Genomic DNA, 137,426 nt, shown 5'->3' on the forward strand with positions numbered 1-137,426 from the left:
AGTACAGTTAGTTTTATTAAACTACTGTTTTACTTGGTAACTTATCCAAAATTTCAACAAGCCAAAGTTTTCTCAACCTTTCTAACCTTAGATTTCTTCTTTATTCTACTTTGATAAGTGTCCTGAAAAATGACTTCATATAGCCGCTAATATGCAATAAATGTTGATATAAAACCATGTTTATTTTTTATGTTATTTATAACCAATTTACAGATCATTTTTCAAGCAAAAAAGTTGTCTACTGAGAAACCATAACATTTCGGACCAATTAATCAGGAGAATAATCCACATATTAATTGATAATGAAAATTATAAATTGCCACCCTAGTAATAAAATATGCGATTGGTATGCCTGTTTTAGTCAAAGATTTTTAACTAACAGGTTTTGTGAAATTTCCCCTCAAAGTCATGTTTTTGTTCACAATATATTGGCGTAACCTAATAAAATCTGAGAAAAGTAGACTGAAATACTACGGAGTGACTTCCACAGAACAAGACACTTCTGAGGGTGGAACGTGTGTACAGCAGCAAAATTCCCAGTTATTGACTTGAGATAACGTGTGTGTGTTTCTTGATCTTTACTTCCTCGCTCGTAAACCGTAACTCCTATCACTTAATATTTAATACTGTGAGAGATACATATACACACACACACTTGATCCTTACTTCTTCAAAGCCCTGCCTAGGGGAAGGTTGTCTATTAACTAAGAAAGTACCTAATCAAACTTCTTGGGAAAACACGTGTGTTCAGCTGCAAAATTACTAGTCAGGTGTGTGTTGTGTAAGAAATGTGAGGACAGTAGCTGTCCATGCCTTCATCATTCGCACCAATTAAGTTTGCACTAAACACATGGACTGTAACAATAGTTTTATACCATATGGTTTAAACAGTCTATGACTAAACACAAAGTAACCTTGACAACCATGACACGATTGTGTGAACAGATACTAAATAAACCATAGATATAAAATGCAATAAACCTTGCTGTGAGGTGGTTTTGTAAACTGTTTCCGAGGTCATGAATGAACTTTTCCTAGACACTCATCATTTACCAGATTAAATGTAATTGATAAATCTAAACTGTTAGACACAGTAACTATTAAACTCAGAAACTGTGATAGTTTTAATGAATGACAAACACAAACACACGTACATAATCGCTACTGAGAGCCAATCAAAAGCTCCATTCAGTAACAAGATCCCTAGTTAAATACTCTGGAGGTGTCACCCATAGACTATAAAGTCACCTGGCAACCAATACTGTAACGCCTGGCAATGAACATAAAACAAAGCTCTTCCACACACCTGAAAGTGTGTGTTTTGTGATTACACCAGAAGTGACTCCAGGCTGTGGTTCATCCAAGTGAAAGGAGGATCTGGAGGCACTTAAAAGGGTAACATAACTATGATAAATGATACCTAAAATGTTGATTATTGTTTGTGAGTAAGCTTTCTTCCCTTCCACCTGGGGTCTGAAATCCCTGACTGAAATGTATAAAGGTGTGTGTATGAACCACTCTCAGATCTGTGAATCAAAAACTTATTTTTTAAAATATATATTACAATCCTTTGATTTGGTGGTCATGTAAGGCCTGAGTGGATGGCAGATTATCTTGATGGGAGGAGATTGTTTTGAGAGGGTGGAGCCATTTCACAGTGCAACATATCTAGGCAATTGCAGCCTCTCTGTCCAGTTGAGATCATGAAGGATTTAGTGGCATTGCAGGATCTGATGGCCGAATCAACAGGTAAGTGTGTGCACTTTAATGTGGTATTGGTCCTTAATTTAAAAATCCATTTATTGGAGTTGAGAGTTTCCTGCTATTCCCAGGGGCCTCAGTGGAGGAAGTCTAGATCATGCAGATCACATGTCAGCAATATAAAGGAATATGTTATACAAAAGTCCCAGACAGGATCTGCAGGTTTTATAGATTAGGAGTCCATAACTGACAGGATGCAAACTCTAGCACTTATCTCTTCAGACTTCCTCCACAAGAAGCACTTCTTCCAATCAGAGGGTTTCAACTCAACTCCTTACTTTTTACTTACTCAGAAATGCTGCCTAAACAAGAGAATAAGGTTCACCCGCAGGAAATAAGGAAGGAGCTGCGGCAATACCAACTGGAACTAAATCAAGTGATTACTCATATTAAAAAGGTGAGTGTTTGCATGTCACACTACTTTTTACTTGGTATCAAACAATGTGATAAAGTATGGACATATTATATTTATTATGGAGAACGGCCCCTGTCAGTGTTGTGTTATCATATTATGGATCATCATTGATGCATTAATATCTAAGCAGCACTTAAATGTTGTTGGAGTGATGTATCGTAATGCATAATATTTCATAAACTGATACTGTTTTGTTTGTAAAATCTTCATCTGAAAAGTAACTATCGCAGTTAAATAAATGTAGATTGTAAATTTACGATATACCCAGTTAAAATGTAGTAGAATAGAAGTATAAAATACCATAAAATGGAAAGACTTAGGCAAAGTACCTAATAAGTCCACTTAAGTATAGTCCTTGAGTAAATGTACTTGGTTACTTTACACAACTGGATACTTTTGTCAGTTTGTGACAAACCTGTACTATATCCCTTGCTAACAAGTACAACAAATACTTTTTTTTATTTTTTATGTGATTAATCATTTATAAACCACACTATGTATCCTTTTATTATTATTATTATTATTATTATTATTATTATTATTATTATTATTATATATTATTACAGTGCTGCGCCTTTGCCTCTTGGACCAAAGAGAACATCAAAAAGAAGGAATGCTGCTTCTTTGAAAAAGGTGTCAGGTAGGATAGGCTGCTCTGTGCTGTGTTGGTGATGACATTTTCTGAACTGACCTTGTAGTTTGCTGCTGCTGCTGCTGCTGTTGCACAGTAATACAGAGACCCTGTAGCATCTGCCCTCTGTTGTGTTTATGTGAGAGGGGCATCACCCTTAATTGCTCTGAGGGCAGTTGTGTTAATTGAATCTGTTTGTTGTTTCCAGCAGTTGTCACTTTCCTCAAACTGTCTGCATGGAAACATGGAAGCATTATATTTTGTTTCTACACTAGAGAGGATGTATGTAAGTGTGGCTACTCAAAGACCGACCATGTGGATGAAGCCATCAAGCCAGAAGACTTTACAGGCGAGTCGTGGGACAGACACAAACATGTCAGCGAAGTGGCCACAGATGCTTTTGGAGACATCAGCTTTGGTGGTTTGGGACAAAAGACTGGCAAGGTGAAGCCATCCTTCTCTTCACCATCTCTCCATTATAAGAACATTACATGTGAATGCGTGCCTGTGTGTCTTTATCCTCGCTTTTGTGTCTGTCTGTCTGTTATTCTCAGTATGTGCGAGTGTCCACAGACACCAGCCCAGAACTCCTGTACCAGTTATTGACTGAACAGTGGAAACTTTCCCCACCCAACCTGCTGATCTCAGTGACCGGAGGAGCCAAGAACTTTTATCTTAAGGCTCGTCTCAAGAACATGTTCCACAGAGGTCTTATTAAAGTGGCACAGACAACAGGTCAGCCTCAGATTTCAAGTTGTAACAATGATTAGAAGTTAGAGAGTCTGTGGAAGCGTGTTTTCTGAGTACATGTGTAGTTATGGTGTGTGGCCATCTGCATGTGCTAAAATACACCATATAGGACCCAAAGGTCTACTCAATCTGCCCAGGCTAGTGGTATTTAAAGTGCAATGTTTCCTTATTCACTGCTTACTAATCTTACTGATGGTGTCCCATTTCCTACTGCTTACATTCTAACTGGATTTTAAGTGTGTAGTGTGTTAATGTGTGTACTCAAAGATGCCAGCTATCAATCTACACACAGCAAAAAAAATCAAAACAAATTGCTGTTGGTAGTGAGGCAGTGCCAAAAAGATTTTGCAAACACACATTAATTATTTATTTGGAAAATGTTTTTCCTCATAGTAGTTGAGTTTAATCAGCAGCAGCTTTCATATGTAACTGCCAGTTTGATTGACATCTGATATTTGCCTGTATGCTAACTGGTGGTATTAGCCAGTTAGCTAAGCTTAGCATAAAGACTACAAGCAGGGGGGAAAAAACTAGCTCGCTCAGAAGATAACAAAACCTGCCTACCAGCACCTCTAAAGCTCACTGATTAACATATCACTTGTGTAATCTGTACAAAAATCCATGTGTAAGAAAGAGGTTTTATGAATGGTTATGTGTGGAATTATATCTTTGCTGCAAAGAGTGACCAACCAGCTGCTCCTTTAAAGCCCATTGTTTTTGATTGGCATGCTCAATAATAACATATGTGTGGATATCCAAATGTTTTTGCCCATATAGTATTTGAAAATACTGTACATACATTTATGGGTCAAAGTATGTGGACATATAGTCTGTTGTATTGAATTTGTGACCCATGTTGTAAACAGGTGCGTGGATCATCAGCGGTGGTATGCACACAGGTGTGATGAAGCATGTAGGGCAGGCTGTTAGGGACCACGCCCTGAGCAGCGCCATGCAGGGCCAGATCGTGGCCATCGGAGTCGCAACATGGGGAATAATTCAAAACAAGAAGGCTTTGGTGAATTCAGAGGTACAATAAACACAGTCATACATGTGGCTTGTCTCTGCATAGCATATGTCTTCTTCTTCTCCATTACTTTCCCTCGTCCTCCTCTTGTCTTTAGGGTTGTTTCCCAGCCCATTATTTGATGGACATCGAGAGCCAGGGCCGACTGTCCTGCCTTGATAACAACCACACCCACTTCCTGCTGGTGGACGATGGCATGCAGGGACAGTACGGTGTGGAGATTGAACTACGTAGCCGTCTGGAGAAATACATCGCTGGAAAGCATCTTGGGAATGAAGGTTAAAAATAGCTGATGGAATGTCTGCAAAAGCAGCAAGCTGTCACAGATAACATCTCAAATCTGATTGTTTTTTATCCGTTCTTTTAATAGTGATTCTTTATTGTCTAACCTCCAGAGAGTCACATGACCATCCCTGTGGTGTGTGTGGTTTTGGATGGAGGACCAGGCACTCTAAATGTGAGTAATCTGTTTTCTATCTCTCTCTCTTTCTTGTCTTGTCTCTGACTGTCTTGTGTGTCTCGTCTCAGACCATCTACAATTCCATGCTGAATGGTACACCATGTGTGATCTTGGAAGGTTCTGGGAGAATAGCAGATGTGATCGCCCAGGTGGCAGGATTGCCATTGACCCGGGTCACTATCGCCCTCATCCACCAGTTAATGAAAAAGTTCTTTGGCCAAGAATATGAAAACTTTCCCGACCTCAAGATCATAGAATGGACAAAGAAGGTATGTGAACATACTGATGACCTCAACAACTACAGACCAATTTACAAGCTACCGTTTCTTTCTTACTACTATCTTCATTTAGCATGTTAGTAGTATGCTAACATTTAGTGCTAATACACAGCTGAGGCTGATGGGAACGTCATTAGTTTTGCAGGTATTTAATCATAATCCAAGTATTTGACAAATTGGAATTCTGACCCAATGACAGCGCTAGATAAAAATTCAGGGGATCAAAGTTATTACAATTTATTCTCTTGGGACCATGTCTGCAATCCATACCATAATTGTGAATAAAGACATTTCACTCTGAGCACTCCCTAGAGCATTGGCAAAATGTAAATTTAACAGTATTTTTTTAAAATAGTATTATAGTTATGCCAATTATATTTTGCATCTGATGATGGTGGCTGCTCCATACTGGTATTACTGGACTGTAGTGCTGCATTTGATACTGTCGACCATAGCTTAATCACTTTGACACAGCTCTAGCTTCGTTCCAATAATATCTAAAAAATAAAATGTTTGCCATTGCTGCTGGTGATGCTTCATCCTCTACCTTGAGGTACACATCTTACTTGTGGTGTGCCACAAGGCTCAATTTTAGGTCCTCTATAGTTGTTTCTTCTCTCTCTCTCTCTCTCTCTCTCTCTCTCTCTCTCTCTCTCTCTCTCTTTTTCTTTCTTTCTTTCTTTCTTTCTTTCTTTCAATTAAGGATCATAACAAATTCAAGAAGACATTATCACATCACTACTATCTTAGCCCTCCCTTCTTAGGCTGCCAATTGATTTCAGAATTGATTTAATACATGTATTGGTTACTTTCATATCTAAAAGTCTAACCCCAAAAGAAACCTGTGAACTCTTGCCTTATGAGCCTGATCAGAAGCACTGGCAAGGGTCTCATAGCTGTTCCTAGGTCCAGAGTTGATTCCAAATCCCACACATTGTGTCTCCTTTCTGTGCCAGATTCAGGACATCATCAGGATGTCTCACTTGCTGACAATTTTCAGAATAGGTGAGGAGAATCACGGAGATGTGGATGTGGCTATTCTTCAAGCACTACTCAAAGGTAGGTAGTTGGTTTTCATGCAGATGCTCAGTACCAGACCGGACTGACTGTAGGCATACAACACATCGTTAAGTATGAAGAAGAAAAGGCTCAGTGCCAAACTGGCTTTTAGCAAGTATAATGTTGCTTCATAGAAGACTAATCGACTGGACTGTGGTATCAAATGTCCCGAGATCGAAAACCAACACAGATATTCTTGCAGATTTTTCCCCTTAATGATTGCTGTCTATACAAAAAGACATTGATAGCCATACCTAATCTATTCATGAAAAATGTGTAGTGCTTCTAGAGCTGCAAAGATTAATCGATTAATCGATTAGTTGTCAACTCTTAAATTAATCAGCAACTATTTTGATAATCGATTAGTCGGTTTCAGTAATTTTTTAAGACAAAAGTAAAAATTCTTTGATTAAATGTGAATATTTTCTAGTTTCTTCTCTCCTCTGTGACAGTAAACTGAATATATTTGAGTTGTGGACAAAATAAGATATTTGAGGACATCATCTTGGGCTTTTGGGAAACACTAATCCACATTTTTCACCATTTTCTGACATTTTACAGACCAAACAACTAATCGAATAATCGAGAAAATAATCAACAGATTAATTGACTATTAATATAATCATTAGTTGCAGCCAAGTGCTTCTTGCAAATGTGTTTCTACTATTGCTGGTCTTGAGAAAGGCTGACAAAATCCATTTATAGCAAGCATAATGCATATTGTTTCAAATCATAATAAGCCAAAGTGCACTAAAAGTGAGTCCACCACACTGGACATTCAGTTAGCGTTTTGATAGTGATGATTCATCATTCTAGCTAAACTACTTTGCCAACTTTGTTTCCGTCTCTGAGCTCTATTAGCAATGGAATATTAAAATGCATTTCCAGGCAGTCCTTATCTTATTCAGCGAGCACATCTGCTATCTTTATTGGGTCTGTAGCAACAAAGTTGTTTTTGAGTAAAGCCTTTCTTGCTGCTTGATCATGCAGTGTGACCCTGACTTGTGTCATGTTGCAGAATATAAAGTGCTAAAAAAATTAAATTGAATAGTTTTTAACTCTTGGTCGAGTGTCACATAAGTTGTGTCACTATAAATTCTTCACTCAGCTTCGAGGAGCAGCGAGTCCCTGGGAAGCGAGTGCTGGAAGAGGCAGTTGGAGCTGGCTATAGCTTGGAACCGAGTAGACATAGCTGAGACTGAAATCTTCACTGAGGAGAGCCAGTGGAAGGTGGGTTCACCTAATATACAACATACTGTCACACCAACACCACCAGCAATCTTTGTCAGACTGTCAGCAGTGAAAAATAAAGACCATCCTCTGAACTCGACACTGTCGTAACCCGTCTTGTCTTTATTAAAATACTGTAAGATAGTGTAATGGACTGACTGGGAAAAACTTGGGAAATAATCCTACGATAATTGCTTTGTCACAGTCATCCGATGAAATAGCAAAAGGTTTGAGTGGGGGAAATTTCTACATGGAGATTTCAACCAATAGCAGCATGACACCAAAACTTTGTATCAGAAACCTTTAATGATATGAGGGGCAGTGGTATGATAAAATCGAATAAATAGTATCATAAAAGTCTTTCTCCATACTGCTATCTCAGTCACTTTACATTTTTTTAATTTGGAACAATCCTCCCTGCATGATAACCTCCACATCAAATTAGAATTGTGTGTTGCTCTGAAAAACTGTTGTGTTCTCCTGGCTTGTTGTTCCCCATCCAGTCCAGTGACCTCCACTGGGCCATGTTCTCAGCCCTGGTTGGCAACAAGCCTCTGTTTGTGAGTCTACTGCTGGAAAATGGCGTGAGTCTGAGGGATTTCCTGCAAGACGAGGCAACTTTGTGTAAGCTTTACAAATGGATGCCCAGCTGCAGCTTTCTCTGCAAGCTCAACATGCGGGTCCAAAGCTGCTGCAGCAGGGGGAAAGCATCCTGCATCAAGTCTCGAGCTCACTCGGTGCAAGGCGAAATGATCTCCATGACTCATGTGTCTGATGAGGTGCGCCACCTGCTGGGCAGTTACACCCAGGCCCTCTACCCCCCCTCCAAAATGACATACCACCATAACACATCTATGGAAACATCTGTATCAGTGAGTTTGTTTATCGATCATCTACAATTTAATAAATGTAGTTTGACAACCAAAACTAAGTTTCGGGATTCATACTATACATACCTACTAATCCAATTTGGTGGTATTTAAGACACTGAGGTCATGTCCTCTGGATTCATTCTGGTAACTGGGTTGTTTTTCTTGTAGGATTTACAAACTAATACATGGTGGATATTTTCTGATTCCAGTATTATTTTAAATGATTACTTTAAGGCCAACAAATAAAAAAAGGGATAAAGGATTCAGTATTTTACCACCAGAATTGTGGACTGGGCGTTTAGAAATGTATTTAGAAATACAATTTACAGAAGGCATGATTGAGCAGTTAGCTAAAGAAAAATATATAAAAAAAATTAAATTGGTGTCTGGACATGCCTTGGAAGGATAAACCATGCAATTAATGCACGTTCCTTCACTTTTCATCTAGCTGTTTCAAAGTCCGACGAGTTCCCAAGCTCCACTCAGGGAGGATGTTGCTGCACAGAGGGACCCAGGCAGAGACCTTTTCCTTTGGGCTGTCGTCCAGAACAATAAGGAGCTGGCTGAAATTGCCTGGGAGCAGGTGATCAAAACACTAACCCTTATACAGACAAAGTTTAAAATTAGTATTTTGTGTGTTTTGTGTGTGTGTATGGCGTTGCATCTTTTTGTATCTGTATATGCATGTGCACAGTGTAGAGACTGCATGTCCACCGCTCTGGCCGCCAGTAAGATCCTGAAGACAATGGCAGCGGAAGGAAGTGATGCAGACAAGGCAGAGGAGATGCAAGAGCTCGCCAATCACTATGAGAAACATGCCATTGGTATAATACTACAGATAATGAGTAGCTTTATTAATGTGAAATATAGGGATGTTACAAGGTTATCATTTCTCCTCATTGTGTGTGTGTGTGTGTGTGTGTGTGTGTGTGTGTGTGTGTGTGTGTGTGTGTGTGTGTGTTTCCCAGGTGTGTTCAGTGAGTGCCACAACAGCGACGAAAAGCGGGCTCAGAAGTTGTTGGTTCGAGCGTCTCCGTTTTGGGGAAGGACGACGTGCCTGAGGCTGGCTCTAGAGGCTGATGATAAAAGCTTTGTAGCTCACTCAGGTGTTCAGGTAGATAAACTTTCAGATTAATCTTTAGGGGCTTTGCTTTGAACAATTTTAGAACTCAGGAGCATGTCTTGAAATTCTGAGACTTTCTGAAAAGATGTTCCATCTGTTTGCACTGTAACGTAGAACATTCAGTGCATGCCCCACAAACTGTGTTGAATAAAAAACGTTTTGGAGTAGAAAAAACTTAGATCAGTGAATTAAAACTGATGAATAAGACTTTCAATTTGATCCCAGACCCAGATGTGAGTCATGAGTATTTAATCTCAACAACATTGATTGCTGCAGATTCAGTCTGATAACATGTCTGTCTTCAAGGCTCTTCTGACACAGATCTGGTGTGGTGAGCTTTCAGTGGTCAACCCTGTGTGGAGAGTGCTGATCTGCATGGTCCTCATCCCACTTACCTACACTGGCTTTCTGGTTTTCAGGTGAGTCCTATCAGTTAACCTGTGTGAAACTGTAAGGGAAGCCATCTTATCAAAGTCATTCTGGCCTATGATTGTTTTGCATGGTCATTCAACAGCCAAAACATCCAAAGCCTCAAGGTGTTTACATATTAACCTATATTGCTGCTATGGTTACTGATTACAATTTACACATGTTTTATGAAATTCAAAAGACAAAGTCACGTGGTTTTATTGCCCCACTTTAGTCATAAGAATGCAAATCATGTTGGTGTCATAAATTAGTTTTCAGGAGTGCAGAGTCCAAGTCCTTCATCTTCCATCTGTTTAAGGACTTAGTTATATGACAACACGTCGAGGAGCTCTGAAGCTGTTGTTCAGAAGAGAATATAATTCTTATATCCTCTGTTGAATAGAATATAAGGTGTTTCTGTTACTGTGTACATACAATAATAAAAGAGTAATAACATTCAGAATAGATGCATGCATTTGGTGTAACATAGTAGTGATTTATTTCATTTGTATTTATTTGACACCACCTGGTGGCAGCAAGACCTCTTTAACTGTTTTCTTTGCTAACAATAACTGATTTAGGTTGTTTGTCATCTGAATGTATTAACATATCTGTGCTAATGCTTGTACTACATCTATAGCGATGCTCAAAAATTGTTATGGTTTCTTAATATGTTATAATTCTCCCTTAGACGTGATGAAGTCATTCAGAGAGACGCTGCGAAGAACGAGGAGATCAAGACAGTGGAGACAGTAACAGGAAGTACACTTCGAACAAATTCTCATGGCCCGTAAGTAGACAGTTGCAGACTATATATTTTACATTTTTGTTATTGTCATTGTCAAAGTTGTGATTTTGCAGGTCACTTAGGCGAAAGAAAGTGTCTGAAACGTCTCTGACCCCCAGTGTTCTGTCCACAGTGATCCCTCCAGAGTGCGGCGCCCAAAGCGTCTAGACAGCTGGTCCAGGCTGGTCTACCTGTACAGCTCTCCACAGGTCAAGTTTTACTGGAATATCTGTGTCTTACTTCGCCTTCCTCTTCCTGTTTGCTGTGGTGCTGATGATTGACTTCCAGGCCACGCCCTTCTGCTGGGGAGGTGCTGCTTTACATCTGGCTGTTCTCTCTGGTGTGTGAGGAGGTCAGACAGGTGAGAGAGTGCAGCTGGGATACGTGTTATTGCTGCCTCCAGAGTATGCCTTATTCTACGAAATATTTATATAACTACTTCACTAGTCTCGCATTGCCAGACCTTTCTCTACATCGCTGCGGAGGAGGGTCTAGGGCTAGTCCACACAACATATGGGTTGGGGATGGGATGGGAGAAAAACGTGCTCTGGTTTATTGGCATTTTTTAAAACCAATCACAATCATCTTCGGCGCCATTAAGCACCGAACAGAGCAACGTTACCTCTGCAAAATAGCCTCAAGAAGGAAGTTGTTTTGGTGGAACAAGTGTACATTCATAAGTTGTTTATGTCGTGCAACAGAAAACTGAGATTGGACAGATAGTCCAGCTCTCTGTCTAGATTTACCCTGCAGAGATCTAAGGAGCAGTTAACCATAGTCCTCATAAATCGACCGGAGTTTAGAATGCCATCACAAAGAAAGTAGAAGGTGACGGACATCCGGCCGAAAATTAGGGACATTAGTGGAATTTCTGGCGGCACCTGAACAATCCCGGAAATGAAACATCGTTGATATAGACTACTACATCACTAAACTGCCAAACTTAATTTATCTTTTCTATCTCAGTTGTTTTATGATCCTGATGGTTTTGGGTTTCGTAAGAAAGCCAGGATGTACATCAACGACCTGTGGAATATTTTTCGATGTTTTGTCCATCCTTCTCTTTGTTATCGGCCTGGCATTTAGGTAAGTTTTCTCCCTCCCAAACTATTACTTTAGGCCATGGAAGTTCTCTTCACCCTCTTGATTATCTATGAATCACCATGTTTTTCTTTTTCAGGCTGACAACTGAGCTGTTCTATGCGGGAAAAATCCTCCTCTGCATCGATTTTGTGGTCTTCTGCCTCCGTCTCATGGCTATTTTCACCATCAGTAGAACCCTGGGACCCAAAATCATCATAGTCAGGAAGATGGTGAGAGGCAAATGTTATGAATGCCGACCTGATGTAATCTGGGAGCAACTGCACAGCACAATTCTACGCTCCAAAACACCTTTTATCTAATATATCTAATATGATTCTGCCTCACTGGGCCTCCATCTGGTGTTTGCAGATGAGATATGGACTTTGTAATAAATAAAAGTGTTGCAGCTGGTCTGTTTGTTCCCTCACAGCGAGTCAAACCTAATTATTGTCTGTGCAGAGATGATACCTGGATCAACAGGGCAACCTTTTAAATACTGAAACTTGTCACTGCTAAATATACAGAAGAGATGCTTTAGGCAGCGTGCAGACTGACAAATCCAAGTTTCTTACATTTTAAATTTTTTGTTTCTAGCCTGTGACTGATGTCTGTTTGTCCCCCAGATGATGGATATGTTCTTCTTCATGTTCCTGCTGAGTATCTGGGTGGTTGCATACGGTGTGGCCAAACAAGGCATCCTCATCCACAATGACAATCGGTTGGACTGGATTGTCCGCGGGGCAATTTATGAGCCGTACCTCATCATATTTGGGAATTTCCCCAAAAATATTGATTGTGAGTGGAGATGGAATATAGTATTACTTGCTTTGTAGTCTTTGCCAGACCTACCTCCACAGCGCTGCGGAGGAAGGTCTGGCTAGTCCCCACAACATTCCGGGATGGGAGATAAACATGCTCTGGTTTAGTGGCATTTTTTTAAACCAATCACAATCATGTTGGGCAGGGCTAAGTGCCAGACACAGTGACAGTGCCTCTGCAAAATGGCCTCAGCAAGGAACTTATTTTGGTGGAACGTGTACATTCAAATTAAAACTCAGTTAGTCTAGCTTTCTGTCTGGATTTACCCTGCAGATATCTGAGGAGCAGTTAAACATAGTCTGTTAAGGAAAATATGTTCCTTTAAGTTTTGTTAATCATTTTAACATTTCTCTGAATGCATCTGTTCAAAACAGTCTCACTGATTTATGATCTGTAGAGTGGCTTGAGACTATTTATAAAATCTGTATGTTAAACTGAGTGACAGTTTGTCATTGAAGGAGAAGACACTATGTCTGAATGGCTATTGAAGGACAAGCTAAATATACGGAGACATTTAAAAGCTTGCCATTGGCTAATGGAAATTGTTGAACAACCTTGTGATTGGTTTGTAAAAATATTCATTTGGGTGTTTTCCAATAAGCTTGGACTTATTCTTCTTGTGACATGTATATATTCTCACAATTTATCCCTGTGGCCTTTGGGAGCTGCGGAGTAAAACTTGTATTGTGCTTGTATATTGAGTCCTGAAATACATCTCTAGAGAGGCCTAGAACTTAAAATGCTAACACAAAGAAATGGACATCCAGCCGAAAATTAGGGACATATGCCGGAATTTCCGGCGGCATCTGAACAATCCCGGAAATGAAACGTCGTCGATATAGACTACTTGCTTTGTAGTTGAAACGCTGTAGTTTTGTCAAGTGTAAAATGTCTTAAGGGTGCCCTGCACACGTATTTTATTACTTTGTGGTAATGTCTGAAGTTCTACCATGGAGAAAAAATGCCTTGGTTACCTTGTTTCAAGTCATTCTAGCGTGGTATAGAAAGCCTAGCCTGGTCCTACCAGACTCTCATACGTCCTTTAAGGCGGGTACTCTGTTGAAGTTTAAAACTATTGGATCTGCCCAGAGCAACTCTGGATCTGCCATAACCAATTGTTAGCGTTTGGTTGTGACGTATGTCATGCGCATGTGCAACAAGAGGGGAGACTATCAAGGCTATTAGCCTTAGCACCTAGCATTAGCCTAAGCCAACTCCTTCACCACTAACAGAGCGAGCTGGAAAATCAAACTTTTCCCAAACCCAGTGGGAGGAGGGCCACCACATCATGGCCACCAACAAAACTCAGAAAAGATTGTCCTTCCTTTAACTTGCTTTAACTTCTGGATATTTAGCAGCGTTGCCACAACGGACCGAATGGCTTCGCTCGCATCTTTCTCCGCCGCAACTCTAGCGCACAGCCTCAACGTCATCGTTCTCAGCCACTCCCTCTGTTCGCTGATTGGACCGGTAAAGATTTGGCCGGAGAAAACCCAAGACTATACCGCAAACCCAGACGGAGTACTGAAGTGAAATGAAAATTGAGCGGAAGTAAGTAGGAGGGCGGAGCCAGGCTATAGAAAGCCTGCAGGAAGACTGGATTTGTGCCAGTTCTCTTTAATATTCAACAAGCTAAGCTGCTTGACTCTGATTGGTTAACAGCTAGCCAATGAGAGCCTGGCTATCAGCAACCTCTACCCAGCGCAACTGGGCGAGCTCATGAATAGTAATGAGCTCAGGCAACACCACGTCAGACTGACCAACTTTTGTAATTGGCCTGATTTCTCTGCTTATTTCTTTTCAGTGGCTAGAGCTAACAGAGGAGGTAGCAATTCATTTTCACATTCACAATATAACACAAACACATATGGACCTAACATTTAAAAAAATTCAAGTAAAAACGGTTTTGTGTGGCAGGGCACCTTTAATAATTACTAACATTTACAAGGCTATAACCTGGTTGAATTAAGATATTATTACCACATGAAAACAATCTTTTGTCTTCTGCAGATGCTGCGTTTGACATAAACTCCTGCAGCATGAATGGCACCGATCCTCTGAAGCCCAAGTGTCCGGTGCTGAATGAAAACCAAACACCAGCTTTCCCTGAGTGGCTCACCATCATCATGCTTTGTATATACTTGCTCTTTGCCAACATACTGCTGCTCAACCTGCTCATAGCCATCTTTAAGTGAGTTTTCCACCACATGTGTGTGTCTTAACTCAGTCATATTGTTGAGCTTTTCTCTGCAACAACTTAGATACTAATAATACCTTAATACCACTTTATAACCAGTGCTTGCTTTTCATCCTCCGTCTCTCTCTGTGGTACTGCACAGCTTTACATTCCAGGAAGTTCAGGAAAACACAGACAGAATATGGAAGTTTCAAAGATACGAGCTAATCAAGGAGTACCACAGCCGCCCTGCTGCCCCTCCTCCTTTCATCATCTTCAGCCATCTTTACCTCTTCATCAGGAACATGGTGATGTGCAGGCCCCCCATCATAAGTAAAGAGTTTAGTAAGTATGTACTTATTTATCTTGGTCTGCTGCAGTAGTGGACTTCATGGTTATATGCTGCAGACTTCCACTCTAGTTTTACCTTTATCACTCTGTTAAAAAGCTTTATTTATCATACACCTACCTTCTTACTGATTCCAGACTACAGTGGTGCCATATTTTTATCAATATAGTCAAATCCTTGAAGAAATAAGGTCATATTCCCAGATATGCATTGGCAAAACAAGCATTTTTTTCTCATTTGAGAACTTTTATGACCTTCTTTGTTTATGGGGGGTTATAATGGGAGCTACAATTTCCCTAAAAGTACAACCACATGTTATCATGAAATCCTATGCTTAGGTCAGTCACATGTCACATGACAACTAAACCAACTCCATGACAACTGTTTACAATTAATAGTTTACAATTATTAGGTTCATTATTGACCTTGGAAGTAGAAGTTTGACAAAAAAAACATCCACTTGCTGGAAATTTTCCAGATCTTTCAGGCACATCTCATGGCCTTCACCAGGAGGTGTGGTTTGCTCAGCCGTCACGGGAGAACAAGTATTTGATACACTGCCGATTTTGCAGGTTTTCCCACTTACAAAGCATGTAGAAGTCTGTCATTTTTATCATAGGTACTCTTCAACTGTGAGTGACGGAATCTAAAACAAAAATCCAGAAAATCACATTGTATGACAAAGTAATTAATTTGCATTTTATTGCATGACATAAAGTATTTGATACAACAGAAAAGCAGAACTTAATATTTGGTACAGAAACCTTTGTTTGCAATTACAGAGATCATACGTTTCCTGTAGTTCTTGACCAGGTTTGCACACACTGCAGCAGGGATTTTGGCCCACTCCTCCATACAGACCTTCTCCAGATCCTTCAGGTTTCGGGGCTGTCGCTGGGCAATACAGACTTTCAGCTCCCTCCAAAGATTTTCTATTGGGTTCAGGTCTGGAGACTGGCTAGGCCACTCCAGGACCTTAAGATGCTTCTTACGGAGCCACTCCTTAGTTGCCCTGGCTGTGTGTTTTGGGTCGTTGTCATGCTGGAAGACCCAGCCACGACCCATCTTCAATGCTCTTACTGAGGGAAGAAGGTTGTTGGCCAAGATCTCACGATACATGGCCCCCATCCATCCTCCCCCCTTTGCAGAAAAGCATCCCCAAAGAATGATGTTTCCACCTCCATGCTTCATGGTTGGGATGGTGTTCTTGGGGTTGTACTCATCCTTCTTCTTCCTCCAAACACGGCGAGTGGAGTTTAGACCAAAAAGCTCTATTTTTGTCTCATCAGACCACATGACCTTCTCCCATTCCTCCTCTGGATCATTCAGATGGTCATTGGCACACTTCAGACAGGCCTGGACATGCGCTGGCTTGAGCAGGGGGACCTTGCATGCGCTGCAGGATTTTAATCCATGACGGTGTAGTGTGTCACTAATGGTTTTCTTTGAGACTGTGGTCCCAACTCTCTTCAGGTCTTTTTTTTTAAATTATTTTTGTGGCATTTCTGCCTTTAATGATAGGAAAGCAATGAAAGGGGGAGAGAGAGGGGGAAGACATGCAGGAAATTGTCTTCCTTCTGCGTCGAGGCATGAACCTTTGTATATGTGTGCCCACTCTACCGACTCAGCTATCCTGGCCACTCTCTTCAGGTCATTGACCAGGTCCTGCCGTGTAGTTCTGGGCTGATCCCTCACCTTCCTCATGAGCATTGATGCCCCATGAGGTGAGATCTTGCATGGAGCCCCAGACCGAGGGAGATTGACCGTCATCTTGAACTTCTTCCATTTTCTAATAATTGTGTCAACAGTTGTTGCCTTCTTACCAAGCTGCTTGCCTATTTTCCTGTAGCCTATCCCAGCCTTGTGCAGGTCTACAATTCTATCCCTGATGTCCTTACACAGCTCTCTGGTCTTGGCAATTGTGGAGATGTTGGAGTCTGTTTGATTGAGTGTGTGGACAGGTGTCTTTTATACAGGTAATGAGTTCAAACAGGTGCAGTTAATACAGGTAATGAGTGGAGAACAGGAGGGCTTCTTAAAGAAAAACTAACAGGTCTGTGAGAGCCTGAATTCTTACTGGTTGGTAGGTGATCAAATACTTATGTCATGCAATAAAATGCAAATTAATTATTTAAAAATCATACAATGTGATTTTCTGGATTTTTGTTTTAGATTTCGTCTGTCACAGTGGAAGTGTACCTATGATAAAAAATTACAGACCTCTACATGCTTTGTAAGTAGGAAAATCTGCAACATCGGCAGTGTATCAAATACTTGTTCTCCCCACTGTATCAGTATGGAATTTTGTAGGGCTGGGACAGTATGCTTTGGTCCCCGATTCGATTCTTTCACGATACATGGATGCTGATTCGTTTTGTATTGCGATTTAATATTTATTGCGATTCTAGTATTGCAATTCAATAGAATTGGGTATTGCGATTTTGTTTTCTTTTTTTAACAAAAAAAACTGTTGATAATATGCTTCTAGAGACAATATATCATGAGACATTTCTAAAGACTAATTGTTTTCTAAAAAACGGCACATCACTTGAGTCTGACATTTGTTTAGTTTGTAAAGAAGTACATAACATTTATTTTCTGCATTTTTTGCTTTGGGTCAGAAAACGGATATGATGTAGTCGCCGTCAGCGGTAGGCTACCGTATAAACAGAAAATGCTTAGGTGATTTTTTTATCATTTTTAAATCACGATTCTAGGGAAAAGAATCGATTTTAAAGTGCTCATATTATGCTTTTCGGCTTTTTCCCTTTTCCTTTATATATCTTTTTTGTCCACATCATAGTTACAAAGTGAAAAAGCCCAAAGTCCACCACAAAGGGACTTACCATCTCCAACAGAAAACACTGTGCACAAACTGCTCCAAACCGCTCTAGTAGTTCAGCCTTTACTTCCGTGACAAACGTGCGTCACTTTGTAACACACGTTATAATGCTCGCCTAGCTGCTAGTCAGTAATGGGCCAGGGCAGCACTGGCCCGTCCACTTTACTCACTGGCCCGTCCAGCCAAGTTTGATCAAAATATGTTTTGTTATGAAAAATATTCAATTGTATGTAACAAAAGAAATAGTAACAGAACTAGTTGTGTGTGTTTAATGTGTCTTCTCTTCTGATTAGCTAGCTGGCTTTTTAGACAATGTACCATGGATGTGTTAAGCAATGTAGCCCACTGTTAAAAGTGATATGGACAGTTTTCTTGGATGGAATACAGTGTAAATGAGGATGAGCTTTTTTGCATCATGTGCAGACATTTCCCCAGCGGAGCTGAAAGCCCATCAGCTAGAGAGGAGTGTGTTTGAGTGCTGGCCCTCACAGTATGGAGGAAATATTTATTCATAATTCAACTTGAAAGTCCAAAGAGAAAACGCAGTGAGATCAAATTAAAAATATTATTATTTTACTACGCTACTAGGAAAAATCATGCCATAATTAAATTTAAAAAAGAAAAAGGAAACTGAAAAAGCAAATTTGAAATGTAAAATGATAATTTGAAAATGTAAAGTGCAATGTAAAAAGTCAAATTTAAAATGCAAAGCTTGAAATCTTTGAAATCTTTTATTGATTGAGAGAAACTCAAAATGTGAAATGGAAAAGCTTAAATGGAGATACCTAAATTAAAATCTCAAATAGAAAAAAAGTAGGGCTGTCAGCCTTAACGCGTTAATCACGATGCGATTAAGGGCCGAGCATAACGCGTACATTTTTTTTATCGCATTAATCGCATGCTGCCCTTTATTAAATTATTTTACACTTCACTCGGCTTCGCATCATGCCTAACAGGCTACTATTTTGACCCTTTGCGCACCTTTACTTATCATCAAGCTGCCATACTTCCTCGTAACACATCCTCCTGCTGCAGGCTGCAGGCATGATGGAGAAAGACAGAAGCAACACAATTCTGAATGGCGCTTTTTATTTTCCAAAACTCCCGAATGGCTCAGTAGACAAATCGAAAGCCATATGCACATTGTGTAAAGCCGAATTAAAATATCACCGAAGCACGTCAAGCTTGAGCTACCACCTACGAGCTAAGCATAGTACAGTTAACGTGACTGGAGAGTGCTGCTAGTCGCCGACCTGCTTCATCAGCCTGTACAACACGGAGAAAGCAGCCAAACTGGAACTGCTGCAAATTGCAAACGCTGTCTCATTAACCGGTGATCACTGGACGTCAGTGAGTAATCAAAATTATTTAGGAGTTACTGCACACTATATTGACTCTAGATTCAAATTTGTGACTAGATTCACACATTTTTCTTTTGTTTACAATAAATAAATAAATAATAAACAAATACAAATCTTAAAATCAAGTTCATAAAGTAACTTTCTTTGCATTCATTTGATTCCCAATCAAGATACACTGGTAAGAATTGCTTTCCATTGGTAATATGTACTTAAAAACAGTTCTATAATGCAAAATAATAGAATTTTAATCATGTGATAAAACATGCGATTAATCGTGATTAACTATAGAAATTCAGCGATTAATCACGATTAAGAAAAAATGAATCGTTTGACAGCCCTAAAAAAAAGAAATTTTGCACTTTATAATTTTCAATTTTCAATTTGAAATTTTATCTTTTAAATTTTACATTTGTCAATTGCCCTTTGACGTTTTAAGATTCACCATTTCCATTTCAATTCAACATTTGGCTTTTCAATTTGGACTTGACAGGTGTCAATGTAAATGAGGAGGCGTGGCCCAGAGGCTGGTGGGAGGGTCTGAAACGAAAGGGGTGCAGAGGCACGTTATGGACAGCAGGGGAAGCTGACTGCTGGGGAGCTCAATTGAGGAGCATCTGGCTGCAGCTTCTCAGCCAGGCTGGCTTGGGCTCTTATTTCACATTAGATGATAGAAACTGATGATGTAGGCTAACACAAACGAGATTTCATACAACAACAGTGAAGTTTTCATGTAGTTACTGTAATCGGGCCTGTGTACTTTTTCGTTCATTTGATTTCTGATTTTGAAACGATATCCAAATTTGAAAAATGGGTCATTTTAAACCTTGTTAATATTGATGACAATAGGTTCAAAGGAAAACAAGCCATATTTCAGGAAATAAACTTGTCCATGATTATATTGAGAGACTTCCAGCTGACAGCGGGGTCTGTGAGCATCATTGGCCGGCCGGCGAGCAAGCGATCCCGGCGGCCGCCACCAGCTGGCTGTCACGTCAGACTGGAGCTTCTTGAGTCCGACAACATTGGAGAAAATGTGCAATTGGCCATACATTTTTGTAAAACTGCCCATATTCAAACTCTACACAGAGCATAAAAAAGTCTCAGAAGTGAATTTAGTGGTGAAATAGCAGATGAAAATTGTAAAAAAGCAATCAATTCTAGAATCTAGATCGGGAGTTTTGCAGCAGCTGGAATACGTTTTACAATTTTTGTCTGCTATTTCACCACTAAATTCACTTCTGAGACTTTTTTATGCGAGAAATTAACTGTGTAGAGTTTGAATATGGGCAGTTTTACAAAAATTGACGGCCAATTGCACTTTTGCTCCGATGTTGTCGGCCTCGAGAAGCTCCAGTCTGACGTGACATCCTGCTGGTTGTGGCCAGGATCGCCTGCTCGCCACAGCTCGGACAGTGATGCTCAGTGATGTCAGCTGGAAGTCTCTCAACCCTCCCACCAGCCTTTGGGCCACGCCTCCTCATTGACATTGACACCTATCAAGTACAAATTGAAAAGCCAAATGTTAAAATGAAATGGAAATGGTGAATCTTAAAATGTCAAAGGGCAATTGACAAATGTAAAATTCAAAAGATAAAATTTCAAATAGAAAATTATAAAGTGCAAAGACTAAAATAATTTTTAATTTTTTCATTTGAGATTTAAATTGAAGTATTTCCATTTAAGCGTTTCCATTTCACATTTTGAGTTTCATATTTGATGTTTCTCTCAATTAATAAAAGATTTCAAAGATTTCAAGCTTTGCATTTTAAATTTGACTTTTTACATTGCACTCTACATTCTCAAAAGATCATTTTACATTTCAGCTTTGCTTTTTCAGTTTCCTTTTTCTTTTTTAAATTGAATTATGGCATGATTATTCCTAGTAGCGTAGTAAAATAATAATGTTTTTAATTTGATCTCGCTTCGTTTTCTCTTTGGACTTTCAATTTCAATTATGAATAAATATTTCCTCCATACTCACAGAAGTAACATTAAGTAAAACATGTTTCATGCTTCTTGCGTTATTATTTAAGTAACCTAGTAATCTTCCTATTTAGTAAGAAATCGTGAACACTGATGATGGCTTCTAGCTGAACACTTTTTGCCCACATTACATAAGAAGATAACTTATCTGTGAGTGACGTATTTTTTAGTTTTCTTTGATCCTGTCACTGCTGTGGACTCGATACACTGTCTAAGATTTGGCGCCTTGCTGGCCACTTTTCATTATATCTGTCATATTTCAAACAATGCTTGGCTGGAAGTTTTCATTCTTTGATTTTCTTTTACTGCTGGTAGCGCACTTGCTGCTCATGATCTGACCATAGACCTGAAGCAACAATACTGTTTTGTCTATATTGTTGTGTACAAACTTTTTAGACTGAGCTTTGTTGGTTGAGCATGTTGTAGACAGTACTCCTATTGCCGTTGTAATGCAATATATGTTGGAAGGTAAAATTGTTGCTGTTTTTTCAGGTTGTCCTTTTTGCTACTTCTACGTCTTTTTGAAAATGGCCCACTCACTTTTGTACCGGCCTGCCCAAAATACTATTTCTGTCAACGCCACTGCCTCATACTCTGCTTCTGACTAGCTTGTAGTCCTTACCTAGCTACTGCGCATGTGCGACTCCCAACAAAGATGAAATAGAAGTGTGATGCCTCACTCGGTAGCTAAAATAGAGAGCTCAACACACAGGGTGAAAAGAGGAGCTGCAGTAATGTGCAGTACAACAAAAATATGGTGTTTTTTGAAAATTAAACCATGTAAACCTATTCTGATATAACCTCTAAATACAATTACGAACCTGAAGATGAGCATAATATGAGCACTTTAAAAATTGTCGCCAAAAAAGCTCAATACATACGATTTTAGATTTTTCCCCCCACTCCTACAATTTTGGCTGTGCATGAGGAGAGATCGTAACCTCTGACCTTTCTCCAGCCGTCCAACGACTCCTAATCAATGACCTTTGACCCCTTCACAGTCACTTTGCATACACACATGCACAGTATTAGATAAGGTAGTGAACAAGCATCTGATGCTGTTTTTCAGGGAGCGAGCTTCCTCAGATGGAGGAAGAGGAGCTGTTGTCCTGGGAGGCCTTGATGAAGGACAGATACCTGCTGTCCACACAGCAGGAGCAGAGCCAGAGCATGGAGCGACGCATCCTGGACACAGCTCAAATGTAAAACTCCTACAGGAATGTAGCCCAGAGTAGCTGCGTAACAGTCCTCTAGAGTAATTATTTCTATGTGAGACCCCTTGTCACACCTTAGTTATGTTTTAGTCGTGAACTTCCACAAATTCTTTCATTTGAACTTTTAGAGTCCTGTAGGGATACAACTATTCAGTATTTTACAGCAAAAACGACAAAGGAAAAGTCAGAAAAAAATTACCAGATTTGACACCCAGTTGGAAATAAACTTTAATATACCCCAATCAATATTATTGTATCAATAATGGTTCAAATGAATATGTGTCAGTGAAAAGGTGTTGGTTATAGGGAAAAACCTACAGAGAGGGTGCTTTCGAGCGTCTTGTTTTGGTTTTACCACCCCTGCACTGCGGTCTTCAGCGTTGTTTCCAGTCACAGCAAAACAGGTTTAAAGGAATAGTTCAACGTTTTGGGCAATGTACTTATTTTTTCTCTCCTGCCAAGAGTTACATGAGAAGATTGATACCACTTTCATGTTTGTCTGTTAAATATTAGATTAGTTACTTTTGGACAGAGCCAGGATAGCTGTTTCCCCGTTTCCGGTCTTTGTGCTAAACTAAATCACTGGAGGCTGTAGATTAATATTTAACGGACAAACATGAGAGTGGTATCATTTTTGTCATCTAACTCTCGGCAAGATTTCACAAACTATGGCTTTAATAATGCAGCAACATAGTCAATGTTTTTAAGGTTTGATGAGGCTCAATTCTGCTTTGACTAAACATAAAGAGTATTTAACATTAAACTATAATCAAATAAATACCAGGCACCCACACTGTGTTTGTTTGTTTCCTGAGGGTTACCACCATAACCGATCGACTGGAGAGGGAAGATGAGACGAGCTCTGCTGCCATGGTACAAAGACTGGCTCGACTAGAGGAGCAGGTTGTGACCTGATTTTTGGTTATTACTGATGTTGCACCTGTGTCTGTAACATTTCACACTATGCTGTGGGAGCAAAACGCACAATGCAGAAAAGAGATGACACACTTCTTGATGTGTGTTTGTTGAATCTTCTCTCCAGATGTCCTCGGTGGAACATCAGTCATCTTCGAATGTTTTATAAGCAGTCATCAATGTGTTTGACCTACTTTTATTTCATCACATCAGGTCGTCCAGTCAGCCAAAGCCCTGCAATGGATTATGGACAGTCTGAAATCTCAGGGGTTTGCAGCAAAAGAAACACAACCACTAAGTCAGCAACCAACTTTCTCATTCATTATTATTGTTAACATATTACATATATGTTACGTGCTCACTTTTATTCTTCCCTGCAGCATTAACTACAACAGATGAGTCCCCTGACATTTATACGTCAGAGAAAGAAGACGGGTTCCACGTGAATGCCCGTCAGTTTCACTATCCCAACAGCAAAGTCACACGCTTCCCTGTGCCTGAGGAGAAGGTGCCATGGGAGGTATTTCACATACATTTGCACCAGTTACTGGTCCTCACAACATCACTGCATAAAAAGATGGTTTATTGGATCTACGTTGTTTCATATCCTCTTTTTTCAGGTCAGCTTCAGCTCATACATTCCGGCTTATTACGCCTCTAAAGACAGTGAGGACCATGTTGATGGGTATGTTTTTACCAAGAGAAGACCATACATGTTTTATTCCTATTAGGCTTGGTGTCTGTATATATGTGCAGCTAAGACAAGTCATTATAGGTGTTTTTGTCAAAATAACAAGATTGTTCCTATTAAAACATCTTAAAGAAAAAATGAAAATGTATTTAAAATATATTTTACATGAATGAATAACTAACCTTTCTGACCTAACCCAGTGTACACTATCTCATTACAAGGCCTCCAAGCTCCTTATCTTGTGTTTCATTTATTCTTTCGCCTTACAGATCAGAATCAGAAGCCTTAGATAATTACAGGTATGATACTCGATAAGATATACAAGGCATCACATAGCACTTACAGTAACCTTACAGGCATGTCTTGGTGTCTGATGTGTAGCCTATCTGATCTGTCATTAGAAACCCAGCAGGGAGGACGGGCATCAGGGGACGAGGTGCACTAAGCCACCTTGGTCCAAATCTGAATGCAGACTTTGTGCTTACACGGTAGGACCTCTCACATCCTGACATTGCTTTTTAAAAAGTTGTTTCACCACCACTGGATTGCATGGCCTGATCTATGACTTTAAATTATTATTATTATTATTATTTTTAGCTGGCGAGATTGTGAGAGATCTGTTTTGGAGTACCTGGTGGTTTGTGATGAGAGCCAGGGAACCTTGGCTTTACCTGGGGTGAGTCCCGCTGTTTGTTCACTTCAGCTGGTTTTTACTTTTTTGAGCTGTTCCAATAAATGTACCTTTCTGTTGTGGTTTTGAAACTGTCAGGTTCTTGTCCAATCTGCCGATCACACACCAGTGACTTGGATTAGAACCTTGGGAAAGAAGCTGTATGAAGAAATAAATGCAAAAGTATCAGAGGGAACAAAGGTAGGTCTGTTTAACACTTTGGTGAGCCTTCATAGAGCTTCAAGGGGCAATTTGGTTTACAGACGGCAGTTTATTTTTACCCTCATTGATATAAATAAGGTGGACAAAAGCAAGAAGACTTCCTCTGACAATCTCTATCTGATCACACCGATATCTGATCACACCAAAGTCTTCTACTACTAAAATGTTTTGCATTTACAGTAGAAGAGGCTCTTGTCAGCAGTGGCTTGTTCAATGACACATGGCTGTTGTGAGGGATCAAACCTGTTGATTTAATTAGTGTTTAGCAATTAAATTAATTAGATGAATGATACTTAATTTAAACATGCTTTTCTTGACTCTGACATTGAGGAACTTTGTTGATTCTAGCATGCAGTTGCTGTGTTTTAGGTGTTTGAGGGTTATGTGGATGACTGCAGGAACACAGATAACGCCTGGGTGGAAACCACCGTCTTCAACATTCACCTGGCCAGAACGAGCCAGATGATGGAAGATATCAACAGTATGGTGAGAACATTATTATTATTTGATTGTTTCACAGGAAGAACTTGACTGCTGGATATTTGTTTCCTCTGCATTTGGGAGATATTTGGGGACGGAATTCAGGTCATGATTCTCCCCTACATTGAACACAGCATTACTTATCATTGTTTTGTGATTATCTCCGTCTCAGGTAGCGAGCAGCCATGGCGCTCTTCAGTGGCGGGAGGTGAGCGGAAAAACCAGACTTAGCTCAAACCAAAGAGACTCTCTGCAGAAGGTTGCTGAGCTGCACAGCAGGAAGTTTTGATGTTCAACGATGCTATAGCTGTACATGTGCCTCTCCATCCACAGGGTTCTTTCTGCCTGTTTGTGTGGCCTTTTGTTAAGGCTGATTAATTCTGTTGCACTGAAAGCACTTGAATAAAGACACCGTAAAGCCATTATGCATGCTGCTGTGGATTATTTCTGCGCAATTTTCCTGTATGTTAAGGTATCTGTGTATCTTGCAGTTTACTTCACAGTGTGACCTTTACATAATCAAGCACTCCTGGCCTTATAATAATGATTAAAAACCTAAATTGAATTGCTTGGCTGCTTTTGTTGTCTAATAGAAACGCATGTGTTGTCTCACAATGTTCTGCAGAGAAATTAAACTCACACTGAACACAATGGGAAGTATCTCAGCACAGTGAACTCATTATGCATATTTAGTTCTAATATTCGACAGTGTTTTTGTCCACCTGCCAGGCGCGCAGCCTTGCAGTAGTTTCGGAGCAGCTTCTGGGGCTGCTCATTGGCTCAGGCAGAGGTGGCCAGACCATGCAGTATCGGTTTCACACCCTCTTCATTCCGCTGCTTGTTTTTTACCTTTAGATAAATCAATTATTCTTTTGCCAGTAAATCAGAAAGCGTGCTCTGTGGAAATCTACAAAGCGGTGACTTTAATTTGTAACGTATCGCCCTGTGAACTGATTGCAAAGTTCCTTCAGGCACCTGAATGAAGACGTTTACTTTTAAAGATGTAACTCTGTATACTCTGTAGGCAGTCCTGCTCAACAGTAAACTGTCTGATCTGTTCAGACATTCCTGCCTTTATTATTATTGTTTATCCTGTAAGTTCCCGACGGTGCAGCGCCATTGAAAAGGTACAGAAGCTAATTTTAACCACAGCGCCAGAGAGGAGAAAAAACAAAGAGCTCCCTCTCTACTCGGGTTTCATGAGCCCAAACAGCACCACAAAGTGCAGCTTACCAGAACTCTGCCCTCAGTGAATCACTGGACCACATTTTGTATAATAAAAGATATATATATTTTTTTATAGTTTTGTATGTACATCAATCATCAGGATTTGAACAGATGACAACATGTTAAAGAGCCCTTATAGTGAAGAAAACGTGATAAAGGGCCCTCTAGAGTGCCCTTACATTGGAGAAAACGTGACACAGTGCCATACAGGCTGCCATTCATGCTAGAAAACGGTATGGTTCCCCACAGCATGCAGCTGATGCCTTTTTTTAAATTTTTTTTTTTTTTTTCACTCCACTGCCAATTTTGAATCTGAAAACCTGTCAAATAGCAAACAATAGTGGTTTGCCACTAATTACTGATTTAGAGGAAGTAGCCTACTGAGAATCAAATAAAAGTAGTAATACCACAGTATAAAATACTCAATTAAATCAATCCATCTTACTGAAGTGAAATACAGAAGTATACGCATCAAATTTGAATAACGTATCAACAATTTTAAAAAAGGACTCCTAATGCGAAATGACCACCATACTCTTATAGACGATCTTTCACGTTGCGTTTACAGGTGTACGTAGGGGCCAGAGTGTCCGGAAGTGACGTAGCACGCGATGGACCGAGAGAGACAGAGCAGGGGGAGAGAGAGTAGCCGGACATCTCAGAGGGATTCAACGGAGCTAGACGGTAATATTCTCAGTTTTTTAAATGCCTTTTTAGTAAGACGCGGCGTTACAATGACATTAAAACCCTTATATTTGCATAGTTTGACGAGAAACGATTTGATTTGATTTGATTGTGGGATGAAGCTAGCTAAGTGTGCTGGCTGGGACAGCTGTCAGTGGAGCTGCGGACTATGCGTTAACACTGCGACAATGGACTGTTAAACCAATTGTTTATACTGTTCATGAGCGAATTTTCAGCCTCAAATCAAGACCTATAACACCTACCTACTGTTAACAGAGAAAGCTTGTTTGAACTAGACTAGTTTGAATCACAAGGAGTTTACAGCAGATATAAAGTATTGCGCATGCAAGTATTACAAGGTTAGTTCCTTTTCGCTTTCATTATGTAACCAAGTGGACAATCTTGTTGAATACTGAACTAGAAAAATACAATTTCCTTGTCTGTTTTAACCAGGAGAAGCAAGAAATTACAGGCTGCTGTGTGCTGTTGCAGGAGAGGAGGCTAAATTATAGTGGGTGGTGAAGAAGTGTTTGTTTTTGAGCTCAGAATGTACTTTTGTTTAGTATTTTTGACTACGTGGCTAAAAAGATCCTATCTTGGACAGGTTGGCTCTGATTTAATATACTGGGGTCTCCACTCAGTAGACTATTTCTTATTATATGGTACACTGCACTAAGTTGTTTGTTACACCTGACTTAAACTAATACAGTTTAATACAGTCTAATACAACAAGTAAACCTGCAGTAAACCCTACCCCCATGAAAGCTATAATGTTCAGCTTTTATTTAACCAGTTTTATGTGACCATTTTGGCCATTTTTGTTGCTGGGGTTTGTGGTGTTGTTGGATTGTATTGTATCATAATGTGAGATGTCGCTAATATTTTGTCCCTCACATTTATATCATTGAGGGGAGAATAAATATTGGACTTTCTCAGTACATTTCAATTGCTTTACACACTCAAGTCTTCCTGCTTTATGAAGTAATGAGTCAAATCCAAGTCCTAAACAAGTCATTATGCACCATTTAACAAATTGAATGCTGTTAGAATAGAATGATTTCCCTTTAAAAATTGTGGTTATTACTTTTATATAAACTTTATAAGATTTAAAACCAAAATGATCAGGTCTGTCTTGTTATGTTATATCTGTGACACAGTTATAAAGTCATAAGATTCACGACTCGAGTCTGACAGCTCTGTCAGAAACTTCAGACCAAAAAGTTGAATCAACACCTCCACAAACCAGTTGCAACAAAAACAGATCAATATGAAGGTGTGTTTTATTGCAGGATTGCATTGCATTGTTGTCTTAGACTGCATTAGTTTTAGCTAGGTGTACCTAATAAACTGGTGATGTGTCCTGTGTCAGATGTGGGACTGGTAACATCTCACCCTGCATGCTCACAGTGAGCAGCTCTCAGTGGCCATCTGACACAAATCAGAGACAATCATTCATCCATCTTTCATGGATACTTCATGTCACAACACATCATTTCTGTCCAACATGCTTTGACAGTCAGTCAGCGGTGGAAAGTGTTACATGTGTGAGCGGTGGATGCTGTGTGCTGTCAGGGCAGCAGCATTGTGTTCCACCCTCATTGTGCTGAGTGCGACATTTTCAGTAAGTGTCCACATGCTTCACATTATAATGGCTTTGCCTCTCTTGTAACTGCTGCCCGCCTGTGGTGCACTTACAGGTTACACACTTGGCACCAATCAGCCAAATGTGGTCCCCCACTAACAGAGTGTTGAAGGCTACACCTCTCAGTTGTTGTTAACTATGGCACAGAGACACCCAACACCAGCTTTACAGCAAATGCGAGCAACTACAAATGTGGGCCAGTTTTGCCTTTAAGCTCTTTTAATATATTTGTATGTACCAAGAACGATTTATACATGTATAAGGAGAGCATTGGAACAGCAAATCAAATGGAATTTCACATTGTTAAACTGGTTGACATGTTCCTTTTATTACCACAAATATGGGCACTGTAGTTTATTTTTGCTCTGCCCCACAAACACAGTGCCAAAAACCCACCAAATGTGTATTCATTCGCGATCCCAGCAAATACACTGCTACTCCCGTTTAGGTGCCGTTTTATAAAAGCTGCAGTGCTCAGCTATTTTAGAAAATCACTGAGCTTGGATTTTTTTTCATGGGATTTGTTGACAATAAGAAAAATATTGAATACCACTAGCCTAATCCTTTAGGTGATTCAACACTCAAATCCCCTAGGTTTGAAGAAGTGGGTCACCCTGGTGATGCTGTTGCATGGCAACGTGGTGTTTGTCCAGGTGTCAAGAGTACCTGCACATCTGAGCCTTTAAATGTCACGTCGAACGGAGCATCAGCGGAGGCATAGGAGGTCCTGATGCTGGCGTAGAGACAGGAAGCTGTATAACTGTAAATGTGTAGCGACAGCAGCAGTGTAGCTTTGCAGTGTTCTGATCTCTCTAATCCCAGACACGGAGACTCCACTTGTTTGTTTGGGTCGCATTAATATAGTGGTGACTCCCGTCAGTGTCATATGTCCCATCAGGCTTAGTGAATAAGCTCATTGCTATATTTCATAAGATGAAACAACATTTAACATGTATGGTTGTTATGTCATTAGTGGTTTGCTGCCATGATGAAGGTTGTAATGTGGAGAAAAAAAAGTGCTGTTGTCTGATTTGTAAGGTTATATGTTTAAGTGAGTGAATTCCCTTGTCTACATTAGTTACCTCCTTACACAGGTGTTTTCACTTTTGGTTGATTAGACTTCCTCTCAGGACGGTGTGGACATGTACAGGCTGATTGACATTTCCATCACCCTGATGTCTGATTTCTTTAGTTGTGAAAAATCCATTGATGCATTTGTACATTATGCATTGTGCATTTTTAAAACAAAATGCAATTACTCTCTTTTTTCTTTTTTTTAAGAAAATTGGCATTGTCCATAATGTTGATGGGGTGCCAAAATTGGGCTCAGTGTTGTTTAATGTTTTCCATCACAGCCAATTTTTAAGTAACCAGTAGATGATGTGGCACAAAATTAGAGAAGAGATACAAGACAAAATGTAACATGCACTTTAATTCATTGTTGTAAACCTTACCTAACTAGTACTGAAACAGTGTGTTTTATGTCACTGTAAATTGAATACCTTTGGGTTTTGGATTGTTGGTTGGACAAAACAAGGAATTTGAAGACATCAGCTTGGGCTGTGGGAGATTGAAATAAGCTTGTGTTTTGTTTTTTATACAATTTTGTGACATTTTGTAGACTAAACAATGAATTCATGATTTGAATAATTAAAAGAATTATTTGAAATTGCACTACAATAAATGGATCATAAAATAAAACTATAAAACAAAAAGATGCATCATTAAAGTGTCAAGTTTCATCTCTCAGGTTTAGTAAAATAATTAAATATATTGTGTTTCAGGTGTGTGTGGTTTACAGTAATGAATGCCTAATGGCTGTTAAAGATAGAAGTCACATCGGTTTATGTGCTGAATATTCACATCGCGTGCAGCAGGGTCATTGAGGGGCAGTTGAGTGTAGAAAGCCAAACAACAAACGTTGGGCTGAAGAATGTGAACATGAATGTCTTGCCCCCTTTCTTCTCTCTCCCTCTCCTCTGTCTGTATCCTCATAAGCACCCATCCTCTCTCTCCCTCTTCTCCCTCAGGCCCTTTCCTCCTTTCCCTCCTTCTGACTGACATTTCTGTAATGACACTGTCTGAGCTCCTGCCTCCATCCCATCCTTAACTTACTGTGCGACACACGCATAGTCAGCGCACTGAGAGCCCGCCTGGCATGCCTTACATCTATATCAGACCACTAAATGCCAATAATTGCAACTCTGCTTGATTAAGAAAGTAAGCATCCTCCATCTTCCTGGCCCCCTCTGTTCTGTTGGCTCTCCTGGAGATAGAGTTGTCGTTTGCCAAAGGGTTTAATGGACACACTCACAGACGCTCTGCTGGTCAGCCTGTTTGAGGATTGGGCTTTTGTTGAGAAGTGGGTTAAGGCCGATATTCTAAAATTTCCTTCAGGATGAATAAAGTATCTATCTTTCTATCTATCTATCTATCTATGTCTTTATATTTGGGCAGGGGTATTACAGTTTTCACTGGGAGGGGGTTAGATTAACTCAGCATTGTTGAACCCTAAGTGTGCCTGGACTTTGCTGCTAATATTGTGTAGGCTTTACTTCCTGGAGTAATGGTGGATGAATTTTGAACAGTGGTCTTTGTCTTCTGGTTATGGGTTAGTTAGTTATGAGTCCACAGTCATATTTTGTGAATACTTATTTTCGTAACAATCATGTATCAAAAACTGAGGAGGACACGTTGTTGGATGCTGTCCTCCTCTCCTACTTCAATGCCTAACGAATCTATCTCTTTCTCTCCCTGACCCTTTCTTTCACTGGTTGAAGGCTGAAAATATTGTAAACAAATTAATAACCTAACTAATTACACAGGTCGGACTGTTCAGCTCTGTTTCAGACTGATACCTCCAGTTCAGGCTGGTCCTCATCCTCAACACGTGCCTTTTTCAGTCGCCGAAAATACTTTTCAATACTCATCTGAATTGAAGCAGCAAACATTCAGTGTAAGAGTAAAAAATGACATAACATTATTTCTAATATGTTTATTTGATTCACAGCTGCTAGATATAGTGTTTTGACCTCGACAACCCAACTGCATTTTACCGCAAACTTGCGACTAGTTTCTAAAGCAGCAATCGCTTATTTGCTAAGAGTCGGGTCGGGACTCCAACATTAACACACTGACATTGTATTCAGAATATTAAATATTTTTATAGCACTTTTTAATGTGTGATTGTGTTCACGAGATAGATACTAACCTTTTGTGAACTTCGCCAGCCGTCTTCCCTCCTTTATGGAGACAGATGCTGTGTGTGTGTGTGTGTGTGTGTGTGTGTGTGTGTGTGTGTGCAAGTGTGCAACTGCACGTGGCTTTAATGTATTTCTCTCTTGTAATGCATCTGCTAGCCAAGCTTCTATAACTACCAGAGCCTGCAGCACCTCATGGGGAGCATATTAACACACACGAGTGGAGAAGCTAGAACCAGAGCACATGCACAAGTGCCTGTGTGTGTGTTCTCCAACCTCTCATGTGTGCATCTGTGAATAACAGGGATGCACTGTTAGATCATAATGCATTCCTATTTGTCCATGAGTAATGCTTATCTAATGCAATAGAGATAATATGTGCAGCATGCACCACATGGCCAAAACAAATGTTAACAGCAGTATGTATGTAGCTATATACAGATTAGTATGTAATACTTTTTTAACTCGATCGATAATTGAGAGTTTATTTATCATGTAAAAAAAGTCAACCTTTTCTGGTCCCATCTTCTTAAATCAGATTTATTTTTGTTTTATACACTTTTTTTTAATATGTTTTTATTGATTTTTACAGGAAATGTTACTACAAACATAAGGGCTTATTTTTTTCCCATTTTCCCCCATCCCAAGTCCCACATAGAGTTTGCAAGTGTAACAGCAGAAATTAATTGTACACTTATGAAATTAGATGAATATGTAGGCCACACGTATGCACATATGTATATATTTATGCAGGTAGAGAAGAAAGAAGAAATGAAATGTAAATAATAATAAAAAAATAAAATAAAGGTCAAAATAATAATTATAATAATAATAACTAAACATTAAAAATTAAAGGATAAAACCCTCTCTTGTCAAAGCACAGCAGCAATGGTACACCAACAAGGAATGTGAATCATCTGTGGCACTATAGATCAATTGAAATTATTAACCTTATACTTAGGAGGAATCAGTGCTGCGCATGTCCTTCTTCCTGTATTGACTTTAACTTAGAAATGTACTTAACCATGGGCCCCCAAACTGACTAAAATTTTCCCGCCGACCCCCTCAAGCTGAATTTAATTTTCTCCAGAGACAAGAACATCATGAGATCTTTAAGCCAAAAAGAAGCTTTGGGGGCAAATGGTGACTTCCACTCCAACAGTATCCTGTGTGCTAGTAAGGATGCAAAGGCAATAGCATCCCTTATTTTCCTCCCAAGCAATCGATGGCCTGGTAATACTACAAAAATAGAAGTGTCTGCACATGGAGTCAACACTATGTTCAGGGCCCTAGACAGGTGGTTAAAAATAGCTGTCCAATAACCCTGAAGACGAGGACAAGCCCAAAACATATGTGTCATGTTTAGAGATGCACCGATAGACCGGCCGGTGACCGGAATTGGCCGTTTTTCACGTGCTCGGCCATGACCGGCGACCGGCAGGTCAGTCTGACATATATATGCCGATTTCATGCCGGTCAATGCTACAATTAACTGACAACATAAGTTATACAAGTTACAGTTCTCAAAGACGCACACACACACACGGACGCGACAGCACATTCTCTTGTTCCTTTCTCTCAACTTTTCCGCTGTGTGTCGCGCGTACCCGCTTGCGGTGTGAAGCGTGTGTCTGCGCTATTCTCGCACATGTAGGGAACCTCGTGAATTAACCTGCAACATGTCAGCTGTTTGGAAATTCTTCAGCGTGTGCGCAGAAGATAACAAGTGTGCAATATGCAACACCTGCAAGGAAAGAGTAGGGCGTGGAGGGACGACACCAAAAACCAAAATCACATTTTTTTAGTTAGATATTGGATGTGAAAGGAAGGAAATGGTTTTAACATTGCACTTTAGATGTGTGTGAATTTCCCACACCAGGAGTAATTTATATAGTTCTATTTTATAGTGATCCATTATCTGTTCAAAAATGTTCTGTGCAAAATGTTCTATTAACGGCTGCATTTTCAAGCTTTTTGGTCTAAACGACATACCCAAATTAAAAGTGGTACAGCTCCCATATACTTTGACACTCAGGGATGTGCCTGGTATCATTGGAAAGGAAACACTCATGTTTTTGTGTCAGGGTGATTCTAGGCCTTACTGACACAGTGTTACAGAGGCTAGAATGGAAGGTTTTTATTTCCGTCCAAGTCATACATCTGTAAAATTATTAAAATACACTGCTGTAAACACATCTAGTAAGATACAGACAACACAAGGTCATAGCCACATGTCTCAGCTTACTAAAGAAAAAATCCAGAAGCCAAAAGACTCAAAAATGGATTTTATATGAATTTGTTTCTACATATATGTCATATGCGTTTTTCTGATTTCCATTTGAAAAGAAAAAAGCCAATAAAGTACAAAATAAAACACTTCTCAAATACACAAACACACCCACATCAATCATACACATTCTTGAAATAACTATATACATAAATATATAGAAATAAGTAATTATACATTGCACAGGGTGTCATATGCTTATAGGAGGCCCTGTTTTTGGTTTGACACAGCTCCAGCCATTACAGGGTTAAAATTTCAATGGCATATTTGGTATCTATCGACTTGTCTGCTCATTGGCTAAAAATGTAGATGGGTTTTATAGCATTTAAGTCTAACTGGTCCGAGCAAATGTCGATCGTTTGCACGTGGGCTCACATTGTGTCAGAGGAGTCCTCAGCTTTCCATTGGTGTATCACAGGCAAAACTGCACCGATTGGCTTATATCAGGTCAGGTGTATATTAGCCGCCCAATAGTACATTTTTAGATTAGTAAGACCCAATCCACCTATTGATCTATGTCTCTGTAAATATTCTCTTCTGATCCTGGGGGTCCTGTCTTTCCATATGAAAGAGGAAATAAGATTGTTTATCGCACGAAAAAAAGATTCAGGTAAAAAGAGTGGCAGGCTTTGGAAGAGGTACAAAAAGTGTGGAAGCACATTCATTTTAATACAATTTACCTTACCTGCAATGGATATATGCAAGACATTCCATCTCTCTAGGTCCGCTTTAAGCTTATCAATTAAGGGCGGGAAGTTTTCTTGGTAAAGGCCAGATAACTTTCGACAAATGTTGACACCTAAATACTTAAAGTTGACACACACTTTAATATTTCAGTTATTTGTGGTATGGTTGATACTGGGTCGGAAACAAATAGTAATAAATCGTCCGCATATAACAAAAGGTGATTTTGTGTATCAAATCTAAGAATTCCTTGATTAAAGTTGGCAAATTTAAGTACAATAGATAATGGCTCAATAGCTATTGCAAACAACAATGGACTTAGAGGACACCCCTGACGGGTTCCTCTGCCAAGGGTGAAATATTGGGACCTCATCCCGTTCGTGTTTATGGAGGCCCTTGGTGAGGAATACAAGAGAGTAATCCAGGAAATAAGTTTGGGGCCGATACAGAATTTCTTAAAAACCTCAAAGAGATTCCCCCACCCTATCGAAAGCTTTCTCAGCATCCAAAGAGACCACCACCTCTGGTGTCTCATCGGATGGTGAAGAGAAAATAGTATTAAGAAGCCTACGGATGTTAGAGAAGGAGTGTCTGTTTTTCATAAACCCGGTTTGGTTGGGTGAGATAATATTACGCAGTGCCTGTTCAAGCCGGATAGCTAATGCCTTAGCTAGAATTTTATAGTCTGCATTTAAAAGAGAAATCGGGCGGTAAGAGCTGCGATCTGAGTCGTCTTTGCCAGATTTTAGTATTAAAGTAATCGTGGCCTCGGTGAGAGTCTGGGGCAGGCTCCCCCGGTCCAGAGAGTCGTTAAACATTTTTAAAAGGAGAGGGGCCAATTTATCAATAAATCTTTTGTAGAACTCTATTGGATAACCGTCCAGACCAGGGGCCCTGTTGCTTTGCATTAGTTTAATTGAGTCTGCTATTTCACTAGGTTTTAGGGGACAGTCATCTTGCTGACCTGAGTAGCAGGTATAGATGGGAATTCCAGGTTACCAAAAAATTGCATCATATGTTTGTTATCAGGGGGAGATTGTGAGGTGTACAACTTAGAATAAAAGGTTTTAAAGGTGTCATTAATGACTGATGGGATCACTGTAAGTTCAGCGTGGGTCTTTATTTGTTTAATTTGCTGGGATGCTGACTGGGCCTTGATTTGATGTGATAAATGGCGTCCTGCCTTCTCACCATACTCATAAACCAATCCGCGTGATTGTAATAGTAACTTTTCTGTCTCTTGGGTTGAGAGTAAATTGTAATTCATCTGGAGATTTTGTCTAATTTTGTCCAGATTGAGACTCTGAAAGTTTGCTGTCCACGACTCTTATTTTTTCCATAAGCTTTTCTTGTTCTTGCTTTTTCAACTTTTTCTGCCTCGCAGAGTATGATATAATCTCTCCTCGGACAACTACCTTAAGAGTCTCCCAAAGTAGAGATGGAGATATGAGATCAGAGTTGTTCAATATCAGGAAATCATCAATAGCTTTGGAGATCGTTTCACAGAATATATCATCATTTAACAAAGCGCAGTTCAATCTCCATGGGGGGCTTGTTTTCTGTAGAAGCGTAAAAGAGAGGTCAAGCAACAACGGAGCATGATCCGGTATTACAATAGAGGAGTATTCTATGCTATTTACAGCAGACAGAAAGTAGCTATCAACAAACAAATAATCAATCCTAGAGAATGTTATGTGGACGTGACAGTAGAAGGAAATTTGTTTTTTTTCAGGGAAAAGAAAACGCCATGGGTCAATAATTCCTGTTTGGTTCATGAATGATGAGAGTGCTATGGCCATTTTGGAAGGAGGGCACCTCTTAGGGCAGGATTTGTCCAATAGTGGATCTATTGCACAGTTGAGGTCACCTCCCAAAATTAAATGGTGGGAGGTCAGGCAGGTTTGAGATAACGTTTGCAATGAATGATTCATCATCCCAGTTAGGTGCATAGAGATTGACGAGAACAACATCGATGTTATTGTTAGAACCAGAAACTATGATGAAGCGACCTTGAGGGTCAACAATGACTTTGGTTGGGAAAAATTTGACCTTCTTATGTATTAAGATGGCCGTGCCCCTTGCCCTGCTACTAAAGTTGGAGTGAAAGGTTTGGCCAACCCATGAGGCTTTTAATCTATAATGTTCTTTAGTAATTAAATGAGTCTCTTGTAAAAAAGCAATGTCAGTCTTAAGATGTTTTAGGTAGGTAAATACAGAATAATAAAAAGCAATATATGAAATAAAACCTAACTCCCAAATTGTCCGAACAGAGGGCTCTCAGAACGGAGAACCAGCATATACACCTAACTATTCCTAAGCTTGTTCTTAGAACTAGAACTAGCAGCAGGATCCCACAAACTATGTAGCTTCCGTATGGCATAGACCTGAACTAAGAGTCCTGAGCTGGCAGGGCCCCAGCGTCTGCATGTCTTAACTAAGCACAGCAACAGGAGAGGGGAGACAAAAATAAAAGAAAAAGAAACATAAGTGGAGGGCAGCTACCCATCCATAACAACTCCTGGATCAGAAAAGAAAAATATAACTAGAACTGCAAGCAGTTATGACGGGGCCCAAGCCACCCACGGCAGTCGCCCCTGACGCCCCGGGGAGCGCGCGAAAGCGGAACCCAAAGCCGGGCGGCAGGGAGGCAAACGTCGGTAAATATCGAGAGAGACGTCTGCGGTATGTTGTCGTTGCAAATGTAGCGGTTAACAGTTCACCTCCATGCATATACAGACTACCTTTAACAATGATATATGGATAGGATTGGAGATGAAAAGTTCAACTGACACGTTACCGCGATCAGCTTCGTGGGAAATTAAGAATCAATGCCACCGACATAACCAATAACACTATGACAGACTCTCCACAACCAAAACGTAACGTAGGAGGCAAACATCAGTAAATATTGAGAAGTGTGAGCTGCAAGGTCTGTGGTACATTCCCATTGCAAATATGTCATTAACATTGAGTAAAAGGGCCAAAACACGTCTATGTTGATTATAGAGCCCCCTAATGGCCGATCTTCGCCAAATTTAGTAGAGAGCCTCAGAGCGGCATGCCGAACGAGCATCGCAAGTTTCGTGTTGATTGCATTTACTGTGGCAGAGATATTGCAATTGCAATTTTCCAAACAAATTTTTCAACAAATAAACGTTGCTTATAGCGCCCCCTAAAGGCCGATCTTCGCTAAATTTGGTACAGAGCATTGTAGTGGGATGTTGAACAACGATCTCAAGTTCTTTGCTGATAACATTTAATTTGGCTGAGATATGATATGATACGTGTGTGGTAGCTAGCTAGGAAAATTTGTTTGGTCGTCAAATGCGCATACTTTAACGTAGCAAAATAGAGTAACTTTTGGTCACGTCCATCTGGAGATGCTACGTACCAGGTTTTGTGCTGATCCGTCGCACGGCCTAGGGCGAGTTCGAAAAAGTTGGTTTTGCGCATTGCGCGATATTGCGAAAAAACTTTTGAGCAGAAATGGGCGTGGCCTATATCATGTGATTCAGCTTGATTCAAGGAAGACGTGGATGTCGTGGATGTAAGGAATTCTAATGTGTAATGTGGGACTTAAAGGCAAAAAAAAAACATTATAGCGCCACCTAGTGGTCCACATGAGTAATTTTTGGTAGGTGTGGTCCGTGACCCATTGTCTAGCTACCCTGTAAATTTTAAGTTGTTGTCTTGGGTCCCATAGGCCACGCCCACTTTGACCCCTCAGTACCCCACTCTAGGGTTGGCCTCAGGAGTGGCCCTAAATAGTACCCAACAAATTTTGTAAAAATAGGATGAGCGGTTTTTGAGATATAAACTTTTTGTACTTGCGCCTCCTAGTGACCAATTTTCGTAAACCGTGTGGGGGACCTTGGGGTCATGTCAAACAAGAATCTAAAGTTTGGCATTTATTTTGGCCGAGATATGGCAAAGTTGGTGTTTTCATAGTTAGCTACACAAATTTGTTTGTGCATAATATGCAAAATTTTTATCCTATCAAAATTATTTTTATTAACTTTTTGTCCGGCCCATCTGGAGATGCTGCCTGCCAAATTTTGTGCAAATCGGTCACACGGTCTAGGAGGAGTTCGAAAAAGTAGGTTTTTGATAAATCGCGATTTTTCACGCATAAAAGTTTAGACGGAAATGGGCATGCCCTATATCACGTGACTCAGTTGGAGCCAGGGAACGCGTGGATATATGGCTTTTAAATCTCCGGTGTATAATGTGGGAGTTATAGGGAGTTATAGAGCCAAACACGTTTTTTTTTTGCTATAGCGCCATCTATTGGTGGAAGTGGGTCAATTGTTGCGCCTTAGGTCCTTGCGGAGTTTCAGACCATTCCTGAAAACAGCAACCCCCCACCATGTACGGTTTAGGCTGTAGTCTGAGTTTTAGGCGGAGAAGAATAATGATGATGATGATTAATCACAGCCCTGCTGTGCGAACGGCGTAGCTCTTGCTACCGCCGGTTCTTGCCGACTCGGGCTTGGACCCCTAATAATATTACAAATAGTAAGCATTCAATTGTAACCACCACATTAGGATTAGGTGAAGCAGGAAAGCACAAATTGTTGTAACATTTAACTTCAGAACAAGTAGGCATTGTATTGCACCTGTTGCCTGTTGAGATCCATATCCCATTCCGCAGCCACTAGCCAGTTGGAGCGACACGTTGGTCGTAAAAGTCCTGGGCTTTTTGGGGATAATCAAAGTAGAGATACAGAGAGCTTTTAAGAGAGCTTTTAAACACTGCTCTTTTCTTAGCCAAAGTGGCGCTGATATCCAGGTATACTCTCAGCTCAGAGCCGCGGAAAACCAGTTTATGCTGCCTGGCCCATCTCAGAACATTTTCCTTGTCCTGGAATCGGAGAAACTCTGGCGGGATGTCAAAAACCTTGCCCCCCCGTCACAGCCATCAGCATGTCGGACACAAATTTTGTTGGGTGTTGGTCATTGTCACTCCCCTCCGGGACATTGATTATCCTCAAGTTAGAGCGTCTGGACCGATTCTCGAGGTCATCCACCTGTTCCAGGAGTACCGTGGCTTGTGATTGTAGCGACTTAACAGCGCCTGCCATCTTAGTGAGTTTCTCAAAGTTTCCCCCCGCAAGAGTTTCTGTGCTAGTGAGGCGCTTGTTGAATGATATCATTTGTTGGCCCAGTGAGTCGACAGACAGCTTTAGTGATTCCATTGATTGTTGTATCAGGACAGCCATCTCGGTTTTGAGGCTATCATGCTGTCTGCTGAAGAGAGTCTCAATGTCGCTTTTGCTGATTCGGCTGCTGCAGCGGCGGCCATGCTAGCACACTCGATCCTCGTGCTGTTGTCTGTTTCTGCCTCAAATTGCCTAATGACGTTGCAACACATAAATATAATGCATATAATGCAACATAATATAAATGTATAAACGCCAAAAATGTGGCTGGCCTTATTGTAAAGTGCTACCAAAAGTGTTACCAGAAAAAGTTTTGCCGTAGCCCTGCTCTCGCACGCCCTACCGCCGCCACATCAAACCAGAAGCCCTGTTTTATACACTTTTAAATGGAATATATTTGGGTTGTGACTGTTAGTAGAACAAAAATTTATTTCAAGATGTCATATAGGAACTTATAGATTAATCAATTAATTGAAAAAATAATTGCTAGGTTGATCTGTACTAATAATAGTTCATTAGTATTATTATTGCAGCTCTAAGCACTAAATGAACAACATTGAGATAAACTGATTACGCCACTTTTAGAAAATAAGAGATTTTCTTTTTTGCGATAATCATGCAGCTGTGCATACTTTATGTACAGTGTGTGCTCTACCCTGCAGTCTCCTACCGTCTCTGTACATAGCCACACATATTGGGCTAACCTCTCACCCCAGCGAGCAGCAGGCAGCAGCACCATACACCCCCAGCTACACAGTTGTAATCTCAGGCAGACCACCACTGCCTGCCACCCAATGCAGCCACCCACTCTTTCTTCCATCCTCCATCCAGGGTTGTGGAAAAAGGAGGTGAAGTGTATGTGAACATGACATCCCAGCATGTGTTAATTTCCTACCACTTCTGTAATTCTTTTAAGTGAAATAATTAGACCCAAGAAGGCTGGAGAGCCTTCATAACATTTTATTTTATCTAAGACTGGCTGCTGTGTTCTGCATTATAGCTCTGCACACAATCCTATAAATCACGGTTGGGATTACCAGGTGCATACAGCTGGAGGGAGGTCAGCACAGCCAGGCTTTTTGTCTGCTGCTCCTCATCTATTTACTTGTCTACTCTGGATTCATGATAAAGAGGGAACCAGCATAGATGAATTGTTGTGCTGCAGGCGAAATCCTGCGGGAGTGTTGAACAGTCATTGTTATGTAATTTCCTGTCAGCGCGGATTGGTCAAGCGGTTGGGTTGTTGGTGGGCTCAGCACGGTAATCTCACAAGCATTATCTTTCTCTCAGAATCAGTGGTTGTTGTGTGCAGGACTCTCTTACCACTCATCCATGTGGGCCTTTGTAAAAGCAACCAATGAGCCAGGCCAGTCTGTTCTATCATCCATCTTAGCAACAGGTTTATCCTTGAAGTCAACATAATCAGGACTAATCTATTCTCATTAGTTTAGGTATTTCCCTGACTCCTCTGACTTCCTCCCTCCAGTTACAGTACTGCGTTTTATCCACCGGGCACCGGCCAACCAGCTGGCTCTGGGCTGCGTGATTTATAGGATTACAGTTGGTACCAAAAAGCATTTGGTGAAAGTGTTGAAACAGTGCTAAAAGCAAACTAGCAAGAATCTTTGTCCATTAAAAATTTTAATCTAAGTAATTTCAAGTTTTGCAAATAAAGGAGACGTCTCGTAGGAATCATCAGCCTCCTTAAACTGATAAATAATGTCCTACAGAGGCAGAGGACAGTAACTACAGATTTTGATTTTGATGTCTTTTTAGGCAGATTATTGTATTTTACCCCCTAATACATAATACCCAAATTAGCTCTATCTACAGACAGTCTTTAGCGAATGAGGGGTATTGACAAACAAAATGTGTCCCTTCTGCTTTCTAGCTACCATTTGTTAATAATTATATAATATAATAAATATATACCAAGATATTGGTTCCTAAAAATTGATGTTTGTCAACTACAGGAAATAGCAGGAAAAATGTTAGTGAAATTAGCTTTGACCAAGGCTAGCCATGGCTTTCTCACCAGCTCACTCAACGTTAACTTGATTTAGCTCTCCTAGCTATCTAGGTTAGTTGGCTTTTTGTTTTATTTTTTTAGCTTCTTTTTGTAGTTGCGTATGGTGGCCGACAGGGGCAAACGCCCTGCAACTTAAGAAAACACTTACAAATAGACTGTATATTAATACTATATTATATTAGGCTATGTTATTAATAATAATAATATGAATTTAATATACAGTCTATGGACGGGAGGGCATGAGACGGGAGTTCTCTTTTTACTATGCAGCCATACCCGACTGGAGAACTTCTGTTGTGTAATCTGGATGCAGCGTTTTTTTGTTGAATTTGTTTTCGGGGTTTGTGTGCTTTTCTTTTTGCATCGTTTTTTATTTGCATTGTTTCTGTATTTGGTTGTGTTGTGTGTATTTGCAGCGTGTTTGTGTATTTGGTTGTGTTGTGTGTATTTGCAGCGCGTTTGCTGAATGCTGCGCATGTGTTGTCAAATTAATGAAGTTGTTTTCTTAATTTGCTTGTGTTTTGTCTATTTGTATGTGTTTTCTTAAGTTGCAGGGCGTTTGCCCCTGTCGGCCACCGTAGATGCGCTATTGCCAAATATATATTGCCCTATATGAAATTATAGTATCTACTGTATTTCTATAGCAGAACATCACAACATCGCTGTAAGACTGAGCAGACCCCCATGGAAGTCTTATTTATGTGTCTGTAATCATAGATGTTTGTGTTCGTGTGGGCCTGCGTGTCTATACCTGGCCGCTGCATGTGATGGCAGATTGTAAAGGTAAACCACTGTAAGCTGCGATGGGGCTTTTTCTCTTATTAATGCAGAGGACACAGGAGCTGTCAGTGCTGTTGTTCCACTGCTGGTGAAAAAGTAATGAGTGTGTATAACAGAGCTGAGCCAGTGTGGTTTACAGCTCTGTTGCACTTGGAGGTGAGGCCAGGGCAGATGGAGCACTGACTGGCTGTGCATCATGTCTGTGTGCCGGGGATGGAGACAGAACAGGAGGCTTTGGCCACTGCTGGAGAAAAGCTAATTGACAGACTGAGGTCAGACTCTTTTTATCTCTTTAGTTCAGAAATGTTTAAAGATGTTTTTTGACCTCCTAAGACATCTAAATCCTATAAAACTAAGTCAATATCTTATTATAACTATAATTCAGATCAGACAGCCTATTGAGGGGCTTGGAATACCTCACTCGTCATCTTCATCTCATGTAATGTATGTAAAACAGGATTGTTGGAATTCAAAATGTCTAGGTTATGTTTTGTGGACAAGTAGTGGATGTAAGTAATTTTTAGATCAACTTAGATCTTATAATGTATAAATATTATGAAAATGATGATAGATTTTATACTTACCTTTAAGACACCGCGTGGATTACACATGAAATTAGTCAATTAATTATGACAGATTTTTGTAATCGATAACTATTTTCAGTCATTTTTCAAGCTAACAGAAGATGTGCTGCTTTTCTCTGTTTTATATTATTGTAGATTCAGTATTTTGGGGTTTTGTACTGTTAGTCGTACTATTGAAGTAATTTGGAGATGCTACACTGGGCTCTGAGAAAAGAGTGGATTTTGAGGTGATTGGTGTCTTTCCCTTAAGTGTTTTGTTTACTCATGATCACAAAACAAACTGTTTTGTAATCTTAGCATAATGAGCTTTGCTTTTATTTTTTGTTTTTTTATTGTGATAGTGATGACTTAATTTACATACAGACGTATTGTACTGAAAAGTAGTATCTACCTGAGGAAGCTGTAATCAAAGTGGAAAATGAATAAGCTCAGATTTCAGCTGCCCTGCTTGTCGCTCTCCAAACTTATTTTAAACCTTTTTTAATTAAAGTTGAATTAATTGGTTGATGTAGTGGGAATCAAACCCGGATCTCCCACACCAAAGGCATGTGTCATATCCACTGCACCATCACCACCCATTTGTTTCTCAAAAGTACAACACTCACTTAACATATTAAGAATAAAAACAGAAATGACGGTAAGAATATAAAAAATACTGTTAGTGTACTAACAATACAATAGAATTTACAATTTTACAAAAAAATATACAAACGAGAGGGAAGGAATAGTGCAATATCGGTCAATAGACTGAGATTTTAGGATTTAAATATGAGTACAGTGCAAGGCAGATCAGTGCAATGGTAATATATTAATAACAATTGTAGGATTGAAATAGACATGAGGTAGATGAGCAGAACAGTGGTGATTGACTTTGTTCAGTGTAAGGGCGGGGGCTATTTCTGAGTGTTCAACAGAGTGGCTGCTTGGGGAAAGAAACTTTGTTGTCTTTGTGTCGGCTGGTTTTGGCGAACAGTGCCCTTATCGCCTACCAGAGGGAAGGACCAGGATGTGAGGGGAAAAGGGAATAAACAGTAATGCAAAGTACTGCACCATCAAGAACATGAATACAGAATAGATATATTATAATAAAAAGTAGGTAAAAAGACCCTAAAACAAATATGTACAATATAACTGTTTAGTAAATTAAACATTGTCGATATAGACTACTTTTATGTGATCTCTTCATAATATGTCCTGTGCTTTTTATTTTTTCAAAACTTGTGTGTGTGTGGTGTGTTGTGGTTTTGACAGAAGTACAGAGCATCCTTTGGCCATGTCTCATAAAACCCTTCAACTCACAAATGAATTTGTAGTCTTGGCTCTAAAAGTGTTTAGTTTGTATTGAAGAATACTTAGTTGGGGAGGGTGGGGGTGTTTCTGGCTTGTTTTCTCAATACAATGTAGCTTTGCTTGTTTCCACTTGAGCACACAGGCTTGTGATTTGCTGACCTTTGGAATTTCGGCTATAGAGCAGAGCTAGATGTTCTCGCTAAGCAAACAGGTCAGGTATTTGAATTCCATGCTCCTATGGATATCTAATGTCTCTTTATCTCTCTTTATCTCTCTTTATCTCTCTCTCTCTCTCTCTCTCTCTCTCTCTCTCTCTCTCTCTCTCTCTTTGCTAATATTTAAGTAGAGCTGTATTTTTGTGAATTCCCCTGCTGTGGTTTTGTGTATGTAGTCTGTGTGTACAGGAGTGTGTCTTCGGGCACATGGCAAAAATAGCAGTGTCGGCTTAAACCCACTCTTGTTCTGCTCAGGGCCAAAAGAAGGCTTGACATTGTGTTCATTTTGGACTTTGCATCACAAAGGTGTAGTTTTCACAGATCCAACAATCAGCTAAACACACTCACCATTCCCTAATGCCAGAGCCAGCATCCTCGGCCATCTATATCGTGACTCATTTGACTGTCATTTCACGCCATTTATAGGCCGTGTTTGGTAGTCTCAGCCTCGCCCCGGGATACCAGACCTCCTCCTCTGGCAGTGTCCCCTGCTGGGGTGTGGCCTGAGGATGGAGATTTAACAATGCTTCTCCATTATCCCAACCCCCTACCCACCATGCATCATTACATTCCTACTACTCCCTTTCCATCTTCATCTTCCCCAGAGGTTTGGGCCTGTAACAAGAGAATGGGGTGGAGCATCTGTTCCCCGAGCCTTTCCTTTAAACCCCAGGCCCTCCCTCTCAATCAGTCTTTTTTGATATACCCCTTCTAGTCACAGTTAGTCTTTCTCTCTGCCATCACCACTCACAAACACACATATATACACGACAGACAGACAGACAGACCACCACTACCTTCCTCCGTCTGAGAACATTTACCTACACCCTGTGGTGAAAATGTAGGTTAATCACAATAACTTGATGACTATGGACAACTAAAGGAGGAGCAGGTCTGAACTGTTTGTGTGCCTGCATGTGTGCAGTGTTTTGTCACAAATAGATAGCACATGCTAGAATACAGGATGCAGTGTGCAGTCATATGTGGGATGTTTATACGATTGGCATGGAGAGAACTGATTAGTGATTTTGTACAAAGGGATTTTCTCTTGTGCAGAAATGGTCTGCCCTACTTACAGAGACGCCACTGCAGCCTAACCTGCTGTTCCCAGCTGGTGCTGCTTTGAAATACATCCCCCCTCCTCCTTCTCTTCTCTTCTCTGCTTCTCTCCTCTTCATCTCTCTGCACTCCTACTCTACTGCTCCCCCCCATCCTTTGCTCTTTGAGCTGCGTCCTCTCTGCGTCAGACAGCTCCATTCATGAAAAGTGTGACGTGAGCAGGTCTTCAGCGACTCGGTGACGCTGCCAGCCACCCACTCACATCCCAGGTGCTGCGGGAGTTAGAGGAATGTCCGTCACTCTCCAGCCTCTGTCTCCCTCTCTCCCTGCCTTTCTTGCCGTTTTTCTCCATCTTGACCGTCAGTTCAGCCTTTCTCCCTCAGGCTTTTTTATCCATCCCTGCCTCAGAGCTGAGGGAGGACCATGAATCTGAGCTCAGTCTGCTGTAAGTAATCTGCTGATGCTGTGCTGTACATCTGAGTGGAAGCAGTGTGATGTGGAGGTACTTTGCTCCTTTTTATTGTACTTTGGTGTGTGTGTGTGTGTGTGTGTGTGTGTGTGTGTGTGTGTGTGTGTGTGTGTGTGTGTGTGTGTGTGTGTGTGTGTGGAGACATTCAAATGCGTGTACGTGTGTACTGTTTGTAAGTGGATCAGCTGTGTCAGTGTTTGTTCAGTAGCAGTGCTGCAGGAGTGTGTTAAGTGGTCGTGCGTTGGTGCGTGCAGGAGCTATTTTAGGCTCAGCGATGATACTGCTGCTGCTTTTTGATGCAGTATTTCTCTGTGCCCTCTGAAGGACAGGTTTAAATGTAGGTAAAGGTATAGACCAACAGGACCTCCACCTCCTGATGGAGTAGCAAAATGATATTCTAAGGCATTATAACGCTGGGCAGATGAAAGAGTTTTCTGGGACACACTTGGATTGTGCACTGCCACAGACATTTCAGCATGTGCACATACAACAAATTACATTCACTTTTCTCTTCCAGATTTTATATTACTTAACTGTGCCTCTCTCTTTGTCCATGTTCCCCTTTCTGCTTCACAATCTTTGACTTTTGTCCCCCACTTTGCATCTTCATCCATCTCTTTATTTTACTTGGCTTGGCTGCAGAAAAGCTCTGTGTATGCCCACCTCTGTCTTCTGCTACTAAGCATATTTATGTAACTGCACAGGATGAGTAGCCGGCAGCCGGGCTTTAAAGGAGAAGAGGTAGAGGAGGAGGAGGGGAGAGTTCCATCCATTCTCCACAGAGCGCTTAAAATAATGGCTCCATATTCATATCCATGAGGAGTTTGCCATTTGGATTTTATTTCTAGTGAGAAATAGAAATAAGAAGAGTGTCTAACTTTGGGTACCAGATTTATTATTAAAACTTAGATGAGGTGCATGTTGCAGGGATAGTATGAACCCAGGAGCTAATAGAAGCACTAATGTGTATTGATTTCCTGGCTTTCTGCTGTGGTAGAGTCTGTTTAAGGCAGAAGAAAGGACGTGTACTTGTAGTACAACATCCACTTTCTCATGTGAAACCCATTTTTATTTTTTGCTCTGTAGCTTTGTGTATTTTCATATTGCGGGGCCATTAAAATGGTGTCAGTCACAGCCGGTCTCCTGCAGTATGGGTGTTTGTCTGTTGTGTCACTTTTTGTGTGTCTGTCTCTCTCCTCAACCCTTGTTGTTGGCGGGCCAGGCAGGCCGTCACTATTAAAAGAGCACAAGGGGGATTGTTGTGGCAGCAGCTGCTCTGGTGTGTAGTGTTGAGTGTGTGTGTGTGTTTGTCTGTGTCTTTCTACGTGTGTGAGTGCTGCTGTCTCCTGGCCGTGCAGGGCAGACAGGCCCAGTTCACATGGAGCCGGCTCCTCTTGTGTCCTTTGTTGTCGCTCTGGGAGTCTTTTCCATTGGAGCGTGGTCGGTACTGTATCATGCCGCAAGCAGCCACAGCAGCAACAGCAGAAAAGCAGTTTCTCTTTTTCCTTTTTGTTCGTCTCTCTGATTAATAGTTCTCTGCTCTCACTCTTTTTCTGTTTCCAGACACAAAATGTTCCTCACTATCTCCTTCATTCATAACCTTCCACGTCCCTTTCTGTCTCCCTAATCTGCTTTTCTTCCTCTACTTTTCTCTAAGCCATTTTCTCCCTCCACTGTCTCCTTGGCCCCACTGTCCCTTTCTGTCTGTTTGCATTCATCATCTATCCAAAAGGATATGGTTAGCATTCATAAATGCTTTGTAAAGCTTTATGGTTGAACATTGCTGGTAACAAAGAATCTGCTTGACTGAAAAGGCAGATATTGAAGCTGTGTGAGCTTTTCAGAACAGAGTATGCATGATGGTTTCAGATTTTAGGAGGCTGTGTGTCTTCGTTGCAGTGCTGGCTGCAGCCTCACTGAGAGGCTGGGAGAGAAAAAGCTGGAGGGAGAGTGTGTGACGTGTCGATGGCGCACACTATTTTCTTCAGTTAGTTATTTTTTCCAATTCTGGCTAGTACCGGCTGAGGCTATTTGAGGCACAAGTTATGTGTGTGTGTTTGGAGTGCTAATGATTCACAACCACGTTAAGCACAAATTGTAGTGTATTCCTCTAGAACGTGTTGGTCAGCTGGGTTCTTTTTGTTGAACTCACTAACAAACAAACAGTCAGACATTGATGTTTTGGACTTTTGGAGAAGAAGCCCAGGTGTAGCGGTTTTGTTTTTACACTTTCATCCTCCCATCAGTCAACTCTCTCTGGCAGTTTCATTCATCCACCTGAGTGCCCTCCTCTTCTCTCTGAGATTCCCTACTTCACAACAAACCAGCCATATTCCAGGTGATCCCACCTGGAATGTTTACTTTGACCTTAGCAGGAGCAGCTTTGACCTTGTTCCTATTTGTACCAGCAACACCAGTCAAACCCCGAGCAGGCATGGATTATTGCTCGTTGGCCTGTTTTCCCTTCAGCCACCACCAAGTATTTTAAGTCAGCTCAGGTGAGTCACCAGAGGGAATCAGAATATGAAGAAAAATGGATTATAGGGAAATGTCAGCCATGTGACGGCAGGCCTGAACGCTTTGCCAGAATTTGTTTATTTTCCCCTCCACCTCTGTGCCCGCACCAGCAGATTATTACTTTCACCCACCTACGGCAGGCTGTCCAATCCCCTCTGGCAGGACTCATGGCCATGGTAGCGAGGAAAAGCTGATTTAGACATCGGCCCACATCCCGACCATCAAATCAGGACTGGCCGCTCTGTTGGCAGAGTCATGTTTCTGAGGTCTCTGTATTTGATGTTCATATTGCTGAATATGTTTGTAATGTAATTCTGTCTGACTCCAATGACAAAGAAATCTATGAGCAGTATTTTTCAATTTCTGTTTTATAACATTGTTTACTCACATGATGAACACTGGCCATGAAAGTCCATAGTCTGCATTGACAAGGGAAACAAGTACAGATACCAGAGTTCAGCTGTTTAACTGTGACCCAGAATAACAGACAGTCATGTGTAGTTCAGACCATAGAGACTCCTGAGCGACTGCTGGTAAGAGACTCTTGTATTTGTCCAGTTTATTTTGTTTCAGAACTTTTCCTTTTATTGGTTACTCAAGGTGCTCAGTGGAGACATGTGCTGCTCTCACCATTCATTCTTTGCTCCATTTGTTTTAAGAGAGGAGGACAGGAGGGATAGAAACAGTCTGGAGCAGGTATTTATCTTTCTTTGGACCGTATCTGTGAAAAGATTTGACTGTGGCTCAGTGTGCTGCAGTCATACTTCTCTTTATGCCTATGAGGATCAGATTTTTATAAATCTGCTGGTCAGTTGTTGGAAGCTCGTGAGGCTGAGATTTGTACCCGACTTTTCTTGAGGTGAAGAGTTATAACATGTACTTTGTTGTTCAAAAAATTGTCAATATTTGGATAAATGCTTAATACTATCTTGGATGGTTTACCCCCTCCTCACTTTAAAAATAGTGAAGACCACTATATTGTTGTTCTTTAAAAGCACCACTATTCTGCTTTCCCTGTGTGATGGTCTTAGTGGATTCAAAAGCAACCTTCAGGCTTTTTGGCCTCTCCAAACCTGAGCGTTGGATGAGAGTGAGTGTGACTGGTAGCAGAAGGTCAGGATGGATGCTGTGTTGACATGGTAATGTGTGAATGATGAGGTGGGATAGCGGCTAAATTGGTTCTTTTGTTGGTGGCACAGCTGTCACCTAAAGGGAGGTTCCCGCTATGGGGCCCAGCAGGGCTTCCCTTAATGAGGAGCAGAGTGATGGAGACACAGATGACGCTGCTGCTACTGATGCTGCTGGATGCAATGTACACCTCTGTGTATGTTAGTAAAGGTCTGTCTGTTGCTGTCTTCATATATTGTGGAAGGTCCAGCTGCTTTTGTGAAGGCACAGTACGTCGAAACACAATCTTAACAGCCATGTTGCCATTTGCTGAGTGCCACAAAAATACTCCCTTCCCCAGTGGATTGCTGGGAGTAGTGGGATTATTGGATCCTGCCGGACACGCCCCGTGTGTGTGTGTGTGTGTGTGTGTGTGTGTGTGTGTGAACCTGATCCGCCTGTGCCACCAGCTGCCATGTGTATACACACACACTCATATAAAGTGTGGTGCAGTAACAATATCAGTGAAGTCTTTCTCTGCCAATACTGCTCCACATTTAGAAGTGTGTTCATATACAGTATACTAAAGATGTACTTACCATGATGCATTGTGCTATTGGCCATTGACATTAGGTCGCCTTTAGAGAGGCAAGAAATGAAAGGAAGTGTTTAGAGGATATATGGAGGGGGAGGGCTGAATAGGGTTTGTGTTTGTACAAGCTTGTCTTTAGAGCCCTGTAGAGGGATTAAAGGATCATCCCCTGATAATTTCTCTCTCTCTCTCACTCTCTCTCTCTTTCTTCTTTGTATCCACTCTGCTGAGCATATGCATTGTTTGCTAGCGATATTTACTTTATGCAAACATGTAACAAAAAAATGTTTTAACCTCAAAAGGACGGTCAGTGTGTCCTTTTGCTTAGTCATGGTCACTTTCGGAAAGTCCTGTAAATAAATGACGTGTGTAAATGAAACCCTGGGCCCTTCTTCATGAGGCACAGACATTATTCATGGGATTCTACACACATAGAGATCTTCCATTAGAGATCAATGTGAGAGAATGAGAGGTCCGTTTCCTATTCTTTCTGTCAGATATAGATGCATAGACTCAGTCCTTATTCAGCCGGCTCGGAAAGAGGAAAGAGATTGGGCAGAGAGAGTACAAATGGGTGAACATTATAAGAGGCTGTATAGCATCAGGTTTTCTGTCAGACTGTGCTCTGTAGTCATTATTTAGGCAAGATAATTGTGCAGTTTTTTATAGAGGGTACTGTGCATGCAAGCTTGTGTCGTAACATGCATGCTTCTGTCAAGCCGACCACATCCACTCACGGCGGCCCACATCAGAAGCCCAGCTCCTAGAATCGTCTGTGGGGTGGAATTACAGCACGGGCCTCTACTCGCAGAGCTCGATTGTCTCTGACTGTGGAAGGGACGGATTTATTGGATACCTGAGAGAGCATTCTCTCCTTCCCCTGCACTCTCAGCAACCTGCTTAGAGACAGGCCTGCATTATAGATGAGCTGCTGGCAGCCACTACACTCTCACAGCGCTCAGGTTACCCCCCAGTAGATACACACACCGATACAGTACATGCATTCGCACAAACATGTAAGCGGTATCTCTGTGGACCAATGGACAAGGACGCATATCATGTAACTGCGAGCATCTCCACTTTGAGTCCTGTCAGGAATTTTTAATCCCCTTTCCCTATCTTTTCTGTTCTTCATTTTATTGTCAAGTATCCAAAAAAAAAGAGACAAATAACAATAATAACATGTTGGGCTCTGGAATTCAGGCTTGGTGTCTTAGCTTTGCAGCATTTCGGCAGCAAAATGATCTGCATCAGAGGGATCAAAGATTTATTGTACTTTGACCTATGCCGAGAGGAAGAAATGTACATTCATGCATTTCTCGCTGAGAGCAACATAAACAAAGTGTGTTTCAATTGGACTTCAATTCCCCTTAAGGAAACCTCCACGTAACACAGAGCCAGTTCACTGCTCTGCCTCTCTGTCTCCTCCCTCTTGGACTTTGATCCCCTGTTCCCGACTGTACACACTTTACAGCCTCTCACTATCTCCCTCTCTGTGTCCCTCACTCTCTGTTTTTTTACTGCCCCCTCAGAATTGATTGTATTTTCTTTTTTTGGGGGGGGGGTCAAGTGTCATTTACAAAGCAATTGATTCACTGTTTTGTGCTGCTTTTTTGCCAAGATTTGGCAAAGAAGCACAGTTAGACTGTGGATAAATGACCATTTGTTTGTCTGAAAACACAGTATGCAACAAATTAAATCCCCCATGTGTAGGATTTTAACATTTCTGACTTTGGCAACTCCCAGTGGTAGTGTTGCAAAAGACACTGGGGCAGACAGCATTGCACACCAATACACACCACACTCTAACATCTGACCCACACACACTGAGATAAAGAAAAGGAGAGAAACAAATACTTTTAGACTGACAGTTTTCTTAAAGTGCTCATATTATGCTCATCTTCAGGTTCATAATTGTATTTAGAGGTTGTACCAGAATAGGTTTACATGGTTTAATTTAAAAAAAAAAACACCATATTTTTGTCGTACTGCACATTGCTGCAGCTCCTCTTTTCACCCTGTGTGTTGAGCTCTCCATTTTAGCTGCCGAGTGAGGCATCACACTTCTATTCCATCTTTGTTGGGAGTCGCACATGAGCAGTAGCTAGGTAAGAACAATCAGCCAGTCAGAAGCAGAGTATGAGGGCGTGCCACGCTAGCAGCTAGGCAAGCATTATAACGTGGCGAGCATTATAACGTGTGTTACAAAGTGACGTTTGTCACGGAAGTAAAGGCTGAACTACAATAGAGCTGCTTGGAGCAGTTTGTGAACAGTGTTTTCTGTTGGAGATGGTGAGTCCCTTTGGGTGGACTGTGGGCTTTTTCACTTTGTAAACCTATTACATGCACAAAAAAGATATATAACACAATAAAGGTAAGGGGAAAAGCCAAAAAGCATAATATGAGCACTTTAAGGTTTGTCACATTTTTCTACAAACAAACGTTTGCCATCAGAATAATTTGATGTAAGACGTTATGACCATGCAAAATGCTACATGGTTTTAACCACATATTAGCAGGTTTGGTAGATTGACAAATGTAGTTTTCTGAACTACATCTATGAAATAAAGCATAGCATTTTGGTTAAGCACAGGATACTCAAGCATGAGCATGAATAACAACCTAAATTTCACACTTAGGTTACATGATGACACCAAAGGCAGTTTCATTCGCTTATGAAGACTGAGATGCTATTAATAGCTCAGAAAAAAGTAGGAGGTGGACCTGAGTTGAGACTATGGTCACACTGTATTATCCTTGTTTATTCTTTAAGCTGCTATTCTTTACAGCTGTACATATTTGCGCTGACGTCAGTTGCCATGTTGGAGCAATATGTGTTCTCACGTTTGGGTGACAACTAGGTTGAACTTATATTTTTATGATGATTCAAGTTCAAGACTTTGCTATACATGGGAAGCTATCCCTTTAATATATTTGGGTGTATTTCGACGAAGTTGCAAATCAAAGAGCAGCTTTTAATTGGAAAGATTGGATTTTGATATCATTTTTCATCTGTGTGATAATTTCATGAGATGACGTCTTGATTGTTCAGGTTTTTAATTTGCTGGAGTAACCAAACACAGACACTCCTGTCTGGATATGATATCTACAAATCAACTTTTCAGAAAAATGTCTTGTGTATCACAATTATGGGTGTCACGATTTCGATTTTAAATCGCAACATTGATCGAAATGAGCTTTTGATTTTGACTATCAAAATTAAAAGCAGGATCAGCATTCCCCCAGTATTTTATTCTCTCTCCACCCCCGCCTACAAAGTAAAAAAACACACAGAGACAGCGTAGTTTACTGGCTGGTAGCATGCAGCTAAAGACACAAGGTAACGTTAGCTTACCAGTGGCCTGCAGCTACTCTTTTCCAAACACCATGGCCACTGCCGGAGTCGGACAAAAACAAGTACTGGAAAATCCTCCTGCTTCCCTGAAGTCACCGCTGTGGCAACTTTTTGCCTTCCCCGCGATTGAGTTATGTAAACAAACAATGACGGTAAAGCATGTGGGCTCTAACCACAATTAGGGCTGCAACAACGAACCGATAAAATTTGATTATTAAAAAAATTGGCAACGAATTATCTCCGTGACTGAGTGGCATATTGATACAACGAATCGATACGAATCGATAATGAAATTCTCCAGAGTTGAGCGCAGAGCGGAGCGGCGCAGCGCGGAGCGGCGCAGCGCAGAGCGGCGCAGCGCAGAGCGGCGCAGCGCAGAGCAACGCAGAGCAACGCAGCGCAAAAGAAAGGAAAAAAAAGCAGAGCGGGGGTAGAGGAAATACGGAGAGAGACCGGAGAGACCCGTAACGTTGTTCTGAAACACACGGCGGAGGCAGAGAAATCAGTACGACCTAAGTCATCCAAGGTGTGGGAGCATTTCACACTAAATAAATCGAAAACGTGTTAATTGCAAGATAAGCAAAAGCGACATGGCATGGCACAGGCGCACCACGGTGATGATTCAGCACCTAAAACGTAAACATGTTGGAGTCTTTGATGAGGACGAAGGGAGTTCAACAGCAAGGTAAAGTCACTACAGAATCCTACTTTTGTTCCGTTTTGAAGTGAGGAATGTAACGTCCCTCCAGTAGCTCTTCTGGTGCTGGTATTTACTCGTTATCCAGCTTGACAAGCATGACAAGCTAGCGTTAGCTCGTTAATAACAGTAGTAAAGCAGGGGTGGTATAATTTGCAAGACTAAGACTTTTTATTCACTTGCCTTTTTTGGCCCATTAATTTTTCAATATATTGTCATGTATATATTCTTTGCTTTGTCCCATATCAGTTATTGTTGACAAATATATTTGTGTGTGTTGTACTTTTTAATTTCATTTTAAAGTTCTTTTATAGCACTTGGTCATCTTAAGCTGTGTTTAAATGTGGTGTACTAATGAACTTAACTTGCACTTACTACAATGATGGTAATAATTTAATGAATAAGCTGTGAAGTGAACGTGTGTGTGTGTGTGTGTGTGTGTGTGTGTGTGTGTGTGTGTGTGTGTGTTTTGTCGGTATCTGCTCTTTGGGTTACTTAACTAACTAATCAAGTATGTATGTATATATTGAGCTGATGTAAATTAATGCTTTTTTGTTTTTTTATCCGATTCATTGATTAATCGACAGATTATTATTAAATAAATTATTATTATTATTTATTAAGATAATCGTTAGTTGCAGCCCTAATCACAATATACATCAATACATACACTAATAGGCTGGTTGATGATGGTATTGGTTTTACTTCCGGTGATTCAGTGACTGAAGTGAACTAGTATATTTGCTCTGCGGCTGGCTACGGGCCTATGGTGGCTATGGCCGGCCTTGCTAGTTTAAGCAGTGAGAATGGGCTGTGCGTGCCAGATGTTTTGCTGTCTCAGCTGTCCTAATACACAGCAAGACTTTTAATCCCTGCTATGCTGTTACTGCTTCACAGAGAACATAAAGTGTGTGTGTGTGTGTGTGTGTGTGTGTGTGTGTGTGTGTGTGTGATTGGTTTAATCCAACTGTTTCCCAGAATTGCATTATTTTATCTACTTTGCAATGTCTTTCATTTAGCAACTCTGTTTCTTATGCACTGATTTAAAGCTTATACGATATTTCCTAACCACCTCTACCCTACAGTGTTTGCACTACATAGTTAAAAATAATCATCAATAATGTAAGCTCTCTCTATATCAGATCTATGAGAGGATTGCATTTCTCTTTGTGGAAGTAATAGGGCCCCATGGCAACAGTTCTAATCACGTTTATGTTGTATCAGAGGTGTTTATAATCATCCAAATGGATTTAACTCAGGTTTTTATTTTAATCTGCATTTCATTTTAATTTAGATAACTTGTCTCTCTTTCTTGTTCTGTTCCCTCTGCAGGTGATTTTCAACATTCAGACAAACCAGTGTGTTAGGACGCACCCCACTCATTGACACTGGGTAGCCCATGCACATGCACGACACCATGGGTAGCTCCCCCGAGGTGCTCTCTTGGACTTCCTGCCCCAGTCTGCTGGTGGGCAAGCTGAAGGAGGAGCTCAAACTCACCGTGGTTGGGGACACCATGAAGAAATCCAACTTGCCCAACTCCCAACCTCAGCCTCCTCAGGCCCCTCCGTCCAATTTACCACCTCAGATTATCACAGACCTGGCTCCGCTGACACAACTGCCCGTTCCCCTGCAGACGCCCAGCCAGGACGAAGACTCAATGCTGGTGGGTATAACTCCCCCAAACACAGCCTTGAGTGTGGACTCAACACGGAGCGAGGGTGGGCACTTTGACAACAGCGTGCTCCAGCTGCAGGAGCAGGACCATGAGGAAGCCAGATCGCCAGCCTCTTGTGAGCACGGCGGGTGTGGCAGTGGTATGGAGGAGCAGATGGGAGAAGGGGAATGCCCCATGCACCACAATGTAGAGGGGAGGCAGAGCCACCACCATCACCCTGATGACATCAAGCTGCACTTCCACAGAGCGGGGCCTGGGTCGGGTGGGTTCTTAGAAGGGCTGTTTGGCTGTCTTCGGCCTGTCTGGAATATCATAGGGAAGACATATTCAACAGAATACAAGCTACAACAGCAAGGTTAGTTCTGGGTTTCATCTTTCTGCATGGAATCAATTTAGGAAACTAAATGCTCACTGTTCAAATGTCTCTTTAAGGCTTCTTAAAAAACAACCTTTAGATTCCCTTCCGTTTCTCCTGATGTAGTCTGAAACTGTAATTAAATAGCCAAGCCCAGCTTCACCATATTGCTGTTGTGGGTGAAGCTGTACAGCTGTCAGTTTGAATTGAGGTCATGGTTAAGGTAGACTGACCTTGCTGCCAGGCTGCCTGTAAAGGCTGGACACAGAGGCTGCAACAAGATACAGTCCAGGTCAGACAGAACTGGGCTGGGTTTTGTGGTTGGTCCTGTCCAATTGTATTTATATATATATATATAATATAGGAAATTTAAAGTACTTGACATTTATTTTAAAAGTGATTGTGTTTTTTTTTTCTTTAAGTTAGAATTCATTTTTAAAAGAATAGTTCCAACTTTTCAATTTCATTTACTTCTTGACATCACCACATTGGTTACCATGAGCAGATGCCATTTTGACAAAATGTAATTTACTTGTTTCCAGACATGTGGGAGGTTCCATTTGAGGAGATTTCGGAGTTGCAGTGGCTGGGCAGCGGTGCTCAGGGAGCTGTCTTCTTGGGCAAGTTCCGCTCTGAGGAGGTGGCCATCAAGAAGGTGCGTGAGCAGAAGGAGACAGACATTAAACATCTGCGAAAACTCAAGCATCCCAATATCATCAGCTTCAAGTAAGTCTACAACAACTAGACCTTGCATGAAACCTAATGTTGTCTTGTTGTTTTCAGCTGGTGGAGCTCTGATGGTTTCCAAATGTGCACAGTTGGCACATACTGGGGTTTATCATTATCAAGATCCGTTGATCTATAAAGGTGTTTCCTGTGTTTTGTCCAACTTAGAGGTGTGTGCACCCAGGCGCCTTGTTACTGCATCATCATGGAGTACTGTGCCCAGGGCCAGCTGTATGAGGTGCTGAGGGCGGGGAGGAAAGTGACCCCCAGGATGCTGGTGGATTGGGCCTCAGGCATTGCCAGCGGCATGAACTACCTACACCTGCACAAGATCATCCACAGAGATCTTAAGTCTCCCAAGTGAGTTTCCTCTTTTCCTGGTATTGTAAAATGTGTGTATGAGTATCATTTTTTATAATTCTTCATTCAATTTGACTTTTGTAACTTTTTAACTCTTAACTCAAATGCTATTCTCAGGATTAATAAAAGCGTGTTGCCTTGACATAAGAGTAAGACACAGTGTCCTGTCTCATCCTGCTCCTCCTTTCTCATCCTCTGCACACTGTAGCCCTGTTTCTCTAATCAATATCATCATGCTGCTCCAGTGCCACACACTGTATTAGTCAGCAGAATGATAGCAGGCTGAATGTGCTGGAAAGGTCAGAGTCATTTGGCTAATGGGGTGTTGCAGATGCAGAAATGTGCCTCTGTCTTTTAGGCTTGAAGATTGAAAAAAAGTCATACCCCTTTAAAACCAGCGGAAATGTCACAGGAGAAACTTGACGGTCTGAATGGTTTAACCCAGGTCATCTGACCTGGATTAATGTCGATCTGACACTGCATGGCTTCAATATGAAAGAGTGAACATGGGTTTTTATAATAACTCTAGAATTACTATGCTATTGATATAGATTGTTATTATAGGATTACCATAAACTTGTAGGAGATACTGTCTTCTTTGGTCCACTTAATCAAGAAGTCTGACCTTGCTAACAAATCTGTGTTTTCTGTTTGTTTATGTTTTAGTGTTTTGGTGACCCACAACGACACTGTGAAAATCTCCGACTTTGGAACGTCCAAAGAGCTCAGTGACAAAAGTACAAAGATGTCATTTGCAGGTACGGTGGCCTGGATGGCCCCAGAAGTGATAAGAAATGAGCCTGTGTCTGAGAAGGTAGACATCTGGTGAGTACTTACATTTTAGGGCAGTGTTCAACTGTTACAGAAAAAGTCTAATATTTTAAGAGTCATCTGTTGATGTTGCTGTAGTGAAACCTGACTCTCTTTGCTTGTGTGTTGTGTGTTGCAGGTCATTTGGAGTTGTGTTGTGGGAACTTCTGACCGGAGAGATTCCCTACAAAGACGTGGACTCCTCAGCCATCATTTGGGGTGTTGGCAGCAACAGTCTTCACCTTCCTGTCCCCTCCACCTGCCCGGACGGCTTCAAAATACTCATGAAACAAACATGGTCAGTGTGGATCATATATTATGTTGTATAGTATCTTTGTCCACAGCGTCGGTTACTATTACTGTTAAGAAGGTTTTGCACCACACAGGATTGCCTAAAAGTACATTCTTACCGTTCTCATTTAATCACATCTCTTCTCCCTGTTATTTTCTGATTCCAGGCAAAGCAAGCCCAGGAATAGGCCTTCGTTTCGTCAGATCCTCCTACACCTCGACATTGCCTCCGCTGATGTCCTGGGAGCTCCTCAGGAAACCTACTTCAAGTCTCAGGTTGGCACTATAACTGCAAAACATAATAACATTCACTATGTATAGGTCACAAGACTCTATACACTTCTTAAGATAAGTTGATGTGCACCAACAGTGAGCGCACAAGCCTCACACAGTATTTACTTGTTCTAGATATTATTGTTCTTCTAGGTACAACGCTGACTTTAAGTCATCTAATGGCTTTTGTGTCTGGGAGTGAATTGTCAGCTTTTTGACTGTGTCCGTCCAAATTACAGGCAGAATGGAGGGAGGAAGTGAAGAAACATTTTGAGAAGATCAAAAGTGAAGGCACCTGTATCCACAGGCTGGACGAGGAGCTGATCCGACGCAGGCGGGATGAACTCAGGTGTGTAAGAAAGGAGAGTCAGAAGGAGACATGACCAACTTTACAGGAAAAGAAAGCAATTATAAACATGCAATCCATAGCTACTCCTGACTCATGCATTTGAATTACTTTTGCATGGATGTATTTTTTCTTGTTCATGATGTAGTTTTTAAATTGAAGCAGAAGTTGGTGGAAGTGAATATTTGTCTGCATTTCCTAAACTCTCAGACACGCACTGGACATCCGGGAGCACTATGAGAGGAAGCTGGAGAGAGCCAACAACCTCTACATGGAACTCAGTGCCATCATGCTGCAGCTGGAGGTCCGAGAAAAGGAACTAATGAAGTATGTAAATAAATGCTTTATCACAGTAATCATCAGCTAGCCTTACTGCTGTCCTGCCCCTTTCCTCATTATCAGGCCTTACTTGTGTGTATACTACTATTGCCCCTTTATAGAAGGCATTTCCAGTAATGAAATATTTTAAAGTATTACAATGGCCTGGCAAGACAACTAACCATATTGAGAATAATTGAGTATAACAAAGCCATTGTTCTGGGTCAGTTTGTAGTCAAGAGAACAGTATGGGGGTTTTGAGTCACATCATAAACAATTCTCAAAAGAATGACTCAAATAAAAAACTGACTCACTGAGTTTTTCCTCCCTTGATTTGTTGCCAATTCCTTGACCTAATTTGTCATCCTTCAGAGAATATATTTATACACCTTACTTGATTTCTGTCTTCTAGAGTTTGGAGTAATGAAAGTACAACTCTCTGTAGAACTTAATGTGAATGCTGCTCACTGTTATATAACTCCAAAACTAATTCTGCCATCCCTGAAGGAGAGAGCAGGCAGTGGAGAAGAAATATCCCGGGACCTATAAGCGCCACCTGGTCAGACCCATCGTCAGGTCCAACGCTGTAGAGAAGCTCATCAAGAAGAAAGGAAGCATGTCCCACAAACCTGGGATGCCCCCCACTAAAAGGTCTGAAACGTAGTAAATTGAACAGCTAATTGTAAAAGAAAAAATGTTTCCTGTTTCCTATTCAGGTTCATCTAGATGATTAGTTAGAAATGTATTCATATATATATATGTATTCATAAGGGACAATTCTCAGTAAAGTAAGATGAATTACTATATGTTCTGCTAAAGCCAGAAGTGTCATTGGAAGACATTGGACATACACTGTTGGTGAGAAACATTATTTTAGATATATTATGTTAATGTTGCTGAATGGATTTCTTTTAGGCCAGACTTGCTTCGTTCTGATGGCATCCCCAGCCTCGACCCTCTTCCCTCCCCCTCACCTCTATCAGCCAGCCCAAAGGTCTCCACACCTCCTGGCAAAGCCCGCTACCGAAGCAAGCCTCGTCACCGCCGGGCCAACAGTAAAGGAAGCCATAGCGAGTTCCCCGGGGTGCTGAAGCCTCTTTCTGGGGCATTAGAGGACACCCAGTCTCTCCAGGAGCAGCCGTTCCTCCATCACCATCACCACCATCCGCCAACCGAGGGGCCCTTCCTCCCCTTGAAGGGCCGCGAGGAGGCCGTTGTCAACTGTGCCAACAACCTGCGCTACTTCGGCCCCGCTGCTCCCCTCCGTAGCCCTCAGACAGACCACATGCAGCGTCGCGTTTCTGGCTCCAGCCCTGACATCATATCCACTGCTGTGGATGCAGACACGCGACAGCGGACTTCATCCACCAGCTCCAATCCTGTTCCAGGTGCTGGTGCTGGTTCTTTGTGTCCCAGCTGCCAGGCTCAACCCTTCCCTGGCTGCCTACACTGTCAGGAGACCCCTCCTGCATCAAGCCACCCAGAGTTGCCCCACTACTCCCTGCTCAACACCCATGAGAGCACCGCTTCTTCTTTAGGGGCTCCCAGCAAAGATCCAGCCTCAGACAGAGAGGCCACAAAGAAGGCTCAGCCACAGGAACAAGAGGCATCCCAACGCACTCACACCCTGCTCACTGCACTGCCTCGTACTCTCAGACCTCTCAGGAAGGTGAGCAAAGCTGGTAGCTTTGAGTGAGTCTGTTTTATGGGTTTGTGTTAAGAAAACTGTGAAAGATGATGGATTAACAGCTGTAATTGCTTCTCTGACAGGGTGGCGATGAGTCCTCTGAAGAGGAAGAGGGGGAGGTTGATAGTGAAGTGGAGTTTCCAAGGAGACAGAGGTAAAATGCAGTTTGCAACCTTGACCTTCGCTGTGTTGTAACACTGTTACATCATGTGGAGCAACAAAAGAAAATTACAGACCATTCACCATATCATAACCTTAAATAATCATTACAGTAAAGTTTGTAATACTGTCCCAAATACAGTGAACCAGTCTGAAAGGTATCTACTGGATAACAGCATCAACATTTTTTTGTATTCTTCCTCTGCTCCCTCATAGACCTCATCGCTGTATGAGCAGCTTCCAGTCCTACTCCACCTTCAGCTCAGAGAACCTGTCGGTGTCTGACGGAGAGGAGGGAAACACCAGCGACCACTCCCACAGCGGGCCCCTGGAGAGGATGAGTACCAGTCAGGAGGAACACCTGGATGAGCTGCTGTCGCACACACCGGAAATCCCCATCGACATCTCCACCCAGTCAGACGGCCTCTCTGACAAGGAGTGCGCCGTCCGCAGGGTAAAGACCCAGATCTCGCTGGGAAAACTGTGCTCCGACGAACACAGCTACGAGGTCAGTACTGTGGATGTGTGTGGTCCCATCATGTCAGCTCTGTAATGTTAGCCAGGCTAGCGACGATCAAATAATAAACATTGCAAAGCAGTTGCCTGATGCTGAATCTGTCTTTTCTCTCTAATGTTTCTCCTAGAATCCTCTACAGTTTAGGGATTCAGACTGTGATACGTCAGAAGCAGAGTGCTCCGATGCCACCATTAGAAACAACAAAATCGGGGCTCCTTCCTCGTGGTGAAACCCAACCCGAGGCTTGGTTCTGTTTTTGCCTGGAGGCCATCGTGTCCCACTCTGCCCTGCAGAAAATACAGCAATAAGAGGACGACATTGTAAACAAAGCTCCCTATAGCCAAGCCCCATGCAATCTCTCCCAGAGCCTCCGCCAGAACTACCCTTCCCTTCATAAACCCCCATTCCCCCCATCTCTAGCACAGCATCCAAGCAACCCATGGCAGGGATTCCCTTTTGAATGATAATGTACAGTAGATAATGTAACATTTATAATTTATTTTTGTCTGAGTATTGAAGGAAAATTCAGGACATCTGTAAATTCTCTGATCTGAACAGAGAAAAACTATTACTGACTATTTGAAACTGAGCATGGGCTAAGTGTGTGCTGATGATGATGATGATGATGATGATGATGAGAAGGAGGATGTGTTGAAGTGCTGATGTATCAGAGGCTGACAACTAGCAGTGTGAAGCTACATCACTGCAATTGTTGGTCTCTCAGGTGAGTGTCACTACAAGCCTTTTGATCTGGCTATCGTTGCTCTCAGCATCTTACTGTTTTAGACCGAAATCCCCAATCAACAAGGACCCCCTCTTACTAAAGTAAGATCAACCTGCTTTATCATGAGGTGACAGCGCAGAGCCCCAGTACGCCGCCTCACCCACTTCCATCCCGTCCCCACCGTGGTGAGTTGGGGAACAGGGAGCTCTTGAAAGCAGTGTGAACACCAGCATGAACAGCCTGCCTCGCGACCAGACTCCCTCCCTCCCTTAGAAACCACCACGTGTCTAGTCTGTCATCAAGATCCCCGCTGAACTTTTCCAAGCATGCTTGTGTAGCTCGCAAAATGCAAACGCTGCCAGAAGACTGCATGAAGTAGACAAGCTAACAGAGCAACAGAGCTGAAGACTCAGCTGACAGCTAAGGAGAAGATAAAAAAGAGACTTCCTCTGTGATCCAGCTCATCCTTCTCCGAGACACGTCATCATCAATCAGATGTCATGACCAGAGTTGTTTAGGTGTGCGTGTGCGTGTGCACACAAAGCCCTTTCCTCTCCATTAGACATTACAGTTTCAAGTCTCATCTCAGGATTGTTCGAGGACTGTGAGAAACTGGACTGGACCAATTATTGTATATATACATAATAATATACATAATATGGACCATACAAGAATATTAAAAAAGGTCTTACAGATAGCCTTGATGTTCAACCCTTTATTGATGTAACAGACATTAATGTTATGTAGAGACATAGAGCGTTTTACTTGCAATCCAGGTGCAGTATCCCATTTCTTAAAATCACTAGGTGCATCGTCTCCCATTTACCGTTTTCTAGCAGGGTACTTTTTACTGTCTTATCCACAATGTCCAAAAATAATAATTGTTTTCTGTGCTGTAGTGAATAAAACAGCAATAATGTAGGTTGGCGCTCAGGTGAGAAAGAAGTTGCTTGCTCAGGATCCAGGGCGTCTAGCTGGCTAGACACAATACAGTGACTGGTGGCTGGCTAGAGGAGAGCAGCAAGTGTCAAACAGCTTATTATAGAAGCTATATTTTTAAATTGTCCCATTTTTAGGAACTCCTTTCTGGGGGTTTGATGCTCAGGTTTTATGTTGCCGATTGAGAGCAGGAGCAATATATCAACAGCCACTAGATGGTGACAGTTACAATGACTTACTTTGCCTGGTGTTATGTAAATGTCCTGGCTCCTTTCCTTTCTTTCTACCCAAGATACATTGGGCATTTCTGCCGTTTAATGGATAGGACAGCTCAGATATGAAAGGGGAGAGAGAGGGGGGAGGGAGAGGGAAACCGTCGGACCTTCTGCGTTGAGGAATAAACCTCAATATATGTGCGCCTGCTCAACCAATTGAGCTAACCGGCTGTGGGTCATGTTTCCCATGACCATCCAAATCCTTGAGTATCCCAGCAATTTTACTATTTTTGACTAGTTGTCTTTAAAAAGGGTTACTGCATCTGTGAGAGCTTTATTTTTTATCCCTATTAGAGTGTTTGTCATCCATCTTAATGATTCTGTGGTTGAAAAATAGCCAGCCAGGGTTGAACTTAACAATAATGATGTCAAGTGTGTGCAGATGGCTGAGATTCTAAGTTGGGAATAAAAGCCAGAGACAAGGCCACAGAGCAATAAAGCTGCTCTTGGTTTTCAAAAACCTCATCTCAGTGTTAGTTACTCCTGTATGTAAACATCTGTAAATGTAATGTAATCTGTTTTTGTCCTCTCTCTATAACGTATCGCACAGCTCTGACAGAGCCTTCTGTCACTGATGACTAGCGCGACTGGTTGAAAATGAGAAGGAAGTTCTTTCATCTGTATGACATTGGTATTGACCACCGCAGGAGTGTGAGTCATGAGAACCGAGTAGCACAAGGTGAATCTAAAACTGTACTGATGGATCAATTACCCTTTTGCTTGAAAGCTTTGACAAAGGCTTGGTACTGAAAGCAGCGGTTGCCTTTCCTCGAGCCTCCTTAAACCTTCTTCATTCTGTTCATGTATGTGTGAAATAACCTAGTATATTGTAATGACTGGGTAATACGATCAAGCTGTTCATAACATTGTCTTTCTGGCATATTATCCTATGAAATATGATTGTTTAAGTTTTAATTTAATTTTGATTCTTTTTTTTCTTTTCTTTGTTTTTGTAGCTGGCCTACATGATTATTTAATTAATTTATTATGAATGACTGGTAAGGTTTGTGTTCTTTTTAATTTCAGGCAGCTTTAGAAAAGTTATGACCTTATGGTTATTTCCTGAAAAGTATTATTTAAAGGAAGCACATTCAATTGGTATCAGAAGAGGACAGTATTTGTATGGGAGAACAAAAGCATTGTCATATCATGGGCATCATTTTTGTCTTTGTGACCCTGCGGGGGACTATTCATCATTTAGATCATGATGTATTGATTTAGCCGACTTTTCATCAGTAATTAGCAACATCAGGCATTCCTAAAGCTTTTTAGGCTATAGGGAATCGATTCTAATACAACCAAAAGCCAGTCCGTGGACTGTCACAGGAGGGTAAATGAGACGTTAACCCTGAAGGCATGTGTGATGCCGACTTCTGTTGTTCTGCAGAGATCCCTTTCTCTCGTTTTTAATCAGAATACCAGTAACTTACATCTGAATTTCTGTGAAATTGTCTCTAACTGTAGACATCATGTTGCCTCATCCCATGTATTTAACATTTGTTTCTTTGTTACTCTCATTTCCAACTCCCTTTCCTATTGAATGGCATTATGATCAACCAATCCTGTCCGTTTCCTGTATTATCCAGTATACAGTGCAATGGGTATCTGGGAGAATAAAATCAGAGCAAACAACTGCATGGAATAAATGCTGATGTACTGTACCCAACACACTGTGGTCTGTCTCTTCTGTGACACAATAGATGCTTGTTTATTTTCATCTCATTAACTATACCCATAATTTATAGATTTTTAGAGAATAATTCCATGCATGTTTCATGTGTAGTCATAGAAGCTACAGTACCCGTAGTCCAAGGGTTTTATATAACATCAATGTAATATGAAACACGACCATAGCCAGGATTTTAGAAGTACTGAGGCTGCACAATTTCACCCCCTTAAATACATATATTTCTTACATTATTTTTATTTATTTATTTGACTGTTTAGTTATATTTTCTGTAAATTGTATCTCCCTTCATAACGTTTTTTTTTTTTATCCAAACTGCCAGGAAATTGTTGGAGAACACTAAATCCATTAATTTGAACACCCGGACCATTCAAAGATACTGATTCTAAAGAATAGCAGAAGTAGACTTACAAATCACTCTGCATGACTTCTGTAAGTGTATGTGTAAACTCCTCCTCAGATTGTTAAATATCCAAATTCTGAGAAACAATACTGAGGACATGACTGGTAGCTATAACCCTGATATGGTGTTTTTAAAATTTTTATTGCTTTTCGAGCAAAACTTGGAGGCAGAGCTAATTATTTAATATTTTTTGTTATACCAGTTTAAGTGTGCATTAGCTGGTATAGAATGCAAGAAATTACTGAATTAGGCAATATAAAAATAAAAGCCTTAACTGCCCTTCGATTATTTTGCTCCTCAGTAGCCACTGTAGTAAAAACTGTGGCAAAATACAATACTTTACTGTCCACCTCACTTTATATTGTCTATTATGTATTCATACTATTCATTTATTTTACTATGTATGCTGGTACAAAAATATACTTTGGGAATTATCTTGCTTCACTGGCCTAATTATGTTGCAAAGGGAGAACATTTTTATCTACATCCCTAGCTCTAGTTCTACAATTCTACATAGTTCAAGTTCTAGATACGTGTCCTCTGATGTGATTTTTTGCGCAATAACCTGTTGAAATTAGTTCATGTTGTACGTGCTGTTCACCTCGGGCTCGACGAGAAGGCGGGGTTAATGACATAAAACTTGTTAAATCTGGAAAAGAGTTTTCCGCACGGTGCGGGATGCTAAAATAAACGCCTATTAGGATCCTCCCAGTGAGCTCTCCTTTGAACAGGGCGGAGTTACACTGGAAACTGCTGTAACTTCTTTCAAGTTTAACCTACCGCTAACGAGGAAGCAACACCTGTCCCGGGTTTAACGTTACCTAAAACCGAACCACATTATTTAGCTAGTAAACGGATCATTCTTCATTTTCGCCCTATTTCCTTGTCGTAAACTGAGGGGGTCAAAATGTCCTCGATGGACTTGGAGAAACTGAAGATGACGGGAGCTGGTCGAGCCATGGCAGTGCTGACCAGCGGTGGAGATGCACAAGGTGACTTTAAACTCAGCCAAATTAACATTAGTTAGCAGCCTTTAAGTATGGAACTATAAGTCACAATGGTTGGAAGGAAGTACGTTACACTTACTCTAGTAACGTTACTGTACTTAAGGTACTTTTTGAGGTATCCTATTTCCATTTCCTGCTACTTTATACTTCTTTGCTACAACTCAGAGACAAATATAGTATTTTCACTACACTACACATTTGATACATTTAGGTACTACTGGTTACTTTGCAGATTCAGATTAATAATACAAAATATAATCAACATATCAATAAATTAAGACTTTATTGATCCTCTGGGGTAAAGTCCAAAGGCTACCCAGCAGTAATTAAAATCTGCCCCACCTTTACAAGTTCAACATTAAAGTGCTGAATGCATCAATAATATAATCCTATAATATAACATTATTCTAAAATGGGCCATTCTGCATACTGCATGCTTTTACTTGTGGGATTTTAAGCACACACTTATTGTTTTGTACTTTTACTAAAGTAAAATTAAGAATGCACTTGTAACAGACTGTGGTACTGTTACTTTTACTTAAGTACTAAATCTGAGTACTTCCACCACTGGTAACTCATACAGTGTCAGGGTCTGTTCAAGTAATGCTTGTCAAGGACTTTGGTTACTGTTTACACAGAGCAGGTGGCACCTTTGTTGAATACGAGATAATGAAGTCATATCCACCGCAGTGTTTGATTTCTTCATGCAAGGTAATTGTGTAACAGCTTGTGTGTAATGAGAAGCAGAGGTGAGTCTAATATTTTTATGCAACTATCCTCGACCCAGGGATGAATGCTGCTGTCCGAGCTGTGACCAGAATGGGCATCTATGTGGGGGCCCAGGTCTATCTTATTTATGAGGTAAACAAGCTGTTTGTATTAATATGACCTCATTAAACATTACTTAGGTCTTTCTTTATGCTTGCTTGAACAGCCCACATTGTTCATTTTTACCATTAACATATCATTTGGAAAATTACTTTTCAGGGATACCAGGGCCTGGTGGATGGGGGAGACAACATCAAACTGGCACACTGGCAGAGTGTGACCAACATCATCCAACAGGTAGGTTAAAATATGACCTTGCATGTCAAAATCTCTCGTGAAAAAGGCATATTATGCTTTAATAGTTTTCCGATTTAGAATTTGTTTCTCCCTGGTCTTAACTATCTCTTTCTATTTCTCTTTCTTTTTTATGGATTTAATAGGAATGTTATTTTTTTCATCCATCTCCTCTCATCTCTTCTCTTCCTGCCTGTATAATACTGATTATAAACTGGTAAGGGGCCTTGCTGCATGTGCTTTAAGCCTGAAGAAGCTGAATGTTGCGCTATTCAAAAAAAAATTATAAGCATTTGAACTGTCCTTTTTGCATTAAGTTGTCTTGAATTTATGCAGCAAATGTATTGAAGTGCATGTGCTACTTTTTCTATTGTTTCTTCTTTATTGTTGCGTTTTACCTACATCATACAATCCAGATAAGTCCAGATTCTATATAGCACTGGTTTCTATTCCTTCTTTCTTTTTTGCTTATGACCCCTTAATACAAAGCAATGTCTACTCACCAGTAATCTCAGGGTAAATGTTTATGAATTTTGAGCAGTTCAAACAAAGAGTAATTTCACCTTTTGTAGCAGAATATTGTTTTCTTCTTATTTCCTACTGTAATAATTATCTCACAAACCCTTAGATTAATCTTGTGATGCTTTGTGGGGCTCACAACCCTTAAATTGGGAGCCTCTGCTATTTCTAAGCCTTGGATGGCAGTTCACAATTGGCCTCAAAGCACAAATATGTTTGGAGTGACGACTTGCAATCAGGCTCTGTTTCCAATCTCTGCTCACATTTCACCTAATCAGAATTCCATTCCATTTTATATGTCTGATGTGTCATATCACCATGTAACAATACCATCAGTAGCCAGAGTAAAACGAAATGGATCTGAGACTTAGCTTGACATTTTTCAAAGATTACAATGTCTTGTTTATCTTGATTTGGTTTGTCACTTGTTATATGATGTCTCTGCTGCAGGGTGGCACTGTGATAGGTAGCGCCCGATGCAAGGCCTTCACAACCCGTGAGGGCAGGCTTGCTGCCGCCTTCAACCTGGTGAAGAAAGGCATCACCAACCTGTGTGTGTGTGGTGGAGACGGCAGCCTCACCGGAGCCAACATCTTCCGCAGTGAGTGGAGCAGTCTGCTGGATGAGCTCGTACAGAAAGGTAAAGTGCTCTCGTTGTCAACTTGTCGCTGAGCCTTAAAAAATAGTTAACCTTCATTATGTACTCATACTATAGGAAACAATACAGTAAATACAATTTCATTATATGCTGGAATAATCCTTTAAGGCATCATTTCATTGTCCAGGGTATGTGATCGACTTTATATCCTTTAATGTCAACACTGGTATAGACAGTTAAAGAGCTCTATCATCCACAAAGTTAGCATTTATATTTATGAATCATTCTGTAGTAATATGAATATTTCCCTTTGCTTTGGTGTATATAATAGGAAGCAGCTAGTGTAACATCTACAGCAATATGTGTGTGTTACTTCAGGAAGGATCACAGACACTCTAGCCAGGCAGCATGGCCACCTGAACATCGTGGGGCTTGTGGGCTCCATCGATAACGACTTCTGCGGCACTGACATGACCATCGGAGCTGACTCTGCGCTGCATCGCATCATGGAGATAATTGATGCTATCATGACCACTGCACAAAGGTCAGACACTGTGATATTGAACAGTGGCAGCACTGAAGCAGCTGGTGTTTCATCAAATCAATTATTATGAGGTCGCTGACATGAGTGATATTCATTTGTTCAGTGATTAGTAAATAAGTTATAGAATATGAAGATATAACAAGAACACAGTAGTAAATAGATATGTTTATAACAGTACATAGATACTATCTATTTTGGACCATTATTCGGACAAAATGTGCAACTGACGTGCTCAGAGAAGTGAAAATGATTGTAAAAAAATAATAAACAGCAGAGTAATTGATAGTGAAAATAATTGTTTTGTTGCAGCCCTATATTAGACTTATCTTATGTGTATTTATACCTGCATAGTGTAATGATGGAATGCAATCATCTAAGCCAAATTTTGTTATAACCCAACTCACCCATTCAAGCCTGTTTGGAATGTGATCTTGCCTGGACTTGCTGCCTTGTTTGCTTATGTTTTTTTTTTTAAATGTCCTCCTATAGCCACCAGCGCACCTTTGTTCTGGAAGTCATGGGGCGACACTGTGGGTGAGTTACACTCTGACAAATTTGCTTTCTTTCATAAACTGCCAGTCAATTATACAAATTGTTCTATTACTCCAGATATCTGGCTTTGGTGTCAGCACTGGCATCTGGGGCGGACTGGCTCCTTATTCCAGAAGCTCCTCCTCAAGAGGGCTGGGAGGACTGTATGTGTTCCCGTCTAGAGGGGGTAAGACACAAAAACCAGTCAAGTCAAGACTGTATATTAGCCCCAGGTACATATGTATAAATGTATTTACAGGTGAGGTCACTTTGTTTTGAAATAGGATAAATATAGACATGTTTTGGTCTGAATTAGGGATCCTTCGGTATTTATGGAATGGACCACCGGAGGAAAATAGGGGAGGGTCATGTCTTTTTATTCTTTGTTGAGGGGAGGGTTATTTAGTCTAGGGAGGAGGGTCACCCAACTTTTGTATTCGTGAGAACAGCAACATTTCAAAGTGGCTTGTTTGGTGCATATTTATCCATGTAGCTCCATGTAGCTCTCTCAGTCTTGGCCCCTATCACTAGCAGATGGGTCCCTCCCTGTTTAGTCAGCCAGACAATTTGAACTGTAGCTTTAGAGACCGTGGGATTTCCCAAACTGAATAAATCCCGCTCGCACATAAACACAAAACTGCTTTGCTAGCTCCATTGTGTTGTAACTAAGACATCTGATGAAAAAATAATTTTATTCATTAGCATGATTTATTTTGAAAAGTCAAAGCTTGCGGACTGCACCAAGCAGGGATGGCATGAGACGGGAGGTCTCCAGGCTGCAGCCATACCCGACTCAAATATCCTTTCGGTCCCGGTGAGATATATATATATATATATATATATATATATATATATATATATATATATATATATATATATATATATATATATATAAACGACATTTGAGAAGGAAGGAGTGGTAGCATGCAAGCTCCCAAATTGACGCTTGTCTGAGAAATGGAGTTTTGGATAATGTTCAGCTTTGGCAGCTTTACCTATGTGCTAAAATATAAAATGACTGAGGAAGCGAGTCCATAGCAACTAGTGTTGAATTACCCAATGTGCTTTGCTGAATGGTCTCAATGTTTTATTGTTTAATTTCATGTGATGTACTATTTCATGTGAAGTACTAGTTTACTAGATGAGTAACTTAGTAAGTAATGCTGTAATGCAGGAAGTGTGCATTTAGTTTTCATGCTTATTGTGTTTCCACAACAATGTTAGTGAGTAAATCTACTGAAATGGCCACCACACCATAACAGAGGAGTGTGATGCATCATATCAGAATGCAGAGGTTTAGTCACATATGTCATAGCTGTAAAAAAAAAAAAAACAATGGCTATCTGTATGTCTTTGCCAAGTGCAAACCAGTACAGAAGGCATCAATAGGTTGTTGGGGAGGGTCATCCCTTTTTCCCATATCATTTTGGAGGGTCATCAAAGATTTATTGCAGGTGAAGGGAGGGTCAGGTCTATTTTGACTAAAGGTCCCAAAACTCCTCCGGTGGCCCTTGAAATAATCAACGAACAGTCCCTTACCTCTCTTAAAATATAGGACTCAAAAGCAGGATTGTACTTCCTGACTTACTGGCTAATATGTATATATCTGTTTACCTCCAGAGCCGCATAACAGGGTCAAGACTCAACATTGTAATCATCGCAGAGGGAGCCATCGATAGAAATGGCAAGCCCATCACCTCAACTTATGTAAAAGACGTAAGTTTAAAGATTTAAGGACTGGGGCTGATTGATGGCAATGTATGAAACAACTGCCTGCGATGTAGAAATATCATTAAAATGTAAACAGGCAAAGGTTGAACTAGCAGAGAGCATTATAGTTCAGTGTTCAGAGTTTCCTCTTAAATATTTGTTAAGGACTTTTCTCTCATAGTATGTCTGTTGTGTATGCATGCTAAATGACAAACCCATGATATACTGAAATGCTTCCATGTGTGTTTAAAGCTGGTGGTACAGAGGCTGGGTTATGATACCAGAGTGACAGTACTCGGTCATGTTCAGCGAGGAGGAACTCCCTCAGCGTTTGACAGAATACTGGTGAGTTGGACAACATACTGAATGTTTTTATACTGCAAAAATGCAGCTATGACACATTAAAGGACAATTCCGGCGCAAAACGAACCTAGGGGTTATTAACAGATGTGTACCCACTCTGTCGCTTTCTGGGACATGTTTTCATGCTAATCGAATGAGTTTGGAGCTTGAAAGACGCTAGCGCGGACCGCTGATTAGCTTACAATGCTAGTATTCGGGGCACAGGGAACGTAAAAACAAATCGCTATTTATACCACTAAAAAGGCTCAAAATATCACCACACTTCAACGGTAGCATAATGAGGGTCCCTAAATGTTAACCGAAGCATTGAGAACTTTGTAAGTGTACCGACAGTTTATTGAAAAGATAGATTATAAAGACATAAATGTTCATGTTTACATGCCGCCGCCGTCTTGGAAACTGGTCATGACTTCCAGTTGGCGATGCAAACTAAAATCAAAAGCAATTTGCTCAATATATCTGAAATAATCGCACTCTGCATAACTTGTCTAGTGTACTTACTCAGTGGATAACTGTCCATCTGGTCCCTCCGGTCTGGGTCGCCGAAAAAGTAAAGGCCCTGTTTATCAGAGAGGGGAAATCTTCAGACTGTACAAAACACTGCGTCTCTTGGGCATCGCGACGCAACAGGTCCCACTCCTTGCAACACAGACACTCCTGTTCGGTGGCCATAACTTCACAATGTCCGCAGGTACACCACCAGTTTCCCGACGTACGAGGCTGTGTTGCGGCATTGACTACCGGTAGCTCTCGCTCTCTCATAGCCCTTTCACGGAGCTCCCGCAGCTCTTCGTTCAATAAACTGTCGGTACACTTACAAAGTTCTCAATGCTTCGGTTAACATTTAGGGACCCTCATTATGCTACCGTTGAAGTGTGGTGATATTTTGAGCCTTTTTAGTGGTATAAATAGCGATTTGTTTTTACGTTCCCTGTGCCCCGAATACTAGCATTGTAAGCTAATCAGCGGTCCGCGCTAGCGTCTTTCAAGCTCCAAACTCATTCGATTAGCATGAAAACATGTCCCAGAGAGCGACAGAGTGGGTACACATCTGTTAACAACCCCTAGGTTCGTTTTGCGCCGGAATTGTCCTTTAACAAATTGTTGAGGCCATACAATTATTTATCTATTTCAGAAATAGTTTGAACATTAAAGGGTAGATCTAAACTGCCTAAATGTAGAACATGCCTCTCATTTAGACAAATTATTGTCGTCATCGATATGACCAATACAAGACATTACTGATGTGTAGGAGGTGATGCCCCTCAACATTCAATATCTAAGCATGTAAATGCACTTGTACAGTATGGACTCTATTGTGTTTGTAGAGCAGTAAGTTGGGAATGGAGGCGGTGATTGCCCTATTGGAGGCCACTCCCGACACCCCAGCCTGTGCCATCGGCCTGTCAGGTAACCGTGCTGTTCGTCTGCCTCTAATGGAGTGTGTGGAGATGGTGAGTCACTCTCCTCTCTTCTATAGTTGATTTTATTGGACATACTAACATACTAACTATTTTTCGATTGTACCGTCATTTGCAGACTAAATTGGTGCAGACGGCGATGAACGAGAAGAGGTTTGATGAGGCTGTCAAACTGCGTGGAGGGTGAGAGCTGAGATGTTTTTCATGTATATACAATAGTTATAATTATTATTATTATAGTGCAAAACTGCTTTGGCAGTCCCTTGTAAATATATCATCTATTCATATTAATTTTATTATGCACACAATTTTTTTTAAATTTTTCTATGCAAATAATAAACAAGTCCAAGCTAAAAAATAATGATTTGCTTGCAGGAGTTTTGAGAACAACTGGAACATCTACAAGCTTCTTGCCTTCGAGAAGCCCATCCAGTCTGAGGTAAGTCTCACTAACATGAACACACACACGCACACACACACACACACACACACACACACACACACACACACACACACACACACACACACACACAGTATTAGCATTCACATGCAAAAGAATCACAACATTTAAGCACAAATGTGCTTACAATGGGGCTCGAAAGTTTGGGCACCCCAGGTAAAAATTTGTATTAATGTGCATAAAGAAGCCAAGAAAAGATGGAAAAATCTCCAAAAGGCATCAAATGACAGATTAGACATTCTTATAATATGTCAAAAAAAGTTTGATTTTATTTCCATCATTTACACTTTCAAAATAACAGAAAACAAAAAATGGCGTCTGCAAAAGTTTGGGCACCCTGCCGAGTTTATAGCATGCACCGCCCCCTTTGGAAAGCTGAGACCTGACCATGTCATGGATTGTTCTCAATCATTGTCTGGAAAGACCAGGTGATGTCAATCTCAAAGGTTTTAAATGCCCAGACTCATCTGACCTTGCCCCAACAATCAGCACCATGGGTTCTTCTAAGCAGTTGTCTAGAAAACTGAAGACACTGGAGTTGTGGTACACCATTCCACTATAAAGAGATACTTGAACAAATATGGTCTTCATGGAAGAGTCATCAGAAGAAAACCTCTTCTACGTCCTCACCACAAAAATCAGCGTTTGAAGTTTGCAAATGAACATATAGACAAGCCTGATGCATTGTGGAAACAAGTTCTGTGGACCGATGAGGTTAAAATAGAACTTTTTGGCCAGACTGTTAAGCATGGGGGTGGATCAGTCATGTTTTGGGGTTGTATTGCAGCCAGTGGCACAGGGAACATTTCACTAGTAGAAGGAAAAATGGATTCAATAAAATTTTAGACGCTAACTTGATGCCATCTGTGAAAAAGCTGAAGTTAAAGAGAGGATGGCTTCTACAAATGGATAATGATCCTAGACACACCTCAAAATCCACGGTGGATTACATCAAGAGGTGTAAACTGAAGGTTTTGCCATGGCCTTCACAGTCTCCTGACCTCAACATAATTGAAAATCTGTGGATAGACCTTAAAAGAGCAGTGCGTGACAGACAGCCCAGAAATCTCAAATAACTGGAAGACTTTTGTAAGGAGGAATGGGCGAAGACACCTCCAACAAGAATTGAAAAACTCTTGGCTGGCTACAAAAAGCGTTTACAAGTTGTGATACTTGCCAAAGGGGGCAGTACAAGGTATTAACTCTGCAGGGTGCCCAAACTTTTGCAGATGCCATTTTTTGTTTTCTGTTATTTTGAAAGTGTAAATGATGGAAATAAAATCTAACTTTTTTTGACATATTATAAGAATGTCTAATCTGTCATTTGATGCCTTTTGGAGATTTTTCCATCTTTTCTTGGCTTCTTTATGCACATTAATACAAATTTTTACCTGGGGTGCCCAAACTTTTGAGCCCCACTGTATTAATATCTGAATCATGTTCCCTCAGAGCAATTTCTCCTTGGCTATTCTGAACGTGGGAGCTCCGGCTGCGGGGATGAACGCAGCGGTGAGGTCTGCCGCAAGGTTGGCGCTTGCTCAAGGACACAAGGTCTACGCTGTCCAGGATGGCTTCCAAGGACTTGCAAATGGAGAGGTGAGGGCTTCTACTACTCAGTCTTTACCACACTGCAGTAGATTTTAGCAACAAGTATCCTGTATGAGACTGAGTGGAAACTGTTCAGTACTGACACCTGTCTGTCTGCAGCTTTCTGAAATGGAATGGCACAGTGTGGCGGGATGGACAGGCCAAGGGGGCTCACTGCTGGGGACAAAACGGTGAGCATATGAACATATTTAGTTAATCTTAAGAGTACTCCAACAGTTTAATATTGTACTTTCATAACGTTTGGGGACTTTAGGGAAAATACAGGCTTAAATTGATGCAGGAGAGGCTACAATTAGGCAATATGAATCATTGTCAGAGATTTTGTCATATCATTTATACTGTTTTATGGATCCCTGTCATATCCCTGGGTGTACTGGCCGCAGAGGGACATGTGGAATATCAATTATAGTAGCAGGTCTGCATTATTGCTGAACTGGAGTTTCATCATTTTTGGATGAACATGATAAAGTTCCTTGATTTGTCAGGATTTTAATTTGCTAGATTAGCCAAATCAAAATTTTCTATTAAAAGAAAATCCTTATCACAATATATATTGATGTTTTAATATTCCTACCTTTTTAATATATATAACTATACTGTGATAGAGGATTTTATCAATATTGTGTTACAATGTCCAAAATCTTACAGTTCCCATAATGCAACATCTCCTAGTGACTAGCAAAATGTATAATTGTCAGAGTGCCTCTCAAAGTGATTTTTGATTTCTGTTTCATGCCCTGTTTCAGAACTCTTCCAAACAAACACATGGAGAAGATTGTGGAAACCATCACCAAGTTCAATATCTCAGCTCTTCTTGTAATTGGAGGGTTCGAGGTATAAGAACAACCCTTCAAAAAAACAGAAGTGCAGTACCTGTATATTATTGTCAGTGTTACATCAAAGAGGTTTTCAATCTATCTGCTGGTGATTTTCAAAGGGCTACGCAGGTGTGCTGCAGCTGTTTGAAGCCCGGAGTCACTATGATGAGCTCTGCATCCCCATGTGTGTAATCCCTGCTACTATCAGCAACAACGTCCCTGGAACTGACTTCAGCCTGGGAGCAGACACGGCTGTCAATGCTGCCATGGAGGTAATGCTGAGCAGATGGCAAATTAACTGTGTGACTTTGATGTTTCAGGATTAACAGCGAATAGAGACTGAACCAAGCCAGAAAACACTGCATGTTATATGAGCTGCTGTACTAATAAGGTACACTTTGAACTTTGTATACTTAGTCAAAACAGGGGCGGCAGTGAGTATATAGACTTTTAGTTTTTAACTTTGAGAGGAAGGAGACAGAGACCGGCAGAACTCTAGTTCACACCACCACACTGCATTATGGGCTCCAAAACTGTACACAGTTAGTGGTGGGTGTTGATGTTGACTCCACTTCCAGACCCACACTTTTGACCCTGCCTTCAATTGCCAATGTCTCCTTTCACACTGCCATTTGGATTTCTTCTTAAGGGTTGTGACAAGATCAAGCAATCTGCCTCTGGGACCAAGAGAAGAGTGTTTGTGGTGGAGACTATGGGTGGGTTCTGTGGATATCTGGCAACCTGCACTGGTATAGCTGTGGGTGCTGACGCAGCCTACATCTTTGAAGACCCCTTCAACATCTATGACTTGAAGGTAAGACCAAAAGAAAAGAAAAACCTCTGCTGTTTCTTTTTTTTTGTCTACAATGTTCACAGCTTTCTGTCACTTTAATGATCTGGCCTGTTGACAGACCAATGTGGAGCATTTGACTGAAAAGATGAAGAAGGACGTCCAGCGGGGTCTAGTACTGAGGTACACAACATCTCAGTCAATTAGCCATACAAGCTTATGCAATGCAAAATCTAATAAAAAAGGGTCTGATCTTTTCATCTACGTTCCATCAGTACATCACCTTAGCGTGTTAGCATGTTAACATTTGCTAAAAACAAAGTACTGCTGAGAATGATGGTAGTGTTTGTAGTTTGCAGGCATTTGGTCATAAACCAAAGTTATCATATGGGGAACATTATTGTTTGTACAAAGTTCCATGGCAATCAGTCTAGAGGTTGTTGATATTTTCAGTCTGGATCAAAGTGGTGGACTAACTGACTGAAGGACAGTGCTATCCTTGGAGCCATGTTTGACCCAGAGCCGTTCTAGCACCATTGGACTGTAAAATGAAGGAGGGAGACGAGAATGTTCTGCCTGGATCATTGATTGGAACGTTTACTTGTAAAAATCTTCTTCCTGCCAACCCTGGCTACCGAAATCTGGTGCCACTGATATGTCTGCGCTTCTCTCTGATGCTCTGAAACAGACGATACAGGCAACACAAACACCGCTGCACGTGACGCTAGTTAACACTATACTCAACAGCAGCTAACGTTAGCCTACCGCTAGCTAGTAGCTGGATTAAACACAGTTACAATGCTGACAGATAACGTAAGTTATTGTTATACATTATTATTATTAAATCATTTAATTTTGACCATATGGCCTTAGCAATAAACAAGCCGTTCTTTAATGTCACCAACTGTTGTTTAGTACCCTTCTTTTTTTACTTCTTCAGGCACTGTTAATTATGTATGCGATTAATTTCGATTAATTAATCACAGAGTATGTAATTAATTAGATTTTTTTTTTAATCGATTGACAACATATATATATATATATATATATATATATATATATATATATATACACACACACACACACACACACACACACACACAGCCGTAATATGTTCCATATATGCTGTGCAGTATGTCCATCTTTTTGATATATATATATATATATATATTAAAAACATTGTCTGATTTCTTTTTTACTTTGTTGATCATTTTCTGTCACAACAGGAATGAAAATTGCCATGAAAATTACACTACAGATTTCATCCATAGGCTATACTCATCAGAGGGAAAGGGCATCTTTGACTGCAGAGTCAATGTGCTGGGACACCTTCAGCAGGTACAAGAGCCACTAACTCTGGCAAAACACAGCTTACCAAAGATTTCCATTATAGTGACTCATATACTGTGAAGAGACCGAGTCTTGCAATGTATTTATACTCCGTTTGTGCTCCAGGGAGGGGCACCTTCTCCCTTTGATAGAAACTTTGGCACTAAGTTGGGTGTTAAGGCTATCCAGTGGATTTCTGAGAGATTGACTGAAAACTTCCGACAAGGTACAGTTACTGTATTAAGTCGTAGTTGACATAAATGAATTGCTCAGAAACCCCAGCAATGTAATGATTCCACTGTTTTTTTTTTCCCCACCAGGCCGTGTGTTCGCCAACTCACCAGATACAGCATGTGTGCTTGGCCTCAACAGAAAGGTCATCTCATTCATCCCTGTCACTGAACTGAAGGATATGACTGATTTTGAGTAAGCCATGTCACATTACGTGTCACGTTACATATAAATAGAATTTGTGATAAATCAGTCTTAATCATTTCATTTGTGTCTGTTTTTCAGACACCGAATACCCAAGGTCCAGTGGTGGTTTAATCTTCGGCCGATGCTAAAAATGTTGGCCAAGTACCAAACCAGCTTCTGTGAATATGTCCCAGGTGAGATTGAACATGTGACTCGACGCTCCATCAGCATTGACTCTGGGTTCTAGGCTCTCTAACAGTTTACTCGCTGCACTTTTTTTTAACCTCATCTGTCCAACCTTTGTTCTTATGCAGACCACATACTTTAAGAGTGGTTTTTAATCCGCTGCTATGCATGTAGACTTTTAAAGCCAGCATTGATCTCAGTCTATTGTCAGTGTCACAGGAGATACAGTAGTATTGTGTAAAAATGTACGTGAAGTATTCATTAATTGAATGAGGCATTCAATAGATCAGATTTTGCTATTCCTTTGTGCCAAGCCTCTGTGTAGTCAAATCACTGCAATAAAAAGTCAAGCAGGTGCCACAAAGATGAAATTGTATTAATGAACTACTAAATATATAATATAAAACGTGGTGTGAATTGAAATAATCTGATCAGAAACCTTAAGTAAAAGAAGTATTTATATCCATATTTGATTCAGCTATAAATGAGAGCTACTATATTTTTTGGAGCACCTTTTTAATTTCCACAAAAATTAAAGTGGTCCAGTGGTTGGCTTGAGATTGTGATTGGTGCTTTAACTCACTGTATGTCAGAATGTGACTATGTGACTCATCGGAACATGACTATTGTGTGTGTGTGATGACTATTTCATTTTATTTATACACTGTGTAGGACTGAAACACTGCTTCTGTCTGCAATACACAAAATATGCAGTTTATTACACAGTGTAATAAACTTCACAACTACTATACGTACAATAGAGAAATCTGTAAAGAAATATAAACGTACGTTGTGTATTTTGATAATAATGCTATATCTTCAATAAAATGTCATTCAACTGTGGTAATGTTAGAAATGTGTTCTTTGTAGTGTAAATAGCTTTTTAAAATAACATTAAGTTAAACAGACAGAAATAAATAACAAACAGAACAAAGAAACAAAATTCTACATGGCAAACTTCACTTTTTTGAACTGTTGAAGTTGTATTATAGTGTTAAACCATGAACCCTTAGCGAAGGTATTCGTCATTACCCACTATATGGGAACATTAACGAAGAAAACAAGTAACAAACTGGTCTTACAAACACAATTTTCAAACAAATAATTCAGCATTTCAGATATTTTTCTTCCAACTCTTAAAAGTTGAATGAAAATGGAAAATCCTCCCTGGTGGTATCTTTGTTAGTTGTCTGAGGGCTCTTGGGGGTAAAGGCAAACTGGAAGTCTTCAATTTGCTCTGGTTGGCCAAACAAGAACTCTGGACCTGCAAAATCATATACATACCTGTAGTTCAAAGCAGGTAATACACATCACAAAAATAGAGATTTGATACTTACAGGCTGATGACTTTGATTCTGTGGTTTTCTGAAAAGAGAGGAACATAGTTTGGTATTTTTGTTGTAGTAATATTGTATAAACGAAAGAGGGGATACAGTAAAAAAGCAGTACCTTCTCGTTGAAAAAAGAGCCGGTAAAAGTGAAAGATGACTCCTGTAAAGAAACTGGGAGGTAATTCCAAAACTAAGAAACAGTGATTTGTCAAATCACTTTTTCCTTTTGCTCGCACCTCACCTCATCCTGTGGCGAGCACACGTCAAATCCAAATCCAGAGAAGCCCGGGGTGCTAGGATCAGAGTTCAGAGAGAACAGGAAAGCTGGAGATTTGGTATCAGAGGTGCCTTGATGTGGGGAGCTGGCATGGCTAAAGCTGAAGTGAACAAATGAAACAGTTCTCAGTGGCTGTCTTGACAGTGATTAAAGTGTTGGACAAGTCAGAGAAAGCCTTACTTAAATGGGAATGATGGGGTTGAAGGCACAGCTGTCATTTCTGCCGGGGATGACTGAGGATTCGTTTCTTGAGATGATGAGTGAGGAAAAGCAGTGACTCCCTCATTGTCCTCTTCGCTTGGTGCCTGCTCTTCATCTATAACTACCTTTTCCTCCACCTTGTCCTCTTCTGCCTCCTCCATAACTGATACAGTGGACTGCTGTTCATATGCAGAAAACACCTTGAGTGTAAAAGTATTTCCAACAGGAAAAGTTGAATTGTCTGAAGTAGCATTTACAGCATAGACCATACAACCTGATAGAACTAATTTCTAGTTACATAAATCAATGCAAAAAAAATTACATTTGAAAATTTCCACTGCAACATCTCTTTACAGACACAATGTAATTAGTTAGTCAGGTATTTCAGGGACCTTGATGGGAAGAGTTTTCATTGGCTGTCATACTTTGGTAGGAAATAGTTCTCAATGAAAACTGTAAACGGTGACATCTGTGGATTATCCTTGGTAACTTGAGATTTATTCTGGAAAGAGACATTGCTATTGTGTTTTTCAGATATGATGTGACAGATGCTGTGAGCCATAAAAGTGTAAGAGTGTATATATATATATTTGAAAACCAAGTGGCCATTTGAAGGACAGTCTATGTATAAAAGATAACATTACCAATACTTGATCCTCTTGTCCAGTTTCCTGCTCCTCAGTGTGCATCTCATCTGGCTGTGTTTGCTCTAAAGAAATACTTATTCTGATGAGGTTTGATGTAACATAAACACCCAGATATGGCATCTGGTGTATAACGTGTTGGTATTAACTGAAACGCATAGCAGGCTTTCCTCTACTTACCATCCAATGGATGACATGACCACAGCTCATTGCTTTCTTCTACTGGGGAAGGGCTGCAGGCGGTAGTATGCTTAACCGTGTTTTCCTCATGAATTTCTTCAGCATTTGCCTCTCCAAAAGTCCTGTGACCATTCTGCAAGATCTGTTTAGATTTATCAAAGTGGCTACAGGACCTGCTGAAACTTTAACATCTCATAATGAAAAACTTAACAAGGCATTAGTATTGTTCAATGTATCGGAGTACCTTTGTCTGGTTGAGATGAAGAGAAGAGATGTCAATGGAAAAATTACATTCCTCCTCAGTCTGAGGATCTAATTGTTTCTCTGGTTCTGCTATAGGCTGTTGGCCAGAAACACTATAAAGAAAAGTGAAGTCAAACAGAGAAAAACTGAGCTTTGCTAAAGGCTATGTGTCATTATTCTTTGTTATCTATAAGATTCACTGAAAGATACCTGTCTGGTAGTTTCTCATCGGAAGAAGAATCGACTGCTGGACCTAGTCAGGCAGAAATTCAATTAACTGTATCAAGAGCTGTAAATATTTCAGCTCCACCAGAGCAAGTTGATACAAAACGTTTATTACCAGCAAGATGGTCCAGCTCCTTCTGTTTCAATGTTATTTGCTCATCACAATGTGTAATCCTACACTCAATCTCCTCTTTTTCAGTCTGCAGCACAAGGAGCTTTTGAGCAAGAGCATTTTGGTAATAATATTCTTTATGCAACTGGAATGTCTTCCTGTAGCTTGCAATTCTCTCTTCATAGACTTCCCTTGTTGGGTTACAAATGAAAAACAGTTCAGCTTTGTTAATTATTGCCCACAAAAATATATGAAGTGCAATTAAACACCACAGCTAACTGAACCCACATGTCATTATTGTAGCTGGCTTTTCTGCTCTCCAGTTCTGCTTTCAGTGTCTGCTCATACTGAAGAAGCAGGCTGTTAGTCGCCTTCATGCTAAAATGACATGGATGACAAGCAGTAATATATGAATATCAAAACTTCACTGCACTGCTTATGTTAAGTTATGTTAAATTAAATTGTGTATCATCATCAACTTGGTTCATCATAGTTTGGCCCATTTATTACCTAGTAATCATACCTTCTAGCATTTGCTTTATTATGTATCACAGTGCTCTGCTTCACCCTGATTTCTTCCTCAAGTTTCTTGATATCTCTGTGGATTGTTTCAATGTAAGACCTCCTCTCAGCAGTATCAGCTCTACAAACTGGTGACAAACGTGAACACTTGATGGACCCCATTTCACAACATAAAATATATGGTAAACTAACTAGTATTTGTTTGTTAGCCTGTCTTTCATATACATGTCTAGTACGTTACCTTTAATTTGTTGGTTGATGTCATTCTTCTTTTGGGAAAGTTCCCGAGTTTGAAGAGCTATCAAATACAAACAGCAGTTATCTTATTTAAAAAGAACTACTATCTAGCTATATCATGATTAGTAGTATAAGTGTCATTATCTCCTTTCCTGAATTAGCTTAAGTTAGGTTACTAGCTAGCTAGTTTAACCCCAAAACTAGCTTTTTACTGACGCATATTATCCAAGCCGCTAACGGTAAAACGTTCACGTTAACTTAGTTACATTGCAAGCCAAGCAAACATCAACTGACAACAAAACTACGTACAATTAACGTACAATGAACTCAATAACTAGCTAAACTCACCAAACTGAAAGAAGAGGCTGTCAATATTATTAACGTTAAGAGAATATTGGTCGTTCATTTTTAGACCAGTCTACGTTGCGGCATTAGCTAGCTAGCTGCTTATCAACTGTGGCGGGCTGCTGCTGCTGCGGCTGTCAACGGTTCAGACGTTTCAACCAAAAGAACGGTATTAATTTAAATCGATTATGGATGTAAAGACAAGGCATTCATGTCATAACCCATTATTTTAATTGGGAGAGCCACAGTTATAACGTTATAACTCTTAGCTTTTAAGTCACTTTCAGCAAACCTATGCACTAAAGTTAGACACAGGAAGGGTTTGAGTTCGCTAGAATTGATATTAACATAGTTATCAATTAACGTTAGCTATGCTACGTTAATCAGGTTAAGCAGGTGATATGGTCACGTATGACCATGACTGTTTAAAAACCTGACTGGTTTATTGTGCATTCTAGTTATAAGTGCATAATATCTCCTCACTGCAATTAGCTTAGGTTAACATGTAACGTTAGCTAGTTAATTAACACCAAAACTAACTAGTTAGGCTGCTAGTTTGACGCAGCGCTGTGGAGTAACGTTTGTAGTCTGGCAATGCGAGACTAGCTTGCTAGTTACTTTAGGCTAAACCTTTTAACATAACATACTGATAATGTTGTATTCAACACTTTATTTAAGTATTGTTTACTAATTAATTAATTTAATTAATTTAAAATTAATTACGGCGCCAGGAGCCCATGTGAATAGTGAAATGTTGTGTACGGACATGTTCGTAGGATAGCAACGTTAACGTTAGTTCTTTTAATGTGCATGTTCTTTCATATGAAGGCAGTCAGGCTCTCTTTATCCATGCAGTCAGGAGGATCATGGTTGAGGGGCGGGTTTAGTGCTATGCTGGGAATCCTTTTGCGTAGCGCATCTGTATCGGCAAAAACACAGCGATGTGAGGCTCTGACGCTTCGCTTGCAATGTCTCAGACAAATTCAGTGATTTATCTGCACACGGTATAGTTTATCTACCTCGACCAACCTAATCAAGGTAAGATTCAATTTCAATTGCAGTTCTATTTAGAGTACATGTTGTTCAATGTCCGCCGGCTGGCGTCTGCAGACAAAAGAGCGGACATGGGTGGGATTTAAATGGGAGTGGATCAGCTGTGTGAAGAATGGGTTGCATTGTCGATTTCACCTCCTCTTATCAAATTATGCATTCTTTTGGAAAATCCCTGCAATCCGTCTATCAATTGTGTAATTTTTTTAAATATCACTATACATGTCTGTAAAGGAGTGGAATGATAGACTGAGCTCGCATATCCACAGAGTAGCCTATCGTTGCGCTGTCATGCAAAAGAGAGACAACCCCCCTCTTTGAAGAAATCTACGCTTTGTTTGTCATCAATCTAGAGCGATTTAGCCTCTGTCTGTTCAGATGCATAATGCCATTAGATGGATGATATTGATGAAATGAATTTGGTAGATTTTTATTAGTCATCATCACTGGAAAAGTGACTGCGGAATCTAGGCCAGGAACACTGTACATATGAGGGCATTATTGTGACTGTAAAGTAGCAAACCACCTCTTTAATGTCTCTCTCTCTCTCTCTCTCTCTCTCTCTCTCTCTCTCTCTCTCTCTCTCTCTGTGTGTGTGTGTGTGTGTGTGTGTGTGTGTGTGTGTGTGTGTGTGTGTGTGAAATCTTCATTAGATTGAGCACTTCAACATAATGGGTGTGTGCTGCACAGGACTTCCCTGTTAGTCTTCATATATAACCCATCAAAAAGTAGCCTAAGAGTCAAAAAGTTTACTGAATCAGGTGAGAGCATGGCACAGGTAGAGGAGTCTCAAACTGAAGGAGAGGGTAGCCCTCAGATGATTTCCTTAAGATCAGACATATCAGGGAACCACATGGACGATGGAGAAGTGGGACCCTCAATAAGGAGGAAGAGGAGGAAGAAGAAAGACCCGCGTCCAGAGTCCATTATTGTTTACCGCTCTGAAATGGAGAGGACACCTGGAGAGGAACAAGGCGGTGAGGAGGGAGCAGAGAGGAGCACAGAAGAGGGTGCTAAATTCCTCTGCACACCTACAGGAGAAGGTGAGAGGGGTGTCCGATTCAATTGATGTAAATCATGCCACTTAATATTACTATAGGAAAGTGCAATCATGTGTTACATATACAGTGCAATTTACGCCATACAAATTAACTACATATTAAAACTATAGAAGGACTTAAGGTATTGGAATCATCAGTATGGGGCCTTGTAAATAATAAAATACGTTTACACTGTAAAGAGCAAGAATGAACTTCACTTAACCACATTTCTTGTTTGCTTGCCTTGCTATTTTCTGTTTTGTTGTTTGTCATATAGGTAACTGTCTTCATCTCTTAATTATCTCTTAACAGGAGGATGGAGCCTTCCTCCAGACAGCCGCTACGTGACCCTGACAGGCACCATCACCCGAGGAAAGAAGAAGGGTCAAGTGGTGGACATTCACCTCACTTTGACAAAGAAGGAACTCAGGGATCTGGCTAAGTCAAAGGAGCGTCTTGATGCGGAGTGTGAGGCAGGAGAGGGCTCTAAACGCAACTGCAGCTTAGGTGTGTGCCAGGGACCCCATGTTGTCCTGTGGAGCCTCTCCTGTGCCCCCGTGATTTTCCTCCTCTCCTTTATAACTTCCTTCTACTACGGCACTCTCACCTGGTACAATGTCTTCCTGGTGTACAATGAGGAGCGAACGTTCTGGCACAAGATTACAATATGTCCCTTCCTCATCATCTTCTACCCCATGCTCATCATGCCCATGGCGCTCTCTCTGGCTCTATATTCCGCCGTGGTGCAGGTGTCCTGGGCCTTCAGCGAGTGGTGGCAAACTGTGAGAGACCTGGAGAAAGGCTTCTGCGGCTGGGCCTGTGGGAAGCTGGGACTGGAAGACTGTTCCCCCTATAGCATAGTGGAGCTGCTTGACTCTGATACTGTTTCTGGCACTCTGCAGAGCAAAGCCCCCAGTGAACTTGCCCAGACATCATCAGTGTAAAGTATGGGGGGGGGGGTTCGGTCACAGGAAAGTATATTAAAGCTGTTTCACTATACCTTTCTGTAAATGACAACTAATCAAACACTGCCTGAATTGTCCTAAAATGCTGAACTATTGCTAAAAATTTTGTGAAGCATGATTGGATCCAGATCACTATAGTGGGAGTGGTAATGTTTTTTGTTTTTTTTACGTTTATCCTCCTATCACTGAATCCTACTCATAACATTTTGAAACATGTAGGCCTTGGTGCCTCCTGTAGTAAAGTATGGACTGGCTGTGGACACTGATACACACATTGTTTTAGGCCTTGAAGTTAAACCAAGTTTCACTTCATCTGTAAATATCTGTAATTAAATGTATTAAGTTTAAGAGGATGCATTTCAAAGGCAACACTGTCTTGTATTAACTCATCATAATCACTCTGTGAAGTTGTATTTGAAGTAAGGCTGGATTACCAACTGAGAAAAGTGGACAACTGCTCCAAGGGCTCCATGTGTCAATTACTTTGTGGAAATTAGATTACTGATTTGATTGGGAATATGCACCATTGAGCACAATATTGACTAAAACAATAAGCACCTTAAGATGAGCAATGTATTGTTAAGGGGTTCTGTGTCAGCAGTAAGTTGTTAAAGGGTAAGGATGGCATTACTTTAGTAATTAGTCAGTTAATTTAGTCATTGATTTGTGATAATTCTTGGAGAACAATGGAATTGTGTGGCTCAGATAAATAAGATACATCAGGCTTTGTATACATAGAGAATACTTGTTAGAAGGATTAATCCAGTGTACATTTAGGCCTTTCATAAGTTTTGTTGACAATTAGAAAAATATTGACTATTACCAGCCTTATCCTGTAATAACTGTATTATTCTGGATGATACTGTGCTTACATGGTGCATATTCCTAAAAAGATGTGTTTCATCAAGAAGTACCCCAGCATGCGAGTACTTGTTGGTGTCTGGGCATCGAGGCTGTCACCTAAATGTATACATCAAGTACATAGTACATAAACAATGTACAGAGGAAGAGAGATAACTCATTTTTGGCCCAGGGCACTCTAGCAGGTCAATTCAGCCATAATTTGAAGCCATAGTCAGAACAAGCTGACAAAATTTTTTTTTTTCATATTTTAGGCATCATCATCACAGATATTTGTGATCTTAAACTACTTGTATAGTCTTCAGAGTTTTGTTCCACACACGAGTAAAATGAAGTTCAGTGTAATTTTCCTCCTGAGAATTCCTGTTACATTTCCACACAGTCATATTTTGAATGTTGATTTAATTTATTTTAAATATTTATGTCTAGTACACTTCTTGAAATTGTTGCAGCTAGGTGTTTTATGCGTAGCTGATGGGGTTGGTTTAAGTTAATCAGATGGTTTAAATATTTGGTGATTCAAATGTTTATGATCAGACCTGACTGGGTGGAGTAATTTAATTTTGTTTTCATACAGGCAGCGACACGGATCGGTGTTCGTGGATTGAGTCTGTATTACACATTACATGTTCTGAAACCACAGGATGCAAAGTAAAGAATTACACAAAGAAAATCGTTTGTCATTACATCAGTTTTATGTGTGGTTTATAATGTCTTAGAAAAACAAGTCAGCATATAACCCTGAATGGTCCACACAGATGCAGATGGCTCTCTGGGGTTTGGGTGCTTTGAGATCTGATTATTGGCACCCTGGTGTTACACTGGGATGCTTACTGAAGAAAACCCATATGCCCCAAAACAGACAAAGGCAATGTCAGGGTTAACACATATGTATCGACTTGTACTGGACAGTTTTACTGTCTGATTGTGTTAAACTAATGTTAAAACAATTTAAGGTTAAAACACAGAACACGGTCTATGGGTCAAAACCTCACAAATGAGCCAGTAAAAACATATGGGGGAGAGTGGGTGTTTTGGGTTGAATAAGTATTTTGTATTTTTATTAATCAATGTTTGTATATATTTAATTCATTCGTTACTCTTATTTTATTATTATTATGCATTTATTTATTTATCATCATTTTTATTTGACCCCAATATTTCTAAAATCCTGGCTCCAGCCGTGAAATGAGCTATTTGCACAAGAGACCACGCACACCCATAATTTAACTCTGTGCACTGTGCCATATGAAACGCTGGAGGGCGTTTGTTCTATTACATTTCATTCCACTGACTCGTCTTAAACTCAAGAACACCGCAAATGACTTTATCGCAGCTTGGTACAGTTCCGGTATGTTTCGTTAAATAGGTACAGTATTACGGTGAGCAGCCAAGAGCAGCTCTCGTGTGAAGCTCTTTAAGATAACTGCGGAACATGTAACACTGTAAACAGGAACTACATTATCGTTTTTGCCGTTCACAGTTTTTCTCCGGAGCCATAACAGAGTGACACGCAATCTTTGAAAGAGGGAAAGAAGAAGATGGCAGGTGCCAAAGTAAGTTACTTTTTCTTACATTTTTTGAAATAATGTAATTACTCCTGTGTTCAGCTTTGTTAGCTAATGTTCGCTGTGTTAAATGGGCGGTTTCCTTTACGTCAGAAACAAATTGTTTTCTGTCATTGAGCTTCAGAGCGCTAAACGTTGGCGACATGTTAAGACATGTTGAGGTGGAAGCGGACTATATATATATATATATATATATATATATATATATATATATATATATATATATATATATATATATGGTAACGTTGCCTAAAATAATACCTTTTGAAAAATTAAAAATGCTTTCTTTTGTTTGTTTTCTGTAGTCAGCATTGGTGTTGTGCATGGATGTTGGGTTCTCCATGTCCAACTCTGCCCCGGGCGAAGAGCCTCCCTTTGAACTTGCCAAAAAAGTCATCCAGAAGTTTGTCCAGCGCCAGGTAAACTTCAACTACACATTTGCAAAAAAAAAAAAACAAGTAACAAATAAAATCTACTTTGATGATCTCTGTCATATTTGACAAACACATCTTTTACTAGGTTTTTGCAGAGACCAAGGATGAACTGGCGTTAGTTCTGTTTGGCACAGACTCCACCAAGAACTCACTGGACAAGGATGACCAGTACCAGAACATCACTGTGCATCGTCACCTTATGGTGCCTGATTTTGAGCTTCTGGAGGAAATAGAAAATCAGATCCATCCAGAGAGTCAGCAGGCTGATTGTATCCTGTTTGCTCCATACTTTTGATCCGTGTATCAGTTAACTTAGTAGGCAGGTAGATATTGAAGTAAGGCTACATCTAATAATATTTTAATTGTCAGGTAACAAATTGATTAGTGTTTTCAGATTACTTTTATTAGACCCACCTTAAGGTTACTGTTTTATTGGATTTGTATGTGTATTTCATTTTCTGGGAAAGTCAAAACAGACATTCCTGGTTGGTTATTTCATCCATTAACACTTTCTTAATAGTTTTCTTCAAATGTATTATATGACAATATATATATATATATATATATATATGTATATATATATATAGATATTTTGATGTAAATTCACATATACTGCGATATAGGATGTTATTAATAGCATTCACACCCCCAGGCTTTTGTTCATTTGTAGTAACATAGTGCTTACAGGAAGTCCTTCAATAAACCTTAAAAAATATTTAAAAATTAAATATCAGCACAATTGGAAATGATCAGTTTTACTTTGTCTAAATCATTGTTTAAGTGAATAATTATTTCAGAACTAAAATCTATAATTTAATAACTCATAAGATTAGATCCACTCAAATGATGTCTAGTGTTTTGGAGTCAATTGTCTAAAATGGGCTCTCCTGTGTGTTTGCGTTAGTTTTATTTTCACTATGTGCCTTTTAATGTACAACGCAGCAGACAATTCTGATAGAGTTGTAAGGTAAAGACCAAACACTTTGACTTTAATCATGTCAGATCCTGTTTGCGTTCCGCCTCATAATCCGAGATGATGTGTGAGAATCTGTTACCTCCTTAACTCCTGTTCAACAGGGCTGGATGCTCTCGTCGTGTGTATGGATCTTCTTCAGACTGAAACAAAGTGAGAAGCTGCCTGTGTCTTATACACAATTCTCCTGATTCACAAATAAAAAACTGATGTCCATGCATTTAAATGTTAATTTTGCTGATACGATTAATATTGTTTTTTTCTTTCTCAATGACATTGTGTTTTGGGTTTCTTTTCAGGGAAAAGAAGTGTGATCGTCTCAACATTGTCCTCTTGACTGACCTGAACACTGAGGCCAACTCAGAGCAGCTGGACGTTATTATTGAAAACCTGAAAAAAGCTGGCATCACCCTGCAGTTTTTGTAAGGTTCAGACAAATTCACCAATGTGGAATTTTGAAGCAAATATAATGTACATAGAAGCCCCACAAATGTCCCCAGTGAAGTTATAGAATAATGATAATAGTAATGCAGTTGTGTGTGTCAGTACTTTTTATTAGTAGTATTAGTATTTTTATTATTGATTAGTTATTAAAAGTCACTCTGGAAGACAGGCATTCTGCTCAAACCTTCCATGGTACTTTCATGGTATTGACTCATACCTATATATCCTTCCTTCCTCCAAACCATTTTCAGTTTGCCTTTCCCTGCGGGGGACGATGAAGAGGGTGGAGGAGATGCGGACGGAAGAGACCCTGGTCAGCCGGGCACGGGCAAAGGTCTATCCAAGGAACAGAAGAGTGGCCTGGACATGGTGAAACACATCATGCTAAGCCTGGATGAGGAGGACGGCCTGGGAGAAATTTACTCCTTCAGGTTGGCGTGCTCGGGATATTTGTCATGTCTCACTTCTTTCTTCTTCACATATGTTTTTCTCTCTGAATCACATGGTGCTTTCTACATTTAAAAGTAGTAAATGCTATTAGTTGATGACGTCATGGCTTCCCACTTTTCCCTCCCGCTTTAGTAAAGCTATTGAGCAGCTGTGCATGTTCAAGCGCATCGAGAGGAGACCTATGGCCTGGCCCTGTCAGCTGACCATCGGCAGCTGTCTGCCCATCCGTATTGTTGGATACAAAGCAGTAAGTTTGCTGTGAATGTCACTGGATGAATATACTACACTACATGCTTATTACACAGCTTTATTGAACGAAGAGATGTCCACATGTAATCATGTAGTAGTGTTGTACTTGTTGCCTAAGTATTGTACATTTGTAGCATTTTATGTATGCTTTGCTCATCAACTTGTTGTATGTAAAAGGAATCCTCCAAATTTCTTTCACTTTACTATTGTGTCATGTAAATAACCAGATGACAGCTCATCAGTTATAGTCACATAAAGGTTTTCTCGTCCACAAATACTACTCTCTACGTGTTCCAGGTGACAGAAGAGAAACTGAAGAAAACGTGGACTACAATTGACGCTCAAACCAACCAGAAAGATGACGTGAAGAGAGAGACTGTCTACTGTCTGGATGATGACAATGAGACAGAGGTGCAGAAGGATGATACTATCCAAGGTGAGAAATTTGTTTGAAACAAGATTACTTAAAGTGTAACTCTCGCCAAAATGCAACCTAGGGTCTTTTTGTGAATGTACCCGAGTCAAACTTTTGTTTAAAAGCATATTTAGGACGGAAGCACCACTTTTAAGATGTACCATATTTTCGTTTTTCGGTCAAATGGCCTTTTGAATGGGAGTAATAGGGGCACTTTTATGCTAGCCTCAAAATAGCTATTTTTAAAACACTAGAAGGCTCGACACAACATGAAACTTTGCTCGAAGTATGACCAGGGGCTCTACACCTTAACTCCAGCATTGACAACATTGTTTGTGTACCCAGAGTTTACTAAAAAGAGAGGTTTTGAACAACTCACCGCAGCTCTTGTTGTTTCTGGCCGCTACCACCTCGACAGTCAAAACGAGTCAATATCAAAACAAGTAGCCACAGATTTAGTATATCCCTTGTGCACCGGTGTAGTTAAGGTGTAGAGCCCCTGGTGATACTTTGAGCAAAGTTTCATGTTGTGTCGAGCCTTCTTAGTGTTTTAAAAATAGCTATTTTGAGGCTAGCATAAAAGTGCCCCTATTACTCCCATTCAAAAGGCCATTTGACCGAAAATACGGTACATCTTAAAAGTGGCGCTTCCGTCCTAAATATGCTTTTAAACGAAAGTTTGACTCGGTACATTCACAAAAAGACCCTAGGTTGCATTTTGGCGAGAGTTACGCTTTAATGTTGTACTCATAACTTAATAACACTGTAAACAAATGCTTCTTTTTCGTCCACAGGTTTTCGTTATGGAAGTGATATTGTTCCCTTCTCCAAAGTAGATCAAGACCAGATGAAATACAAACATGATGGGAAGTGCTTTGCTGTCCTCGGCTTTTCCAAACAGAACATGGTATTATACTGTTTGTGCTAATGGGATGTACATGGCATCTAAAACAAATCTCAGATGAAGTAAAACTAAACCTTTTAGACTGAGCTGGTTACTTTATTCATCTACTGTTTCTTTTCACCGTCTGCCTGCAGGTACAACGGCATCAGTTCATGGGGACTCAAGTCATCAAGATATTTTCTGCCAAGGATGATGAGGTGAGAACGGAGAGACCCTACACATTGCTGGGGACTACGTGTTGATACTGACCTGTTTCGGTTTCTACTGTTCTGTCTGAGAAGCATGCAGGAGTTGCGCTGTCCGCTCTCATCCGAGCGCTAGATGAACTCAACATGGTGGCCATTGTACGTTACGCCTATGACCGGCGCAGCAACCCTCAAGTAGGAGCAGCCTTCCCGTGCATCAAGCAGGACTATGAGGTGAGATCACACACTCCTAAACATGCTGTTTAAGTAAATTAACTGACTGTGTCAAATAGCACAGAGCTAATTGTCTGTCTCTCACCCTCAATAGTGTCTGATGTACGTCCAGCTGCCCTTCATGGAAGACCTCAGACAGTTCACATTTCCTTCTCTTGCAAACAACAAAAAGTTCACTCCATCAGGTACAAAACACCTCACAAAACTGACTTAATCTCACAAACTCACACATTCATGGTAAACTGACTGCAGATTCTCCACAAGAGGGAGCCCTCCAATCATCCTCATCATTGCAGCAGCAGCTACAGTGTTTAGACCTGCAGGTGTGAAAATGACATTGTTGCCCCCTTCAATTGCAAAAAGCTGTTGCAATTTTCGCACTGTTTCACTAGGTTCCTTGTATGTAGTTTGCACACACACGTTGTCACACGGTGTTGAGTACACCCCTATGTTAAATTCCCATAGAGGCAGGCAGATTTTTATTTTTAAAGGCCAGTTATTTCATGGATCCAGGATACTATGCATCCTGATAAAGTTCCCTTGGCCTTTGGAATTAAAATAGCCCCGCATCATCACATACCCTTCACCATACCTAGAGATTGGCATGGTTTTATGTCGGTTAGCCTAATAGCTGGTTTAATTTGCATTGAGAGATGATTTTATGGAAAGTACCCCATGCCAATCTCTAGGTATGGTGAAGTAAGTAATTTCTTCAGTGTTGTCCCATTAAAAGATACAATGAAATATTTACTAAAATGCGAGGGGTGTACTCACTTTTGTGAGATACTGTAACTAGTTTATATGTGACACTGGTTCAGGATTGCAGGTCTGATGCTGGCTGGCGCTGCAGCTCAGCTCACTAAGACTGTGTATCTTTTTAAAGAGATAAATAAGTTCACTAAGAGATGAATGGACTTGTGTGTTATGTGATTCGTCTAGACACCCAGCTCTCTGCTGTTGACTCTCTTATTGACTCCATGATGTTGGTAGAGGGGGATGATCAAAAGGACATGTTCAAGGTCCACCACATTCCGAACCCTGCCTTCCAGAGGCACTTCCAGGTACTGCAATACAGTTTGTATTTCAGAGATACACTACTTCTATTACTTGCTTATTCTGAGTTGAGGCAGATAAGGTTTTGAAGGAGGGGTATCATCATCATTTCATCTGTCTGACTAGAGCTTCACCAGCTAGAGGCTGTTGATATTTAACAAGGAGCGCCTCCTTCCTCAGTCACTGTCTGTCTCACCTCCTCTACCCAACCTTTCTTTCAGTGTCTGCATCATCGGGCAGTAAGCCCCGGCACCCCTCTTCCCCCCATGGAGCCATGGCTGAAGGCTGCTCTTGAGCGCCCTGATGTCATTAGTGAACGTTGCCATGCTCCACTAGAGGAGATAAAAATGAAGTTTCCTCTGACAGAAGTGGAGAAGAAAAAGAAGCTCAAGACTAGTGCTCAGATTTTTGGCAAAGAGTAAGTTTGATTAAGTATGTGGTGGTGGGTGTTTGAATGTTACAGATAGGGTTGTTAGTCATGTTGTAGTCTCACAGCCGGCGTGCCGGATATTTGGTCGGATGGGCCCCGCCTTCCGCTCTCATTGTGTAACTTTTCTCCAAACACAAATCCTGGGGAAACAACAACAAACTTCGAGCTAGCAAGCTACACGCTAAAAATGGCAGGTTTTGAAGACATTTGGATCGTGTAACAAGGCAGGCCTGCTTGGTTCTTTCGGGGAATGATTGTAAAGATTTACAAGAAATATATTTATGGCTTTTACTTAATATTCTATGGACAAAATCAACGGGACATCATGACTCTGCGTAAACATACACGCCACTTTCCTAAAGCCAAGAGGCGTGTTATCTGTATGCATTTTCAGCTGTCTGCGTGTATGTCTACGTTGTATACAGCTAACTGCAGTCTGCAACGTCTTTCTAAAGCCACGTGGCGTGTGGGGGTTGGGTTGAAAAGAAAAAAACGGTTTGGATCAGGAAAAGAAGAACAGGGTTGAGTTTAGGAAAAGAACAAACGTGGAAAGGAAACATCACACGAGTGACACGATCCCCGCTCTCCTGGGTGAAAGTCCTGTGTTTTACCCATCCGCCACCCCAACCAACTTCCTCACGCGGATTTTCGGCCTTTCATATGGCATCAATTCACACGATATCGCAAGGTAATGTAAGTCAATGGAGGCCAAACGGCGTTGATAAACACGCATAGTGAGTATGCGTCTTTATAACACGCAAATCATGGCATATGAATTGGCGTGTCACACATACTCCACTTCATGAGATCAGTCTGACAAAATACACACAGTGATTGTTTTCTCCTATCGGGGAATGTATGTATGGTAGAGCCAAACTTTACTCCAAAGTGCTGTGGAGATAGGTCTAGCAGTGCGAGACTAGTCATGTAGTGAAATGTAGTTGTCTTCAAAATATTCATGTAGATTGTGTAAAAGCACTGTTTTTTTTAATTATCTTTCAGTAGTGTTTTGTAAGTGTCTGTGCGGAGGCTTTACTGATTTATAAAACTATTTTCAGTATTCTAACTGACCCCTTTTGCCATTTACAGCTCCGAGGAGCCAGATGCCAAGAAGGCAAAAGGAGACGAAGAAGAGGAGGAGTATAGCCTGGCTGACATTGCCGAAGGCTCTGTGACTTCGGTGAGAATCAGGGGAGCTGGATTGCATAATAATCCTAGAGACAACAGCTTTCTATAAAAAAACATCTATTCCAAATAATGTACTTCACCACTTGTCTGAACAGGCATACTTTTAAGTTTCCATTTTACTTCAGTCCTCACTAATTTTAAACACTTAACCAGGTGGGAAGCGTGAATCCAGCCAGAGACTTCCGTACTCTGATAAGGAAGAAGAGTCTTCCATTTGGAGAGGGTGAGGTCCAGTTTTGTTTTTTTCTGGCGAGCTGGTCTGATAAACATCTTTTCTGTTTGTATTATAAACCATCATGATTCATGTTCCGCCTGTGTAATTGTGTTTATCTCTTTGTTTGGTTGTGGTGACCCCCGTGTCCTTCCCAGTCTGTCAGCAACTGACTCGCAGGATAGAGCAGTTGTTTAGCAACAAGAACACACACTACTACATGAAAAGCATCACTTGTATCCAGGCTTTTAGAGAGCAGTCCGTTAAGGTAAATAAACATTCACTATCTTCCATTTGGGGAAATACATGATGATGTGGATTTTTCTGTTCTAAGAGTCTATGTGAAATAATCTGGACATATCCAAACGCATAGTTTGGGTTTGGCTATGGAAATTGTCAGTCAATTTGAGAAGATTACAATGAGTCTGTTATATATCTCACGACCTGAACCGTGGCCACTTCTTGTGTGAGTATGTGCTGTTTTAGGAGACTCATAAATAGATTTTTAATGTTTCATATCGTTCGTAATTCAGCTGGGGGATGCCAATCTGTACAATGGCTACCTCCAGTCCCTGAAAAGAAGCATTCCAAACAGAGGGCTGGAGGTCTTCTGGGACCTGCTTGTTCAAGGTATGATAAGCCTCTTTACTCAAGGCTGCAGGATTTCTCTCAAATCACTCCTCCCTTGAGATGAGAACACATTTCTTGAGTGCAAAATAAGTAAATGATGCAAAATTGGAAGCTGGATGATGCCTAAAAATGAAATGCGGCCCTGAATCAAAAGTGTGCAAAAAAGAGTGTTTTTGGACTTGATTCTTGCTGTTTGATTGACAGATGCCATCACTCTGATCAGTAAGGACGAGGTCGAAAGAAGCACTGTATCCAAAAACGAAGCTAATCAGGTGACTCCCCTATTTAAACCAGTGTGAGCGGTTGAGGAAACAGCAACTGTTTTACATATTTGAAATAAAGGTGATCTTGAGAAGGTACTCCTACTTACTGAAGCCTATTTTGTCCTCAGTTTCTGGTTTCTGAGGAGAAGAAAGAGGAGGCAGCTGCACCACAAGCTGAAGATACTGGAGATGTTGATGACTTGGCAAGTGTGACTTTTTATTCTGTAACCGTTTCAGTTTTTAATATTTAACTGTTCCAAGTGCCCCAAACTCCCATTAAGACCATTTCCTGTATATTTGCAGGACGACCTATTGAGACCTTTCATACAAACTCTCCAGTCTTACGTCTTTTTTTCTCTTGTGCAGCTGGACATGATGTAAGAAGGGAGGCAATGGGAGTGTCTGCAGAGGACATGCAGAAGAAAGCCATCATTCAACTTGGCCAGACCAAACGATTAAAAAATTCAGCCGTCCATTGTTCTGCCTCCTACTTGGGGGATCCCTGATACTTGTAACTGGTGATACTGTGTAACTGCATACATACCGCACAGAATGGTGTTTGACTTAGCTAATGTTTACACTAATACTATAAACTTTTGCAAGGACTTTATGTTGAGGGCTTCAGATGCTTTTTGTCCTAAATGTCAAAATGATTGTAATTTTAATGAATATCTTGTGATAATTCCATGGTAATTTTCAATAATGCTGGTACAGTGAGTGCTTTAAATCTCAAGATTTATGTGCACTATATAGCCTTTGTGACTTTACAGAGGACATCACTCCAAAAATACTGCCAATAAACTGCAAGTTTATTATCTTAAAGCTCAATGGTTGATAATGAATTCTCGTTTTGGTATAACTAAATATTGAAGATGAACACAGTTTTCGTGACTGAGTCGTAGTAAACCAGTCACTCATGTTTAAAAAGCTAGATTAACAGAAGTAGCACCACTATGATGTTGACATCCATGTGTTCTCTCTTTAACACACCCATTGGATGAAACGGTCAAACAAACTGGATCGGGGCAGAGCGGAGAAGTCTTTTCCTTTAAAGATGGCGTTCTCGTCATTCATGGCCAGCTTCACTAGGACTTTTTGGTCAATGTCACTTCTTGTGGCTACTACTGTGGAGACAATCTGTGCTCTGCGCATGGCACTAACTGCTTCGTCCAGGTTTTTGCTGTCAGTGATGCCGTCTGTGATGAAAACAAATGAAATCTCTGCGTTGCGTCTCGTCTGGCGAGCATTTTCTCTACCCAAGATGTTGTCAATGGTGTTGACAATGGCAGACCCTACGCTTGAAGAAGATTCCAGATAAGGTAAATTCTTTAAGCCGTCGGCGATGACAGAACTGTCGCGTGTGAGAGTAAAGGCCACGTGGGTCTCGTTCTCTTTGCCAAACTCTATCAGTGCCAAGCGGGCTCGCATACGATCATTCTCGCTCTGGGCCAGTCCCAGTCTTCCTGCCACCTCCTTCACAAATTCAGGGACATGCCGGAAGTTCTCCATCCCCAGTCGCTCTGAGCCATCTAGTAGAAATACCAAATCCACTGGCCGCTGGACACATGGCGCTACATCAGGTTCTGTAATGAAAGAACACAAATCGCACACTGAGCAGCACTCCTTTATACCACTGATCAAATCATCAAGCCATGAATAACCCCTACCACTTTTACAGGGAAGATCAGGGCACACAATCTCAGGATCTGGAAGGGAAATCAAATGGATATAGATTAGACAAATGGTCAGAAGGACCAGTATTGTCATCCTGCTGTGTGTACTGGTACAGGCTTACTGGGACAGAGCACAGTCTCCATCTTCTCTATGAAGTCATCAGCCACCAAGTCAACGTATCGCCTCATCCCAGTGACGCGTTCCTTCTTGTTGCACGCGATCGACCCCAGGATATTATCATCCTGTTTCTTTTGAAACATATCACCAACCCCGATGGCATTCACCACCACACCGTTGTTGCAAAGGTAGAGCAGATCTTCATCGTCGCGGGGGTCATAGCGGCCATCTGTGATCACCACCACAGATACTTTGGCTTGGGCTCTCTTGCCGTCCCTGATGAGTGTATCATAAGCGAACTTGAGAGCTGAGGGTGTGAAGGTGCCCCCAGCAATCCACTTTAGTTCCTTCACTGCTGTTTTAAAGTCAGCCATGGAGTTGATGTTTGGGTCATTGAGGCGAATGGCCTCAAAGGTCCCGTTGTGACTGAATTGTACAACTCCAACTCTTGTGCCTAGAAAAGGTAGAGATGTCAAATTTTTCAGATGAGGCTGTTACGCTATAGGTTAACAAATCCCACAAAAAGACCACAACTAAAAGTGTCTTAGTTTGTCTGTCAAGACTTTACAAATGCTTTACCATTTTTTTTAAATCTATAAAAATGGGTCAAATATGTTTTTATAATTTTTCTTTTATTAAAATGCATTTGTTGGGGATTACTTTCACTCACAATGTTCAATGGTGGATGAAGTGATTCAAGCTTTTGAAATGGCTAATCTTTTATGGCAATATCTACTTATTGTTACTTGAAACTGTGTCTGCAAAAGGATTTGAAAGGACGTCTGTGCTGTGTTTTTGCTCAACCGTACCAGTTGATGACGCAGGGTCGCTGGCCATAGATCCCAGCCTGTTGATGGTGTTGATAACAAAGTTCTTTTCCAGGGTGAAGTTTGTCAGCCCAACACTCTCTGAGCTATCAATTACAAATACAATGTCCAGAGCTCCACAGTGCTTCTCACAGTCTGAGACAAAAGACAAGAACAGGATCAGTTTGTTGAAAGATACTGAACGATGAAGCTGTATTTGATCAGTGATGGTATTTACCACAACAACCACACGTCTCCCTGACATAAGCCATGACATCACAGTCCTGCAGTGATAGGTGAGCATGTTAGAAGTAATACAACCAAGGAAATTTAATTAATATAGTATTTTCTAAACTGTCATTCTTTTTTAAGTTGACTTACATTGAGCCCTGGATCGCCCTCTGGTCCTGGGCCCCCCTGCACAGATACCCAAAGAGAGAGCAATGTAATTGGCTCTCAAATTTGCACGCACAGCCAAGTCATTATTTGAGTGATTGTGCTGTTGCTTACATCGGTTCCAGGATCGCCTCTGGGTCCTCTCTCTCCCGGCTCGCCCGACTGACCTGGCTCTCCCTACGAAGAATTTTTTTTTAGTAATATTCTTTTTCTTTGTGACATATTGTTATTGTTCTGCAGAAGATTAGCGAAACGTTTCAAACAACTGCCAGAACTGTTTTATGACGCGTTTCTTAAAAATTAAGCACCACATGGGCGCTATAAAAGACTTAACAAAACATCACACCACAGGGGTCAAGCTGGTGTCACATGAGCTTGACTGTTGGTAAGTATACAAATGAGAAACTGCGCCTGGAACAGTATCTATTGACGTCACAGCCTTGTTGTTCAGCCAAACTCCTACAAGATGAGTGCATATTTTAATTACCATGCTGTCTTTTCTCAATGCAGAATAAGGCAGAGTCATGCACTTGCAATCGACTTGCACTTATATTCAATTTCATCGGTTGAGGTTTACAGTACACTGTACATCATAGATTTCGACCTCAATCCCAATACAACAGAGGTGAATGAAACTTCCTTTGTGGTGGATAAAATGTACATTAAAGAAATCTTTCCTGAAACAATGTCTCAGGTACTCGAGACAATCCACAGAGCTGCCTGTGAAGTTTTCTTTGGAACTGCTTCCTACTGAAGAAAGAGTCCCAGTGAAAAGTGGTCACCGTGATGTTTTGTCCATTATCCTGAGTACCTGGGACATTGTTTTTGAAAAGATGCGTTGCTGTTGAGCTTTCAAAAGTAATAAATAAATGCTGTTAACAACAACTTCCATCCACTTTTAGTGTATTGTAATCTCAGACAGAAACCTAAAGGCTTGGATTAATAAAATGAAAGCTATCAAGCATGGCTAGATGTTATAAGTGTTAAATGATCAAACCTTTCACAATTAGGCCACCTATGCATGATCCACGCATGATGCGCTGGCTGTGCCATTGTTTTCCTATGGGGAGAGCGGTGGAGACAACTCAGAGGAAGCGCTACCCTTGGCGTGGCACACCGTTCCAAATTGCTGCTGTGCTGAAAGTCCAAATTATTTCAAATTTGACCTTGTTGCCGCTGACCTTTCAATGCGCAACAAAATCCAGAAGCAAAGATGACGTTTATCTGCGTCTTCGTAGTTTTACCTCTCATTATGTGTAGGCAGCTTTAGGGGGAACAGGCCATGTACATTTTAAGGTATTCTCTGCACATCATGAACATCAATTTTTGTTTTGTCTACATGTCTCTGCTCAAAACACAGCTTGCTCTGACTGACACCAAAATTCCACTTCCAACATTTTGTTATTAGTCTTACAGGTTCTCCTTGTGGTCCTTTATCTCCAGGTTCTCCTTTGGCTCCACATTCACCTCTGCCCCCCCTGGGTCCTCTTCTACCTGGATCACCTCGGTCTCCCTGGAAAGATCAGAGTTACTTTCGACTCAAGTATGCAACACATGCCAACATTTTGTGAGGTAAACAGAAAACCATACAGTGGATCCTCTTGGTCCAGGATAGTTGAATCCCGGTCTTCCTTTGTCACCCTTTTAGAAGATTGAAAAGTGCATCAATCACAAAATGTTAGAGCATTTTACATGATAAAAGTGATGAACAAAAAAAGTTTTACCCACATCTGGTCCAGGGGGCCCAGAGTCTCCCCTTGCTCCCGGATCTCCCGGATTTCCCATGGTGCCCTGCAACCACAGAAGAAACTTTCAATAACGGTTTTATCATCTACCGTGCATTTCACTCACATTTTTTTATCAAGAATCCACTCAAAACACAAGCTCTGAAAATAGGCAGATAGTGTTGATGATTAAAATGTTATGAAGAACACACATTTCCTCCGGGGGCCCCTGGTTCTCCTGGCTGACCCCTCGGCCCTGGCAGTCCTATATCTCCCTGAGAGAGAAAGTAAGAGAGAAAACATTATTACGGGACATCACCATCTGCTACAGCCCACATACTCACACTAATGTGAATTTGGCAATGTAGAAGGATTTCCATGGAAGAAGTGTTTTTAGCACAACAGGCTTGGCTTGGGTTATTTTGGCTGCACACCCACTACATGAAGGCAAGACCCCACTAGTGGAGCTCTAAGGAAGACTGGCCAAGTTTTTAGGAAGCTGCTATGTTCTTTCTGCCAAAATCTACCCACAGTATCATCGCCTCACCTTTGCACCCTTGAGTCCGTCTTCTCCGGGACGACCTCTGCCTCCCAGTGGCCCTCGTTCTCCCTTGAAAATAAAAAATGTGCACCAGACCATTAATCATCAACAAACATATACAAATAATTATGTTTCAGCAGAATATGGGACACATTTTCTTTCTTGCTTCATAGCAACACAGAGCCAAATTATACTGGGTAAGGAAGTGAGTTGTGATCTTTCTCTGGAAAAGTAAATCCCAGCAGAGGGATTTGAAACTCTTAGGAGTCGTCTTTCTCACGACCCACCCACCACCCCCTCTCTTGCTGCTGAATTCCTCTTTAAGGGCAATAGAGTCCACTACAATGTGTTAGTCTTGCACAATAATTTGGTATATGGCTCTCAGATCACCAGCACCAGCTCTCTCGCTCCAATCAGGTTCTCTCTGCTGCATGTTTTTCTTCTATCACACATTACACTAAGTCATATTTCAGATGAAATTCTGTAGTATTGTATTTCCTGGAGCTTTGCCAGGTTGGTCTTTAAAAAGGCAACTGCTCTCAATGCAAAAAACTGTACCAAAAACAAAACTAATACTAAAAAATATAAAAATGTATACATAAATATAGTTTTCTCTGAGCGGCAAACTTACCTTCTCTCCTTTTGGCCCATCAGGACCTTGTCCTCCCTTTGTTCCAGGATCTCCTCTCCTTCCCTGTTAATATGTATTCAATAATAATTTATAACAAACTAAGTCAAATTCTCAAAATTATATAAAAAAAAGAAAAGAAAAAAGTGTTTGAGATACCCCTTCGCCGTTTTTTCCAGGCTCGCCAGGAACCCCCTACAAGAGATAATAGTTTTAAATCAGAATCAAGAAGCTTTGTAACATTAACTTACAGTAATACAGTATATAACAAAAGTAATTCTAATGAAAATAAATGTTGTTTTGTACCGGAGGTCCCTTTTCTCCCGGTGACCCTGGATTTCCAGCATTTCCTTCTTCACCCTAACGAACAGAAGTGTTTGATTTAGTTTTTCAGCAAAGGAGAATCTTCATTTCCTGACAATGTTTTCTGTTTCTGTGTTTTAATTTAAAGTTCACCTTTGGTCCTTGGGCACCCGCAAGTCCAGGGGGACCTGGCTTTCCAGGGAGGCCTGGGTCACCCTAAACAAACCATAAAACAAACAAACAAAAAACAACCATGACTGAAAACATTAACAAATATGCATTAAACGTCTAAAAGCCTACGGGAACCATGATAAAATGAAATATTTTACCGTTTCTGTTTTAGATCTATCATGTCGTAAAAATTCTGACCTGTTAGTGAAACAAGATCAAAGATCAGAGGACCCTCAAAGTCTTTGGGATTGATCCTCTGATTCAAAAGTTATAAAAAATATATTTCACTCTGGCGCAAATGACCAACATTAGTACCATCCCTTGAGCTCTAGCAGGGCTAATTACAGTTTACAATATGTTCTATTCTCAACAGTTTTTGGATTCTGTACTGTTTTAAAATACTGCACTATTTTCAGCCACTAAAAGACTGACTGAAATATCTCACAATTACTGAAGGATTTGCTATAAAGTCTTATACAGACATGTTCCCCAGAGGATAAATCCTACTGACTTTGGTGATCCTCTAACGTCTCCTCTAGTGCCACCAGCTGGTAGCCTGACAAGCCAGACCCACATCAAGATGTTGGGTCTGGGAACTCACCATTGACAGGGCTCAATCCGAGGGGCGGGACAAACGGTTGTGTTTCAAATTCTCTCTGCACGCAATAGGATAGCGCTACAATCAAGCAGAGCAACGAAGAAGGTAGCAGAGCTAGTTCTCTGAACACATCTTCCTTTTCTCAAAGAAAAGCTTAACTCCAAGTCTTCCAGAGTTGCGGCCAAAGCTGATTCGAAAGACCGTTGTTCGCAGCAGCAGCAGCAGCCATAAGCACGCCCACCGACTCTATACACAATGTGATTGGCCCGGCCAGAGTTTTTTTTTTTTTCAGCTCGCAAGCAAACGGAGAGTTGCTAGACCCCTTGGCTGCAAATTACATTTGCTGTCACTAGGGTGCGTCTACATTTCTAGGCTAACCAGCTGGTTGACATTTATGGTTTTCAGTGAACTGTTGCAACAATATTTGGATAGATTTTTGAGAATTTGTGTTTCTTGTTTTCTTGTCCCTCTCAGGATGAATTGTAATAACTTTGGTGAGGCCTTCACTTTTCTTCCGGGGCCATCATCAGGTCAAGATTTTAATCTATACTTTGCTAAATGCCTGTAAAACTAACAACATTCCCATCAGCCTCAGCTGTACTTTTTGTTTGGTGCTTGGGTAAATGTTAGCATACACGCTAAACTAAGATGGTGAACATAATAAACTTTATACCTGCGTGTCATTGTGAGCACGTTAGCATTAGCTAAAAAGCACTCTGCTGTGTACAGCCTCACAGAGCAGCTAGCATGTCATGTTTTTATCTGCCGATATCTTAAATAGGAGAGAAAGATACTAGTTTAGATTTAACACAGACCTTTACTCCGTTGTCACCAGGTAGCCCAGTGTCACCAACATCTCCATGGTAACCATCTGGTCCCTTTAAGAAACAAGAAACAAAAGTTGTTCAGTAAACCAGTAAACTAATCTTTATAGCTATATGCTTGACAGATTGTAAAATTAACCAGCAACATATACATTAAATAGGATGGTTGGAGTAGAATTGGACTTATTAATAATTTAACCAAATATAAGGTTTCTCACCTTGGTCAAAATATATCACATTTAACATTTAAAAACAGCACCTTGACAGCAAAATGTTAAAAAAAAAAAAACGAATTGAGTATAACTGCTAGACTTACCTTTTCACCTGGATCACCTTTGCAACCAGGAGCTCCAATTCGGCCAATTTTACCCTGGAGATTTCCCAGAGACAATGATGTCATATCAGTATACTGAACAGATTAGAGCCATTGTATAACGTATATTTGACTTTGTCGTATGAAGACTCACCTTTTGACCGTCAGTTCCATTCATGCCAGGTGCTCCTGCCACACCCTGAGTATTTGGACGTCAGGGAAGACAGAAAATTAATTACAGTACACACACATTGACAGTGTCAGATGTAGTAGGGTATAAAATATGTGCAAGCATAACATTTATACCGTTATTTACCTGTGCTCCACCTGTTCCGATTTCACCCTGACGAGATAAAGAAGCGCCGTTAATTTAATAGCCTTTTGTTCAATATGGCAGACGAACAGAAAAAGTGGATTATATAAAGATTGATATCTTACCTTGTCACCTTTCAAACCAGTCTCCCCCTATATCAGAGCACATAAGGACATGTTATTGAGATAAAGACAAGATAAGTATAACTTAGTTAATGTAGCTATGTAGCTAACAAGACCATCAATCATGGCCTCAGCAAACCTTTGAACCAGGTTGTCCGATTGGACCTTCAATGCCGGGATCACCCTGTAATGTAATAAATTATATTTAGCATTAAAATGATACAATATTGTGTTTTTACGGAATTTTTGTGTAATAACAATGCTAACCTCTACCTACCTGTTTACCCTTTTCACCATTTGACCCAGGGTGACCTGTGTCTCCTTTGCTTCCCTAGAAATAAGTAGAAATATTGACATTTCAACAAAACAATCTTTGGTACAAGCAGAAATATACATTATTTATATATTTTTGATTTTGTTTTTCCATACTCACTTTTGGACCTGGAAGCCCTGGAGGTCCAGGGGGCCCAGGATGCTCATAGCATGTATGTGTATTACACTACAAGATCAAAGAAGACAACAGAACAACATTAAATGAAGTAATACATAAAAACAAGAGATTTAGGAGCAGAAAATGATCCTTGATGATTCCTTTTTAATTACTAGTCTTGTTACTAACTAAAATAATACTTGTAAAGTATTTCTTACCTGTAAAAAGGCTTGATGTTTCTGCAAATAACAAACAACAGTAAATGAAAAATACCTGATAATGATGAAGTAATTTAAACCCTTTACGGTAAGAAATATTTCAGATCACCATGGCTTGTATGATACGATCAATGGATTCAGTCTTTATTATTGGTCTTCCTTCAACAATGTCCACAGCTATGTAGTCATCGCGGTACAGTTCAGAAGGAGAGCCGACTAAATCCTTCATCCCTAATTCATCGATTCTCCTGGATGCTGCCACTGAGAAAATCTGGATATCTTTCTCACGGGCCTTCTCTGCCATCGCCTTTATCCCTCCACATGGCTCTGCTGTCACATGGCCATCAGTGATGACCACAGAGAAGAGGGCGGCCTTTATCCCTGAGTAGTGCTGGGTCATATGCTGAGTCATTCTTTCGATGGCGCAGTCGGTGTGGGTGCCTTTGCCCTCGTATTCAACCAGATTGAGGTTCCTGATGAAGTTCTCCTTGGTTGTGAACTGACTGAAGATATGCTGCGTCTCAGAGAAGTTCAGGCCTCCTAGGGACCAGGAGATCTTGATCTGGCCCCTGTACTCCTCTTCATTCAGCCTCTGGGCAAATATCTTGGTGAACTCCTTAATTTTTTGCACTAGGCTCCCAGGAGGGGACTCCTGTAAGACGATGGTCTCTGAGGTGTCGAGGGTGAAAAACAGCCTGATGGGACAGTCAATTATCCCATCTGGAGGAGAGAACATCAACAGAAGAGTAAACATCTTTATTGCTTTGTTGAACTTTAAGTGTAATTTGTGGCACTAGACACAAATTACAATTGTAATGTATGCAGTGGTGGAAAGTTACTACATTTACTCAAATACTGTATTTTACTACAGGTTTGAGGTACATTTACTTCACTTGAGTATTTTCTTTATTCTTATACTCCAATACATTTCAGAGGGAAATATTGTACTTTTTATTCCACTACATTTATTTCACAGCGTTTGCTACTTTACAAATTAATATGTTTGCACACAAAACATATGAAGGGCTTATAAAACATGATGCTTTGTTATAAATTAAACTACCCAACAGTATATACAAGTAGAGCTGAAATGATTGGTCGATTAATCAATTAATTGGTTAGTCGATTGACAAAACATATTGACAATTGTTAAGTAATGGTTACTGTATGGTTAGTCTATATCCACGACGTTCCACTTCAGGGATTGCTCTCGTTCTGCTGGAAATTCCGCCGAATTTCATTCTTTTCAGATGTCCCGTTACCTTCCGCTTTCTTTGTGTTGTAATTTTGACCTCTGGTCGTTTTATGAGGACTATGGTTAACTGCTCCTCAGATCTCTGCAGGGTAAATCCAGACAGCTAGCTAGACTATCTGTCCAATCTGAGTTTTCTGTTACACGACTAAAACAACCTTTGAACGTTCCACCAAAACAAGTTTATTTTGCAGCCGCACTGTGGCTCCACTCGGTGCTTAGCACCGCCCAAGACGATTGTGATTGGTTTAAAGAAATGCCAATAAACCAGAGCACGTTTTTTTCCCATCACGGAATACTGTGTGGACTAACCAGACCCTCCTTCGCAGCGCTGTGGAGGAGGATCTGGCAATGCGAGACTACTGTATAGTTCAAGCTTCTGAAATATGAGGATTTGTTTCTTATGCTTATGATCATTTTAATCATGTTAATTTACTTTTAATAATTGTGATTTTGAGCTATTGGTTGGACAAAGCAAGCATTGTGAAGGTGTCATAATAATACAACAACACTTTCAGGGACCATTCATAATGGGTACTTTTACTTTTGATACTTTAAGTACATTTTGTTGCCAATACTTCTGCACTTCTTACCTAAGTAATATTTTAAATAATAAAGTATGTTTATAGTGTGGTATTTTCTACTCATACTTAAGTTAAGGGTTTGAATACTTCTTCCACCATTGAATACATGATAAGGCCTCAATTCTTAAAAATAAATAACAATCATATTCTACTGAGCTAGAAAGAAATTAATGGAACTCACTCTTGCAATCTTGAGGTCTGGGTGGAGGTGTAAGTGGAGGTGGAGTCGGTCCTGGACTGTCACCTCGCCCTGGGACTGGCCTGAGTCCATGAAGGACTAGATCTTGAGGGATTGCAGCTTGGAGCATGCACAGAAAGATTAACCCTGCAATCATTGCTATTGACTGCAAAAAAACAAGACAATGAAGGAGAAGACAGTCATTGAACACTAACTTTTAACTCCAACACTCCTTTTAAATCCAGGAAATAGCTGTCAAAACAAGTGAGTCTCCACAGTGCTTAGGAATGTTTGTCGTTGTTTTAAACAATGTCAGTGAATAAGCACACTGTGTGGAAAAAGAGGACAATATTTACAGTAAAATTGTAGTTGAAATGGAAATTTAAAATGTTGCATCCCACCTGTTTGGTGAAACTGACATCCAGAGCGGTGGTTCCCAAACTATTTCATGTCAAGAATGATAAAACACAAAAAAGACAACAGAAGCTCAGATTGTGTGTAAGGAGGGCCCACAATGAGCCCTCTAAAGAAGAAGTGTACTGTTTGGTGCGAGCTGTTAGTGGTGTGCCGTAGGAAAGGATTACTTTGACTAAAAGCAGAAAGTAAACATCAACAAACTACAAATTAATAAGATACAAACTCAACTGTTGATTTAGTGTAACCCCAAAGCTAGGGTTCCTAAAACACTAAGATGGATGAAAATTGTATCGAAGGAAAATGAATCCAAGACAGCTGTATTGTTGGACAGTTGTGAAAAGTAGGCCTAAGTACATTTACTTGAGTTACTCGCTATACTTCACAGATTTATATTTTACATTAAAAACATATAAACATGTTATTAAAAAAGATGCACTGCTATATATTAAACTACCGGACAGTATATAAATAGATCAAATTAGCTCCACTGGACCAGCTACAACATTGGAATGCTGCTTATCAGTGGTGGAAGAAATACTCAGATCTTGTTCTTAAGTAATGTAGCAATACCACAGCAGAGAAATATTCTGTTACAAGTAGAAGTCATGCATTCAAATGTTTCCTTAAATAAAGTTCCCCTCGGGGATCAATACATTTTTATGTTAATCTGCAATACATCATCATGTATTTGTTTATATTTTGTATTATTCATCTGAATCTGCAAAGTAACTAGTAGGACTGATTAAAGTGATCAAATACATATAGTGAAGTAAAAAGTAGCCTACAATATTTGCCTCTGAAATGTAGTGGAGTAGAAGTATTAAGTATAGCAGAAAGTTAAAAGAGTCAAGTAAAGCACCTCAAAATTGTACTTACTGTAAGTATGTACAGTATAGTTAATGCACTTAGTTACTTTCCATCACTGCTGCTTATACATTAATTGTAAAAAAAAAAAAAAAAGAAGACAGAAGACTAATGGCTTCATATTTTGAGCTGCGTATCTGGTCGTTTATTATACACAAGTAAACCTTTAGAAAAGTTAAAATAAAGTGTAGCCTACTCACCGCGGCGACTGTGCGACCTTAAGTCAAATCTACTGTTAGCTGCAACTCGAGACTGTCAGAAAATGCTTTCCAGAGACTGTAAACTAAAGATAATCATCTTAATCACAAAGTTCCCATATCAGCAACCTCAGTCAGGATCAGCTCTTGGTCGAGGAGCCGCCCGTTTTATCTCAATTGACGCACGAGCGCGTCTGGGGTGCGCGTACACGCACACGCACGCAGAATTAATTTCATTGGAGAGTTGACGTTTATCATCGTCTGGTGTTTGACATAGCAGCTGGAGTAAAAAGAGACAGCACTGTCTCCGAAACAATGCTGTGATTCTGGAATTAAAACTGTACAAATACATACATACAACGTGATGAACTAGTCTATGTATATGCATAATTTGGCAAGGTTAAAGTGGGAGTCACAGACAGATTCTTTACAAACACTTCAACTCCACTGCTTCATATCCTTACATGGAAAGAGCTGCACACACTCGCCGTCTGTTTATATTTCGAGATTATACAGCACTAGAGATGCCATGTTGGAATGTTACTGCTGCAACTATCCAAAAATGTTAGTTTATGAAATAATGATTTGATTAATCAGTTAGTTGCTCAACAGCCAATTAGGCAATCAGCCTATTTTGATGATTGATTTATCAGTTTAATCATATATTAAGCAAAAATGCCAATGCATTAATCCTGAATTATATTCATTTCAAAATTACTCAGTACCACTAAAACCACACTTTTTTCTGATGCCAGTAGGTTGGGCTTTTCCCCACTTTCCCCAGTTTTGAGTGTAGCCTATCCTTGAGGTCGAACAAACATTTCCTTCCTCATAAAACATTTGCAAAGCCTAGTTTTCTTTAAAGTGAACCCCTTGAAACCCTACTGTGCATTGTTAACATCAATGTTTACTTCCATGTTAACTTACTAGCAATTGTCTTCTTCACTGCCTTTCTAGGCCTATTGCTGCATTTCTTGGCACAATACTTCCACTTGTGAATCAGTGGAATGATGTGAAACCATCAGCCACTCTTAAAAGTATGGCTCCATAGCGCTATAGTGGTCAAAAACTCCACAAGGGTAGCTATAAGTAAAGGAGTAGCTATTTTCAACCTGTAACTCCATATCCAGTTACTTTTACATAACTTTTTTTTTTATTATTATCTCGTTAAGGTTACCCAAACGTAATTAAGTTTTGTTTCATATTGTTTCACTCTGAATTGGATGATACTTCAGGCGCTGCAGGATGAGCTTATTTCGCACTGCCACGAGACATAAAATCAATTTCTCATTGTCTCCTGAAGGACATTTGTCCATTCAGACGCTGTAGATAGATTATAAATGACCTGTGTCTTTTCATGCCTCCATGATTTTATTCTCTCTCTCTCTCTCTTTAAAAAAAACAAATAAATCAAGGGCAGAGACGTGTCCCCTTTGCAGTAACTGTGGCGAGGTCACTCCGTGGTCTTCATGACTAAAACTTCATGTTTCATTTAACTTTAGTATTTAAAAGCAAGTACAGATATACTTTGGTGTAAATGTTATGCAAGGCACTTAACAGACTCTGGAGTGTAAAACCTCACTGTAAGTTTTCCCATAGCTGACTAAAGACTTCAATAAGATGAATCAATTATGTTTTCATACTGGGATTCATTAAGTGCTGAGGTTAATCTAAGGAGAAAGAGCTGTTTACTGTAATTATGCATTATTTTAGTAACCCAATAATTTTCTGAAAATGTTATTGCAATACATAGCAATTAGCTAAGGTCTATCAATGTAAAACAAATATTTAAATATTTATTTTCAGTTATATTTGACTTTCAGGATTTAGTATTTAAGGTAATTATGTTTAGCTGCAGATTTGTAAATCCACGATGTTGGACTTTTCCACCAGCACATGAATGCACCAAAATAAGGCTTAAAATAAACTACTACAACAACATCTACAAATCCTCATACTTCCAGCAAGATACTGGTGCGAGGTAGCTGCAAGCTTAGAGAGGAAGGCATATAAGGATTGTAAATAACAGATGAGAAGATCTGACCCTCACATAAATCATTTGCTGTTTACCTAGTTCCTTGATCACGTACATTACTTTAAGGATGCAGCTAGCCATACTTGGAAATACCAGATCTCCAACACAACAAACTAAAATATGACCGTCAAGTGAATGGTGAAATCTTCACTGTCAATAACAAAACAAAGGAAAGAAACACATTTGAAAAATGTGCTAAAAAACATGTGGTCATTCTACTACTACTGCATGGTGCCAAAGTAAAGATTTTTTAAACTCTGCACATGTGGCATTAGGTAGACATACTTGAGTATTAACAAAACAAGGAAAGTAAGGATCTAAATAATTCAAATAGCCATTATGCAAATTGGCTCCTTATTATAATGTTTTACTGATGTATTTATAGGTAAATATATTACATTAAGCAGAGTGGTCTTTATGCTCTACTGCAGGGGTCTTCACCGTTTTTTAAACCAAGGACCCCTTAACTGAAAGAGAGATGGAGCAGGGACCCCTGCTACTAATATTGTATAAAATGAAGTTGCAGCAGCTGTTGTAGGGCAGCTTAAAGCCTTTATACATACCTTTTTAATGCATAGAATACTAAGCTATTAAAATAATAATTGTCGGCATGATTTTATAAATCATCTTTTAATGTTACACATACATGTGGCACAGCGACACCTTAGAATTAACTGTATCTGTGAATGGCTGTCTTAGTGACTATACCTTACCGCCAGTAAGCCTATCATCAGTGGGAATTTATATGTGCTAATAATATGTTAGATTCATGTTAAGACATTTTAATTTTTGGAGACCCCCCTGCAGTAACTCTGAGGACCCCCTAGGGGCCCCGGAACCCTTGTTGAAGATCTCTGCTCTTCTGTTTACAGAGACATGCAACATGCATGAGAAAGACAGAATACTCCTGCTTGTAGTTGTAATTACATTATTGCAACTGTAAATCAGACTATATAGCAATGTTGAAAGTTCATACTAAGAGTTACCTGGGTCCAGACCTATAAATCACTTCCCACTCTTAGGCCTACATGTCGCTTTAGTGCGAATTCAAAACTGGAAGTCCTCAAGAGCAGTACACCAATGAGCCACCAGGGGGAGAACACAAACTACAAAAAGATGTTACTAAGAATCATTTCTATTACTCATTATCTTTTTGACAAGTGAAGTACAGAATGCCTTTCATCTTTTCAATTGGTTCCTCGCTTGTAAAAGTCTATTTATGATCCCAGATAAAGTAATGACTAGAAGTAATGGGTGGTTTCAGATGTATAGGCCATGGTGTGGTGTTGTGGTGGCTCAGTGGTTATCATCTTACACCTGTCATTTCATCTCACCTCAATGAAAATGAGCAGCACTTCAAAAAGACTCATTTTTATCTTCAGAGGTAGGCTACAGGAGAAGTTGCAGGGAGTGAATGCGGTGCTTTCTGCCCGTCTGATTCTGATTTCAGATGACCTGCTTGAGGAGCACATTAGCTGTATGCACTTTAACCTGTTTCATTGCTTCAGTGTTGTATATAGTCTGCAAAAATCCTTTTTGGGTCTATTTGCTGCAGATGAAAGCAATGTGTACAATGGGTTCATTACACTGTGCAACCAACCAGGAGAAAGACAACCTGTCTGAAGTCACTGCATATGAATTTCATACATTCAGGCTTGCAAAGTGCCTCAATTATTTGCTGTGAAGTTTTCAGTGATTAAATACATCATGTAAACTATGAATGGAAATGGAAAGCACACCTTCAAAGGGTTGAAGTATTGTATAAAAAGATGACCTTAAGATCAGAGATAACTTTTCAAAATTTGAAAATGCAGCTGTATACTCCCTGCTCCAAAATATATTTCAACATGCATTAGTCTGTGCCATTTCCAAAGCATGAAATAGATATAATCGTAACATGTGCAACTGACCTGGGTTCAATACTGAAATTGCTGGAGCAGTGCTCCATATTAATCCTGAAAGACAATAATAAAAAGGAAATAAATTCCTATGCATTTGGTTATTTTGTGAATTTGATCAAAGCTACGTGTGTGCGTGAGTTTAAAGAGACGAGGTGTGAAGAAAACTGAGGCAAGCAGATTCATGATGAACTCTCTGCAACCTCCCAGCTCTTTGCGAGTTGGTTCTATATAGCAGCTCCACCTATTGATATCAGCACTTCATGGCTTAAATAATTCAGCAGAAAATCACGGTGATACCTGATTCTCTGCAGATACTTCACTCCTGGCATTTGATTATGATGAGGAACAGCAGAGTTGCAAAACAGAACATCCACCAGGTAATGTGGAGATTAATTAGGAGGAATACTAAAGGCTAAACAGAAAGCAGGTAATGCATTTCATGACGATGCTTTGTTTTCCTTCAATTGTCTACAGTAATTATATTCTTTGTTAAAGAAGTTAACAGTGTTACATTGATGAGGGCTGCATTGCAAAAACCTACAGCAATCAAATTAAATTGCATGACATTAAGCTCCTCATTCATATCAGATGTATTTTGAGCTAATGATGTGTTTTAATATAATGCATGTTGGAAAAGGCTCAAAGGCATCTGAAGCTCCTGTTTCACAGATTTTTTTTAGAAGACTGCATCAAAATGAGAGCCTGTAGAGTAATGAAAGTGTTCCCTGCACAGCATCACAGTATCAGTCTGTTTAAGTTGTAAAAAATGGGTAACATTAATAACCCCCCCATCTCTTAACCGCTTTGTTTTTAACGGTGTTTCGTCCCTCTTAAAACATGCTTCACAGATCTAGCTGTGGATAATTATCAAAGAGCATATCTGAATCTGAGAGCTAAGAGATAAGGAAATCACTGGCTTTGTGAGCTAAATGTGAACATGAATATGTGCCTAATGGACTGCAAGTGACACCACTGCTTTGCGTGGAGATACTGGTAGAAGCAGTTAAGCAAACTTTGCTGATGACCGTCTTTAGTCAGTAAGTAAAATGTGCTATATGTATAAAACAGTGCATCAAACCTGCATTGATTTAGCAGGGTAAAAATCTAAATAGGGTTTATAAATTAGTTTAGCTGCCTATACATCTTGCCTGTTGTTTAGAATGATAAAAAAAATAGTTGTTGCCCCTCTATACATTTTCCTAGCTTATATTCAGCAATCAATCAATTTTATTTGTCACATGAAATTGTACAAGGTGCAATTCCAATGAAAGGTTATCCAATCAGCTGCAATATATCTATCTGCTTCTATTTTTTGACATAGACCACAGTGTATGCAATGTATCTGGACAATAAAGAAACGTTGAAGTAGCCTACCTTAATTTAACATGCAGAGAAATTGTATTTTTTTACATAATTTTCTCATGAACTACTGCAATTACTTAAATGAAAAAAATTCTAAATGTTTCCCATTTGTCACTATTTAGCATTGCTTTGATGCAGATCCCGATTTAAAATTTTTAGAAGGTTCTTTTTCACATCTTTTTTGATCATTGTAATGCAATACAGACAGATGTTCAGGTAAAAAAATGTTAGGGGAAAGATAATCTAAAAGTCCAATGTTCTCTCATGAAAAGCTCTGAATCTGATATAGTAGTCTGAAAATAGTAAGACCTTTGAGCTTAGATTCTCTTCACATTATTTTGTTTCAAAAGAACAGGAATGAACATCTATGCACATGTAAGCAAATATTCTTTACCCCAAACATCCAAAATAACAATTTTACAACCAATTCTGCAAATCAAACAACTTTGACTTTTATTCAATCCATGTAAGGACATCAGAGATGCATTTTGAAACAAACAAGAACATGGTATTAATCCAGTGCAGTTAAGATAGATTTTCTTTTTCAATTATCAGCTGGTTCATAAATCTTTCACCTCGATGTGAGATCAGGTCTCTCAACTGACTCCTCAGACTGTAGTGACTCTCATGACCAGCTCTCGTGTGCTATTGCTGGGTTGGCTGCGGGCTTCCGGCTGCCTGAGGTGGCTGAGGAGGTGAAGGATGTTGTAGGGATAGTGTTGGTCTGGCACTGCACTTCCGCTGTTGGGGTCCACATGTGTTTCCAGTCCTCCTGCGGCAGTCACCGCAGTTGTAGAAGTTGAGCCATCAGCTGTGGAGGCTACTACCATCAGCGAGGAGGTGGAGGTGGACACTCCTACCCCAGTCTGATAGCCTGGGCCGGGCTGAGACAGAGTCCTGTCCACAGTGATGTTCTTCAGGTCATCGCTGTCCATAGACTTATCATAATTCAGGACCTTCCACTGCTGGTTCACGGCCTGCCAGCGGTGGAAGATACGAAACACAGAAGGTCCCTCGTGGACAATTAGTGCTGTGGAAATCAGAGCATCAATTAAACAATGTCACTGTCTGGCAGCAGTCTTAATAACACCACAAAGTGATATATGTCTCTGCAGTGCTAGATTCACTATGTTAAAGCCTGCAGGAAGTATTAGCTGAGGGAGTAGCAGAACAAAACAACTCATCTTTAAAGTATTGCACCATTAACCTGAGATATGATCTTTATTTCTTAGAAAAATTGTAGACATGGCACAACTTATGATACAGCAGTACTCTCCACTTTTGGATTTAGGTTAGCAAAAATGATGCATTTGTTCTCTGGGGTTGTTCGATAACATCTTATCACAGTTTAAAATTGCTTATTGATTGATGTTCATTGAACTCACTATCTGGAAAATTGAAATCAATCTGTAACAAAATATGCTTGGACCCAAACATTTTACTGCATTTCTTTTTCATTTTAAAGTCATGTAGAGGAAAAAAGCTATGTCAATATATATATATTTTTGTAGCCTGCTTAACTTAACTTTGCAGGCTGATAACCTTCTCTACCATTATCATCACTATAGCCTGTATTCAGAACTAGGGGTGCACCGATCCTATATTAAGATCGGATATCGGTCTGGATATTGACAAAATAGTTGGCTCGGGGATCGGAAAAATTAACAGATCCACCAATTTTATTAGTTTTTTTGCCTCTGTCGCACATGTGTCGCATGCTGGAAGAGTTGACTGCACAAATAAATAAGAATTCAATACATTACGTTATTTTGTATTAGTTAGGAAAGTAATGTTTAGTTAGGAAAGTCTGGTGCCTTTAGTCTCTTCCACATGGTGAAAGGAAGGTATAAGGTGGAAGGTATACGGTGTATTATTAATTCAACAACGGTATCGGATCGGTATCGGGTATCGACAGATACACAAAGCCCAGGCATCGGTATCGGGACTGAAAAAGTTGGATCGGTGCATCCCTATTCAGAACTGTATCACCATACAACTAACAGATTTAAATTGGTAACATTTTGTATTACAGGTATAGTAAAATATTGTCCGCTAACAAATGGACACTTATAATTCCCAACCTCTTCTATATTTACAGAGTTTACTGATACAATCCTGTCTCTCCTCTTCAGCTCTGTTTCTCTCCAACTCTGTGGATAAGTGAAAGTCAGGCCTTTGTGTCTGCCAAGTGACAAGTTAATCTCTGTAAAGTGCAGAGTTAATGACTCCGCAATCAATCCTCACCACCAAACCGGAGACAATCAATCTCCTCTTCCTCTTATCCTGCTGTCTGCTGCAGTGGCAGTCAGAGTTTGCTTAATGTGAGATGCCATCACACAGTCATCCAAAACATGCCGGCCACCAGGTTCCAGAGGAAGACAGCGGGCTTAAAGGGGATGCTACAAGTTTGAATTTGGACACCCACACAAATCCAGAAGATGGTTAAAAATGCTTTGTTTTCTGTGTTATATTAGCATGTGGTGGTTGTCAAAAGTTTGCCTGAATTTGACGTTGAAGCTTTTTATTATGTTTGATTAATCAAGTAAGCTTTGGTTAAGCATTTCATAGTACACACATATTATTAAAAGTCACCAAACAATCATGTGTGCAATACAAATATAAGCCAGTGTAACATGACAGCACTCCCCACATACATATTGATAAGAAGTGGTATAGATTTGTTGTATTGATTGTCAATAGTGTAACTAAACTGTTCATGCCCCAGCTGGCATGTATAATTATTGAATCTGCTGAAAACCTTTGACATTATGTTTGGGTTGCCTGTTGAATGCATGATGTAACATACTGGACACACTAATTATCATTCTCAATCTTAAAAGGCACACATTAATTCCAAGAGGAATTATGAGGATCTAATTATGTTAAACAAGTAATGAACTAACGTGAAATCTAGCACCTCACCGATGCAGACGATATCCATAAAGCCGTACATGCCATAGCAGATCTGGAAAAGCAGATCTTGTCGCTGCCAGCGGGCTGAGGGGCTGAAAGACGACCACACCAGCCAGGAGATACTGGCCATCAGGAACAGGGAGCCCAAGATGGCTGCTGCTATCTGCACTTTTTCTATCACTGTCAAGGAGATGGCTTGCCACTGGAGGAAGACACAGACCACAGTAACAGATGAGCTTTGTAATTCATCCTTTAACCTTACTGAATACTTAGAAAACACAAAACGAGAACAAATAGATTATGTAAGAAAAAGATACAATCAATGGGTGCATTCTCTGATTAAAAAGCATAAATTAAAACATTCACATTATAAGTTAATCAGGCTGATAATCAGAAAAGTATTCCTCCAAAAGAGAATGCTGCCATGGGGAAAGAGGACGCAGATGTATAATGTGTATGCAAAACATTTAAATTATTTGTATCTGTCATTTTGCAAATGAAGATTTGTTCACACGAAAAAACTTCAAGGAATGCTACACTGGAATATGAAGCACAAAATCAAATAGCTGTCTTTCACACATCAGTGCTCACAAATGCTCATATCATATCTACCAAAGTCTGAAACTGAGAGAAAAGTTTCCTCTGCAATCTTTCTGTTCTTGAGATCAGAGGAAAAAAAGCCTTGTTTAATTAAGAAACTTTATTTTAATTTTAATTCCTTGGTTTATGATCAGAGCATAACTAAATCTGAAGTCAAAACAGTGTGATTCTGGGTTAGGGTTAGGGTTAGGTGGCGGTGGAGTAGGTCTGTGAGGTAAGAAGGAGCCGGGTTATGGAGGACTTTGTGGGTGAGGAGGAGGACTTTAAACTGGATGCGTTGGGAAACAGGGAGCCAGTGGAGGTTCTGAAGGATGGGAGTGATGTGATTGCGAGAACGGGTGTGTGTGAGGAGACGGGCAGCAGAGTTTTGAATGTATTGAAGTTTATTTAAGGCTTTTGCAGATGAACCATAGAGGTTCAAAAATCTTGGCTTCTCATCCTGCTCTTTTCCTTTTAAATATCAGTGCTGCCCTGTACACCTACGGCTCACCTGTAGTGGGTTCTTGGTGCTGATGGCAATGACCTGATATTTGTAGTAGCAGAGCTCACAGGCCCAGGAACCTCTCTCGCTGATCCATTTGATGAGGCAGGGATGGTGGGTGCAACGTACTGACCCACTGCACCGACATGGGCTCAGGAGCTCCCCCTGTGGGAGAGAGATAATCAATACCAGCAACCCAGGACAAGGGTTTTTCATAATTCAGTTCATTTACATATTTCATATTTTTACTTTCAGTAAATAGCTTGTTTAGACAATCTGTGCAGCTGCTGGTGAAACATGAACCCAGCTACCTGTGCAGTGCTGTGATGTATATGAAGAATAATAGAGTCCTACACTGATGCATACTAGGTAAGTTTTACAGTGGAAGCACATAGAATGCAATGAAATGCAGCTGACTACAACAAGAAGCTAAACTTTTCTGCCTCATAATACTGGACTCGACCTTAAGAGTGGCTTAAGTAGTGATTTGTGATAATAAATATCTCCCTGACTCATTGACTGGCTGATAATCCTTTGTTTTCTCATCATATTTATTCCCTGCAGATGCCATATACTCCCCCAGACCCCCCCCCTCCCACACACACACACACACACACACACACACACACACACACACACACACACACACACACACACGGCACTATCTTTGTGGGGACCCATCATTGACATAATGCATTTCCCTAGCCCCTTACCCTAACATTAACCATCACAACTAAATGCCTAACCTTAACCCTTACCCTCACCCTAACCATAACCTAATTCTATCCCTAATCCTACAACCAAGTCTTAACCCCCAAACAGCCCATTAAACTTGTGGGGTCCAGCATGACCCCACAAATATAGTTAAACAATTTCTGAGCTCAGTCAGTCAGTCAGTCAGTCAGTCATAAGGACATTTCAAGTCCTCTACATCAGCATGGTGACAGCTACATATGAGCGATTTCACTGAAGGCAGATTAACTATTATATAGTGTGGTTAACCTCTATGCTGCAGTAGCCTGAATCTTAAAGAGGTAGTTGAAAGAAAATCAGACATTCATTTCAGCACCTCAAAAGTTGTTGGAGTAAATATCTGTTACGAAGAAGCATTTGAGCAATACCATGAATGTACTCCTGAACAGGGGCTTAGTAGTAGATTTGTGAACTCTTGAACCATGTGAATATTTAGCAAAGCATTACTGAAAAGGAGCATATTCTGCTGAGATTTAGCAGCCTGATGTTTAACTTGACCAACATGTGTTTTCAGCTTATCCTGTGGGGTTTGACAGGTTTTCAAGAAAATCACAGTATTAGACTCTGAAACCCATCAGCTAAAGTGATAATACGAAATTCAATAAATTTGGCATAATAAGGTAAGGGTAATAAGGTTTTTCACTTAACAGCAATTTGTGCTCAGCCTAACCAGCCCTTATTCATCTGAATAAATAGCCATATTCAGCCTGAGGAACAAATGAGAGATTTATAATCAGCCTGGGGCCCAAGCTCATTAAAATATATCTTGTCATATTGGGTATAGATAAGGACCCAAAAGATGTAGGCCTGCTATCTTTTTGAGGTCCTGACCTGCAGTAAAAGAAACAACGATCTATAAAATTCAAAGCAGGACCTTCTTGTATGGATGTTTTAATCTTAATGGGACTGAACAAAAAGCCTGTAGTGAATGAAAAAAAAAATGTAGCCAACTCCCACTGCTGCAAGAAAGCTCTCCACCTCTCTAAGCTGAGGCATTCAATTTCTAAGCCAAGGTATTGTTTATTAAATATTAAATATCCCCTGTCCCCTGCTATGAACATGGCATAGAGATTGTGGGAAGAAATGCAAAACGCCGTGAGTTTCCAAATTATTTCTCCACGGCATCGTTGTGCTGACATCTCTGACAGACGGAGTAGCACCCTGGTCGAGGAGAAGGGAGGGAAAAGCAGGGAGTTAGAGGAGAAAAGGCCCATCTACAGATGGCCAGGGTGGGAGTGTATTGGCAGGAGCAGCAGAACACTACTGCCTTGTCCAGTGGCACTCAGACCGCTCACTGAGACTGGCCTGATTGCAGCCAAGAGCTGAAACCTAGATCATTCCAGTACAACCCGAGGCTGGAGAGAGAGCAAAAGAAACTGATAATAAATGTGGCATAACCACCCACGCACACAGAACGTGATAACTAATTGTCCTTTTGTTAATCAAACAGCAATGATTATTCAAAAAACCACAATCGAACAATGTATTAAAAAGATGATAAGACTGATACCGTTGGCCATGTTATTCCATTTCTCTGTGCTGCATTATGCTAAAAACATCTCAGTGCACCTTATTTTCTCCTTATAAAATTGGATCCACTCCGAATGTATATAACAACACAAAAGTAAATTAGAGATGGCTATTCACATTTCTTAAGCTCCTAGAATCAATGCAAGTGAACTCTATTATTTCTAGGCGAAAGGAAATTGTGGTATAATAAAGTAGCGCCCACAGAAATTGAATGAAAACAATTTTTACAATAGCCAATGACATTCAGGCCACAAGCATTTCTTTACTAAGTGCCTGCAATACTACAGTCATTTGAAAAATAGCTTCCTATGCACATTCAACAAGTTAGAGGAAAAATAATCACTGACAAAATGAAATTATAAGTCAAATAATTTCACATTTATTTACCTGTAATGACTGCTCATGAAACATATGCTGGGAGACGTTCCACTCATTTCTTATTTTACGGGCACCATTAAGCCTAGTGACAGTTAATGGCCCTTTAAAAGTAATTGAATAAAAGTGCAACCATGGGTTATAATTTAAGTTTATGAATTCACAGCTCCTGTCTTCATAGATTTCAGCAAGTCCAAAAAAATGCCATGTGCTCATGTACTGGTTTATATCCCATTCCAAACAAATGGCAGAGGAGCCATCCTATGTACATTTGATGGAGTGCAGAGAGCATAATGCCTCGGCACTGTGGGGCCATATAGAAAGAATGATGCTTGACCCCTCGAGGCTTCTCATTGTGTCTCAGGCAAACACACTGTATGAGTGCATTATCTGTGTTATAATTTAGGAGGGAATTTTTTTTCTAAGCACCAGGGACTCAACATGCAGCTTAAGTGAGGACAAAACAGTAGAAGCACCAGACCCAAAGGACACTTCAATGTAATAGCACACGTATATGTTCCTTTACTTTTCTTCCTTTATCCTTTTTTTAAGTTTGTGCACTATGTGACTATTACCTGAAAAAAATTGCTATGATCTGAAGATATAGCAGATAAATTGCCTATTCTTTAAGGGACTACGGTCAAGATCAAGTCTGAAAGCACAAGCTTGAATAAAGAAAGCACTCCACGAAAGCAAGCCCGAGCCCCCTGTAAAGCTTCTCGCTGACCTTTAGAAGTGAACCAATCATGGATTGAAATATGTCTCAGGTTAGCTATACAAAAATACATGAATACCTGAGCTTTTGAGATATTTGTATTGTACTGTCTGTGAGTGTGGTACTGACCTGACCTTAATTAATGTTCCTTTGGGGACAATAAAGAATATCTATCAGTCTAATGATTATAGCTGTTGATTATACTGTACATTGTGTGTGTCTGGGAATGGAATTTAACTCCAACAGAAGTAGTCTGGCTTAAAGGATTGGCCAAGATGTTTACCTTATCTTAATACAAAACTCTCATGTCCATATACACACTGAAAGAGTTATTGATCTCTGTAATCATTCCTCGGCCATTTAGATATCACTTCATTGTGTGAATCGAATGTAGGTGACAGGGGGACAAAATCCAGTTTTTGTTTGGTGCTATCAAGTGGGTGTTAGTCAAAGTTACAGCCAGTATGGAGAAGAGGAATGATTACAGTGACCAATACCTTCAATGGGCATGCAAGTATTGTATTATGACAGATTTGGGAAAAAAGATGCAAACCTATCCTAAAAAACAGCAGGACTTTGGTTGTGAATAACAAAGGGCACCTCAAAGAAAATGGCACCAAAAAGGCCGACAGAAATTCGATTACATAGACTTATTACATCGTTTGGTGTCATATTTAATCAGACTACAACCATTTTTCAATGGTGCCTGTCAGACATTCAAGGGCCTTTTCTAGTTGGGTGCTTGAGGAAAGCAATGTCTCTCGCTCCCTTCTTTACTCTGTCTTGAGTATCTCAGCCTTGGGGATGGAAGTGTTTTTGGTGGATTGTCAGATCAGATACTAGCTGCCTCGGTCTATGTGACATCCTGGAGGGATTGGGGGAGGGGAGGGGAGGGGTGAGGGTGGGGGTGGGGGGGTTGTGTGTGTGTGTGGGAATAACTAATGTCCCCACTGACTGTATCACACAGTGACACACAAGCAGTCCACTCATCTCTCTTTTCAAATGGAGTCTCATCTTCCTTGTATCCATTTACACATTTACACAAAACTTGCATAATGATAAGACGGCATGCTATTGACTAGCTGCAATGTCTCAAGGAAGCATCGATGATGTGAGTTGGAGGAGGCCATGGGAAACACTGACAATCCTGAAGGCGGTACTTTGTATGCACTGCAGAGTGTGCTGACTATCTGGAGTTTAAAAAAAAAAAAAAAAAAAAGGATGAGGCCTTGTCTTCCAATCTCACAACTAGACCCCCTGTCAGTAATAATTACAAAGTCTTGCTCAGAGGTGAAATGATGCACAGAATTGCTGTTGGAGTAATTAGTTGATGAAACATAGAGAGATTATAGACCATACAATAACCATGAAATGATAAATTAAATCTGCTGCTTGGGTAAAGGAAAAGCAACCATGAGTACACACTGCCAGAGAGAAAGTTATATGTTCTACACCTCAGTTATCTTGCTTCACACTTTGTGTAACCTCCCTGCCTCCAATGCCAATTGGTGAGGTGTGACATATTTGTCACTGTGGTCTCAAAGGCTCTGTCAAACAGTGTAACTAATGTGTCTCCAAATTGCTACGTGCTTGCTTCTCTGATATCATTTCATATTATTTATTGCAGCACATCTTAGCCATCTTTTCAGATTTTTCGTCTCCTGATTGATGTAGTCTACTGTGACATTATCATCAATATTGCTCCAAAGACAGAGACATGCAGTGTGAAGGCTTTTCCCTCCTGTTTCTCTCCCCATCTTTTTTTCTATTTCAAGGTGGTGCGTGCATGAACAGCAGAGTGAGAGGTATTATTTGATGTTTTCATGCATATAATGCGTCAATATGAATACACAGTGTTTGGCTATAATAAGTTGTTACTGCATATTTGTGTATCCTCCACACTTGTCAACCATGGGGACAAGGTCTTTCATTATCCTCCCATTGCTATAGCTGTCTTTTCAAGCCACGCAAAGGGGTGAGGGCAGAATGCAGTGGGATCCCTGCGCAGAGGGCTTTCCAGTGGCATGGATTCCCTGATAAGACACTGGGAGTGGGTTTTCTCACTGGAAAAGAAACTTGACCAATAGAATAGAATTAACAATCATTTGTAATAGAAAGCCTGTATGTAACAGAGGCTTATGCCAGAAAGGGATGGTTTTTGGATCTAAACATTCCCATTACCTGGTCTGGTTTATTATGCTCCTACACCAACAGATTGAACTAAGCTTTCAGAGAGAAGCTTTATGAGAGTAATTAATTCATGGATCAGATGGACATGCCATAGCCTACATATCTTTTTTCAAAATTTATGGGGGGAAACAATCCTTGACTTACATGTTCTGGTCCCTGGAAGCAGATCCTACACAAGGGAGTCCTGAAGCCACTTGTGTAGCTGGTGAGGGAATACCTCTCCTCCAGTTTGCCCTTTGAGCAGTCATCAGAGGAGCTGCTGCAGCCGCGCAGGGCAGCCGACAGCTCTGCAGCATCAACCCAACCCGGTCGTTCTCCGCCTGGTGGCCCGGTGGCTCCTGCTGCAGGTGGGGCACTCCGGTCCCCTGCTTGCTGGTGGCTCCGCGTTAGCGTGTTGTTATTGTCGGGGACGGTGACGCCTGTTTCATGGCTTTCCGTAACTTGGACGCTCATGGGGGTCAGCGGAGGCAGCTGTGTCGGCGGTACCGGTGGCCCGAGAAGGAGCACCCTCAGGTCACCGAGCAGGACGCAACAGCGGCTCTTCAGCATGCCCTGGCTGCGCAGCATTAGGCTGTATCCGGCCACAAACTCACAGCACCATGCAAAGGTGCAGGAAGAAAACAGCATCTACTGTATGTGTACCCGTCATGAGCAAACACTTCTTAAAATGTGTGGGATGGGATAGTGGGGGTGCGTTTTCCAGTGTTTGTTAGGGTTTAAAGCAGCCTTTTGCAGTCGTTTTCTATGTTATAATGGGCTATTCTAATTGAAAGTATTTTATTGTCTTCCCACGAGAATGTAAATCCAAAAGGCAAACAAATCCCATCGATGCAAACAAGTGTCTGAAGCCATTAAGTTCAATAAATGAAACAGCTAAAAGAGGAAAGTCAAATGTTAGATTGATAGAAATATGCATTCAAATAATAAGGCTATGGCTCGTTCACTCAGTGTCCACTGCCATCGAATGGCCTTAATGGTCTGCCTACTAACAACATAGGCTAAACTATCTAGACAGGCTTCTCCCTCCAGATTCACGACGAGTGGCGAAACCAAGAATCAAATCTGCCTTTGGCACAATGGACTGATATGACTAACAAAATGTCAGCGCTCATTCTTTAAAATCAAATATTCCAACATCACCGAAAAAGACACATTTTAAATCAGCAGATATCAAATTACTGTCGACATCTTAGGCTTTCAAAGCAAATCAAGTCAATCGATGGCGTGGCAGGAAGCGAAATCTGTCTTACCTGGCGAGCTACCCCGGTTTTTATACGACTCGCAGTTTCAGAATTTTTTCATAGATCTCCTGCCAGACTGCAGGTCGCTGACATCCCAACCCAATTATCGATTTTCCATATTCAAAGAAAAAGCCGATGGGTTTAAATCCCTCCGTTAAAATCCAATACGATTGTCGGACTGTCCTGCTCTGGGTGAAAGCATCCGTAGCCCCGCATTCTCCTGTGATCATTGGCTGCTGAATTGGTGCTGCAGCTTCAGCACCATGATTCCTGGGACAGCTCCCAGACGCCACACGTCACCACCGCACAGTGATGCAAGCAGCCAACTCATTACTACAACTGAGACAAATGTAGGAACACGGTTAATTAACTTTTAGGCAAGGCATCCAATTTTTTTTAGGAGGCATAAAGTTAATGGTCACATTACTATTCTTTGAAAAAAAGGAGACGTTTACTACCTTTCATCATGCAAACAGAGAGCAGACAATTACAACACCAAATTTTCGTCAATATAAAAAAGACCATGAAATGAAAACACTGGTCAAACCCAGTGATGGAATAAGCCTACTGAGACTCTTTACTTAGGCTAATTATTTCTATTGACTATGTGCTATCTTAACAGCACAATGTAGGCTAGTATTTTATTTATCTTTATTATTATTACTTATTGTTTTGAGTTATTGTAGTTCTTGTTTTACTTTCATTATCATTCCAATACAATTCTGCAGCTATTTATTCTTTAACCAGGCTGAAGCTGCTATTTTTATCTGTTTTTAATTGTGTTAATTGTTGTGTAGTTTGTGTTGTATATTCTTCATGTGTTGTCTTCCTGCTGCATACAAATTGCCCCTTTGGGACAGAGAATAAACTGAATGAACTGAACTAAAAGTGAATTGTAATCCATACCTTACCCTTATATTATTATCCTACGTTATAGATTACTGATGCATCAATGTCTTTTTCATGGGTTAGCAAAATAGAAAAAGGCCTTGATGCAGCAGTAATCTAATAATACTAATAATATATGGGGCAAATTTGCATGCATAACAATTCACATATTGTGCTCATAATAGGCTACTTATGCAGGGCTCTCAAGTTTTGAGTTCAGAGTGAGAATTTGGCGGCGGGGGTTTGGGTGGGGACGTGGGTCTGATCTGATAAATGACACAAATTCGTACAAATAAAAAAGACTTGTAGATGTAGAAACAGGAACATTATTTGCAAACATTAAAAAAATAACATTAAAGCAGAATTACAGTAATAGGTGATAAAATAAAGACATACGCTGACTGTGGCTTCATACAATGTACACAGATCTGCAGTTTTCTACCATCCAGCTGTGTGTGTGTGTGTGTGTGTGTGTGTGTGTGTGTGTGTGTGTGTTCTTGTTTAACTATATTCGTGGGGTCCAAAAACCGGGAATACAGTATACTTGTGGGGTCTGGACAGCTTTGTGAGGCCAAAATGCTAGACCCCACAACTTTAAAGGGCTATGTGAGGGTTAAGACTTGGTTTTAGGATTAGGGTTAGAATTAGGTTATGGTTAGGGTGAGGGTAAGGGTTAAGGTTAGGCATTTAGTTGTGATGGTTAAGGTTAGGGTATGGGGCTAGGGAATGCATTATGTCAATGACGAGTCCCCACAAAGATAGTGCCACGCACTATGTGTGTGTGTGTGTGTGTGTGTGTGTGTGTGTGTGCGTGTGCGTGTGCATGTGCGTGTGCGTGTGTGTGTGTGTGTGTTTGTGTGTGTGAGAGAGAGAGAGAGAGAGAGAGATAATGGTTAGTGGTGTTTATTGTAGGTGTTGGTAGCAGGTTTTGAGGCCTTCAGCACAGGGGTTGGTGGCTCCCATTTCAAACGTGGTTCCAGCCATTTTCACTGTCATGATGGATGACAGAGTTCCATCTAGTGCCAAGCTGTTCCTGGTTTTGGTTTTGTTTAGTCCAACCATGAAGAAAACCCTCTCAGCGTCTGCATTTGAATGAGGGAGCACTAACACTAATTCAGCTATTTTAGAAAGCCTCCCAAACCCACTCAAACCGGTCACCTTTGAAAAAAGGAACCAAGAGCCTCTATTACTCAAATGCTTTGCTGTTATGATTTCAATTAATTATCGGTATGTCATGTGGTGCCAAATATTTCTTACATTGCTCTTGATTGAGGACATATTCCCCCAAAACTCCTCAATGTTAAAGGTGGTGGGATCTTGGGGCATGGGGATATCCATGAGCTGATACTCCAGGAACTCCTCACTCACCTTGTCCTGTTCCTCTGGCTGATGGAAAGGAAGCAGTTCCTGAAATCTACCATGTGTAAAGAACTGATTAAGGATTTGTTATCTAAACTTAACAAAGTATTCAATATGTTGAAATCCTGGAAAATGTGAAACCCTTGCCTGTCTACGAAGTATAGGGCATCTTCCACCCCACACTCAGTCCTCTGCTGCACGTCAACGAATTTAGCATGCTTCAGAAGGGCCTCCTTCAGGGGGAGTTTGTTGATTCCGTACTCCACAGCCCTGACCAGAAATGCCAGTGCTGCCTGCTGGAATAGCTGCACCTCCTGAGGTGTGATGTCTCCAGCCTCAAGGAGCCTGTTGAGGGTAGCTCTGGTGGTGAAGCCAGCATTTAGTTTTTCTCCTACCAGACAAAGAACAGAAAGAAAAAACAAATTAAGTTCAGGTAGTTTAAACAATATCTCAGAATCAAAATCACTTTTTTGCCAAATGCATCAGGTAGACACACAGGAATTTCACTTGGAAATCAGAACTTTAACTCAAAACTAGACAGACAAACAGTAAGTGCACATAGATTCAGCAAGATTTGCACAATAAGTGCAAGTGGTTGAAGGTATTCCTCTATGTAAGCATGCTATTTTACCCATAGACTACATATACATTGTATGCCTATACACATTTTATGCCTTTTCCATAACATCAGAGATATCGCCCAACTTGAAAAAAAAGTATATTTGAGGTCAATGAGAATACAGGTTTATCTCCTTATGTGAGACTTGAAAGTTTTACCTGGCAGTTGGTTTAGTGGGTCCTTGTAGAGGATGTCATGGACTTGTTGGCCCTGTAGTGCTAATGGCTTCATGAACCTTGCACACAGTTTCATGATGAACTTTGTCATCTGCAAATTTGTAGTTCATAAAAGATTTCCATGTATTAGCTACTTGAAAAAGGACATATCAGCCAATGAAAAATAAGCAGATATACTTGGCAGCAGGATGCATTTTACCTCTCCATGGAGCTGGAAGATGGAAGACCTTTCTCTCTGGAGGAGGAGGTTCAGTTTGGAGAACATTGGCAGAGTTGCTTAAAAGAAGAGGAGGTAGACTTCCGTCAGGGGCTTGGAAAAAGCATCCACCAGTCTCCTAAACCTTGGTTGTTTCTCATCTGTAAATAAAAACAGGTTGTGCTTAAAAATACATATTTAGTCTGGTGTAATGCACCTATTCTACTGTCAATGAAATAAGCAACATACTTAAAGACTTAAAATAGCTGGTAAGTGGCCCATACTGCCGCAGAAGTCGTGTAATACACCTCTCCAGGCTTAACCATCACACTAAAATGTGCAGCAGCATTTCCATGTACTTGCTGTCATGGAAGTCACAAAATTCTGGAAAATATATATAACATCAATAGCAAACAAATTAAAAATGTCTGCATTTTGTTGTATAACAGTAAAGCTGGTTGAATCACAAACCTGCCAGGTAACCTTTACTGTTGGTGCTTCCCTTAAACCATCCTCTGGATCAAATCCGGATATCTGCAATACATGAATTCAAATATTTATTACAACACTATCGGCAAACTGTTTTACTTGGCATTGGGCTTAACAGATTGGTAATATAAAGTGTACATAAGTACATGTTTGAACTTACTTCCAAAAACTTCTGCCCTGCATGTTTTGGCAGTGTTGTGGATAATATGACAGGGGCATCCATGTATGTAAATGCTGCCATTTTCCCTCAGCATTCTGGCTGCAATTGGATTTTTGACACCTGTATTTACAGGAGCATTGTCAATGGAGAGACCTACACAATTTCTCCAAATGATGTTACTTTCCTGCAGTGTAGCATTGATTTTTTTTATAAATCACTTCAGCAGTTCCACAGCTCCGCCCACCGAGAAAAAGTAAGGAAACGTAAGAAAGAAAGAACATAATTATTATGTTTTTTCTTTTTCTTTCAAGCTAACATATCAAATATATCTCCCCAGGTTACATAAATACGGATTTTCTAGAAATTAGTTATTATTGACAACCAACACCTCCACGTGCCTCATGTTTTTATACGTCACTTCCTGCGCGGCAGACAACCAGCTACCAAATTGTCATTAGCTTAAGATATTTCGCCCTGCTTCGTTCGTACAAACTTTACAACCTTTGCCGTCCTTAGATCACACTGTTGTTCATCTGCTCTTCCACGAATGAATACTCATTTATGTCTAAAACCGCGGTCGATTAATTGCTATACTTATGTTGGTCAGTTTTACTGACGCCGCCAACGCTAGCAACGTTAGCTGGCACAGTTGAGAGAGAGGCTGAAGTAACGTTACAAGTTTACGAACTTTTAGGATAACGATAATTGTACTGCTAACGTTAGTCCAGATGGGTTTACATGGATCACTTGCTTGTTGGTAACTAGATGTTAGGCCATCTCAGAGTGTGACTGATAATTATTTGAATTTGTGAATGAGGTAACGTTAGCGAGTAACGTTAGTTGCAGAAAAGTTCATCATCATGTCTAATCAGCTGACTGCAGAGCAGCAGCGAAAGATTGAGGAAAACAGACGGAGGGCATTGGAGAGAAGAGCCCAAAGACTTGGACAGACTATTCGCAGCGATACCCAGACCTCGTCAGGCCTCAGCAGTACTTCAGTGCAGGTAACGTTACAGCCCTCTAAACAGTGCGTTGCCTCGGATCCTGCTAGCCTGGCTCAACACACAGCTACTGCACCAAAACGGTTTGTCCCTCCCTTCAAAAAAGACTCCTCTAGCTTCAATAACTACAATCAAGGCCCAAAGCAGCAGCAGTTATCTGCTACTAGCAACCAAATCAACCAGAGTAGCTCTGCTTCTACGAGACAGGTACGATTTGTCCTGTAATGTTCGATCATGTATTGTTTGGAGGAAAAATAACAACTTATTTCCCAATTCCTTGTCTTTGCTTGTAGATACAAGTCATTGACCCACTTCCTCAGACAAGAAATCAACATGTGAGCAGCCCTGTCCTGTTTAGTGGAGGAAGCTTTGGTGTGCCACAGCCTGTTCACCCCAAACCTAACATCACCTCCAATAGCTCTGGTGGTGCAGTAGGCCCATTCTACAAGCAAACTAGTAAACCTGCCCAAAGTCCTGCGGCACAGCTACCCTCCAACTCATCAACTTTGAATGCTATACCTGCAAAAAAGCCTGTCATCTCTGTAAGAGGAAAATGTGCAGCTCACACAGAGGGCCGCTTCAGAGTAGAAGTGGGGTACCACACAGAGCTGATTGCTGTTTTCAAATCCATCCCCTCAAAGAACTATGGTTAGTATATGCCTGTGCAACTATGCTGTTTCACAGCTGAGTCTTGATGCTCAATGCTTTTTCCAGCCACACCACTTCTGCGCCCTTGGGGAAGACTACCACAAATGTGGCAAACACTGGATATTGAATCATAAATACATGAGCAACATTTTCTTTTGTTTAAAGAGTAATTAACCATAAACTCTATTAGTGTCTGTACATTTTTTGAAAATTGAGAAAGCTATTAAAAACAATATCAAGACAGAGAGGACAACAAAAACTGTCAACATTGTCGAGCTGATTGAGTTATTTCATGTATATGCCTCATACCAAAAAAACAAACAACAAACCCTCAATAGACGACGAAGGTTATGCACCATCCTGCACCAAATAAGGCTGTGAATCAAACCGTAATCATTTTTAAGTTCTGACTTACAGTTTTGTAGCAGCAGCTATTGTGATTTTCAAATAATACCCAGCCTTAGTTTCACAGTGTGTATGCACATAATCAGGACAACCTGCAAGGCCAAATAATGAATGACTGAACTCCACCATAATACAAACTGTTATCATCTGGCCAAAGCTTTAGAGCTGTCCTCTGTAGAAGAGGCTCAAATCTTTCATCCTACCCAATATACATTTTCTAAATAGGAACACCAAATTCTAAAATTTAGTGATTTTTGTCTGGTTTTGTATGTCCATCTCAATGTCTGCACTGTCTTTTAGAATAATAAAGTATTCTGTTCTGCCTTAGACCCTGCCATAAAGATGTGGAACTTCAGCCTGGAGGACTATCACCAGCTAAGTCTGAACATCAGGGCAATATTCATGGGAACATGCACTCCTTTCTTCCTCTCTGTAGTAGCCTAAAGTTTTCGTGTTCTTTGGGCTGCTGCTGCATCTCGTCTGTCTGTACCCTGTGTTGCAGTGGCGGAAGCAGCTGCTATTGCCTCTGTGTCTTTGAGGCCTCTGGAGGGAATGGAGGCAGTGGACGTCGCCGCAGCCACCAGCCGAGCTCGTGACGGTGCGGCGCTGGGGGCGCTGCTGAAGCTGTGTAACGGCTGGCAGAAACCTGGAGCCACTTTGCGGGGCCAGTGCATCCTGGTGTCGCCGACAAAGTTTGAGGTTGACGTCGGTTACCATGTCGACGTCATTGCAGCATTCAAGCAGATGCCAACAAAGAACTATGGTAAAATTATGCAACTAACGTTCTTTTTCTGTCTTCTTGAAAATCTTTTATTATGTTGTATCTGCATTTTATGACTTCTGATACAGAAGTTGTTTTCTTGTTGTGTGGCAGACATGAAAACAAGAAAGTGGAGCTTTTCAATTGAGGATTACAAGAGTCTCTGTGAGTAACAACATTTGCTTTATTTACCTGGTTTGTCTCTGTTATATTTGCCATCTTATCTGACCGTGCTGTGTTTCATTCCCAGTGGATATCCTCGGTGGGATAGTAGCAGTGGAGGTGGAGCCTCTGCCCAGGGCAGTAGTCCAGGCTTTCTCTTCCAGGTTTGACGGGACTGAAGCCAGGTCTTTAGACATCCCTGAAGCAGACCTCTCCAGCATCGACCCCTCGCTCACCTGCAGCCTCATGCCCTTCCAGAGGGAGGGAGTCAAGTAGGTGCCTTTGGGCAGCCATAAGTGCTCGTTCTGCATGGTGTAGCCAATAACTCAATATAAGGAAACAGCTATTTATCTATAATTTGACCAGTCTTGTAATAAATGAAGAGATAATTATCATAATAAGCCAATATTTCTGTGCCATTGCTCTTTGCTGTGGCTTCGAGTTTGCAGATATAAGGGTGGATTAGAGTGACTTCCACTCACTGTCCTGCTGTAGATTTTAATTTTTAGCATTTCTCTGTGTCCCTGTAGTTTTGCGGTGTCTAAACAAGGCCGTGTCCTCCTGGCAGATGACATGGGTCTGGGAAAGACAGTGCAGGCCATCTGTATAGCAGCCTACTACAGGTCTGAGTGGCCCTTGCTGGTGGTGGCTCCCTCCTCTGTGCGATTCACCTGGGCCGAGGTAAAAAAGCATTCTGCGTGTTAGAAGAAAAATGGTATATTACTTGGTAGGTGTTAGAGTTTATCACTTTGTTTCCATTTAATGGTGTCATTATCGGTCTGCATTAAGTCAGCAGGCACCCTCTTAAGGATATTCTTTGAGTCTCTTTTGACAAACGCTCTCCCTTACACATTATAATGCTGGTTTCTGCTAAAGCTCATTTGCATCTGAAGAATGTTAATACTGTTCCCCAAGGACTGCTTGTACTCTGTAGGTCCCTTATCTTCAGTAGGGGAGATGGCAGTATTGAATTTCATGCTTCCATTTCTTTATCTCATGGGTGCAGATGATAATTTGGATTTCGAAGCATTGGTATATAATGGAGATGTTAACAGTTTGTTTATTTGGCTACTTGAATTATGTTATTCATAAAGATCTGTTTCACCTGACATTGCTGATATAGCTTGAACTATATATATTTTTTTACACTTTGCATATCATTTTAGATGGTTTTTGCCTTTTTAATTTGATCCCACAGAAGAAAGGTAGACTGGTGTTAGACCACAAGGCCATTATGACGCGCCCACACTTGGCATCATTGAAATGTTAGAGCCTCTTTGTCCCTGTTTTCCTTTCACAATTTCAATACATTCAAATTTCATCTCAGGTTTCCCTTTTCTCTGAGTGTGTCTCATGTTTGGTAGCATCTATTCTCTGCTTAACTCGCAGCAGCATCTCCAGGCTGTAGTAGCGGCACATTTTGAGAAGAGCTTTACTTGGCCTTCTGTCTATTAACAAGACAAGACAGTCTGCTCTCTAAATAGATATTTTGGATCAAACACAGTCCCCCAATCAGGAGTTGGAATCGCAGAGGAGGGTTTAGTCGCAGGATGTCGGCCCATTAAAGGACACTTACTCGTCTGGTTTGGCTTTTATCTGCACTTTGTCTTGTGCATTTGGCCGAATCTACTGCACAACATGGGAGCTATAACTTAATGAGTTTAAGCCAGGTTGACAGGCGAATGAAAAGCAAGTATAAGTGAACTGTCAGAAACATTTGGGCCACAGGGGACATTTTTCTTAACTACGTGGTTGGTTGTTTCTAAATGGGAACACTGTGATAGTAGTTAGAATAAAGTAGAAGTGATAAGTAGCAGTCGGTCACAAAAGTATTGAATTTTTCTATGGTGTTCATTAAAAATTTCATAATCTGACACTGAACACCAGTACTGTTATTCTGAGGAATTCCGTAGGGCTGCAGCTAATGATTATTTGTATTGTCGAAAAATCTGTGGATTGTTTTCCCGATTAATCAATTAGTTGTTTGGTCTATAAAATGTCAGAAAATGGTGAAAAATGTTGATCAGTGTTTTCCAAAGCCCAAGATGACGTCCTCAAATGTTTCGTTTTGTCCACAACTCAAAGATATTCAGTTTATTGTCATAGAGGAGTGAAGAAACTAGAAACTAACAATTTATGTTTAAAAAGATGAGATTATTTACTTCTTTTTTTTTCATAAAAAAATGACTCAAACCGATTAATTGTTTATTTAAACAGTTGGCGAGTAATTGAATAGCTGACAACTAATCGATTCATCCTTACAGCTCTAGAATTTAGTTTCACTCTGAGTCTCTGACTTACATGAGTAAGTATCTATGCCTGTAGGCCTTCAGACGCTGGCTCCCCTCCCTGAGTCCTGACCGCATCAACGTTGTGGTGAAGGCCAAAGACAATCTGCGTTCTGGTTTGGTCAACATCATCAGCTACGACCTGCTGAGCAGGATGGACAAGCAGCAGCCAGGCAACCCCTTCAATGTTCTCATCATGGTTAGCTGTGTGATTGAACTGTGCAGTGTTTAGAAATGGCTGTTTTTTGTTTTGCCCTTAAAAGGAATTACTGTATCTTATAGACAAAATATTTGATTTTGTCATTCTGTGCAGGATGAGTCTCACTTTCTGAAGAACATGAAGACTGCTCGTTGTAAAGCAGCTTTGCCTCTGCTGAAGGTGCTTATTCTTCTCTCGTTTATTTCATCTTTTATTGGGATTACTCATTTTGTGACATGTATACCAAAGAGATTATATTTCCACTTGTTAGTGAAATGTACCTGTCCGTTTAAAGAAGCAGATTCATATGGTGTCGAGGTATAACCTTGCTTGGTAAAACTTGGGAAAGGTTCCATTACATTAGGTCACAAATCAGATTTGTGGGGGTTCCATGTTTTGCAAGTACAATTATCCAGATAATTAATTACAACTCTTAGAACAAGATCCAGATTTACATACAATTGGCTGTCATATAGCCTTAACAAACATAGGCTGGACCTTGCAGTCACAGTATGTGTGCAAATAAAACAAAATGTATCCACAATCCATCCCAAAGTAAACATAATTTTCAATTGGTAATGGTTGAGCAACAGAACAGTTATTTCAGCTATATTCCAAGCTCTGTAACATAGAGCATGTGAGTATACATGTCATTCATATGGTCAGCATTACTGATCTTCTTTCTTTGGGCCAAGTATTTCAACTTGGTATTCGACCACTCAACACAAAATCTTGTAAGACAGTTTTTTTTTTTTTTTTTTAAATGGTAAATAACCATTTCAACCATCTGCCCCAGGTTCCGATAGGATCCCTGTACTAATGGACAGCTTCCCCTGTGTCACTGTAGAGAAATCATTGTTTTGCATATGTAGTGTATATGTATGTTGCCTGGTAACATAGATCCACAAACCAGCTGAAGCCAAAACATTGCTGCATTTGGCTCGCTTTTGGGTTTAATTTCTTGCTTTGTCAGCTAGACTCCCTTGGCAGTGCTCTGATCAGAGTTGTTTTTCCATCCTTAGGCAGCAAAGAGAGTGATTCTTCTGTCTGGGACCCCTGCAATGTCCAGACCCTCTGAGCTCTACACCCAGATTCTGGCTGTCAGACCTACACTCTTTCCTCGCTTCCATGAGTTTGGGATGCGCTACTGCGGTGCCACACAGGTATCTTAAACCTCAACAATCGTCTGTCCAAGTGTGATGCTTAATACTGTTGAGCTGTAATTCTAGCACACCTCAGAGAACATAGAAGGCTTTAGGTGTTGGATTAGTGAATATTTATTTATCCGCCTCACTCATATTTATAGGCTGCAGTTCCTTGAATGGAATGTCCAGTATTTGCACTGGGGTGGG

At 40.5% G+C, this 137,426-nt stretch overlaps 8 protein-coding genes across 14 annotated transcripts in view; 6 read left to right on the plus strand and 2 right to left on the minus strand.

The window, feature by feature from the left end:
- The first annotated feature begins 1,703 nt into the window (after positions 1-1,703).
- trpm2 (transient receptor potential cation channel, subfamily M, member 2) lies at positions 1,704-26,022 on the plus strand. The gene is given in 36 exon segments (XM_078262883.1): positions 1,704-1,749; positions 3,019-3,251; positions 3,362-3,542; positions 4,424-4,587; positions 4,682-4,862; positions 4,980-5,041; positions 5,113-5,313; positions 6,279-6,381; positions 7,490-7,611; positions 8,115-8,483; positions 8,932-9,066; positions 9,178-9,307; positions 9,452-9,597; positions 9,913-10,025; positions 10,706-10,804; positions 10,935-11,031; positions 11,033-11,095; positions 11,097-11,162; positions 11,768-11,839; positions 11,841-11,887; positions 11,982-12,114; positions 12,508-12,679; positions 14,714-14,894; positions 15,043-15,224; positions 22,484-22,616; positions 23,413-23,425; positions 23,427-23,531; positions 23,757-23,841; positions 23,924-24,063; positions 24,164-24,228; positions 24,504-24,533; positions 24,636-24,722; positions 24,832-24,910; positions 25,004-25,105; positions 25,496-25,612; positions 25,779-26,022. Coding segments are annotated over 36 exon segments (4,371 nt in total). The 3' UTR covers positions 25,896-26,022.
- Positions 26,023-27,434: 1,412 nt separating this feature from the next.
- map3k13 (mitogen-activated protein kinase kinase kinase 13) lies at positions 27,435-66,302 on the plus strand. Its single transcript, XM_078261719.1, has 14 exons — positions 27,435-27,517; positions 56,516-57,216; positions 57,759-57,942; positions 58,111-58,302; positions 58,969-59,127; positions 59,252-59,410; positions 59,571-59,679; positions 59,916-60,025; positions 60,233-60,349; positions 60,848-60,991; positions 61,256-62,009; positions 62,111-62,181; positions 62,403-62,694; positions 62,831-66,302. Exons 2-14 carry the CDS (start codon positions 56,583-56,585, stop codon positions 62,930-62,932), a joined length of 3,027 nt encoding a protein of 1,008 aa, XP_078117845.1. The 5' UTR covers positions 27,435-27,517; positions 56,516-56,582; the 3' UTR covers positions 62,933-66,302.
- A 1,159-nt stretch (positions 66,303-67,461) lies between these two features.
- Positions 67,462-80,654, plus strand: pfkla (phosphofructokinase, liver a). Of its 2 annotated transcripts, XM_078261721.1 has the most exons (22): positions 67,463-67,723; positions 68,526-68,599; positions 68,726-68,803; positions 69,770-69,959; positions 70,296-70,461; positions 70,951-70,995; positions 71,071-71,179; positions 72,613-72,708; positions 72,955-73,047; positions 74,394-74,519; positions 74,605-74,669; positions 74,862-74,925; positions 76,396-76,542; positions 76,654-76,724; positions 77,301-77,388; positions 77,492-77,644; positions 78,022-78,186; positions 78,284-78,345; positions 79,389-79,500; positions 79,618-79,717; positions 79,812-79,917; positions 80,008-80,654. In XM_078261721.1, exons 1-22 carry the CDS (start codon positions 67,639-67,641, stop codon positions 80,153-80,155), a joined length of 2,343 nt encoding a protein of 780 aa, XP_078117847.1. In that variant the 5' UTR covers positions 67,463-67,638; the 3' UTR covers positions 80,156-80,654. The 2 variants fall into 2 exon arrangements, with proteins under 2 accessions (XP_078117848.1, XP_078117847.1); XM_078261722.1 differs by lacking the exons at positions 78,284-78,345; positions 79,618-79,717; positions 79,812-79,917; positions 80,008-80,654 and having other exon boundaries at positions 67,462-67,723; positions 79,389-79,481.
- Positions 80,655-85,268: 4,614 nt separating this feature from the next.
- Positions 85,269-87,723, plus strand: tmem169b (transmembrane protein 169b). The gene is made up of 3 exons (XM_078261723.1): positions 85,269-85,449; positions 86,115-86,504; positions 86,814-87,723. Exons 2-3 carry the CDS (start codon positions 86,231-86,233, stop codon positions 87,443-87,445), a joined length of 906 nt encoding a protein of 301 aa, XP_078117849.1. The 5' UTR covers positions 85,269-85,449; positions 86,115-86,230; the 3' UTR covers positions 87,446-87,723.
- Positions 87,724-89,591: 1,868 nt separating this feature from the next.
- On the plus strand, positions 89,592-98,780 carry LOC144525164 (X-ray repair cross-complementing protein 5-like). 3 transcript variants are annotated; one of them, XM_078261728.1, is made up of 22 exons: positions 89,592-89,678; positions 89,811-89,883; positions 90,201-90,314; positions 90,415-90,598; positions 91,407-91,455; positions 91,602-91,724; positions 91,998-92,177; positions 92,329-92,443; positions 92,743-92,881; positions 93,655-93,767; positions 93,899-93,961; positions 94,046-94,183; positions 94,278-94,368; positions 95,123-95,244; positions 95,458-95,654; positions 96,756-96,846; positions 97,008-97,077; positions 97,224-97,333; positions 97,599-97,695; positions 97,900-97,967; positions 98,087-98,161; positions 98,325-98,780. In XM_078261728.1, the coding sequence occupies exons 2-22, from the start codon at positions 89,869-89,871 to the stop codon at positions 98,337-98,339; spliced, it is 2,169 nt and encodes a 722-aa protein (XP_078117854.1). In that variant the 5' UTR covers positions 89,592-89,678; positions 89,811-89,868; the 3' UTR covers positions 98,340-98,780. The 3 variants fall into 3 exon arrangements, with proteins under 3 accessions (XP_078117854.1, XP_078117855.1, XP_078117853.1); XM_078261729.1 differs by having other exon boundaries at positions 89,630-89,696; XM_078261727.1 differs by having other exon boundaries at positions 89,647-89,883.
- Positions 98,747-110,779, minus strand: LOC144525163 (collagen alpha-2(VI) chain-like). Of its 3 annotated transcripts, none has more exons than XM_078261724.1 (29): positions 110,632-110,779; positions 109,552-109,591; positions 109,154-109,316; positions 107,246-107,856; positions 107,137-107,157; positions 106,922-106,987; positions 106,766-106,819; positions 106,628-106,672; positions 106,492-106,518; positions 106,370-106,396; positions 106,208-106,252; positions 106,057-106,110; positions 105,732-105,794; positions 104,301-104,363; positions 104,151-104,204; positions 104,004-104,039; positions 103,848-103,910; positions 103,223-103,285; positions 102,888-102,950; positions 102,680-102,742; positions 102,542-102,592; positions 102,366-102,464; positions 101,066-101,128; positions 100,937-100,972; positions 100,794-100,839; positions 100,559-100,711; positions 99,754-100,203; positions 99,626-99,664; positions 98,747-99,541 (listed from the first exon to the last, which is right to left on the minus strand). In XM_078261724.1, exons 3-29 carry the CDS (start codon positions 109,305-109,307, stop codon positions 98,940-98,942), a joined length of 3,111 nt encoding a protein of 1,036 aa, XP_078117850.1. In that variant the 5' UTR covers positions 109,308-109,316; positions 109,552-109,591; positions 110,632-110,779; the 3' UTR covers positions 98,747-98,939. The 3 variants fall into 3 exon arrangements, with proteins under 3 accessions (XP_078117850.1, XP_078117851.1, XP_078117852.1); XM_078261725.1 differs by lacking the exon at positions 110,632-110,779 and adding an exon at positions 110,444-110,576; XM_078261726.1 differs by lacking the exon at positions 109,552-109,591.
- A 5,648-nt stretch (positions 110,780-116,427) lies between these two features.
- On the minus strand, positions 116,428-126,302 carry LOC144525782 (E3 ubiquitin-protein ligase MARCHF4-like). Its single transcript, XM_078262846.1, has 4 exons — positions 125,628-126,302; positions 119,930-120,085; positions 118,849-119,041; positions 116,428-116,956 (listed from the first exon to the last, which is right to left on the minus strand). Exons 1-4 carry the CDS (start codon positions 126,108-126,110, stop codon positions 116,535-116,537), a joined length of 1,254 nt encoding a protein of 417 aa, XP_078118972.1. The 5' UTR covers positions 126,111-126,302; the 3' UTR covers positions 116,428-116,534.
- A 4,731-nt stretch (positions 126,303-131,033) lies between these two features.
- smarcal1 (SWI/SNF related, matrix associated, actin dependent regulator of chromatin, subfamily a-like 1) overlaps positions 131,034-137,426 on the plus strand; it is an 11,174-nt gene continuing 4,781 nt past the window's right edge. For both annotated transcript variants that reach the window (XM_078261730.1, XM_078261731.1), the window contains exons 1-10: positions 131,034-131,819; positions 131,906-132,260; positions 132,994-133,044; positions 133,168-133,428; positions 133,540-133,590; positions 133,676-133,859; positions 134,118-134,268; positions 135,913-136,074; positions 136,189-136,254; positions 137,097-137,237. In XM_078261730.1, the coding sequence (XP_078117856.1) occupies positions 131,472-131,819; positions 131,906-132,260; positions 132,994-133,044; positions 133,168-133,428; positions 133,540-133,590; positions 133,676-133,859; positions 134,118-134,268; positions 135,913-136,074; positions 136,189-136,254; positions 137,097-137,237 (1,770 nt within the window). In that variant the 5' untranslated portion in view covers positions 131,034-131,471. The remainder of the gene's footprint in view (positions 131,820-131,905; positions 132,261-132,993; positions 133,045-133,167; positions 133,429-133,539; positions 133,591-133,675; positions 133,860-134,117; positions 134,269-135,912; positions 136,075-136,188; positions 136,255-137,096; positions 137,238-137,426) is intronic.

This window comes from Sander vitreus, chromosome 11, assembly GCF_031162955.1.
Source record: "Sander vitreus isolate 19-12246 chromosome 11, sanVit1, whole genome shotgun sequence".
Classification (NCBI taxonomy): domain Eukaryota; kingdom Metazoa; phylum Chordata; class Actinopteri; order Perciformes; family Percidae; genus Sander; species Sander vitreus.

Bases quoted from the DNA above. Each gene is read 5' to 3' on its own strand.
- map3k13 (XM_078261719.1), top strand. From the start codon at position 56,583: ATGCACATGCACGACACCATGGGTAGCTCCCCCGAGGTGCTCTCTTGG. The intron at 59,128-59,251 runs GTGAGTACTTAC...TGTGTGTTGCAG, and splicing joins TCTGAGAAGGTAGACATCTG to GTCATTTGGAGTTGTGTTGT. The intron at 62,695-62,830 runs GTCAGTACTGTG...TGTTTCTCCTAG, and splicing joins CCGACGAACACAGCTACGAG to AATCCTCTACAGTTTAGGGA.
- pfkla (XM_078261721.1), top strand. From the start codon at position 67,639: ATGTCCTCGATGGACTTGGAGAAACTGAAGATGACGGGAGCTGGTCGA. The intron at 76,543-76,653 runs GTGAGGGCTTCT...GTCTGTCTGCAG, and splicing joins AAGGACTTGCAAATGGAGAG to CTTTCTGAAATGGAATGGCA. The intron at 79,501-79,617 runs GTACAAGAGCCA...TTTGTGCTCCAG, and splicing joins TGCTGGGACACCTTCAGCAG to GGAGGGGCACCTTCTCCCTT.
- tmem169b (XM_078261723.1), top strand. From the start codon at position 86,231: ATGGCACAGGTAGAGGAGTCTCAAACTGAAGGAGAGGGTAGCCCTCAG. The intron at 86,505-86,813 runs GTGAGAGGGGTG...ATCTCTTAACAG, and splicing joins CTGCACACCTACAGGAGAAG to GAGGATGGAGCCTTCCTCCA.
- LOC144525164 (XM_078261728.1), top strand. The intron at 90,599-91,406 runs GTATCCTGTTTG...CCTGTTCAACAG, and splicing joins AGAGAGTCAGCAGGCTGATT to GGCTGGATGCTCTCGTCGTG. The intron at 97,334-97,598 runs GTAAATAAACAT...TTCGTAATTCAG, and splicing joins TTAGAGAGCAGTCCGTTAAG to CTGGGGGATGCCAATCTGTA.
- LOC144525163 (XM_078261726.1), bottom strand. From the start codon at position 109,307: ATGATTGCAGGGTTAATCTTTCTGTGCATGCTCCAAGCTGCAATCCCT. The intron at 106,820-106,921 runs GTGAGTATGGAA...ACTTATTTCTAG, and splicing joins CAGGGCTTCCAGGTCCAAAA to GGAAGCAAAGGAGACACAGG. The intron at 106,397-106,491 runs GTAAGATATCAA...TTATCTCGTCAG, and splicing joins CTGGTTTGAAAGGTGACAAG to GGTGAAATCGGAACAGGTGG.
- LOC144525782 (XM_078262846.1), bottom strand. From the start codon at position 126,110: ATGCTGTTTTCTTCCTGCACCTTTGCATGGTGCTGTGAGTTTGTGGCC. The intron at 120,086-125,627 runs GTAAGTCAAGGA...TCTCTCCCACAG, and splicing joins GCTTCCAGGGACCAGAACAT to GGGGAGCTCCTGAGCCCATG. The intron at 119,042-119,929 runs GTGAGCCGTAGG...GTCTTCCTCCAG, and splicing joins GCACCAAGAACCCACTACAG to TGGCAAGCCATCTCCTTGAC.